At 43.6% G+C, this 138,314-nt stretch overlaps 2 protein-coding genes and 1 long non-coding RNA gene across 14 annotated transcripts; 2 read left to right on the top strand and 1 right to left on the bottom strand.

Annotated features, from left to right (window-relative positions):
- Positions 1-23,879: 23,879 nt before the first annotated feature.
- Positions 23,880-26,356, bottom strand: LOC309667701. The gene is made up of 3 exons (XR_014267904.1): positions 26,091-26,356; positions 25,665-25,802; positions 23,880-24,575 (listed from the first exon to the last, which is right to left on the bottom strand). It is a non-coding gene; the product is annotated as an uncharacterized lncRNA (long non-coding RNA).
- Positions 26,357-26,469: 113 nt separating this feature from the next.
- Positions 26,470-35,417, top strand: LOC309667699 (uncharacterized protein C11orf24). The gene is made up of 4 exons (XM_082476472.1): positions 26,470-26,621; positions 28,942-29,139; positions 33,181-33,354; positions 34,044-35,417. The coding sequence occupies exons 3-4, from the start codon at positions 33,279-33,281 to the stop codon at positions 35,123-35,125; spliced, it is 1,158 nt and encodes a 385-aa protein (XP_082332598.1). The 5' UTR covers positions 26,470-26,621; positions 28,942-29,139; positions 33,181-33,278; the 3' UTR covers positions 35,126-35,417.
- Positions 35,418-85,069: 49,652 nt separating this feature from the next.
- Positions 85,070-138,010, top strand: KMT5B (lysine methyltransferase 5B). 12 transcript variants are annotated; one of them, XM_082476465.1, is made up of 11 exons: positions 85,505-85,778; positions 97,337-97,428; positions 103,544-103,779; positions 110,004-110,151; positions 113,606-113,674; positions 118,013-118,178; positions 118,560-118,669; positions 120,332-120,498; positions 120,773-121,010; positions 126,587-126,783; positions 133,689-138,010. In XM_082476465.1, the coding sequence occupies exons 3-11, from the start codon at positions 103,620-103,622 to the stop codon at positions 135,164-135,166; spliced, it is 2,733 nt and encodes a 910-aa protein (XP_082332591.1). In that variant the 5' UTR covers positions 85,505-85,778; positions 97,337-97,428; positions 103,544-103,619; the 3' UTR covers positions 135,167-138,010. The 12 variants fall into 12 exon arrangements, with proteins under 12 accessions (XP_082332592.1, XP_082332591.1, XP_082332586.1 ...); XM_082476469.1 differs by lacking the exon at positions 97,337-97,428 and having other exon boundaries at positions 85,512-85,778; positions 120,773-120,792; positions 120,874-121,010; XM_082476461.1 differs by lacking the exons at positions 97,337-97,428; positions 133,689-138,010 and adding an exon at positions 127,792-128,060 and having other exon boundaries at positions 85,535-85,778; positions 120,773-120,792; positions 120,874-121,010.
- The last annotated feature ends 304 nt before the right edge of the window (positions 138,011-138,314 follow it).

The raw sequence follows: 138,314 nt of genomic DNA, 5'->3' as shown, positions 1-138,314 counted from the left end.
AAGGAGTTGTAATCTGCACCCGGGGCTCTGCCCTCCACGTCCTGCATGAACCTGTGCAAACTAATGCTACCCCAGTCACCTGTGCAGGGTCAGGGGGTGTTAACTTCTTCCCAAATGCCCTCCACCAAGGTGGGAGCTGCTGTGGACAGTCTGGCAGCTGTCCTCCCGATCCCTGTTGCCGTCAGGTTTGCTGGACCACCTGGGAAAAGAAGCTCTAGGTAGATTTCCACTGCCAGCCTGCTCTGACCCTCCCCAGTGTCTCAGGACCCTCAGCTATGGGTAAGCCAATTGGCAGGCAGGGTGGATGCAGTCAGGATTCTCCCCCACTTGCCTCTTGCCAACCCCAATAATCTGAGGAAAAGTCCAGGGAATGTGCAAATGGCCTGAGGCGGCCCTGTGTTTGTGGAAGGTTGGTGTCGGTGAGGCTGAAAGACAGGGAGAGTGGAGCCAGGCTTAAGAGGCAGTGCTTATGGTGTTAATTAGGTTTATTGACTTTATTTTATATTTTATATTCTGATTATAAAATCAATTCATGCCATTGAAGAGAAATTTGAAAACATAGGAAAGGATAAAGAAGAGACCAAAAATCGTATATAATCTCATGGCTGAGATCTAACTACTATTAGCATTTTCATCTATTTCCTTCCACTCTTTTTTTTCTAGGCACATACTCAAGCAAAATCATGGGCAGGAACTTCTGTTTCTGGCAAAATAATAGACTAGATATCCAGAGAATGCCACTTGGTACAAAACACACAAAAATACCGGAAGCAATACTAATTAAACTGCTTTTTGTGTTTTGTGGGGGTTTTTTGTTTTTTTGTTTTTGGTTTTTTTTTTTTGGCTGTGCCACACGGCTTGCAAGATCTCAGTTCCCCGACCAGGAATCGAACCCGGGCCACAGCAGTGAAAGCCCAGAGTCCTAACTACTAGGCCACCAGGGAACTCCCACTAAGTAAACATTTTTTAATGCGTGGTGGAGTTGGCATGAAAGTAGGGGGTATCCTTAAGGCCAGAAATAATAAGAAAGCAAGAAAGCCGTCTCATGGTTTTGAGGCAATTGACCATTTGAACACTAATTACAGCAGAAAACTGAACACTCATGATATTAGGAAATTATTATTTAAAATTTTAGGTGTGACTACAGATAGTGTGGCTCTGTTTTGAAAAGAGTTCTTATCGTTTGGAAATGCATATTGAAGTATTTTCAGATGAAATAGCATGATGTCTGGAATTTGCTTCAGAACCATACTGAGGGTGGGTGGGCTTCGAGACTGGCCATGGGTTAATGATTGTCAGCAACGTGTGATGAGTTCGTTGGGGTCATTATACTATTCTTTGTATGTTTATATATATTTGAAACTTGAAATTCTCCATTAAAAAATATATATATATATTTTATAAATGTATTTATTTATTTTATTTTTGCGTTGGGTCTTCGTTGCTTTGTGTGGGCTTTCTCTAGTTGGCGGCTAGCGGGGGCTACTCTTCGTTGCGGTGCACAGGCTTCGCATTGAAAATATGTGTATATATATCAGGACAGTCTGCAGGTAGCCTTGTTCTGGCAGCACCTCCACTCCCAGGAACCTCCCTGAGCAAAGTGGAAAGTCAGATCAGAAACCCCCCCAAATCTGAGAAACCTCCGAAAATGGACATTTCCAGTGGGTGAACAACAGCAACAAAAATCTCCCCCACCAGGTGTCTTGGGGGTGGGAGGGAGAAGATGTCCCATGTTGGCCTTGGCTCTGAGTAGAACAGAAAAAGTTAAAAAGAAGAAAAAAGTCCCTGTGAGCATCTCAACACAGTGCTACGGTCCCAGCCCGTCGGAGCCAGAAGCCACATCAAGACTCACTCTCCAGAGCCTGGCAAAGCAGAGGAAACTCCGGAACAAATGCACCTCAGACCCAGCCCTCAAAGAGTTCCCAGTAATAAAGCTATAAAACTCGCTGAGCCCGGCAGAAAATGAGCCACCATGAGCGAAAGTCAGCAGAAAAAGCGAACTGCAGCCCCAAGGCTGTAAAAACTGCATTCTCAAACTGTCGGTGTGAAGTCTTCTTCAAACATTTAAAGAGATGAAAGAGGATATTCAAAGTCTGACAAAGAAGCAAGAAACCATCAAATTTGCAGAAAAGGACTATTCCAGAAATAAAAATTACAATTGAAATCAGAAACTGAATGCGTAGGTAAAACGTCAGGCAAGACCTGAGAGTGTGCTGGAGAGGGATGGACAGAACTACCCAGAGGGAAGCACGGAGGGATGAGCAAATAAAAAAGACACGGACTCACAAGTTCCTGGGGAACGTGAAATGGTGCAGCCACTCTGGAAACAGTCTGGAATATTCTCAGAAGGTTAAAAGTAGAGTTACCATGTGACCCACCAATTCCACTCCTAGGAGTCTATTCAAGAGAAACGAAGGTGTAAATCCACACAGAAATTTGCACTGAATGTTCATAACAGCATTATTCATAATAGCCAAAAGGTGGAAACAATCCAAATGTCCCTCAACGAATAAACGAAATGTGATATACGTATACAATGGAATATTATTCACCCACAAAAAGGAATGAAGTAACAATACATGATGAATCTTGAAAACGTTATGCTAAGTGAAATAAGCCAGGCACAAAAGACCACATATTGTATGATTCCATTTACTTGAAATGTCCCGAATAGACAAATCCATAGCGACAGGAAGTAGATGACTGCTTACCAGGAGCTGGGGGGAGGCAAGAATGGAAAGTGATTGCTAATGGGTATGGGAGTTTTGGGTGGGGGAGGGTGATGAAAACGTTCTAATGTTTTTAGCTTTTTCTGTTCATTGTGGTGATGGTTGCACAACTTTGTGAGCGTACCAAAAACTATGGTACACTTTAAATGGGTGAGTTGTATGGTGTGTGAACTATAACTCAGTAAAGGTTTTTTTAGGGAGATCTACACATAGATGGAGAGAGAAGATCTAATGGCCCAAATCGATGTCATAAAAGGAAAAATCAGAGAGGGGGGCAGAGGCAATATTTAACGTCATAATGGTTGAAAGTTTTACAGAAGTTATAAAGCAAGCTATCAAGTCTTTGGATTCAAAAAGCCCAATGAATCCCAAGCAGGATTTTCAAAAGAAAGAAAGAAAGAGAGAAAGAAAGAAAGAAAGAAAGAAAGAAAGAAAGAAAGAAAGAAAGAAAGAAAGAAAGAAAGAAAGAAAGAAAGAAAGAAAGAAAGAAAGAAAGAAAGAAAGGAGGGAAGGATGGAAGAAAGAAAGAAAGGAAGAAAGAAAGAAAGAAAGAAAGAAAGAAAGAAAGAAAGAAAGAAAGAAAGAAAGGAAGGAAGAAAGGAAGAAAGAAAGAAAGAAAATGAAAGAAAGAAAGAAAGGGAGAAAGGGAGAAAGAGAGAGAGAGGGAGGGAGGGAGGAAGGAAGGAAGGGAGGAAGAGAGAGAGAGAGGGAGGGAGGAAGGAAGGAAGGAAGGAAGAAAGAAAGAAAGAAAGAAAGAAAGAGAAAGAAAGAAAGAAAGAAAGGGAGAGAGAAAGAGAGAGGGAGGGAGGAAGGAAGAGAGAAAGAAAGAAATCCACATCAGACATGTCATAGGTGTATCATTCAGGGTCCCAATCAGGAGACAGAAATCACATAGTCACTGGACAGGGAAAGTTTATTCTAAAGAGTAATCAACCTTAGCAGGGGATTGGAGTCCTGGGGGATTGGGTAGCGAGAGATAAAGACAACTGTAAAGAATGCTGGAATAGTACATACAAGGAGCAGCACCACCCCAGAGCTGAGACAGAGGCCCATCCAAGAGGGTCCCCGGGCAGAGGCCGGAGCTCGCTGAAGAGCGCGGTAGAGGGAGGAGAAGGCCACTGAGATGTGCCCCCAGCTCCCCCTGGAAACCCAGCCCCAGGGTGACAACCCTCTGCTGCCGCCCCTCCAGCCCCCGCCGGCCCCATTACCACAGAGCAGGCAGTGAGGGGTGGGTTTGGGGCTGGGAGGCAGTAAATTAACTGTCATACCAGGAAAGCAGCAGAACAAAAAGAAAACTCCTAAATCCGGCCGAAGAAAATGACAGAATGCCAAAGAAGAAATGCCCGTTAGACTGACAGTGCACAGCAGAGAACGGCCTTCGAGGGGCAGGAAGTAATCTCAACCCAGCATTCTAAACCCAGGAGAATGGTCCTCAAGAACGGGGCCAAATAAAGATTTTTCCAGACAAAACTAAGAGAGTTGACCGATAAGCCCTCAGTGGAGAAGCAGCTTGACAATGTCCTTCAGTGGGAAACAAGGTCTGAATTACAAGAGGGAATGGTGAGCAAAGAACACGGTAGACATTTGGTTAAATTGAAATAAATTACTGTACAAAATAATGGAAACATCTGATTCGTGGGAAGGAGGAAACGGGGTAGGCCAAAGAAACCAGATAACAGCATTCTCCCCCATTTATTCACTTTTTTCAGTTATTTATGCCAATATGGACTCATGGGTGTTGGTTTTATTCTCTGGGTTATAAAAGTATGCTATCATTATTGATTTTGTTACTTCAGTTGCTCCAGCTTTTGTCATTGGGACCACTTCAGTTGGCTCCTATGTCCCTTTGACTTCATTGTGGGTACACTTTTTTTTTTTTAATAGCACTTCCTTACTTTCTGGCTCCCCAGGACTATCTTGTATATTTATTCCCTGCCCCAGCACTAAAATCAACCAGTTAACCAGTTTTCCAAGGAACCTGGTTCCTTTTACAAAGAAGGATATTTAGAAACCAAGATCTGGGTGCTAGGTGTGTTTTGTTTTGTTTTGTTTAATTTTAGGTTTATTATCGTGGGCTTTCTAGCTATTTAATCATACCAGCTTTTAAAAAAAAGGATGATTTAACTGCTTCTTTTTCAATGTTTATACATATTATTTCCTTCTTTTTTCTAACTGCACTTTTGATCTTTATATTTTAAAGCAGGCACGTAAAATTCACATAAAATTCATGAGATACCAGAGTAATTGCATTTTATATGTAATTTTTATCTCTTGCTTTTTTTACACTTAACGCGATGTCCTGAGCATTTCCCAATATTATTAATGGTTCTTTAAAAGCATTATTTGAATAGCTGTTTAATAATGCCTCTGATGGACATACTACAATTTACTTAAGCATGCTAGGTAACTTTTAGCCATCTTCCAGTTTTCCAGTGTTAGACCTGATACTGCCACTAACATCCCTGCACGTACATCTTTAGTTCTCTCCAGTTATGGTTTCATAGAGAGGTAGGTATGAGAGTCACCCTAGGTCAGACTTTATTTAGACTCCAGGCTACATAGCTGTGGCATCAGGCTGGAAGCTGATGAAGCCTCAGGGTTTAGGGTTCAAACCAGAGCCGAGATGAAGTTAAAGGTACATACCTTTACAGCTCCTGTGTGCTCCGTGGGCGCAAGATTTGGATGCATGTTTCTTCTTTTCTATCAACCTGGCATTTATTCATCATTCATTTACTCACTCCACAAATATTTATTGAACACCTACTATGTGCCAGGCCAGTGCTTTGGATACCCAACAAAGACCCCTGCTGTCATGGGGCTTATACCTTAGAGGGAGGGGAGACAGATAATAAGTAAGAAATGTATCAATACCTGTGTAATATGTTAGAAGTACTACAGAAAAACGAAATGTAGAACAGGGTTGGGGGATCAGGAGAACATAGGGTGGTCAGGAAAGATGTCCTTGAGAGGGGAGACAAAGAAGCAAGGGAGGATGAAGTCAAGATGTCATCTGGGGGAAGAACATTCCAGACAGTGGGTACAGCCAAGGCAAAGTTCTTGGGTTGAGAATGTGCCTGATTTTTTTTTTTTTTAAAGAGCATTCAATTACAAGGACATTTTTCCATCTCATTAGATGTTACAAAACTGTTTTCTGAACTCTATGAAGTACAAGTAAGCCTGATGCTCTCCCCCCACACCCCCCAGATAATTAGGGAAGAATTCTCTTTCCCACACCGCTGTCCATGTGCCCCTAGGCTATAGGGCAGGTCCTGGGAATGGTGACTAGAGTACAAGGGCTGTGAAGTATCCATGCTAATTCCAGCTCAGGTGGCAGGATGACAAATAAAAGAGTTAATTCTTGGCTTTTGACTTTCAGAACAGACCCTTGAAACTCACAGAAGAGGGAATAAATGCAGAGAAGTCAGAGGAGGGAGTGAACTGGACCAGGGAGCAGGGCAAGACCCTGAGGAACAGCAGCCTTTCCAGCACTTGGTCCCAAACATTGTGGTCTCAGGACCCCTTTCCACTCAAAATTGTTTGAGGGTCCCAAAGAGCTCTATAAGAGTTCGATCTGTTGCTATTTACCACATTAGAAATGAAAACCAAGAAATCTTTAAATGATTTATTCATTTAAAAATAACAATGATCGGCGATGGAAAAAAATATTCCATGCAAATGGAAATCAAAAGAAAGCTGGAGTAGCAATACTCATATCAGATAAAATGGACTTTAAAATAAAGAATGTTACAAGAGACAAGGAAGGACACTACATAATGACCAAGGGATCAATCCGAGAAGATATAAAAATTATAAATATATATGCACCCAACATAGGAGCACCTCAATACATAAGGCAAACGCTAACAGCTATAAAAGAGGAAATCGACAGTAACACAGTCATAGTGGGGGTCCTTAACACCTCACTTACACCAATGGACAGATCATCCAGACAGAAAATTAATAAGGAAACACAAGCTTTAAATGACACAGTAGACCAGATAGATTTAACTGATATTTATAGGACATTCCATCTGAAAACAGTAGGTTACACTTTCTTCTCAAGTGCACACGGAACATTTTCCAGGATAGTTCATATCTTGGGTCACAAATCAAGCCTTGATGAATTTAAGAAAATTAAAATCATATCAAGCATCTTTTCCAACCACAACACTATGAGATTAGAAATAAATTACAGGGAAAAAAACGTAAAAAACACACACACATGGAGGCGAAACAATACATTACGAAATAACCAAGAGATCACTGAAGAAATCAAAGAGGAAATAAAAAAATACCTAGAGACAAATGATAACGAAAACACGACGATCCAAAACCTATGGGATGCAGCAAAAGCAGTCCTAACAGGGAACTTTACAGCAATACAATACCTCAAGAAACAAGAAAAATCTCAAATAAACAATCTAACCTTACACCTAAAGGAACTAGAGAAAGAAGAGCAAACAAAACCCAAAGTTAGTAGAAGGAAAGAAATCATAAAGATCAGAGCAGAAATAAATGAAATAGAAACAAAGAAAACAATAGCAAAGATCAATAAAACTAAAAGCTGGTTCTTTGAGAAGATAAACAAAATTGATAAACCTTTAGCCAGACTAATCAAGAAAAAGAGGGAGAAGACTCAAATCAATAAAAGTAGAAAGGAAAACGGAGAAGTTACAATGGACACTGCAGAAATACAAAGCATCATAAAACACTACTACAAGCAACTCTATGCCAATAAAATGGACAGCCTGGAAGAAATGGACAAATTCTTAGGAAGGTATAACCTTCCAAGGCTGAACTAGGAAGAAATAGAAAATATGAACAGACCAATCACAAGTAATGAAATTGAAACTGTGATTCAAAATCTTCCAACAAACAAAAGTCCAGGACCAGATAGCTTCACAGGTGAATTCTATCAAACATTTAGAGAACAGCTAACACCCATCCTTCTCAAACTCTTCCAAAAAATTGCAGAGGAAGGAACACTCCCAAACTCATTCTATGAGGCCACCATCACCCTGATACCAAAACCAGACAAAGATACTACAAAAAAAGAAAATTACAGACCAATATCACTGATGAATATAGATGCAAAAATCCTCAACAAAGTACTAGCAAACAGAATCCAACAACACATTAAAAGGATCATACACCATGGTCAAATGGGATTTATCCCAGGGATGCAAGGATTCTTCAATATATGCAAATCAATCGATGTGATACACCATATTAACAAATTGAAGAATAAAAACCATATGATCATCTCAATAGATGCAGAAAAAGCTTTTGACAAAATTCAACACCCTTTTATAATAAAAACTCTCCAGAAAGTGGGCATAGAGGGAACCTAACTCAACATAATAAAGCCATATACAACAAACCCACAGCAAACATCATTCTCAATGGTGAAAAACTGAAAGCATTTCCTCTAAGATCAGGAAAAAGACAAGGATGTCCACTCTCGCCACTATTATTCAACATAGTTTTGGAAGTCCTAGCCACGGCAATCAGAGAAGAAAAAGAAATAAAAGGAATACAAATTGGAAAAGAAGAAGTAAAACTGTCACTGTTTGCAGATTACATGGTACTATACATAGAGAATCCTAAAGATGCCACCAGAAAACTATTAGAGCTAATCAATGAATTTGGTAAAGTTGCAGGATACAAAATTAATTCACAGAAATCTCTTGCATTCCTATACGCTAATGATGAAAGATCAGAAAGAGAACTTAAGGAAACAATCCCATTCACCACTGCAACAAAAAGAATAAAATACCTAGGAATAAACCTACCTAAGGAGATAAAAGACCTGTACTCAGAAAACTATAAAACACTGATGAAAGAAATCAAAGATGACACAAAGTGATGAAGAAATATACCATGTTCTTGGATTGGAAGAATCAATATTGTGAAAATGACTCTACTACCCAAAGCAATCTACAGATTCAATGCAATCCCTATCAAATTACCAATGGCATTTTTCACAGAACTACAACAAAAAGTCTTAAAATTTGTATGGAGACACAGAAGACCCCAAACAGCAAAAGCAATCCTGAGGGGAAAAAACAGAGTTGAAGGAATCAGACTCCATGACTTCAGACTATACTACAAAGCTACAGTAATCAAGACAATATGGTACTGGCACAAAAACAGAAATATAGGTCAATGGAACAGGATAGAAAGCCCACAGATAAACTCACGCACCTATGGTCAACTAATCTATGAAAAAGGAGGCAAGGATATACAATGGAGAAAAGACAGTCTCTTCAATAAGTGGTGCTGGGAAAACTGGACAGCTACATGTAAAAGAATGAAATTAGAACACTTCCTAACACCACACACAAAAATAAACTCAAAATGGATTAAGAACCTAAATGTAAGACCAGACATTATAAAACTCTTAGAGGAAAACATAGGAAGAACACTCTTGGACATAAATCACAGCAAGATCTTTTTGACCCACCTCCTAGAGTAATGGAAATAAAAACAAAAATAAACAAATGGGACCTAATGAAACTTTAAAGCTTTTGCACAGCAAAGGAAACTGTAAACAAGATGAAAAGACAACCCTCAGAATGGGAGAAAATATTTGCAAATGAATCAACAGACAAAGGATTAATCTCCAAAATATATAAACAGCTCATGCAGCTCAATATTAAAAAAACAAACAACCCAATCAAAAAATGGACAGAAGACCTAAATAGACATTTCTCCAAAGAAGACATACAGATGGCCAAGAGGTACATGAAAAGCTGCTTAACATCACTAATTATTAGAGAAATGCAAATCAAAACTACAATGAGGTATCACCTCACACCAGTTAGAATGGGCATCATCAGAAAATCTACAAACAACAAATGCTGAAGAGGGTGTGGAGAAAAGGGAACCCTCTTGCCCTGTTGGTGGGAATGTAAATTGATACAGACACTATGGAGAACAGTATAGAGGTTCCTTAAAATACTAAAAATAGAATTACCATACAACACAGCAATCCCACTACTGGGCATATACTCAGAGAAAACCATAATTCAAAAAGACACATGCACCCCAATGTTCACTGCAGCACTATTTACGATAGCCAGGTCATGGAAGAACCCTAAATGCCCATCGACAGATGAATGGATAAAGAAGATGTGGTACATATATACAATGGAATATTACTCAGCCATGAAAAGGAATGAAACTGGGTCATTCACAGAGGTGTGGATGGACTTAGAGACTGTCATACAGAGTGAAGTAAGTCAGAAAGAGAAAAACAAATATCATATATTAATGCATATATGTGGAATCTAGAAAAATGAACCAGTTTGCAGGGCAGAAATAGAGACACAGATGTAGAGAATAAACATATGGACACCAAGGGGAGAAAGTGGCAGGGTGGGGGGTAGGGAGTGGTGGTGGTGTGATGAATTGTAGGATTGGGATTGACATATATACACTAATATGTATAAAATAGATAACTAATAAGAACCTGCTGTAAAAAAAATAATAAAATAAAATTTAAAAAAATAATAAAAATAACAGTGATAGACCCATTGCATGCTGATACAAATCACAAATTTAATGAAAAATAGCTGCATTTACCAAAAAAAAAAAATTAATGACGATGGCATTGTTTTAAACTTTTGCATATCTCTTTAATGTCTGGCTTGCTGTACCTGTTTCCGCATTCAACTTATTGCAAAATGTTATTTGCGTTGAAGCGTAGGAGGGAAATGTGGCCTCACACAGTTATGTGGTTAGAAAGGGGAGAGAGTCCTGATACTTTTCACCTAGTTATGGATAGTGTCATTGTCACCTGGCCAGAGCTCAGCGTGGTCAAGGTGGATGCAGTCAACTTTTGGAACTTTGTAACATTAGAGTCCAATTGGATTGAGCTACCGTTGTAGCAGATAGTATTGTCCCAATACCCAAATTGGTGTTGGAAGTGGGGTGCTACTGCTGGCGGAAAGAAAAAGGAAGAAGAAAATTACGATGTGTGGCTGGGCTCAGCAGTCAGGCAGCAGGCAGCGTAGAAGATGCTGTCAGACACACTCACGATACACTGGCAAAACATCAAGTTCAATGTCTCCCATGATGATTCAGAAGGTCGCCCATACTCCTCCTGAGCTTGTAGACCGAGGGGAATATGGAAGACGGAACACTAACACTAGTTACGTTTAGCCAAGAACTAGGAGCAAGAGACAGGCACAGGCAAATTGGACCCATTTTCAAGCAAAAGGGAAAGGGAACCATGTAACTGTCCAGAAATTTGGGACCTTATAGATTAAGAAAATCCATTTGCTTCTAGACACCATGTAATAGGAAACAAGCCTGACCAAGGTTGTGAGCGGCAAAGACCCATCAACACTCAGGTGGGGGGCTTCCCTGGTGGCACAGTGGTTAAGAATCCCCCTGCCAATGCAGGGGACACGGGTTCGAGCCCTGGTCCGGGAAGATCCCACATCTGCAGAGCAGCTAAGCCCATGAGCCACAACTACTGAGCCTGTGCTCTAGAGCCCATGAGCCACAACTACTGAGCCCATGCGCCTAGAGCCCGTGCTCCGCAACAAGAGAAGCCACCGCAATGAGACGCGAGCACGCTGCAACAAAGAGTAGCCCCTGCTCCCCGCCACGAGAGAAAGCCCGCGTGCAGCAATGAAGACCCAACACAGCCAACAATAAATAAATAAAATAAATAAACTTATAAAAAGAAGAAAACACTCAGGTGGGTAACATGGGGATGAGAGGGCTGTGGTGGTGAGGAGGTGGTGAGAATTGCATTGAGGAAGGGATGGGGGTGTGTTACTTGCACATGTAAACAGATGGAAACTGGTCAGAAGTCTGGTCATTCTTCGAGGGAATTGTCCTGCCAAAGAAGCCATGAAACCAGACTTTATAAAAACCCTATGTTCACAGACATAGAAAACAAACCTACGATTACCAAAGGGGAAAGGGAGGGAGGGATAAATTAGGACGTTGAGATTAACATTTATGCACTACTGTATATAAAATAGATAACCAACAAGCACCTACAGGACAGCACAGGGAACTCTACTCAATATTTTGTAATACCCTATAAGGAAAAAGAATCTGAAAAAGAATAGATATATATTCTGTATATATATATAAAGAATCTGAAAAAGAATAGATATATATTCTGTATATATATATAAAGAATCTGAAAAACAATATATATTCTTTATATATATTTTTATATATATTATATATAGCTATACAACTGAATCATTGTGCTGTACACCTGACAGTAACACATTGTAAATCAATTATACTTCAATATAAAACCAAGAAAATGGGACTTCCCTGGTGGCGCAGTGGTTAAGACTCTGTTCTCCCAATGCAGAGAGCCCGGGTTAGATCCCTGGCCAGGGAACTAGATCCCACATGCATGCCGCAACTAAGAGTTCGCAGGCCACAACTAAGGAGCCTGTCTGTCGCAACTAAGACCTGACACAACCAAATAAATAAATATTTAAAATAATAAAAAATACAATAATAAAAAATGAATTAAAAAAAATTTTTTAATTAACAAAAAAACCCTATGCTGTTCGGGCATTGAAACAAAAGCCACGTGCAGACCCCCAAACTTGCACAGGTGGGAAGTGGGCCACCCAAGCTGGACATCCCCCGAGGAGGGCATGGTCCCCTTACGCACTTCAGATGTGGCCACAGGAGACAGTGGGCAGGGAAGGACGTCCCGGAGGGTGGAGCCAGTGCTTTGCTGTCTCTTCAACAACTGCGCCTGTCCCTCCTGCCCCTCTTCTCTGGAGGTGCTATAGTCAGGGCTCAGTCCTCTGGATCCGTTTCCAGATCTCCTGTCTCTCTTGTCTGGATTTCCATTTTCACAGTCATTCTGCACTACGTTGTCAGTTTTGCCACCTGATCTTTCAGAAGGTTCTTAGCGGGGACTCTCATTTTTTCACTTCCTGTTTTGAACGTTTAATTTTGGAAGTTTCAGGAGGCCGTCTTCATCTATTTGTACGTCCTTTGGGTTCCCCTTATTCTCTTTCAAAGCCTCTTGTGTGAGTTTCGACTTGACAGGGGCCTCCTGGTTCAGCTGGCTGTCACCCCGTAGAGGCTGCCATTGTTTTCTCTGCTGATGTAAACGTGCAGTTCCTTTGGCTCCCGGATAGGCCGGGTTTGGGGCTTCTGTGGTGGACACCGCCAAGCTGGCCAGATCTCCACACCCCTCCTTGGGGACCTAAGCACTCTGTCCCCCCACCCCCCGGCCCTGCTCAGTGTGGGCGGCCGATCGCTCTCAGGAGAGTCCCTCTCCTGGAAAACGAAAGCTGCCTCTTCAAGATCGTGACCCCTTCCTGGGGCAGCCACGTTCAGTAATGGGTCACTGTTGGGGTATAAAGGCCCAGGCCCTTTGTCCCAGCTCCAAAGTCCCCTGTAAGATAAGCTGAGGCCTTCTGCATATTTTTTCAACTTCTTCCTTTGCCCAGTTTTGCCTCTTCGGCTTCCCCACAGGTGTTGATCCCAAGAACCCTCCCCAATCAACCACCCACACACGAATCCCAGCATCTCGGAGTCCGACTTCCAGAGAACGTGACCAGCAACTGTGTCTCTTGGTCAGTAGAAAACCTGCAGGTAGTGGAAGACGAGGGATTCTTTGTTCTAGGGGCCTGCAAGACGGCACCCAGCAAGCTGGGCCCTCCACACAGGTGTGTGGGCAAGCGGCTGTCTTTTCTCAGGTGCAAGCAGAGGCAAGCATGGGAATGGGAAGTCTCTGCAGCCCCCGAGGAGGGTAACTTGTGCTGTAGTCAAAGAGGTGAATGGAAAGTGTGGAAATAAACAAAGGCCGCCCAAAGGACAAAAAGCAAAGGCCACTGATTCAGAGCTGGCTATAGCAAGGGGGTCTGCCACCATCATTTGCATCTGGCAGAGACTTAAAGGCACGCAGAGGAGTGGGAAAGCCTCATGGGGGGGAAAGGGAGACCTCAGGTGTGCCCTGACTGGAGGCTGCTGGCCTGGGGAGTTGGAAGTGGGCTGACTAGAAGTGGGGCGTCCCATGTGATTGGTTAGGGGGCATATTTGTTGTTCTCTTGTTGCTCTTAAATTGGAAACAGGGACAAAAGTTGACAGTTCATAATCAAGTCCTGGCCATATGGGGCTGATTGTTACAGAAGTTATTGTCTCTCTGTCCGCATTGTTGCTAGAGATATGAATGTGGTTTCCTGCAAGTCTGACTGCGAGCAGGCTGGCTTCCTGGGCTATTCAGCGTGGATAAGGGGATTGGTTTCCTGGGCAGCTCGTGTAGACTGTGGGTCAGAGTTTTACTCTCATATATGGTTTGGCCATTGTCTGTTTGTATATTCAGTCTCTCAAAAGAGATCCTGGACAAGGGGCTCCTCCTTTGGAGCAAAATCAGGGTCTTGTCAAGGGCAGAGGGACCTCTCATTGCCTGCCCAGCAGGATTCATCACTGTGATGGACCACCAACTCCTGGGTGTCTTTCATTGTTTCCTCTCTGAAGAGAACTCTTCATTGCAATTTGCTAGTCCTGCTTCACGGTTGTGAATTAGGGGAGGCATGTCAAGGAAGAGCAGAGCAAGAAAAAGAAATTCACTCTGAGATACAGCGGACAATCAAAGACAATGAGAACGTTCCTAAAAGCTGCAGGAATAAAGACTGATGGCCTTTAGAAGAGGAACAGGAAGACTGGCAGCTGACATGGCAGCAGCGTCAACGGAAGTAAGACAGTGAAAGGATATCTTCAGTGTACGAAGAGAAAGTAACTGTCAATCTTGAGGTTTTTATTTATTTATTTATTTTTGGCTGCATTGGGTCTTCGTTGCTGTACATGGGCTTTCTCTAGTTGCGGCGAGCGGGGGCTACTCTTCGTTGCGGTGCACGGGCTTCTCATTGCAGTGGCTTCTCTTGTTGCGGAGCACGGGCTCTAGGAGCGCGGGCTTCAGTAGTTGTGGCACGTGGCCTCAGTAGTTGTGGCTCGCGGGCTCTAGAGCACAGGCTCAGTTGTTGTGGCGCACGGGCGTAGTTCCTCCACGGCATGTGAGATCTTCCAGGACCAGGGCTCGAACTCGTGTCCCCTGCATTGGCAGGCGGATTCTTAACCACTGCACCACCAGGGAAGTTCTTGAGTTTCATACCTAAGGAAAATATGTTTCAAGAGTGAAGGAGAAATATAAACATTTTCAGGCAAACAAAAGCTGAGAGTATTCACAAACAGCAGACGCTCACTAAAGTAGGTTTGTTTAGGCAGAAGGAATGTGACCGCAGATGGGAGGCCGGGGAAACAGGATGAAATGAAAAGAAAAGAAAGCAGTAAACATACGGGTAAATGGAAATAAACATTGTCTAACAGAGTAATTTGAAAACATCAAATTAAAATACATGACAATGGTGACACACACATCAGGAGGGAAATAAATGGAGTTATAAGTTCTGAGAGTCTTATATCATCTGTTTAGACACTGGTAAGATAGATTATCAATGTCTTAGTTCAGAGGGTAACCACTAAAAGAATAGAAACACAGTGCATAAATTATACATTAGCAGAGGGGAGAAGTAGAATAATTTTTTAAATTAATCAATCCAAAAGAAATCATAAATGGAGAGACAAAGAAACACAGAAGAAGTGGGACATATAGAAAGTACAAAATAAGGTGGTAGATATAAATCCAAATAAATCCATAGTTGCATTAAACATAATTACATTACATGCAAATCCATAATTATATTAAATGTTTGAATATTCCAGTTAAAAGACAAATATTGTCAGGTTGAATTTTTTTTTTTTAATAAATTTATTTATTTATTTATATTTATTTTTGGCTGTGTTGGGTCTTCGTTTCTGTGCGAGGGCTTTCTCCAGTTGCAGCAAGTCGGGGCCACTCTTCATCGCGGTGCATGGGCCTCTCACTGTCGCGGCCTCTCCCGTTGCGGAGCACAGGCTCCAGACGCGCAGGCTCAGTAGTTGTGGCTCATGGGCTTAGTTGCTCCGCGGCATGTGGGATCTTCCCAGACCAGGGCTCGAACCCATGTCCCCTGCATTGGCAGGCAGATTCTTAACCACTGCGCCACCAGGGAAGCCCTGTCAAGTTGAATTTTTAAAAATCTAATAACACTTACTTAAAAGAGACATATCTAAAACATGAGGATGGTGAAATATTGAAAGTTGATGGGCAGAAAAATACATATATATATACATATACAAATATTAATCAAATGAAAGATAATTTATATATTAATGTCTGACAAGGTAGACTTTGAGCCAATCCTTTAAAGCTTGCCTCATAAAGAAAAATAGTCAATTCCACAGGAAAATATAACAATTCTAAATTGATAGGTGTCTAATAACATGGCCTAAAAATAAGTAAAGCAAAAATTGATAGAACATCAAGGAGACATAGAAAATCTACAATCAACAGAAAATTTTAACACTTCTCTCTCAGTAACTGATAGAACAAGTAGACAAAAAATCAGTAAGGATATCGAAGATTTGAACAATGTAATTAACAAATGACTTGATTTAAACATATAGAACCCTGAAGAACACACATTCTTTTCAAGCACATTCAGAACATTTACACAAAATGACTATACACTGATCCATAAAGCAATTTCAACACATTTCAGAGGACTAAAATAATACAGAATATACTTTCCAACCATAATGCAATTAATCTAGAAATTGAAAACAAACAAAAAACTGGAAAATTCCTATTTATTTGGAAGTTAAGAAACACACTTTAAATAGCAAACAGATCAAGGAATAATTCAGATAGGAATTTAGAAATATTTGACACATAATGAGAGTACTGTATCCCAAAACCTTGGGGTACAGCTAAAGCAGTACATAGAAGAAATTTATAGTCTTATATGCATGTCTTAGGAAAAAAACGTTGAAAGTTAGTGTGATAAACTTTCATCTCAAGAAGTTAGAAAAGTAGCTGAGTGTGTTTCACTGTCGAAGGGATGATGCCAGTGGCAGGGGAGGCGTGGGACATCCAGGAGGGAAGTAGTCAGTCAGTGGGGTAAGGTTCTCAAGGAGACAGGGGAGGATAGGATCCCCACACCCCAGGTGAGGAGCTAATCCTTGACAAGAGAGAACATCTCCTCCTACTTGACAGAAAAAGATGGATGCAGATTCAGGCTCATTTGTAGGTAGAGAGAGAGGGAGTTGAGAGAGTTCCCATCATTTTCTCTTTGAAGAAAGAGGCAAGAGCTTCTGCTGAAAGTTTGAAGAGGGCGGAAGGAGTGGCAGTGATCCTCTACCAGGAAAGCATGGGATTTCTGGCAGCACAGAGGGCCTAGTTGAGTCAGGAGACCACAGATCTTCCTTAGCACCCAGGGGCAGGCATGAAAAAGGGGGACAGCTGAGTCATCCAGGGGAACGGTGTCACCAAGTGGGTGCACCGGAAGGACAAGGACGATGAAGATGCTCTGCTGGCAACAGTGACTCACCTGCTGGATCACAGAATCCGAGCTGGAGGAGGAAGGAGGGGGACGGCAGGGCGAGAAAGCAGAAGGGGGAAGGGGCTGCAGGTGTGCGGGAGCCCAAGATCACGTGCAGCGGGAGTAGGGAGGTTTGAGAGCTGCAAGGATGGTTCGATAGCAGGGATCCTGAAGGAATCACCTCGAGATGGAGCCTCTCCACCTGAACCGTGCGGGGTCCCGACTGTGGCTTTGGGAAAGGAGGCTGAAGTGGAGAAGCCACGAAGGTCATTGAGACGGGGACAAAGAAAGAGCACACAAAGGGCGGAGTCCCCCGGGATGATATCAAAGTAGGGGTGGGGGAACTTCCCTGGTGGTCCAGTGGGTGGGACTCCGCACTCCCAATGCAGGGGTCCCGGGTTCGATCCCTGGTCAGGGAACTACATCCTGAATGCATGCCGCAACTAAGAGCCCACATGCCGCAACTAAGAGCCCACATGCCGCAACTAAGAGTCCACATGCCGCAACGAAGATCCCTCATGCCACAACTAAGACCCGGTGCAGCCTAAATAAATAAATATTTTAAAAAATAGTAAAGTAGGGGGTGGGGAAGGCAGTGGTCTGATGCCATCGGAGGCGGGATGCAGAGGTTGGTAGAAAGCAGTGCCCAGGAGCGGTGGAGGATGTTACCTCCGTGTGTATTCTTCAAGGCATAAAAAGGTTTTCCCTAGCGCTTCTCCCAGGCTGCCTTTCTGGAAACATGCAGTGGAAATTCGAAACCAGCTTTTAGGACAGTCAGACATCTCCAAAACACATGAAATCCACAGAAGAAAAAATCTTGAGGATAGGAGTGTGTGTGTGTGTGTGTGTGTGTGTGTGTGTGTGTGTGTGTGTGTGTATGATCAGTGAAACCTTAAGTGCCACAGGGAAACTTAAATCAGAAATTTAAAGGAGAGACATGGGACTTTCCTGTGGCGCAGTGGTTGAGAATCAGCCTGCCAGTGCAGGAGACACGGGTTCGAGCCCTGGTCCGGGAAGATCCCACATGCCGCGGAGCAACTAAGCCCATGCGCCACAACTACTGAAGCCCGCACCCCTAGAGCCTGTGCTCTCCAACAAGAGAAGCCACTGCAATGAGAAGCCCGCACAGCACAATGAAGAGTAGTCCTTGCTCGCTGCAACTAGAGAAAGCCCGCGCGCAGCAACTAAGACCCAACACAGGCAAAAAAATAAATAAAAATAAAAATAAAATAAAGGAGAGGCAGAGTGCGGTATTTACCACTGGGGTCTTGGTTAGGGTTCACTGTGATGCCTCTTGTGACTTGGGTTATAATCGGGAACAGTGAGTGAGGTTTACTGTTTTGAATGTGTCAGATGTACCTGGGCATTCCGATCCGTTTGGCTGGAGATAAACAAATGACTGCATGGAACACAGATGAGACCATAGGGCTTACTGCTGTGAAAACCTCAAGTGCAGAAAGCAGCCTTTCTTCATTTCCCAAGTACACTATTGTTCAAACCAGTGACTTTTGTTGTTCACTTGCTCTGTTACACAGCTGATCAACATAATTCTTGGAAAAATCATTCAGGTTCTGCAAGACTGTAACTGATTTCTTTGTTTTTTCCTCTAAGCAAAACAGTATCAAATCATACCAAGTCAGATCAAACCTTCTCAAAGAATTATTTTTCCATTCCTTTGTCAGGTCTTTAACTTGAACTTCTAACAATAATCTAATAAGGAATGGATAGATCCAGAGAATAGGGAAAGGTTTGTGTCTCAGTGATTACATGTTATACTATTTTAAAATGTGTATTGGGATTAAGTTGTCTTTTGTTGTTGCTGAAGAACATTTTTCCTAAAAAAATTTTTATAATGGAAAACTTTTTCTACTATAAAAATAATATACATTTTATAGAAATTTTGCAAAATACAGAAAGGCATGATAGTTTCTTTGCTATTTTTACCGTTTAGAGTTACAGATGAATGTTAGCATTATTTTCTCAAGTTCCAAAAAAATACAAAATGAGTTTTTGATTAGAATTGTATTCAACCCATAAATTAATTTGAGGAAATTACATCTTTACAAGATTTTACTTTCCCAGCCAGGAACATGATATACCTCTCCATTTATTCAAGTATATTTTGAAGTCTTCCATACAAAGAACATTCCAAAACTTGACAGTCCTTAATGTTTCTCACTAATGTATCCCTAGCTATTTTATATTTTTGTCAGCAGAGTAATTGACATTCTTTAAGCTGTTTTTTTTATTGGCATACAAGAAATCTACTGACATATACTTATTTTGCATTGGGACAGATTATTAACTTATACATTTTAGTTGATTTTAAGGCGACTCTCTTGAGACATTCTAGGTAATTGACCTTATATTATGTAAATAATGAAAACTTGTCTTTAAAAAATATACCCTAGGCACTTCCCTGGTGGTCCAGTGGGTAAGACTCTGCACTCCCATTTCGGGGGGCCCAGGTTCGACCCCTGGTCGGGGAACTAGATCCCATATGCATGCCGCAGCTAAGACCTGGCACAGCCTAAATAAATAAATAAATAAATATTTTAAAAATAAAATAAAAAGTAAAAAATTTACTCTATTTATTGTTCTTCTCTCATTCCTTTGACTAGAACAATGTTCATTAGGATCTCATTCCTGATCTCTCTAGGAACACCTCGAATTTTCAAAAAATTGTTAAGTATAACGTAGGATAATAATTTGAAATAATTATTCTTTATCATATTGAGCAAATATCCTTCTATTCCTAGTTTACTGTGAGTTTTTATCCAACTACATTAGCCCTTTTTTACTAAATTTGTAATAGAGATTCCCATCACTTCCTCCCCACCCATGTCATATGTAGTGAATACATGCTTGCAATGACCACACACGGAGTTCCTGATCAAGATTTGCAGGATCTTAGTTCCCTGACCAGGGATTGAACCCCGGCCCTCAGCAGTGAGAGCGTGGAGCCCTAACCACTGGACCGCCAGGGTGTTCCCCCTGATCAAGATATTTTTCGTGATAACCTCTTCAAAATTTTGGTAATCAGGATATACAAGATATGTTGTTTGTATAAGTAGGAGATAAACATTTAAAACCAAATTTTTTTTAAACAACCACTTCTGACAAGAGTCCCTGCTCATCCTCAAAGTCCCTCCACCCTCGATTTTCCATTTCTTGGACTCTGAGCCATGTTCCCTGGGTTCCTGGAATATGAACACCTCCAGCTGCACTGCTGCCCTTGTCCATGAAGAGCTCTGCAGCTGCTGCTGAAGGACATGCCATGTGACAGCCCCTCAGATTTACTCAGAGCTGTATTTGCTGCCTGGGGCCCCCAAGGTTTGCCATCAGATATTTCTCTGTGCTGCCACCCTCCACAGAACCCTGGACAAGGTGACCCTGTGGGGTCAAGCCAAGGGCTGAAGGTTGAAACTCCAGTTTTATCTGCAAATTTGATAAGCATATTCTTAATCCTTTTCTCCAGGACATCCAATAAAGCTATCAATTATCCAGTTGTTAGATGGAGCAATCTATGTATGTTCATGAGGCCAGGATTTGTTAGTGATGTCATTCAAGTCTTTAATAATCTTACTGTTTTGTTTTTGTTTTGTTTTTTTTTGGGTGGGGGGGTGTCTGCTTGTTCTATACATTACTAAAAGAATCATATTAAAATCTCTCCCTACGTTGGGGATTTTTCCATTTCTTCTCTGCCAATTTTGCTTTATGAATTTTGAGGTCTTGTTATTGGGTGCATTCCAATTTAGAATAGTTAGAATTATACATCTTCCTGGTGTCTTTAATTTTGTATAATTAGGAAGTGAGTCTCTTTACCGCCAGTAAAACTTTGTAAAAAATCAACTTTATTGGGGTATAATTTACATACAACAAAATGCATTCATTTTAAGTGTTTGTTTCCACTTATACACAAACACAAACACACACACTCATGAAACTACCATCACAATCCTGTTTTCACTTTTGCCTTTCTTTACAGCAGAGTGTTTTGTTTTTCAGTTAAACTCATTTAGGCAGAATTTACATTCAGTAAAATTCACTTTTATGAGTTATGACAAATGTATACAGTTGTGTAACCATCACCATAAGCAAAATATATAATAGAATATTTCCATCAAAAATTTCCCTAATGCCCTTTTGTTGGGGCGGCCAGATTTAGCAAGTTTAGCTGAGCAACCTGCATTTTATCTGGCAACACTGAGCCAATTCCTCTTTTCTCATCCCATTCCCTGGTGACCACGGATTTCTGTCTCCATACTTTTGTCTTTTCATGAGTATCCTATAAATGAAATCATATGTCTCTTTCTTTTTTTTTTTTCAGATGCTCTGTGAAGAAATTCACTTTAACACTTATAATTTTAAGACTTTGCATACATTACAACAGTGCATTAGTGATACAAGCTGTAAAATACTTTTCCATTCCTTTGGATTTTGCATATGATGGTTCTGCATCAGTCACTGCAGGTAGATTGAGCAAGCTTTGTTTTCGTGTTTGTTTGTTTCTTAACATGCATTCAACTAGATATGATTCAGAATAGATTAATACTCCCTTCTTATCATTACAGTTAGCTAAAAAATTGCCTGGCAGCCCACCAAACAGGATTTGCTTTAAGACCAACCCACAGAGGCAGTTGGAGACTGAGGGCACTGGGACATGCTGGGCCGGCCGTAGTAGCATATGTCTCTTCTGTGTGGTTTCTTTCTCTTTGCATAATGCTTTTGCGATTCATCGGTGTTGGTGAATGTATCAGTAATTCGTGCTTTTTTATAGCTGAGTATAGATATAACACAATTTATACCCATTCACCCACTGATTCATTTGGTTGTGTCCAGCCTTTGGCAATTATGAATAAAGTTGCTACAGACGTTTTCATACAGGTCTTTGTATGAACACGTTTTCATTTCCCTTGGGTGAATACCTAGGAGTGGGATTGCTGTGTCATATAGCAAGTGTATATTTAACTTTATAAGAGACTGTCAAACTGGTTTCCAAAACGGCTCTACCATTTTGCATTCCAATCAGCAATGTTTAAGAATTCAAACTGTTCTGAATCTTTGTAGATACTTGGTGTTTTTGTTTTGGGCCGGGAAGGAGGACAAGGCGGTCCTAGTACTGCCCTTTCTTATCTGACTGATTACACAGGGGGTTCAGTTGGTGAAAATTCATCAAGCTATAAACCTGTATGTACACTTTTCTGTGCATATAATAATCCTCAATAAAAAGATTTTTAAACTACACAAAATACCTTTGAATAATTCTACTAAATTAACTAAACATGTGTTGAAATTTAAAACGTGCTTTTGAAAAAACTGAAAGAAAAAAAAAAACCATCAGTGTAAATCCATAGTAGCCTGGCTTCATAATCTCTAAGATTTTTTTTTCCCAGCTATCCATAGTAAATATCTGAAAGGCAAATTCATATTTCTGCACATTATAAGTGACAGGTCAGGAGGATCAATCCCATGTGTATATAATTATATTCCTGTCCTCGTCAATTATCTATTTTTATTCTAAAAATTCTCACAATTTCAATGTCCTTAGTTTTGTGTTCAGGATGTAAAAGTGAACTGTCAATGAATAAATAATGACCGGGGCTTCCCTGGTGGTGCAGTGGTTAAGAATCTGCCTGCCAACGCAGGGCACACGGGTTCGAGCCCTGGTCTGGGAAGATCCCACATGCCACGGAGCAACTAAGCCCGTGTGCCACAACTACTGAGCCTGTGCTCTAGAGCCCGTGAGCCACAACTACTGAGCCCATGTGCCACAACTACTGCAGCCCGTGCGCCTAGAGCCCGTGCTCTGCAACAAGAGAAGCCACCGCAGTGAGAGGCCTATGCATCGCAACGAAGAGTAGCCCCCATCCTCCGCAACTAGAGAAAGCCCGCGTGCAGCAACGAAGACCTGACGCAGCCAAAAATAAATAAATAATGACTGTAAAGGGTAGAGCGTGAGGGCAAGTATTGGTCTTTTCTTCCCTAGGAGCAATGGTTCACTATTCACTAAGTCAGCGTTCACAGTGACTTTATTAAACATAACAACCACGAGTCATGAGAATTGACTGTAGGATAAACTGAGGCACAGGGTGGCTAAGCCTCTCACCCACTGTCACTCAGCTAAAAGTGAAGGAGCCAGGGTTTGAAGCCTGGCAGAGTTACTCCAGAGCCCTTTTACATGGGGGATCTAGCATGGCCTTCCATTCAAATGAGATTATAAATCAACAGCTAAGAGGACCAAGCTGATTTGTTATTTAGCTATTTCTGCATAGAAATCACCCGAGAGCATCTGTGCCCTGAGACACAGCTTGAGGATTTACGTGTATCCTTCTCTGCCTTTAATTCATCCGCTGCCATCAGAAGAAGCCCAGCAGGCCTGCTGTCGTCCATATAATACTCTACACAAGCAGCTATGCGGTTCCCAGAGCTGTGCTCAGTGGACGCTAGGTGCCAGGTGACCCCAATCTACTGAAAGTTGCCAGATTGTCCTATGAGAGAATGAGTTTCCCTGTATTCTGGACCATCTCAGCCAGATAGTTCCATTGTTCTCTGAAATCCATTTTCTAGCAACCCCCTAGACTGGGGGCTTGCAAGCATTTTCTCTAAAGGACCAGGCAGTAAATATCTCAGGTTTTTGTGGGCCATACAGTCTCTGCTGCAACGACTCAACTCTGCCCTTGCAGTGCAAAAGCAGCCAGATAATACATAACAGAGGCGTAACTGTATTCCAATAAAGCTTTATCACAAAAGCAGACAGAGGGTCGGCACACCTCTGCTCTAGACTATGAGCTCCTTGAGAGGCTGGGCTGCGTCTTATCTTTGTAATTTCAGCCCTAGCGGTTTTTACCAAAGAGGAAATAAAAACACAGGATCACAGAAGCTGACTTTGAGGAAGGCAAGCACAGAACTGCAACTGGCTGTTTGGGTGTATTTTCACTTGTGAATTGAACAGAGATGCTGCATTTTTCATGTTAGACCTGAGCTACTTGGGAAACTTAAAGCAAAGGATCTTGTCTTGGGAATTCCCTGGTGGTGCAGCAGTTAAGACTCCACACTCCCAATGCGGGGGGCCAGGGTTCAATCCGTTGTCAGGGAACTGGATGCTGCATGCCGCAACTGGGAGTCCGAATGACGCAACTAAAGATCCTGCGTGCCTAAGACCCGGAGAAGCCAAATAAATAAATATTAAAAAAAAAAAAAAAAAGGATCTTGTCTTCACAAACCCTCCTACCTGGCCTGAGTCTCAGCAAACCTATGTCTTTGCAGGGTAAGTTCACCTACACAACCTGAAACCATGAGGTACTGGGTGGTGACAGTTTTAAATGGAGTTTCAGATGCTCCCAGGGCTCAGAGCTGGCTAGCTGACCCTGTCTTCACACACCCGCAGTTTTCTGTGTCTGGTTTAGTTTCTTAGCCCAGGACCCTGTTGACATAAAAAAACACACAACCTAAAAGTTGAGAATTATGTTTTATTTGGCAGATAAAACTGAGGACTTAAGCCCGGGACACAGCATCTCAGATAACTCTGAGAGGCTGCTCCGAAGACGTAGTAAGGGAAGAGCCAGGATACATTAGGAGTTTTAGCAACAAAGACCAGGGAGTCAGAACATCAAAAGATTACTGTTAATTAAAGAAAACCAGATATCTCAAGTTAAGGAATTTAGCGCTTTTCTATATATGGGAAGATGCAAGAGTCTAGGCTTACTGAAATCATTCCTTTGATATGCACCTTAGCTATCTGGGGCCAGTATGCTATCTCAACCCGAGTCCCCTCAGGGCACGCTGTCAGGGGTGGTTGCAGCAGCAGACTGCTATATTGCAGGGGGTGGAGGGGTGGGAGGGGGTTGGGGGGAGGGGGGTGGACCCAGTTTCTATCCTGAGTTCCCTCAGGGCTCACCACTGGAGGGCTGTAATGTGATGGCTTGATGACCACAACATCCTTTGTTTACGACAGGGCAGGCAACTTTTTTTTTTTTTCCATTGATAACCCAAGACACGTTATAAAACTGTCTGAAAATAAAGCCTTTTGGTTTATTCCCATTGAGATCGTCTTTCACAGACAGGCTTTGGTTCGGATTTGGGGGAACATGAGAAGGTCTTACAGAGACTGGGATACGGTCACAAAACTAGTAACTTACAAAGCCTATTTCTTTTTTTTCTTTTTTTATTGATATTTTAAATTGAAGTATAGTTGATTTACAATGTGCCAATCTCTGCTGTACAGGGAAGTGACTCAGTTATACATATATATACTTTTTTTAATATTCTTTTCCATTATGGTTTATCCCAGGAGATTGGATATAGTTCCCTATGATGTACAGTAGGACCTTGTTGTTTATCCATTCTAAATGTAATAGTTTGCATCTACCAACCCCAAACTCCCAGTCCATCCCCCTCCCTCCCCTCAAAGCCTATTTCTTCTTTGTTGTTGTTTTTTAATACACGCTTTCTTTTTTTTTTAATATTTATTTATTTATTTGGCTGCATCAGGTTGCAGTATCCGGCATCTTACTTGTGGCATGAGGAATCCTTCGTTGCAGCGCGCCGGCTTCTCTCTAGGTGTGGCGCTCCAACTCTAGAGCCTGCCGGCTTAGTTGCCCTGCGGCATGTGGGATCTTGGTTCCCCCACCACGGACGAACCCGAGTTCCCCTGCATTGGAAGGCAGATTCTTAACCACTGGACCACCAGGTAAGTCCCCCAAAGCCTATACCTAATGAAGGTCAAGTCCCATTCGCTTTCCTCTATACTCCGTTTTGCCCCACTGTTATTCACATCTCACAATTAAGAAACATTCTGTGAGCCTCACTTTCAGCATCTGTAAAACGGGTGCGAAGCGCGTCACAGTGCTATTGCAGAGTTAAATCACCCAACCAAGCCCAGCTCTTGGCACGAGTAAGCACTCAAAACACGCTGGCGGCCATCCCGACTATGACTTACTTCCAGAGCAGGCCCCCCCGCCCCCCGGCTGGATAAAGTCGGAGGGATGAGGGAGGGCATGTGGCAGGGTCACGCCGTCGGGGTAGGTCTGAGATCACCCAGCCCCGGTACCTCGGTCGCTACAGGGCGGTGTCCAGAGACTGTGAGACAAGCACCAGGAACCACCACTTCCGGCAGAGACCTGCCCGAAATAGCCGCTTCCAGCCGCTCTCCAGACGAAGCTGGAGCCGCTCCGCGGTGGGCGGGACCCTGGGTACAGCCACGCCCCTCGCTTCCGGCTCGCCTCCTGCAGCGCCAGGAGCCGCTGGACGGCTCCCGGCTCCGGCCGACGCTGCCCCGCCCTCCCGGACCCGCCCTCCCGTGACGTCACCTCCGGGGCGGTCCGGGCGGGGCCAGAGCTGGGGCGGCTGCCCTGAGCAGTCGTGGCTTGCGGTCCCGCTGCTCCGGTGCCGGACACGTCCGCACGCCGGACCGCGGGCGCTTCTCCGCCGCCCGAGGGCCTCCGGGCCGCCGCAGGCCTGCCACGCCCGGGTAAGGGGCCCTCGCTGCTGTCCGCGGAGCTGTTGTCAGGGCTGCCTGAGCCGGCTTGGGGCTGAGAGAGGGAGGTGGGGACAGGAGGAGGGGTGCATGGGGGCACGAGAGGCAGAGGAGGGGGACAAGAGAAAAGATGCATGGGGACACAGAATGCAAGCTGGTGACGATTGGAGGTGAGGAATAGGAGGAGAGGAAAGAATGGAAGGAATCAGTTGGGGGCCCAGACTCAGAAGGAGCATGGATGGGAGCCCAAGAGGCGGGAGACAGAAGGAGGGCTTAAGGGGATCCCAAACCAGAGAAGAGACCCGGGTCGCTCCAGTTTGGGAGCGGAGGAGGGGGAAGCTGGGACACTCCCGGATGGGTGGGGAGCTAAAGGGCCCTGCCCGGCCAAGGCTGGGCCCCAGGAAGTGTTACCCTCAAAGAAAGAGTTGGCCCTTTAGGCGACCCAGGCCTCCCCCAAGCCCGCTCTACCTGGGAGGGGGTTGTGCATTTACATTTACCTGCCCGCCTCCTCCAGGTGAGTCTGGGTGGCTAGTCAGTGTGTGCAATTAGCTGTTAGGCTAGTATGAGGAATCCACATCCACATGGTTTGCCATAAGACATAAATATCTACTTAGAAATCTGCCTTTAATAATGGGTTTTTTTTTTTCTCCCTGGAGGAAGCATCTCTAAAATTTCAATACAGATGTTCTGCTTATACGCCAGACTTGCCTAATGGACAAAGGAATGTCAAATCTACCCAGACTGCTAGCAAAAACTAGACTCTTGATCAGCATTTAGCCTGATACCAAAAATTCCAAAAACCTGGAAGGAAGCGATGTAATTAAGACGCTCTCCAGTGCTCCGAGTTCCCATCTGCCACACAGACACTTCCTTTGGACCACAGGGCAATGTCTATATACATAAAACCACAAGCCTGTGTTCCTTGGGTTCTGATACCAAAGTTCGCCATGTGACGTGTCAGGGCAGGTATCTGTGGTTTGCCCTGTATTTGCTTCCGCAATCCCTATTCCTTGGTATGTATAGTTTCTCCAGCTTGGAGTAGGGACTGGGACCACATTGCCTCTGATAAATAACTTACTAGTGTGATGGAATGTGGCGGGTAACACTTGTGTTGGGCCCAGGAAAAAGGCATTAAGCAATTTGGAGAATTGTAATCCAGAAAAAGGAATTAAGCAATTTGGAGTCTGATTTCAGGTAACTTGCACGCAGCACCCTGTGTATAACAAACGGTTTCATAAAAGTTAAAAGTCAAGCCAGGGTTGGGAACATAAGAAATTGGAGATGGGAGGTGTTGAGAGGTAGCACAAAGTCAAGGACCAGAGAAGGATCATGAAGTTGGCACCCAGAGCCACATTCTGAGGGTGCCTTTCTAATATAGGGTTGCCTGGCTCGTGCGGTGCTGCCCCTTCCCTGCGGGACTTGTGAGGGGCTGAGCCCTGGAAACGGGAACTCCCAGCACCAGCCTAACCTCCTGTCTTCCCACCTGCCCTGCTCTCCTACTCGACACTTAGTCCTTCTTGCTTATTCCCTTCCTGCACAGGGGTCTCCTTCTGCGACCTTGATCTGCCCAGCCACGCTGCACCAGATAATGAGCATAACTGACCAGACCCTCATTTAAGGCTCACTAAAGCCTTTGCAGGGGAGACTGTGATTCTAAGTCTTGTTAATGCTTTGTCCATTGTGAGTCAACTTAGATTAGCACAGGTCCCCACGTGGGAATCTTGACATTTAGAATACGCTGTTGGAAAGTGGAGTCAGGACCATACCAGAGGGATGAAGTCACGGCACGAGGGCCTGTTCTTGACTCCGCACAGCGGCCAATTCCTGTCTCTGTGGGAGGGATCACCGGCCCCACTGGCTGAGGGAAGAGGCAGTGATGGCATCCAGCAGAGGTCTCCTGAGAGACCAGTGGAGTTTCCTGAGATAGCTTTAGAGAGATGCTCCATGCGCACGCTCACCTCATGTATGTAACTGTGTGTGATTGCACACACTCATGTGTATGATTGCACGTGTACACACATGGCAGTGTGCACGCAGGTGTTGCCATGTGCACGTGGATACGAGTGCGTGTGTAGCTGTGTGTGCGTGTGACTGCATGCATACGCGTGTGTACCTATGCACATATGCGTGTGTGTGATAGAGAGCAGGCCCGTGGTGGTCCTCAGGCATCACCACCTACGCATACCTGCCACTCTAGGAGGTGCTGAGTTTCTTTCATCTCCTCCTGAGTTTACACTAGAAAAATGCCTCCCTCCTCACTGGATTCTTCCCCCGTGCTTTTCCTAAGGAGCGTTTATTCTTTTTCAAACCGTAGATGCATCTTCTACCAGAGTGGAGCATCTGCCTGGATCCCACGTGTGCCACAAAGCGTGCCATGGCCTGGGAGTGCCCTTCAAAGCCGTCCTCGCCTCCTGCAGAGCCAAACCTCGCCCGACAAGCGCACAGTGTCAAGCCCTCAGCCCCCCGAGGAAGATGGCCCAGCCTGGGCACGCGCCCTGAGCAGCTGCCTCTCGTGAGTGTCCAAAGCCCTGCGGGCAGGGCCGCCTGCTCAGTGACAGGGCAGTGAGCCCGGAAAGGGCCCTGAGGGGGCTTTGCAGGGACCGGGTGGGCAAAGGAAAGACAGCGAACCTCAGAGGGCCGAGCCGTCCAGTGAGCGGGAGGCCCGGTCTGTGGCATTTCCCCGTCGGAGCTTCTGCCTTCTTGGGTGGCCCTGGTGGGGGGTCCCCAGGCAGGTATGGGAACCGTGTGGTCCTCTGGGCCGTCTTCTGTTCCTGTGAGGTTCTCTCTGGGCCTCGTGTCGTGAGACCACGATACTGTGGGAGCCCCTCGCTGCACGGGCAGGGGTGCTGTATCTCACTGATGGGGGGTGCGGAGCGGGTGCCTCGTAGCAGGAGGGGCCCTGGGAGGAGACCGACTAGAGTCTGTCCCTGGACCAGAAATGGGACGGCCCGTGTCTGTTCCAGGGTGAGGAGCTGGACGGGAAGGCGGAAACCCATTCGGGCCCTTGAATCAGTTCCTCCTGCCTCAGCTGGAGCGTCAGCTCTGAAGTGCCAGAGGCGGGGGTGGCAAACTGCGGCCTGTGGGCCACGTCCACCCGCTGCCTGTTTTTGTAAATAAAGTTTTATCGGGACCCAGCCACACCCATCACATACCTATGGTCCATGACTGCTTTTGCAGACTTGAGTGGCTAAGACAGACCGTATGGCCCACAAAAATCTAAAATAGCTGCTATCTAGCTCTCTATAGGAAAAAGCTTCCTGACTCTGCTCCGGAGATTTGTAGTGAGGTGGCAGTGGAAGGCCTGGGGTGCATTCAGGAAGCCCCTGTCAGATCCAGGGCTCAGACTTGGGGAGCATGTTGGGCTCCGTGGTGGTGGCATTTTTAATGCATTCAGTGGACGTGACTGGCCAAAGAGAGAGTCGTTTAAATACACTTATTTACGGAGAGCCCAGCTGCATTTACTTCAGCTAATGGGGGGGGTGCAGTGGGAGCTCTTTGTGCCTGAAACCTCCCTGGTTCAGTCCTTCCCCCTCATGACATTGGTCTGTTTCTTCTCTCCCCACCCCACCCCCTCTTGTTTCAGTCAGAACAAAGAATGCCTTTTGCTCTCAAGAAAACAGATGCAAATCTGTGGTTTGTAGGGCTGGGGAACCTTTTTAAACCTGTAAGACACCAGGAGCTCTTAGGGACAGTTTTGGCGGGAGAGTGCACCACGAAGCTAAACTAAAGTTAGTGACTCTCAGGAAGGGATTAGAAGCGCGGCGGAGGGGGGTGCCCAGCCTTCCAGCAGAGTTTGTGCTCGAAGGGGTTTTTCCAGTCGTGGGGCCACTTTGCAAGAGTCCCCGCTGCTCACAGGAGAAAGAAAGCCACCTCTAGATGCCCCTTTGTGCCGCACGGGGACTGCTTTCGCGTGGCTGCCAGCAGGGCTGGAAGTGCTCCTCGAGGGGGCCGGGCTGGGCCAGGAGCTGCAGGTATTTCACGTGTCCGGCGAGGGTGGGCGCACAGCGGGGAGGCCGGGGGGTCAGACTTTGAAGGCCGCCTCGCCACGTTAAGGAGCTTAGGAGTTATCCTGGGAGAGCAGGGGGTTTAAGCATTGGAGGCAGGGTCAGCTTTGTGGGTTACAAAGATCTTTCTGGCATCTGTGGCATGGCAGATGGAGCAGGCCCAGGATGGGGACGCTTGAAGGTGACCCTCGGGGCTGCTGGGAAGCCAGTGAGCCTGCCCTGCTCAGCGGGAGGGCAGCCGGGCCGCAGGGCCGTGGAGAGCGGCGCTTAGCATCCGTGCCAGGGCGAGGGGTCCGTCAGGACGTTTCGTTCCGAGTGACCTGAAGGCTCCCTTCCAAGACGTTCTGTGGAACTCAGGAGCTTCACCACGAGGGCCAGGGGCAGGGCCGAGGGCCTGGGGCATCTTCAGGCGGCACTGATTGCGGAGGCACCCCCAGGAGTCGCCTGCCCTCAGACTCCCAGCAGTCTGTGCCCTGCTTGCCCTGTGCCCACGTCGAGTTTGAGTCTCGGGACTAGCCCTCGTTGCACGTGACTGGGCTGTTGTCCAAGGGGACCTGGGCCTCGCAGGCGGCCACGTGGGACTCCGGCAGTTGGGCGGGGCTGAGAACAGGATCAGGGCGCACCCAGGACCGGCAGGGCATGAAGTGATGGGGCACTTGCGGCCACCTGCCCCCTCGGTTCCCGTGTGGTGAGGGACCTGAGCCTGCCAGCACGTGGGGGAGACCTGGGGTGAGCGTGGGGAGACCCCCACTGTGCGCAGCCAGTCCTGGCTGCCCGCAGTCCTCATCCCGGTGAGGCTCAGCTGCGGTGGCGTCTCTGTAAGTTTCTGCAGTTGCACCGTAACCCTCGGAGACCAGGGCTTCTGCGACCATGTCCGCTCAGCCCACCCTCTGTCCCCTGCTGTGGAACCCCCTTAGTGAGTCTCTCAGCCTCCTCAGGTCTTGCCCCCTATCGTCTGCATCGCCACCCCAGCTGCCCCTTGCCGGAACACCTCGCTTGTCACACCCCTGCCTCGGGCCTGCACGGGCTCGCCTCCCCCCACACCAAAATCCAGACTGCCCCGTGGTGGCCTCTCTCTCTCTCGTTTAAGCCCAGGTCTCACTGCACTGTCCCCGGGCCTCTGGCTCTGCTGTCGTCACCTGCTGCTCCTCCCACTTGCCCCCCTCACCCGTTTCCCACCAGGTGGATCCCAACCGTCTTTCAGAACGTGGCCCAGGTGTTACTAGCCAGGTAACCTTCCCTGGCCCCCGCCCCCACCCCCCACCAGCTGAATTCCGTGCCTCCTAGGGCCCTGCAGCACCCTGTCCTCTCCCACCCACCTCTGGGGCCTCTGCACAGAGGACCAGCCTCCACCTTACCCTTCGCAGCCTCCCAGGTGCCATCTCCTCCCTGTTTCCCGACACTCAGTCCCTCTACGCTGGCACCAGCCTGCACTGACCTCTTTTCTGTGTCTCCCATTGGAGGCAGGCTCCCTGGAGGAGAGAGCTGTGTGGCTTTCATCTTTCTGTGCTGAGTGCACCGCCTGGCACATGAGCAGGCACTCGGGGAGTACTGGACGAAGGGATGGGTGATGGGCGGTGGATGGGTGAATGGATGGGTGGATGGGTGATGGGCGGTGGATGGGTGGATGAATGGATGGATGGATGGGTGGGTGATGGGTGGATGGATGGATGGATGGGTGGGTGATGGGTGGATGGATGAATGGATGGGTGGATGGGTGATGGGCGGTGGATGGATGATGAGTGGAGGATGGGTGATGGGCGGTGGATGGGTGGATGAATGGATGGATGGATGGGTGGGTGATGGGTGGATGGATGGATGGATGGGTGGGTGATGGGTGGATGGATGAATGGATGGGTGGATGGGTGATAGGCGGTGGATGGATAATGAGCGGTGGATGGGTGATGGGCGGTGGATGGGTGGATGAATGGATGGATGGATGGGTGGGTGATGGGTGGATGGATGAATGGATGGGTGGATGGGTGATGGGCGGTGGATGGATAATGAGCGGTGGATGGGTGATGGGCGGTGGATGGGTGGATGAATGGATGGATGGATGGGTGGGTGATGGGTGGATGGATGGATGGATGGATGGGTGGGTGATGGGTGGATGGGTAATGGGTGACGACTTCCTGGCTAAGTGGACTCTCTCCATGTGGTCAGCTATCACGGGTGCAGAGAAGTGCTCTGGGCCTGCTTTGGGTCCTGCAGGCCACAAGAGAAGTTGAGGAGGAAGACTTGGATGATCTTGATGATTGGAAGTCTTGGCCCCTCTCTCTGCTGCTCTTTCATGCTCTGAACTCTGAGTGGGATAGTAAGACACATAGTGAGATTGGGTTAAGAAGTGCTATAAACCCGTCAGAGCAGGCACTGGGCAGATCCCTGAACACATGGCTGAGACATGTTATGCTCTTCCTGAATGCCAGGCCCCAGGGGAAGCATTTGGCTGGGTTTGCACCCTGGGACCTGTCGGAGCCCTCCACAGCCGGTGCATTGCCAGGCCTGTGCCCCGTGCGTAACTGACCAAATGCCTTCCTTCTTGACCTTAGATTCCTCAGCCAAGCAGCAGGGAACTGTTAACAGCCTGAGGAACGGCAGGCTGGGAGCCTCGGGCACCGCCCAGCCTTGCTCCCAGCTCACCTGCAAGATGTGGACAGCCCTCGTGCTCATTTGGGTTTCCTCCTGGTCCTTATCTGAAAGCCACCTGACACTCCAGCATCCAGGTAAGTGAGAAAGCCGTGTGACTGCTGGACGGGCCTGCAGGGGCCCCGGATCTCCCAGGTGCTGGGCTGCGAAGGCTTGTTGGGCCAACATGGGACCCGGCCTCTGAGCCTTGAGAGGGTTACTTACTTGGCCTTGCAAAATTTCATTCCTTCCATAAACCTCGTCTTTATTGGGGAGTTTGTCAATCAGTACATCACATATTTAGTTGCGCTTCTCCTCTGTGCCAGGCACTATTCATCTCCAGGAATCCTGCTTTGAATCCTATCATAAAGCCAAGAATTCTTGCATGGTGTGAATATCTGGGCAACGGTTTATCTGCTGTGTAAACCTGGTGTGTGTTGGATAGGTTTTTTTAATGGCGAATCACACCTGTAATGCGAGATTATGATATTTTGGGAATTGGATCAAAAAATGAAGCTCTAAAGCCTTCCATGGGCCTGGGGTTCAGAGAGCACAAAGGAGATTTTAACTCAAAGTGCCGAGCGCCTCTGTGATGGGCTGCGGGCCAGATGTGTGCAGGGAGGGGATGAGAGGGAAACGTGTTTGCCGGGCTAAGAAGTAAGGCACCACACGGCCGCCCCGCCAGCCCCACGGGCCGGAAATTAAGACAGTCTCTGAATAATCCACCTGCACAGGGTTGAAGGTGATCGTGTCTTTTCCTCCCTTTTCTGACTCTAACGGTACTCAGTCCTCAACAAGACGCTGGAGAATTCAGAACAAAACTCATCCGTGGAAGCCATTGCAAGAGTCTTGAATGAAACGTCTGAAAGAATGACCTCGGTGACACCTTCTCCCGCCACGTTGACCAGAGGGACTTGGGGAGGCGACCCCACCTCTCCTGTGGTCACAGCAGGGACAACGCACAGGACAGAGGCAGGCGCGTCAGCGACGGCAAAAGGGACCCCTAACGGAGCCACCTCTGGGGTGCCCACGCCGCCCGTCCCGGCATCTGCCTGGCGGACCCCGTCCTCACCCCACACGCGGGCCCCTGGCAACGGCACATTGTCTGGGCCAGCGACGCGCACGACACCCAGGCTGGCCACAGGTGCTCCCACAGCTGCTGCGGCCCTGGCAAGTGTAAGCGGCCCCTTGGGCTCGCACGGTCATCCCGGGCACACCCCCGGCCACGCCATAGCCAGCCCCACGGTGCCCCTGAGTCCCCAGGCACTTAACGCGTCCACACGGGGCCCCACGGTCCAGGCGCCGACGCCCCTGACTGCGGCTGACGCGGCAAGTAGGCCTGCGCCCACCCTCCTCAGCACAACCCCAGAACCCGGCTCCCCCACCTCAGCTTCCGCGTCCATGACAGTGGGGACCACGACCAAGGCCCCCCAGCCGGCTGCCAGCACAGCGCCAGCGCCTGCCCCTCACGCCAGCCTGGCACCCCCGACACGGCCCAGCCCCGTCACATCCACGCCGGGGGTCGCGGGGCCGGGCATCACTCAGACGCCGGAGCAGGGCGAGCCTGAAGCCGCGCCCGGTACTGCTTCCGTGGGGCCGACCCCTGGGAGCTCAGGGGACTCCAAGGTGCCAGCCACAGACGCGTGTCAGCTCAGCAGCCAAGGCCGGTACCTGGTGGTCTCCAGCGAGCCCCTGGCCCAGTCGCCAGTGAACAGAAGTTTCCTCCTGGCGGTGCTCTTGCTGGGGGTCGCCCTCTTCATCACAGTCTTGGTTCTGTTTGCCCTGCAGGCCTACGAGAGCTACAGGAAGAAGGGCTACACGCAGGTGGATTATCTCATCAACGGCATGTACGCCGACACGGAGATGTGAGGAGAGGGCACGCGGCCGGGCCTGGGACTGGGCCCTTCCCCTCCTTCCATGTTGCCTCTGAGGCCAAACCAAGTGCTTCCAGATTCTTTTGGTGCAATTTAGGAGACATGCCAGTTGCTTAAACACATTTAATCGCTGTCTGATTAATTCCACGATCACTAAAGAGTTGCTGCTTTTTTCATATTTATTTTTGTAATGATCACGAGCAGACAGTGATTCTGCCTTGGGGTGGGGTGGGCGGCCCCGGGGTGGGTCCCAACCTGAATTAAAGCAATGACCCTTTCCGCTCAGACCCTGTCTCCCCGTTTGTGTGGGTTGCGTCCTGCACCCCCCATGGCGGCCGGGGAGCCTTTTCGAGATGCATGTGACGGGGTGTGTTCTTGTAAACGTTGAAAGTAACGCGAGGCCCTGGCCATCTGCTGTGTCTGTGCCGCTCTCCTGGGCTTCGCTCTTAGGCCCAAACCTGCCCCAACCTGGGCGGGAGGAACCCCAGCCTTTGAGGGTCTCTGGCACCACATGGAGATGGAGCCCCTTCCTCTAATCCTCCTTTTTCAGGACTGAGGTGGCGGATGCACGGAGCCTGGTTTGGGCACGAGAGCCGAATGCAGCATGTAAACCACACCTGAGCTACACAACATAGCCAGGTCGGCAGGACCTGCCCAGACCAGGCTCTCGGTGACCCTGCACAGCTCATGTGTGCCCTGGCCGAGTGGAAACCCAATAAGCTGGTGCCGTGGGACAGTTATTACTAGCATCTCGCTCCAGGTCACCCCGGAACCCAGGGGAGCGCCAGGCCCGAGCGAGCCCAGGGCCCTCTCCTCAGCAGCACGATTGCCCCGGGGCCAGGCCTCATGTCCCCAACAGCCCTCAGAGCCCACACTGTGCTTGTCCTGTGTCACACGCTGTCCTTGTGCTTCATGCACGAAACTCATTCAGCCCTCAGCCCCACCCCAGGAGATCAGGGCTCTGATCCCCATTTTAAAGGTGGGGCCACTGAGGCACAGAGGAGACCTAAGTCACCCACTGAGGGCCAGGGTCGGGGTTAAACCAGTTCCAGAGTCCAGCTCTTTCCTTAACGATTTTGTTTTACAGCCGCTGCGGCTGCACCTGGCTTTCTAGCTTCTCTGCTTACCGGCCCGAGGGAGCAAGAGAGCTGGCGGGCAGCACGTGAGGCTGCGTTCCCAGGCCAGGTCTGCAGCCACCAGCTGTGTGACCCGGAGTGGAGTGTTGTGGACTCAGGTGCTCCACCTGGGCACCGGGGAGACAGTCTGTCTGTCATGGCCCCCAGGGGCATGCTGCCTGGAGCGATTCCAGGTGGGGAGTTGACTCTTGCTTTCTCAACTACTCTGAACCCTGAGGAGGAGACCATTCTACCTGGAGACTCCAGTTTCCCGTCACAGAGTCTCCTGAGCCAGGCCTGCGTGTCCACTTCCTCTTATTTAAATTCTGCCTCCTCCAAAAAGGATTTCAAATGGTGCATAATAAGAGACAATGATAGTGAACTCCCAAACCATTTGAAATAACTTAAGAGCCAAGGGTGGAGAAATATACAGAGTAGGGAGGAGGGATGGGAACGGTCCTCACCCGTTTTCTGGCTGCATCCCGGCTTTCCCCAGCCCATCTTTTCTCACTAGTTGGTCCAGAGGGCCCAGCAGATCCCTTTCCCTCCCCAACAGCTACACTGTGTGTCCTGACAGCTAGGCTCCGACCAGCCTATGCACCTGTGTTTCTCCCTGCCCTAGCGGACCCATCGTACACCTGCGCCCATCTGCTGTGTGGTCACAGGTGCTGGCGCTGACTGGCTGAGAAAGTGTCAACCTCACTGATCTGAGCTCCAGGGCAGCCTGCAGCTCTCTCCTTGAGTCTGAGAGGCCACCTGCTGCCCGGATCAGGCAGCTCTGCACAGTGTGGAGAATCGGGGGGGATTTAGGGGGCGCCCTTTCCTCTGCCGGCATCACCCCGGCCGCCTGTCAAGGGCAGGCTCCACACCCTGGCTGGTGGGCTCTCACTCGACAGAGACAGAGCCTTAGACCCACGTGAGCCATGGAACACTGGGTGCCTTGTTCCTCTCCAGGGGTGTAGGGCAAGGGGCAACCCACAGGGCTGGCTTTCATCCTTAGCTTGTGACCAGGGGCCTCTGCCTGGCACTCCTACCTCTAAGGAATGGGGGCGTGGAGTGTCACAGGGCCTGCCTGTCCCTCTGCCCCAGCCAGGACTCCAAGTCCTTTCCTCCCAAGAATAGGTTGTGCTCTCCACCCCTCCCTCCTTAGGGGTCCTATTCCCAACCATCCACAGTCATTTTGGCTCCCAGGGTGGGCCACAGATTCGTAACACGCAAGGCCAAGCTCAGCATCAACCCTCAGGGTTCTTCCTAAAACCAATGGCATCACTGCTCACCTGAGCTGGAGACCTGGGCTTCATCCTTGAGTCCGACTGACCATCCTAAGTATTCCTGTGCGTGGGCCTCTCCCCGGCCAGAGTCCTTCCTGCTGTCCTGCCTGGGGCCCCTCCAGCACCTGCCAGCTCCGACCCAGCTGTCTTCCACCCTGCGGCCAGGGCCCCCTCAAAATACAAACTTGACCACACCTTTCCCTGCCAACAGCCCTGCCCGGGATAAAGGCCAAGCTGCCATGCCAGGCATTCCAGGCAAACCTTCCAGTCTGTTCTGGCTGAGCGGAGCCTGAGGGAAGGAGCCAGCCTCAAGAAAGCTCATAGGAGATGGAGAGCACGGAGGGCCCCTCCATGCAGGCCTGTCCAGATCTAGAAGGGCTCGACTTCCCTGGCGGTCCAGTGGTTAAGACTCCGTGCTTCCAAGGCAGGGGGCCCGGGTTCGATCCTGGTTGGGGAACTAAGATCCCACATGCCACGCAGTGTGGCCAAAAAATAAAAAATAAAATAAAATAAACCAATCTAGGGGAGCTGCACGTCTGAGCTCCAGGCCATCCCCTGCCTTGGAAGCCACCAGCCTGCAGGGGCCAGCGGGGAAAGTCCCATTCAGACTCAGCTCATCAGGCCCATTCCACACTAGCTGTTTGCCAACCAGCTGAGGATTCAGACATGAAGCTGTCCCCCAGCCCCTCCGCAGCTAACCACATGGTGTGCGAGAGTGAGAAGCAATGAGGAAGGAAAGAGGAGGCACATGGGGGCACCTGACCCACCTGGGATGCTGGCGGGTGGGGTGGCCCCTGGCAGGGGGGCCTCAGAGCCTCTTTCCCCTGGCTCTTTGCTCCAGCGACAGAGGCTGTGGCTGGTTCAGTGCGCAGAGCAACACCGGCACGTGAGAAGAGCAGCGTCCCTGTTCAACGGATGAGAGACCGAGGGGAAGGTGCCAGAAGGTCAAGGTCAAGTGAGCCAGATTTGGGGTTTGGTTCCAGTAGGGGCTTTCTTCCCTTCACAGTGAGGAAACCGAGGCACGGGAAAGCCAAGTCACTTGCCCAAGGTCACCCTCCCAGCACGTGGCAGGACAGGATTCACTCTTGGTCCGTCCGTATGTCTGTAGCCAAGTATTGGCTGCCTCGCAGAGGCTGTTTCCTCTTGGGGCAGCCCCGCGTCCTCAGGCCAGCGAAGTCCACGGGCTCCCCCTGGCGGCCGAGGCTCCCTCCTTCACCCTGGGTGCTGGCCCTGGCTGGAGACACTGGGTCCCCCTCCAGCCCACTGCACCCACCCCACCCACGCCCCAACTTTGCCTGGGGTGGGGGGACTCCCTCCAGCCCGGCTCTCCTGGCATCGGGGCGACTTCCTGGTCCCCCCACCCTGGAAGAACTAGCCCACTCACTGCTCCTAGACCGGGTCTCTTCCACGGTGGCACGGAATGTTCTCGGTGGAATTGTTATTTGTGCCTGTAACTATCTCCCCACCGGAGGAAGCCAGGAGTCCAGGGAGCGCGCAGCCCCAGAACCCCACCAGCTGGGTTGCTTGGGGCAAGCACATTCACACTCGGACACGACTTTTATTCCTACAACTCTGCTTTAAAAGAAGGGGACCAAGGTTTATCCAGCACGGGAACTGATGATAGCTAATATTTTTTGAGCACTTGCTATGTCTTGGCTTGATTGCCTTATAGCTCTCATCTCATTTAATGATCTCAGACCCCGGCCTTCCTGCTCCCCCATCCCACCCATAGCTCATCCCACCCACAGAAGCCAGATCACCATGCTCTCCTGCCTAGATCCCTCCACTGGCTTCTCACTGCGATTCGGAAAAAATCCAAACAGGGCAACTGAGAACACATGTGGCCAGTGGGAGGCATTCATGCAAAGTCAGGGAAATGGGGGTTCCAGGTAGAGAGACCGTGAACACAGAGCCCCAGGACTGGGAACAGAGGGGCGATGGGGAGAGGGGAGGGGACAGGTTGGAGTCAAGGCCAGGGTGAGGAGGTAGGGGCCCGGGGGGGTTGGGGCAAAGGAATAACATCATCTGATTTGGGTGTTAAATATTACTGTACTGGGACTTCCCTGGCGGTCCAGGGGTTAGGACACGGGGCTTTCACTGCCCGCCTGGGTTCATTCCCTGGTAGGGGAACTACGTGGCCAAAAAAAAAATTTACTTTGTCGAGTGGAGTATTTACAGACGACGTGATGTGCTGTCTGGGGTGCAGGAGGGGAGCGTGGTGGGTGTGTGGAGGGAAGACACATCATCGTGTTGCTGAATACGGAAGATGCATGTAAGTTCATCGCCGGTCATCCTACCCCCTCTGTGTTTATGTATGTCCGGCAGTTTCCATAATAAAATGTTAGAAGAAGGGAAAGGAGGACAGTAGAGTTTGATTTAACTCTCTTAAGTGAAAGATCGCTCTGGCTGCAACCTGTGGAGGGAGTGGTAGACTGGGGGCAGCGTGTATGGGAGGCTGGGAAGCTGCTCCGCTGCCCGGGGGGAGTGATGACACGGCCTGGACCAGGGTGTGCTCACAGATGGAGAGAAGCCCACGAACTTGGGGACAGGTTTTGGAAGCTGAGTCAGCAGGACTGCCACTGTTTCTTTACACACATCCCACACGCACAAAGCAGAAGCCGGGATGACCCCTGTGTTTTTGGCTTGATGACCTGGGATGCTGGTGATGTCATTTCCTGGGAGGTGGGGAGCAGTGAACCGTGGCTCTTTACACGTTAATTCATTTCATCCTGACTACGACCCTGTGACCCTGTGAGATAGCACTCTCCTGATCATTCCCCACCCCCCCATCACAGAGGGTACGCTGAGGCCTGGCGGATTAGTGATCCTGCCCCACTTCACACAGCCGGCAGGGGGCAGATCCCGATTCACACCCAGGGATGCCACCCCGGTTTCCACACTCTTACACGAGGCTCCCCTGCCTCCTGATGGGGGGATGTGGGAGGACTTGGGGGTAGGAATGGGCAGGAAATCAAGAGTTCTTCTATGGATGTCCTGAGGCTGAGATGTCTGTTAGGTGTCAGGAGGACATAGGATATGAATCTGAAGTTCAGGAAGGTCCCCAAGGAGAGAAAAATCAGGAGCCATCAGCGCAGAGACGGCCAGGGGCAGGAGGGGAGGAGGAGACTGAGGAGACCAATCTGGCCCCGCGGAGGAGGAGAAAGAAAGCGCGGCTTCTTCCACCAAGAAAGTCCAAGAAAAGAGACTGTTTCGAGAAGGAGTGGACAACCCTGTCAGCCAGGCAAGAAAGGGACAAAGGAGTGGTGGCCACTTGTCCCAGGGCGTCCCAGGTAGCCTCATGAGGGCGGCTTCAACCGAGTTCAGTGGAGGAGGGTGGAGGAAGGCAGGCAGGTGAGCAAGTGGGCAGTGACCATGGCAACCATCACGAGAGGTTGGGGACCGGCGTAGGGCCAGGCAATTGGTGGAGGTGGAGGGGGGACCAGGGAGGATTCTTTTTTTTTTTTTTTTTAATTCCATGATTTTTTTTAATGTTTATTTATTTATTTATTTATTTTCTTATTAGTCATCCATTTTATACACATCAGTGTATACATGTCAATCCCAATCTCCCAATTCATCATACCACCACACCCGACCCCCCGCCGCTTTCCCCCCTTGGTGTCCAGACGTTTGTTCTCTACATCTGTGTCTCAATTTCTGCTCTGCAAACCGGTTCATCTGTACCATTTTATAGGTTCCACATATATGCATTAATATACGATATTTGTTTTTCTCTTTCTGACTTACTTCACTCTGTATGACAGTCTCTAGATGCATCCATGTCTCTACAAATGACCCAATTTCATTCCTTTTTATGGATGAATAATATTCAATTGTATATATGTATCACAACTTCTTTATCCATTCGTCTGTTGATGGGCATTTAGGTTGCTTCCATGACTTGGCTATTGTAAATAGTGCTGCAATGAACATTGTGTCTTTTTGAATTATGGTTTTCTCTGGGTATATGCCCAATAGTGGGTTTGCTGGGTCATATAGTAATACTATTTTTAGTTCCTTAAGGAACCTCCATATTGTTCTCCATAGGGGCTATATCAATTTACATTCCCACCAACAGTGCAAGAGGGTTCCCTTTTCTCCACACCCTCTCCAGCATTAGTTGTTTGTAGATTTTCTGATGATGCCCATTCTAACAGGAGTGAGGTGATACCTCATTGTAGTTTTGATTTGCATTTCTCTAATAATTAGTGATGTTGAGCAGCTTTTCATGTACCTCTTGGCCATCTGTATGTCTTCTTTGGAGAAATGTCTATTTAGGTCTTCTGTCCATTTTTGGATTGGGTTGTTTGTTTTGTTAATATTGAGCTGCATGAGCTGTTTATATATTTTGGAGATTAATCCTTTGTCCAATGATTCATTTGCAAATATTTTCTCCCATTCTGAGGGTTGTCTTTTCATCTTGTTTATGGTTTCCTTTGCTGTACAAAAGCTTTGAAGTTTCATTAGGTCCCATTTGTTTATTTTTGTTTTTATTTCCATTACTCTAGGAGGTGGATCAAAGAAGATCTTGCTGTGATTTATGTCAAAGAGTATTCTTCCTATGTTTTCCTCTAAGAGTTTTATAGTGTCTGGTCTTACATTTAGGTCTCTAATGCATTTTGAGTTTATTTTTGTGTATGGTGTTAGGGAGTGTTCTAATTTCATTCTTCTACATGTAGTTGTCCAGTTTTCCCAGCACCACTTATTGAAGAGACTGTCTTTCCTCCATTGTATATCCTTGCCTCCTTTGTCATAGATTAGTTGGCCATAGGTGCGTGAGTTTACCTGTGGGCTTTCTATCCTGTTTCATTGCTCTATATTTCTGTTTTTGTGCCAGTACCATATTGTCTTGATTACTGTAGCTTTGTAGTATAGTCTGAAGTCAGGGAGTCTGATTCCCCCAGCTCCATTTTTTTCCCTCGGGACCACTTTGGCTATTCGGGGTCTTCTGTGTCTCCATACAAATTTTAAGATTTTTTGTTCTAGTTCTGTAAAAAAAATGCCATTGGTAATTTGATAGGTATTGCATTGAATCTGTAGATTGCTTTGGGTAGTAGAGTCATTTTCACAATATTGATTCTTCCAATCCAAGAACATGGTATATCTCTCCATCTGTTGGTATCATCTTTAATTTCTTTCATCAGTGTCATAGTTTTCTGCATACAGGCCTTTTGTCTCCCTAGGTAGATTTATTCCTAGGTATTTTATTCTTTTTGTTGCAATGGTAAATGGGAGTGTTTCCTTAATTTCTCTTTCAGATTTTTCATCATTAGTGTATAGGAATGCAAGAGAGTTCTGTGCATTAATTTTGTATCCTGCAACTTTACCAAATTCATTGATTAGCTCTAATAGTTTTCTGGTGGCATCTTTAGGATTCTCTATGTATAGCATCATGTCATCTGCAAACAGTGACAGTTTTACTTCTTCTTTTCCAATTTGTATTCCTTTTATTTCTTTTTCTTCTCTGATTGCTGTAGCTAGGACTTCCAAAACTATGTTGAATAATAGTGGTGAGAGTGGACATCCTTGTCTTGTTCCTGATCTTAGAGGAAATGCTTTCAGTTTTTCACCATTGAGAACGATGTTTGCTGTGGGTTTGTCATATATGACCTTTATTATGTTGCGGTAGGTTCCCTCTATGCCTACTTTCTGGAGAGTTTTTATCATAAATGGGTGTTGAATTTTGTCAAAAGCTTTTTCTGCATCTATTGAGATGATCATATGGTTTTTATTCTTCAATTTGTTAATATGGCGTATCACATTGATTGATTTGCATATATTGAAGAATCCTTGCATCTCTGGGATAAATCCCACTTGATCATGGTGTATGTTCCTTTTAATGTGTTGTTGGATTCTGTTTGCTAGTATTTTGTTGAGGATTTTTGCATCTATATTCATCAGTGATATTGGTCTGTAATATTCTTTTTTTGTAGTATCTTTGTCTGGTTTTGGTATCAGGGTGATGGTGGCCTCATAGAATGAGTTTGGGAGTTTTCCTTCCTCTGCAATTTTTTGGAAGAGTTTGAGAAGGATGGGTGTTAGCTGTTCTCTAAATGTTTGATAGAATTCACCTGTGAAGCCATCTGGTCCTGGACTTTTGTTTGTTGGAAGATTTTGAATCACAGTTTCAATTTCATTACTTGTGATTGGTCTGTTCATATTTTCTGTTTCTTCTTGGTTCAGTCTTGGAAGGTTATACCTTTCTAAGAATTTGTCCATTTCTTCCAGGCTGTCCATTTTATTGGCATAGAGTTGCTTGTAGTACTCTCTTAGGATGCTTTGTATTTCTGCGGTGTCTGTTCTAACTTCTCCTTTTTCATTTCTACTTTTATTGATCTGAGTCCTCTCCCTCTTTTTCTTAATGAGTCTGGCTAATGCTTTATCAATTTTATTAATCTTCTCAAAGAACCAGCTTTTAGTTTTATTGATCTTTGGTATTGTTTTCTTTGTTTCTATTTCATTTATTTCTGATCTGATCTTTATGATTTCTTTCCTTCTGCTAACTTTGGGTTTTGTTTGTTCTTCTTTCTCTAGTTCCTTTAGGTGTAACGTTAGATTGTTTATTTTAGATTTTTCTTGTTTCTTGAGGTAGGCTTGTATTGCTATAAACTTCCCTCTTAGAACTGCTTTTGCTGCATCCCATAGGTTTTGGATCGTCGTGTTTTCATTGTCATTTGTCTCTAGGTATTTTTTGACTTCCTCTTTGATTTCTTTAGTGATCTTTTGGTTATTTAGTAACGTATTGTTTAGCTTCCATGTGTTTGTGTTTTTTACGTTTTTTTCCCCTGTAATTGATTTCTAATCTCACAGCGTTGTGGTCAGAAAAGATGCTTGATATGATTTCAATTTTCTTAAATTTACTGAGGCTTGATTTGTGACCCAAGATATGATCTATCCTGGGGAATGTTCCGTGCGCACTTGAGAAGAATGTGTAATCTGCTGTTTTTGGATGGAATGTCCTATAAATATCAATTAAATCTATCTGGTCTACTGCGTCATTTTAGCTTGTGTTTCCTTATTAATTTTCTGTTTGGATGATCTGTCCATTGGTGTAAGTGAGGTGTTAAAGTCCCCCACTATTACTGTGTTACTGTCGATTTCCTCTTTTATAGCTGTTAGCAGTTGCCTTATGTATTGAGGTGCTCCTATGTTGGGTGCATATATATTTATAATTGTTATATCTTCTTCTTGGATTGATCCTTTGATCATTATGTAGTGTCCTTCCTTGTCTCTTGTAACATTCTTTATTTTAAAGCCTATTTTATCTGCTATGAGTATTGCTACTCCAGCTTTCTTTTGATTTCCATTTGCTTGGAATATTTTTTTCCATCCCCTCACTTTCAGTCTGTATGTGTCCCTAGGTCTGAAGTGGGTCTCTTGTAGACAGCATATATATGGGTCTTGTTTTTGTATCCATTCAGCAAGCCTGTGTCTTTTGGTTGGAGCATTTAATCCATTCACATTTAAGGTAATTATATGTATGTTCCTATTACCATTTTCTTAATTTTGGGGGGTTTGTTTTTGTAGGTCCTTTTCTTCTCTTGTGTTTCCCACTTAGAGAAGTTCCTTTAGCATTTGTTGTAGAGCTGGTTTGGTGGTGCTGAATTCTCTTAGCTTTTGCTTGTCTGTAAAGCTTTTGATTTCTCCATCAAATTTGAATGAGATCCTTGCTGGGTAGAGTAATCTTGGTTGTAGGTTCTTCCCTTTCATCACTTTAAGTATATCATGCCACTCCCTTCTGGCTTGCAGAGTTTCTACTGAGAAATCAGCTGTTAACCTTATGGGAGTTCCCTTGTATGTTATTTGTTGTTTTTCCCTTGCTGCTTTCAATAATTTTTCTTTGTCTTTAATTTTTGCCAATTTGATAATTATGTGTCTCAGCGTGTTTCTCTTTGGGTTTATCTTGTATGGGACTCTCTGTGCTTCATGGACTTGGGTGGCTATTTCCTTTCCCATGTTAGGGAAGTTTTTGACTATAATCTCTTCAAATATTTTCTCGGTTCCTTTCTTTCTCTCTTCTTGTGGGACCCCTATAATGTGAATGTTGTTGCGTTTAATGTTGTCCCAGAGGTCTCTTAGGCAGTCTTCATTTCTTTTCATTCTTTTATCTTTATTCCGTTCCACAGCAGTGAATTCCACCATTCTGTCTTCCAGGTCACTTATCCGTTCTTCTGCCTCAGTTATTCTGCTATTGATTCCTTCTAGTGTATTTTTCATTTTAGTTATTGTATTGTTCATCTCTGTTTGTTTGTTCTTTAATTCTTCTAGATCTTTGTTAAACATTTCTTGCATCTTCTCGATCTTTTCCTCCATTCTTTTTCCGAGGTCCTGGATCATCTTCACTATCATTATTCTGAATTCTTTTTCTGGAAGATTGCCTATCTCCACTTCATTTAGTTGTTTTTCTGGGGTTTTATCTTGTTCCTTCATCTGGTACATAGCCCTCTGCCTTTTCATCTTGTCTATCTTTCTGTGGATGTGGTTTTTGTTCCACAGGCTGCAGGATTGTAGTTCTTCTTGCTTCTGCTGTCTGCCCTCTAGGAAGGATTCTTTTTAAGCTAGAGATCTAGAGCATATTTATTTGTTGATGAGAATGAGCCAGTCGAGAGGGAGAGACGTTGATGAAGGGGAGAAAGGGGGAGAACGGCAGGAGCTGAGTCCTTAAAAGGGGGACAGTGAAGGGGTTCAGAACTCAGAACAGTGCTTTACCACTTCCCCATGTGGTGGGAACTCCGATTATGCCTGTTTCCAGGTGGGGAGGTTAGGTGATTGCTCTCAGTCCTCTCTCTTTTCCTCTGCACTCGGCAGTTGTCTGTGCTCCTCTCTGGGGAGCCCCTACTTCTACAAGACTTAGGGTCTGCTTTCTCCAGAGGGTCTGGCTTGTAACCTTGGCACCAGTTGTGGCCCATTTAAGCTGCAATGTCCAATTCCCAGGGTCTCCTGGGGTCCAATCCACTGTGGCCAAGAAGCTCTACCCATGGGCTGTGGGTGCAGTCCAGCTGGTCAGAAAGGGGTTTGGACAGAGAAGAAAGCATACCAACATCTCGTTGGGTTCCTATTCCATGTGCCAGGCCTTGGGCTGAGCTCTGAGGCACCAAGATTCAAAGGATGTGGTTCCTGCCCTCAAGGAGTTGCAGGTGAGTGGGGAATGCAGACTGGGACCGTGACAGGCAATCAAGGGTTACGGGAGAAGCAGAGCCTTTGCAGGGCAATTGACAGAGGTATGAAAACTATAGATGCAGTTACACATCTCAGTTTCTGCCCTACAGAAGCACACAGGAGGCACATATCAGAACATTCTCAGCAGCATTCTTTGTAGTGGTGAAAACTGCAAATGCTGTAAATAGTCTTCAGTAGTAATCCAAAGTATGAACAGCAGTTAAAAAGAATGAGCTAGAGTTATCTGTAACTTAGTCAACAGTTTTGCGAGACAGTATTGAGCAAAAAAGGATCAGTTACCAATAGTACTAAGTACCATACTGCTTGCATTATGGGATGACCTATTTCTCCATAACAATATCACCACAAATTTAGTAGTTAAAAATCACACACATTTGTTATCACAGTTCCTGTGAGTCAGGGCTTACCTGGGTCTTCTGCTTCTGGATCTCAGAGCTTTAATCAAAGTGTTGGCTGGAGCTACGTGCTCATCTGAGGCTCGCCTGGGGAGGGATCTACCTCCAAGCTCACATGGTTATCTTATCGGCAGCATTTAGTTCCCTGCTGGCTGCAGGCTGGAGGCTTCCCTCACCAACTTGCCACAAGGCTCCCTCTGTAGGCAGCTCGCAGCCTGGCAGCCTGCTTCTTCAAAGCCAGCAAGGGAGAGCATCTCCAAGCAAGAGAGAGAGGAAAAGATTTTATTTTATGGTGATGAAATATACATAACATAAAATGTACCAATTTAACTATTTTATTTTTTAATTAAAAAAAATTCATTTATTTATTTGGCTGCACCAGGTCTTAGTTGTAGCTTGTGGGATCTTCACTGTGGCATGCAGGATCTTTTTCAGTTGCGGCATGCAGGATCTAGTTCCCTGACCAGGGATCCAACCTGGGTCCCCTGCATTGGGGGCGAGGAGTCTTAACCACTGGACCACCAGGAAAGTCCCCATTCTAACTATTTTAAACTATACAAGTTCTGTGGCATCAAGTGCACTCACAATGTTGTGTAACTATCACCACTATCTATTTCCAGAAATTTTTCATCATCCTAAACAGAAACTCTGTTCTCATTTAGCAATAACTCTCAATTTCCACCTTCTCCAGCCCCAGGCAACCCATTCTACTTTCTGTTTTTATGAATTTGCCTATTTTATTTTTTAAGTTTTTTAAAAAATTAATTAATTAATTTTTGGCTGCACTGGGTCTTTGTTGCTGTATGTGGGCTTTCTCTAGTTGCGGCGGGTGGGGGTTACTCTTCGTTGTGGTGCACGGGCTTCTCATTGCGGTGGCTTCTCTTGTTGTGGAGCATGGGCTCTAGGCATGCAGGCTTCAGTAGTTGTGGCACGTGGGCTCCGTAGTTGTGGCTCACAGGCTCTAGAGCGCAGGCTCAGTAGTTGTGGCACAAGGGATTAGTTGCTCTGCAACATGTGTGATCTTCCTGGACTGGGGCTGGAACCCGTGTCGCCTGCACTGGCAGGAGGATTCTTAACCGCTGCACCAGCAGGGAAGCCCTGCCTATTTTAGATATGGTAGAATCATGTAAGCAAAACCAAACAATATTTGTCCTTTCACTTCCGATTTTAGTAATTTGAGTCTTCTTCCTTTTTTTCTTAATCAGCTACAGGTTTGTCAATTTTTGGTCTTTCCATTGACTTTCCCTACTTGTTTTCTGTTCTCTATTTTGATTATCTCCACTCTAAGCTTTATTATTTTTCTTCCTTCTGTTAGCTTGGGGTTTAGTTTATTCTTCTTTTCCTAGTTCTTTAAGGTATACAGTTAGGTTACTGATTTAAGATCCTTTTTCTTTTTTAACATAGGCATTTAACAGCTATAAATTTCCCACCAGCACTGCTTTTTCTGCATCCCATAAGTTTTGTCATGCCATGTTTTCATTTTCATTCATCTCAAGGTATCTTCTAATTTCCTTTGTAGTTTCTTCTTTAACCCATTGGTTGTTTATGGGCATATTATTTTATTTCCACATATTTGTGAATTTTCCAGTTTTTGTTCTGTTACTGGTTTCTAGTTTCTTTCCATTGTGATCAGAAGAAATACTTTATATTATTTCAATCTTTTACAATTTATTAAGACTTGTTTTGTGGTCTAACAAATCTATCCCAGAGAATGTTCCATACCTACTTGAGAAGAACATGTATTCTGTGTTGTTGTATGGAGTGTTCTGTATATGTCTGCTAGGTCTAATTGGTTTATAATATTGTTCAAGTCTTCTATTTCCATATTGGTTTTCTGTTGGGTTGTCCTATACCTTATTGACAATGAGGTATTGAAATATCCAAATATTATTATAGAACCGTCTCTATCACCCTTCAATTCTGTTAATTTTTGCTTCATACATTTTGGGGCTCCTTTGCTAGGTGTGTATATGTTTATAATTACTATATTTTCTTGCTGGATTGAATCTTTATCAATATGTAACATCCTTATTATTGCTTATAATCTTCTTTGACTTAAAGTCTATTTTGTTTGAAAATTATAGAGGCCTCTCAGTCCTCTTTTGGTTACTATTTGCATGGAATATCTTTTTCCATACTTTTACTTTCAACCCCTCTGTGTCTTTGTATCTGAAATGAGTCTCTTATAGACAGCATAGAGATGGATCATGGTTTTTTGTAAATCCAGTATGTCAATCTCTGCCTTTTAATTAGAGAGTTTAATCCATTTACATTTAAAGCAATAACTAATAAGGAAAGATTTACTTTGCCATTTAGCTATTTGTTTTCTTATCTTTTTCTGTTCTTCACTTTCTCCATTACTGCCTATTTTTTGGTATTTATTTGATTTTTTTTTTTTGTAGAAAACTATTTTGATTCCCTTCTTCTTTCCTTTTCTGTATAGTTTTAGTTATTTTCTTAGTGGATACCTTGGGGGCTACAGTTAACATCTTAAACTCATAACAACCTATTTTGAATGATATCAACTTTGTTTCAATAATATACCAACACTCTGCTCCTATATATCCCTACCCTTACCCCTTTATATTGTTATTGTCATAGATTACATCTTTATACATTGCCTGTTCACAGAGATTTATAATTATTATTTTATGCATGTATCTTTTATATCACATTAGAAAAAAATGTGAGTTACAAATTCAAAGTACAATAATACTGGCTTCTATATTTACCTATATAGTTACATTTACCAATGTTCTTTATTTCTCCTTACAGCTTTGGGTTACAGTCTGGTATCCTTGTATTTCAGCCTGGAGGACTCCTTTCAGCATTTCTTGTAGGGAAGGTCTACTGTTAATAAACTCCCTCAACTTTTGTTTAGCTGGAAATATCTTAATTTCTCCCTCATTCTTGAAGGAGAATTTTGCTGATGTAGAATTCTTGGTTGACAGTTTTTTGTTTTTTTGTTTTTCTTTCAGGACTTTGTATATATCATCCCGCTACCTTCTGGCATCCATGGTTTCTGAGGAGAAATCAGGTGTTAATCTCATTGAGGATCCCTGGTATGTGATGAGTTGCTTTGCTCTTGCTGCTTTCAAAATTCTCTCTTTGTCTTTGGATTTTGACAGTTTCACTGTAATATGTCTTGGTGTGGATCTCTTTGGATTTGTCCTACTCGGCATTTGTTGAGCTTCTTGGATACACATATTCATGCTTTCTACAGACTTGGGACGTTTTCAGCCATTTCATTTTCAAATACTTTTTCTGCCTCTTTCTCTCTTCTCCTTCTCAGACTCCTATAATGCAAATGTTAGTGTGTTTGATGGTGTCCTATAGATCCTTTAGGTTCTGCTCATTTTTACTCATTCTTTTTTCTTTCTGCCTGGATAATTTAAATTGTCTCACTGATCCTTTTCTCTGTCTGCTCAAGTCTGCTATAGAGCCACTCTAGTGAATTTTTCACTTCAACTATTATACTTTTCAGCTTCAGAATTTCTGTTTAGTTCTCCTTGTTTATATTTTCTATCTCTTTATTGATATTCTCATTTTCTTCAAACATTGTTCTCCTGATTTCCTTTAGTTCTTTGTCCATGGTTCCCTTTAGCTCATTGAGCATATTTGGGACAATTGATTTAACGTTCTTGACCAGCAATTGCAATGTCTAGGCTTCCTAAGGGATGTATTCAGTCAAGATTTTTTTTTTCCTGTGAATGGGCCATACTTTCCTGTTTATTTTTATGTTTTATAATTTTAGTTGAGAACTGGACATTATGAACATTATAATGTAGTAACTCTATACATCTGATTCTCCTAGTCCTCAGGAATTGCTGGGTTTTGTTTGGTGAGGGCTGGAACTGCCCACTTGTGACTTTTCAACTATTTTTGCAAGGTGTGCATTCCTTGTGCATGGTCATGGAAGCATCTGTTCCGTTAAATTGGTGGTCAGCCAGTGACCTGACAAAGCTTTCCTTGAATGTCTGGCTCCCCCACAAAATAAATAAAGGTTGTGTCTCTTTAAATCTCCCCATAGATCCTGCCAGGGGAAGCTGCTGCAGCTGAGAGGACTGAAACCAAGGCAAGCATCTGCACTGGCCCCTCAAAGTACTGCCACACCAACCAACATGAACAACCCCACACTTTTGGAGAAAACAAGAACCCTACTGCCCACTCTGCCACCAGCCAGCCACTCCAGAAACATGAGCCACTATCCCCACAGCTGTGGCAGGACAGAGGAAAAGAAGGTGGTAGCTGGATAGTGCACACTTCTCTCTTACCAATGAACAGCAGCATCTCTCTTCATTAAACATTCCTCTGAATTGATCCACTGATTAATCAATTTCACTGATTGATCAGTGTCCAATCAGGTTCCAGAGTTACAAAATGGTTGGTTCCAGTCAGTATTGCCTGCTCCATCTTTGCTTCAGTGGAGGGTCAATTCCCAGAGCTTCCTCCTCTGCCATTTTGTGTGACATCACAGCTGCACATAATATAATCACTTACATGTAATCATGTATATCCCGTCACCTTTGTTGCATTCTACTGGTTAGAAGAAGCAGGTCCCAGGTCCTGCCAATCCTCAAGGGGAGGGGAATATGCAAGGTTATGAATATCAGGGGGCTGGGACCATGGGGGTCACCTTAGTTGGTCCACCATACTGCTTACATAATACATTATTTCTAAATAAACAAGCATACATGTATGTATGAAAGAATGGGGAAAGTTCTGGAAGAAGATGCACTGAACTCAATAATAGGAGAGGGACAAGAATTGTTTGCAGTGGATGGGCAGAAGTAAGGAGGTAAAGTTCTAATTTTTTTGAAAGAAAATATATTCAAGTATTAACAAAAAAATGACTCATGAATTGTAAGCATCTCCTTCAGAGAGGTGATATCTATTAATATTTGAGCTGAGTCTAGAGTTCCTCAGGAAGAAATAAACATCTATTAGCTTAAGAATTTCCAGTGATTCCCTTTGCCCCAAACAATTGCAGAGCCCAGCCCAAGAGTACAGATGGAAGCACAGAAAACATATGGCTAAACACTTAGAAGTTAAAAATCTCTTCCACTTTCCTGTTCTTTCCCTTCCCATTTTAAACAGTTTGGTCCAAAAACCATTAGGTAGGGCAGAAAATGGAAGGCGTTCATGTAGGTGGAGGTGGAGCTGTGATACCCTAGAGCAAGTGAAGATGCAGCGCCAGGACTAGGGTAAGGCAGGTGAGGCACTTACCTTGGGGAGAAAATGTAAGAGGCTTCCCAAAAACTAGTAATTAAGGTAAATAACATTCCTTCCCTGGCGGTCCAGTGGTTAAGACTCTCCACCACTCTTAAGACTCTGCCTTCCAATGCAGGGGGTGCGGGTTCATTCCCTGGTTGGGAAGCTAAGATCCCACACGCCTCGCGGCCAAAAAAAAAACCAAACATAAAACAGAAGCAATATTGTAACAAACTCAATAAAGACTTTAAAAATAGTCTACATCAAAAAAAAACCCTTTAAAAACAGATAAATAACATTTTAATACATTATTTTTTGAAAAAAATAAAAACGAATGCAAAAACTCTATGATGAGCAAAATATCAAAATGTTCAACTCAGGATCAGAAGTGCTAATTTTTTTTCTTTTGCCTCAAGCTCCATAAGACTCACCGCAGCACCATTACTGATCCTTCATGTGAGCGTATGGACCAATGTGGGGTGTCAGAACCTGACTAGGGTCCATGAGGTGCTCAGCATGGGGCTTCAGAGCCTGAGTGAGGAGGGTGTCCACATAGGAGGCATCTGGTGTAGAGTGTCAGAGCCCTAGCAAGGTGAAAAGGACACTTGTATAGTAGTGGCCAGGTGCAGGGGCTGGACGCTAAGGAAGGTAAGGAGGGTGTTCGTGAAGCAGGAAGACTAACATGGATAGCTAGAGCCAGAGGGGGTTGAGAAGAGCTTCCAGGTGGCTGTGTGCATCCCAACATAAGCTGTTAGAGTCTGAGTATGGTAAGGAGGGCATTCAGGGTGGGGAGCAGTGACAGAGTTGGTTACATTGAAGGGAATTCATCAAGTCAATAAATAGATTAAGGACTTAGGGAGACATGTTTCTCATAGTTACAGAAGGGAGGTACAAATCTGAAAAAAGAAGAAAACTAAAATGATACCTATAGTGTCGGATGGGAACTGGAGATGTTGGTATGATGTCACAATTTTCAATAAACATCTAATTTCTCCATCTCATTCTTTGTGCCATATTTTTGTCACACAGATTACTTTTACATATGCTATAAATTACACATTGTTAGTATTTTTGCTTTAAATAATTATATTTTAGGGAGATTAGAAATAATCTTAAAATGTACCTTCAATATAACTATTTCCAGAGTTCATTTTTGTGTGTTGATCAAGTTTCTGTTTGGTATCATATAACTAACACAGGTCTACCAGCAACAAATTCTCTCAGTTTTTAAGTTTTTCTTTACAAGTCTTGATTTCACCTTCATGTTTTAAATGTATTTTCCCTGTACAGAGAATTCTGGATTGACAGATTTTTCTTTCAGCATTTTAAAGATGTCACTCTACTGTCTTCTGGCTTAGTTTCTGATGAGAAGTTGGCTGTAAGTCTTACGTGTGTTCTTTTGTAAGTAATACATTTTCACCCCCCATGGCTGTCTTCAATATTTTTTCTCTATATTGGCTTTTCAGTAGTTTGAATATGATGTGTCTAGGTGTGTGTGTGTGTGTGTGTGTGTGTGTGTGTGTTGTGTTTATCCTGGGTGGGGTTCTCTGAGATTCTTGGATCTATAATTTTTTAGCTTTCATTGTTTTTGTAAAATTCTTGGAGACATTTTAAAAATATTTGTTCTGCTCCATTCTTTCTCTCTTCTTTTGGGACTCCAATAACATGTTTAAAACTTTTTAATATTATCCCACAGCTTTTAAATGCTCTGTTCAATTTTTTCCACTCTATTTTCACTTTGTATTTCAGTTTGGGCAATTTCTATTGACATATAATCAAGTTCACTGATTCATTCCTTGGCTATTCCAAGTTTTATGATGAACCTGTTGAAGGAAATCTTCATATCTGAGACTTTTAAACAATTTAATGCATTTCCGTTTGACTCCCTCCTATAGTTTCCATTCCTCTGCTGGAATTCACCATTTGCTTCCTGTAATTATTGATGTTTGCATTTTCTAAAGCTTTTTATACATGGAACAATGCAGTGTATGCTTTTTTTTTTTTTTTGGTCTGGCTTCCTTCATTTAGTATGTTGTGTGTGTGTGTGTGTATGTGTGTATCAATGATTCATTGCTTTTTATTTCTGAGTATTATTACATTGTATGGATATACCACAATTTCTTTGTCTTTTCATCTGTTGATGGACACTGAGTTGTTTTCAGTGTTTGAGCTATTAAGCTGCTATCAATATTTGTGTACAAGTTTTTTTGTAAGGATTTGCTTTTGTTTCTCTAGCGTGAATACCTAGGAGTGGTATGGCTGGATCATATGGTAGGTATGTTTAACTTTTTAATAAACTTCTAAGCTATTTTCCAGAGTGCTTGTACCATTTAAAAATCACATCATTAGTGTATAAGAGTTTTACTTGCTCTACATCCTCACCAACGTTTGATACTGTCAACCTTTTTAATTTTAGCCATTCTAATAGGTGGGTTATGGTACCTCATTATGGTTTTAAATTGCATTTATCTAATGTCTAGTGCTTTGAGCATATTTTCCTATGCTTATTTGTTATGTATGTATCTTATTTGGTAAGTTGTCTATTCAAATCTTTTGACTATTTTTAATTGGCTTCTTTGCTTACTACTGTCTTGAGATATATATATATATATATATATATATATATATATACTCTCAATATGAGTCCTTTATCAGATATAATGAGCAAAGATTTCCTCCCAATCTAAGGCTTATCTTCTCATTCTCCTAATGATGTCTTTTGAACAGCCACAAATTGTTAATTTTGGTGAAGTCACATTTATAAATTATGGATTGTGTTTTTTGGTGTTGTATCTAAAAATGTTTTGCTTCACCCAAGGTCACAAAGATTTTTCTTTTTTTTCTAGAATTTTTATATTTTTATGTTTTACATTTAGGTCTATGATTTATTTTGAGCTAATTTTTTTATATATTGAGAAGTATGGATTAAAATGTGTTTTTGCATGCAGATGTGCAGTTGTTCCAACTCCATATGTTGAAAAGACTACCCTTGGGACTTTGCTGGTGGCGCAGTGGTTAAGAATCCGCCTGCCAATGCAGGGGACACAGGTTCAAGCCCTGGTCCAGGAAGATCCCACATGCCACGGAGCAACTAAGCCCGTGCACCACAACTACTGAACCTGTGCTCTAGAGCCCGCGAGCCACAACTACTGAAGCCCGTGTGCCACAACTACTGAAGCCCATGCACCTAGAGTCCATGCTCCGCAACAAGAGAAGCCACTGCAATGAGAATCCCGCGCACCACAACGAAGAGTAGCCCCCACTCGCCACAGCTAGAGAAAGCCCGTGCCCAGCAATGAAAACCCAATGCAGCCAAAAAAAAAAAGACTACCCTTTCCTCACTGATTTGCTTTTGGACTTTTGTCAAAAATCAGTTGTATGGGCTTCCCTGGTGGCGCAGTGGTTGAGAATCTGCCTGCTAATGCAGGGGACACGGGTTCGAGCCCTGGTCTGGGAAGATCCCACATGCCGCGGAGCAACTAGGCCCGTGAACCACAACTACTGAGCCCACGTGCCACAACTACTGAAGCCCGTGTGCCTAGAGCCCATGTTCCGCAACAAGAGAAGCCACCGCAATGAGAAACCTGCACACAGCAACGAAGAGTAGCCCCCACTCACCACAACCAGAGAAAGCCTGCACACAGCAACGAAGACCCAACGCAGCCAAAAATTAATTAATTAATTAATTTTTATAAAAAACTTCCAACCCATGAATAAGGTGTGTCACTCCATTTATTCAGGTGTTCTTTCATTTCTGTCGGTAATATTTTGTAGTTTTTGATGTACAGGTTTTTCACTTTTATCTCATTTTCCCTACATATTTCAATCTTTGATGCTATTATACATAGTATTATTTGTTGCTAGTAGGTAGAAATACAATTGATTTTTGTATATTCATCTGGTATCTTGCAAGCTTGTTACACTCACTTATTAATAACTTTTTGGTAGATACCCGTTGGATTTTCAGTACAGACAATCATGTCATCTGTGAATAAAGGCAGTTTTACCCCTTCCTTTCCAACCTGGATGCCATTAATTTCTTTTTCTTGCCTGATAACACTTGCCTGAAACTCCAGTACAGTGTTGAATAGATATGATGAGAGTGGACTTTAAGTATGATGTTAGTTGTAGGATTTTCATAGATGCATTTATCAGGTTGAGGAAGTCTCCTTTTATTCCTAGTTTGCTATGTGTTTTTATTGGGAATGTATACTGGATTTTGCCAAATGCTTTATGCATCTATTGAGATGAAAATATAGTTTTTCTTGTTTGATTTGTTAATATGGTGAAGTATATTAATTTTTTAATGTTAAACCAATCCTGCATGCCTGGAGTAACACACTTGGTCATGATATGTTATCCTTTTAATATATCATTTGGTTTGATTTGCTGAAAAAGTATTAAGAATGTTTGCATCTATGTTCACGAATATATTGGTTTGCAGGTTTTTTCCCCTGTAATGTCTTTGTTTGGTTTCAATATCAGAGTAATTCTGACCTCAAAAAAAATGATTTGGAAAATATTCTCACCTCTTCAAATTTCTGGAAGATTTTGTGTAGAACTGGTGTTTTTTTTTTTTTTTTTTAATTTATTTATTCATTTATTTAATTTTTGGCTGCATTGGGTCTTTGCCGCTGCCCGCGGGCTTTCTCTAGTTGCAGTGAGCGGGGGCCACTCTTTGTTGCGGGGCGCAGGCTTCTCATTGTGGTGGCTTCTCTTGTTGCAGAGCACAGGCTCTAGGCGCGCGGGCTTCAGTAGTTGTGGCACACAGGCTTCAGTAGTTGTGGCTCGTGGGCTCTAGAGCGCAGGCTCAGCAGTTGCGGCACACGGGCTTAGCTGCTCCGCGGCATGTGGGATCTTCCCGGACCAGGGCTCGAACCCGTGTCCCCTGCATTGGCAGGCGGATTCTTAACCACTGCGCCACCAGGAAAGCCCAGAACTGGTGTTTTTATTTCTTTCTTAAAAGTTTGGACTTCCCTGGCGGTACAGAGGATAAGACTCCCCGCTTCCACTGCAGGGGGTGTGGCTTCGATCCCTGGTCGGGAACTAACATTCCCACAAGTCACACGGCATGGCCAAAAAAAAAAAAAGTTTGGTAGAGTTCACTAGTGAAGTTCTGGACCCAGAGTTTAATTTGTGGGAAAAATTTAAACTACAAATTCAATTTATTTAATAGACATATGTCTACTTAGGTTGTCTATTTCTTCTTGAGTGAGCTTTAGTAATTTGTGTATTTCAAGGAATTTGTTCACTTCATCTAAGTTATTGTTGAATTTATTGACAAGTTGTTCATAATTCTCCCTTATCACTCTTTTAATATCTGTAGATCCTATAATGAGTCACTTCTTTCATGCCTGAAACTGGTAATTTGTATCTTCTTTCCTTTAATCTTGATCAGTATGGCTAGAAATTTATAAATTTTATTGATCTCAAAGAACCACTTTTGGATTAGTTGATTTTTCTCTATTGTTTCTGTTTTTTATTTCATTGATTTCCAACTTGATCTTCATTATTTCCTTTCTTCTGCTTTCTTTGGGTGTGATTTAATCTTCATTTATTGATTTCTTAAAGTGGAAGCTGAGGTCTTTGATTTGAGACCTTTCTTCTTTTCCAACATTCATATTTGGTGCTTTAAATTTCCCCTTGGATACTACTTTAGCTGCATTTTGATATTTTATGTTTCCTTTTCATTAAGTTCAAAATACTTTCTAATGTCTCTTCTGATTTTTTGACCCATCAATGAGTTTCCAAATATTTGGAGAATTTCCAAAGCTATTTCTGCTATTCATTTCTAATTTAATTCTACTGTGGTCAGAGAACATATTTTGTATGACCAAAATCCTTTTAAATTTTTTGAGGCTTGTTTTATGCCTCAGAATATGGTCTAGCTTGGTAAATGTACCATGTGAACTTGAAAAGAATGTATCTGCTGTTATTGGATGATGTGTTCTATAAATGTCAATCAAGTCAAGCTGTTTGATGGTGTTGTTCCAGTCTTCTTTATCCTTACTGACTTTCCAGCTACTTGTTCTGTCAGTTGTTGGGAATGAGGTGTTAAATCTCCAGCTAAAATTATGGATTTGTTCATTCCTTCTTCTAGTTCTTTCACTGTTTTCTTCATGTGTTTTGAAGCTCTGTTATTAGAAGCATAAACATTTAGGATTGCTATGTCCCCTCAATAAATTTACCTATTTTTCATCCTGAAATAACCTTCTTGATATCTGGTATTATTCTTTACCCTAAGACTTACTTTGATATTAATATAACCTCCCAAGATTTCTTTTTATTTTTTTTCTGTTGGCCCTTATTTTTTTTAAACATCTTTATTGGAGTATAATTGCTTACAATGGTGTGTTAGTTTCTGCTTTATAACAAAGTGAATCAGTTATACATATACATATGTTCCCGTATCTCTTCCCTCTTGCATCTCCCTCCCTCCCACCCTCCCTATCCCACCCCTCTAGGTGGTCACAAAGCACAGAGCCGATCTCCCTCTGCTTTGCTGTTGCTTCCCACTAGCTATCTATTTTACGTTTGGTAGTGTATATATGTCCATGCCACTCTCTCACCTTGTCACGTCTTACCCTTCCCCCTCCCCATATCCTCAAGTCCATTCTCTAGTAGGTCTGTGTCTTTATTCCCGTCTTGCCACTAGGTTCTTCATGATCTTTTTTTTTTCTCCTTAGATTCCATATATATGTGTTAGCATACTGTATTCATTTTTCTCTTTCTGACTTACTTCACTCTGTATGACAGACTCTAGGTCTATCCACCTCACTACAAATAACTCAAATTCGTTTCGTTTTATGGCTGAGTAATATTCCATTGTATATATGTGCCACATCTTCTTTATCCATTCATCCGATGATGGACACTTAGGTTGCTTCCATGTCCTGGCTATTGTAAATAGAGCTGCAATGAACATTTTGGTACATGACTCTTTTTGAATTATGGTTTTCTCAGGGTATATGCCCAGTAGTGGGATTGCTGGGTCGTATGGTAGTTCTATTTTTAGTTTTGTAAGGAACCTCCATACTGTTCTCCATAGTGGCTGTATCAATTTACATTCCCACCAACAGTGCAAGAGGGTTCCCTTTTCTCCACACCCTCTCCAGCATTTATTGTTTCTAGATTTTTTGATGATGGCCATTCTGACCGGTGTGAAATGATATCTCATTGTAGTTTTGATTTGCATTTCTCTAATGATTAATGATGTTGAGCATTCTTTCATGTGTTTGTTGGCAATCCCAGACACTATCAAACTCTTAGAGGAAAACATAGGCAGAACACTCTATGACATAAATCACAGCAAGATCCTTTTTGACCCAGCTCCTAGAGTAATGGAAATGAAAACAAAAATAAACAAATGGGACCTAATGAAACTTAAAAGCTTTTGCATAGCAAAGGAAACCATAAACAAGACCAAAAGACAACCCTCAGAATGGGAGAAAATATTTGCAAATGAAGCAACTGACAAAGGATTAATCTCCAAAATTTACAAGCAGCTCATGCAGCTCAATAACAAAAAAACAAACAACCCAATCCAAAAATGGGCAGAAGACCTAAATAGACATTTCTCCAAGATTTCTTTTTACTAGTGTTAGCACGGTATATCTTTTTGCTTACCAACTAGTTGTGTCTTTAAAGTTGTTTTCTTGTAGGTAGCATTTAGTTGGGTCATTTTTAAAAATACAATTGAACTATCTCTGCCTTTTAATTGGGAGATTTAGACAATTTAAATTTAATATGATTATTGATATGGTTAGGTTTAAATCTATCATCTTGCTGTTATGTTCTATTTGTCCCATCTGTTCTTTGTTCCCCTTTTACTTTTTTTCTGCCTTCTTTTGTATAACTGAGAATTTTTAGGATTCTATTTATCTCCTCTGTTGGCTTACTAGCTAAAACTCTTTGGTTTTATATTTAGTGGTTGCTTTGTAGTACGTATCTTTAATTTATCATGGTCTGCCTTCAAGTGTTATTTTACCAGTTTACATATAAGAAACTTACAGTAGTGTGTTTCCAAATGTTTAATATTTTTGTTTAAACAGTTAATTACCTTTTAAAGAAATTTAAGTAGTAAGAAAAAAACCCTTATAGTTACCATTTCCAATGCTCTTCATTCCTTTGTACAGTTTCTCTCTGGTACCAATTTCCTTCTACCTGGAGGATGTCCTTTGACATGTTAGTTCCCTAATCTTTTCTTCTACCATGTCTAATCTGCTGTTAATCCTCAGACATCGCATGCTTCATCTCAGACATTGCAGTTTTAATATCTTGAAGTTCAATTTGGGTATTTTCACAAATAGTTTCCATGACTTTACTTAATCTTTCCTTTAGTTCCCTAAGCACATGGGATCAGATTTTGATAACTGTTTTAATGTCTTTGTCTACTAATTCTATTATCTATGTTATTTCTTGTTCAGTTTCAACTGATTGCATTTTCTCCTCATTATGGCTCATAATTTCTTGCTTCTTTGCATACCTGGCAACCGCCTTTGGATGCCACACACCATTTTTGCTAGTTTTAAGAACAATTTAATTTTGTCGTGTGCTATTTTTGTATTCACACACATATTCTTGAACTTGTTCTGGGACATGGTTAAGTTCCTTGGAAATAGTTTGATTCTTTCTAGTCTTGCTTTATTAGGCAGGACCAGAGCATGTTTAGCCCAGGGCTAATTTTCCACCACACTGAGGTGGGACCCTTCCCAGTACTTTACCTAAAGATCTATAACATTTCCACTCTGGCTAGTGAGCGCAGGGAATATATTCCTGGCCCTATTTGAGCTACTGTGATTGTTCCCTCTGATCCTTTTCCTGGCTTCAGCATTTTGCTCACATGCATGCACTGATTGGTACTCAGCTTAATTACATCTCAAAGGCTTACAGATCTCCAGAGTGCAGTCAGCCTCTCTCTTTCCGTCTCGCTCTCCTTTCCAGTGCTCTTCCTTGTGAACACTAGCCAGCTCCAGCTCCTCAACTCAGGAGGGCTGCCAGGTTACACCTCAGTTCTCCCTCTTTGCACCACACACTGGAAACTCTCTTCAGACAATAAGACAGTACAATCGTCAGGGCTTACCACATTTGTTTCTTCTCCCTCAGGGATCACTAGTAACGAACAAGGGCAATAAAACTCACACCATTTAAAACAACTCCCAAAAGTTTTAAATATTTAAGTTTAAATCTAACAAAGTATGTATAGAATCTATAAGTTGCAAACTACAAAATGTTGATGAAAGAAATCAAATAAGACCTAAATAACAGATACTGTGTTCATGGTTTGGAAGGCTTGATATATATATGTCTTTAAGATGGCAATTCTCTACAAGTTAATCTATAGATTGTATTTGATCACAATCAAAATCTGATTTTAAAATTTATATGGAAAGACAAAGGAATTAGAATAGTCAAAACAAAGTTGAAGAAGAACAAAGTTGAAAAACTTACACATACTCCCCAGATTTTTAACAAAGATGAAAAGGCAAGTCAATGAAGAAGGAATAGTCTTTCAACAAATGGCACTGGAACAACTGGACATCCATATTGAAAAAAAGACAGAGAGAGGAAGAAAAGAAAAAAGTCCTCAACCTGTATCTCACACCTTATATAAAAATAAACAAAATGTGGAGCACAGAGTTCAATGTAAAACATGCAACTATAAAACTCTTAGAAGAAAACATAGGAGAAAATCTTTATGATCTTGAGTCAGGCAAAGAATTCTTAGTTACAACATCAAAATCATGATGCTTAAAAGAAAAAAATTGATAAATTGGACTTCATCAAAATAAAAAACTTGTTCTGCAAAAGACATTGTTAAAAGAATGAGATATGACATAGATTGGAAAAAATGTACAGATAACCGACCTGAAAAAAGATTTGTATTCAGAATATGTAAAGAACCCTCAAAACTAAACAGTAAGAAAACAAACAATCCAATTTAAAAATGGGCAAAAGATTTGGGCAGACAATTCAACAAAGAAGATATAAAAATGACAAATAAGCCCATGAAGAAAGGTTCAACATCATTAGTCACTAGGGAAACGCAAACTAAAACTACATGAGGGACTTCCCTGGTGGGACAGTGGTTAAGAATCCACCTGCCAATGCAGGGGACACAGGTTCAAGCCCTGGTCTGGGAAGATCCCACATGCCGTGGAGCAACTAAGCCTGTGCGCCACAACTACTGAGCCTGCACTCTAGAGCCCACGAGCCACAACTACTGAGCCCACGTGCCACAACTACTGAAGCCCGCACACTTAGAGCCCATACTCTGCAGCAAGAGAAGCCACCACAGTGAGAAGCCCATGCACCACAACAAAGAGCAGCTCCCGCTCGCCGCAACTAGAGAAAAGCCTGCGCACAGCAACGAAGACCCAACGCAGCCAAAAATAAAATAAAAAAACAAACAAAAACAAGTAAAAAAATAAAATAAAATAAAAAATAAAACTACATGATACAGCATTCCAGACCTATTAAATGGCTAAAATAAAAAAAGACTGACCAAACCAGGTGTGGACAAAGATGTGGAGGAGCTGGCTCTCTCACATGTGGCTGGTGGGAATGCAAAATGGCACAACATCTGGAAATGGTTTGGCGGTTTCTTTTTTTTTTTAATTTTTTTTACTTTTGGCTGTGTGGGTCTTCGTTACTGCGCGAGGGCTTTCTCTAGTTGCGGCGAGCGGGGGCTACTCTTCATTGCAGTATGTGGGCTTCTCATTGTGGTGGCTTCTCTTGTTGCAGAGCACGGGCTCTAGGCATTCGGGCTCAGCAGTTGTGGCACGCAGGCTCAGTAGTTGTGGCGCACGGGCTTAATTGCTCTGCGGCATGTGGGATCTTCCCAGACCAGGGCTTGAACCCGTGTCTGCTGCATTGGCAGATGGATTCTTAACCACTGCACCACAAGGGAAGTCCTTGGCAGTTTCTTGTAAAAGTAAACATATACCATTTGGCTCAGCGACCCCACTTCTAATGATTTATCCAAGGGAAATGAAAACTTACATTCACACCAAAACCTGTGCATGAATGTTTATAGCAGCATTATTCATAGTCGTGCAAAACTGGAAACAACCCAAATATTCTTCAATGGGAGAATGGACAGACAAATAGAAGTACATCCTTACAATAGAATACTACTTAGCAACATAAAGAAACCAACTATTGATACACCAACAACATGAAAGGCTCCCTAAAGCATTATGCCAGGTGAAAGAAGCCAGTCTCAAAAGGTTACTTACTGAAGAATTCCATTTACATAACACTCTGGAAAAGGATGGAGAACAGATCAGTGATGGCCAAAGGTCAGGGGATGATTTGACTACAAAGAGGCAGCATGAGGGAATTTGGGGGATGATGGGACCATAGTACATTCTCACTGTGGTGGTGGTTACCCAAACCTATGCATATGTTACGTCTCACTGAACTGTATACCAAAACAAAACAAGACTGTATCTAATTTTTCAAAACTCAGCTATGCAGTAGAAATGATTTTTGATACATTTTATCCAGCATTTCCAGGTGTTTGTAAGCAGAGGGGTTTTCAGGTTACCGTATGCCACCTTCTTACCGGAGAACTTTGAACTCTTTATTTCCTGGGGGCTCTCCCCTCCAGCCCAGCTGTCCACTCCCATGTCCACCCCCTGGATCTTACTGTCACGAGGAACCACTCTTCCTCCGAAATATGCCGTAACTTAGACAAACTCTGAAAGCCAGTAGTTCTTCAACAGGGGTGATGTTGCCCCACCCCCGCCCCCAGAGCAATACCTGGAGACATTTTAGTTCATCGTGACTCGGGGTGGGGTGGGCGGGGTGCTGCTGAACATCCTACAATACGCAGGACAGCCCCCAAGGCTGAGAATTGTTTGGCTGCCGATGTCAAGAGAACCAAGACAGAGACGCCGTGCAAGCCTGTCCTTTCTCCCTGCAGCACCTTCACTGCAACCCGCCCAGACCACCCACCTCTGTTCATCAGTGGAGAATATTATCATCTTAGTCAAGACACTTTTATTATAAGAATACAAGACAAATCAAAATAGGTAGGGCCAAGAGTGAACGTCACTGAACACCTCAAAGGTAAAACGGTGGTGGCAGAATAAGAGCTAATATTCACTGAGCGCTTACATGGACTATCCCTAAGCCTCCACAGTCCCCCTTGGAGGTAGGTACCACCCTCTCCCATTTTACAGAGGTTGTATGGAACCCACAGGTGGGAAGGGAGACTAGGCTGTCCCAGAGTTTGGAACAGGAAACCAGAAAGACACGCAACATAAGGGGCTACTCTTCCAGCTCTGTCTGGGACCCCCTGGCCTTGACCTTCCATCTTTCTCTGAAAAGCTGCTCACTCCTCTCTGTAGACCAGCTCGTTCTGTTTGCCCTGGAACATGGCATTGGGCGGCCAGCTGAGGGCTGCCAGACTTACATGACCCTGATTCAGGAGACCAGCAGGGTACAAATGGCATTTCTGACTGGCAAATACAAATCCTCTGTTCAGTTGTTTTTTTAAATTAAAAATTGAATTTTTTCTAGAACAGATTTAGATCTACAGAAAAATTGAGCAGATAGTACAGAGAGTTCCCATGTACACCCCCTACCCCCCCTAGTTTCCCCTATTATTAGCATCATGTATTACTTTTGTACATTTGTGACACTCCATGAACCAGTATTGATACACTATTTATTAACTGAAGTGCATCATTTACATCAAGGTTCACTCTTTGTGTTGTATAGTTCTATGTATCCACCAATACGTGTGACACCCAACATTTTTTCTGCCCTGGAAGCCCCCTGTGTTCTACTTATTCATCCTTCTCCACTCCCCCAAATCCTTGCAACCACTGATCTTTTCACTGTGGCTATAATTTTATCTTTTCCAGAATGTCGTATAGTTGGAATCATACAGTATGTAGCCTTTTCTCATTGGCTTCCTTCACTTAGCAATATGCATTTAAGGTTCTTCCATATCTTTTTGTGGCTTGATAGCTCATTTATTTCATTTAAAAAAAAAATTATTGAAGTATGGTTGATTTACAATGTTGTGTTAGTTTCTGGTATACAACAAAGTTATTATTTTTTTTTGGCTGCACCTTGCAGCTTGCGGGATCTTAGTTCCCCGACCAGGGATTGAACCCGGGGCCATGGCAGTGAAAGCACCGAATCCTAATCACTGGACCACCAAGGAAGTCCCTAAAGATATTCTTTTTCGTATTCTTTTCCATTCTGGTTTATTACAAGATAGTGAATATATCTGTGCTATGCAATAGGACCTTGTTGTTTATTTATTTTATATATAGTTATGTGTATCTGCTAATCCCAAACTCCTAATTTACCCCTCCCCCACTCCCTTTTCCCTTTGGCAACCATAAATTTGTTTTCTATGTCTGTAAGTCTGTTTTGTAAATAAGTTCATTTGTATCGTATTTTAGATTCCGCATACAAGCGATATCATTTGATATTTGTCTTTCTCTGTCTGACTCACTTAGTATGATCATCTCTAGGTCCATCCATGGCTCATTTTTATCACTGAATAATATTCCATTGTATGGATGTGCCACAGTTTCTTTATCCTTTCGTCTAATGAGGGACATCTTGGTCACTTCCTTTTGGGGTGATTATGAATAACGCTGCTATAAACATTTATGTGCAGGTTTTTATGTGGACGTACATTTTCAACTCAGGTGGGTAAAAACCAAGGAGCACAATTGCCGGATGGGGTGGGAAGAATGTGTTTAGTTTGGTAAGAAACCACCAAAACGTCTTCCAAGGTGGCTGTACCACTTTGCGTTCCCACCAGCAATGACTGAGAGTTCCTGCTGCTTCACAACCTCACCAGCATTTAGTATCATTGATGTTTTGGATTTTAGCCATTCTGGTAAGTGTAGAGTGGCATCTCGTTGTTTTAGTTTGCAATTCCCTAGTAACACATGACGTTGGGAAGTTTCTCTTCTATTTTCTGAGAAGGATATGTAGGACTCATACGATTTCTTCCTTAAATGTACACTAGAATTGACCAGTGAAGCCATCTGGGACTGGAGGAGGTATTTTGTTTGTGTGTGTGTGTTTGTGTGTGTGTGTGTGTATGTATGTGAAGGTTTTTCATAATGAATTCATTTACTCTGATAGGTAGTGGGCTATCAAATTTTTATCTCTTCTTTGATCAGTGGCAGTATCTTTTGTCTTTCAAGAAATATTCCATTTTACATAACTTGTCAAACTTATTAAAATAAAGTTGTTATAATATATATGTATATGACTTGCATCCCAAGTAAATTTAAAATACTTATAATTCAATAATAAGACAAAAAATCAATTTAAAAATTGGCAAAAGATTTGAAGAGACATTTTGCCAAAGGAAGATATACAAGTGAACAATAAGCATGTGAAAAAACACTGATCATTAGTCATCAGAGAAATGCAAATTAGAGTTGCAGTGGGATACTAGTACATACCCCTTGAAATGGCTAAACTTAAAAAAGGCCAACAGGACAAATGTTGGTGAGGGTGCGGAGCAAATAGAACTCTCACGCATTGCTGGTGGGAATGTAAAATGGTGCAGCCACTTTGGAAAAGATTTATGTGGCAGTTTCTTATAGTTAAACATACACCTACACTTGACCTCACAATTCTACTCCTAGAAATTTACCCAGAAGATATGAAAATATTTGTCCACAGAAGACTTGTACACAAATGTTCATAGTAGTTTTACTAATAATAACCAAAAACTTGAAACTACCCATTTGTTCTTTGCATCTGTGAGGCTGTTTTCATTTTGTTTTCTTTGTTTGTCTTTTAGATTCCACATATAAGTGAGATCATATGGTATTTGCCTATCTCTTTCTGACTTATTTCACTTAGCATAATGCCCTCTAGGTTCATTCATGTTGTCGCAAATGGCAAGATTTCTTTTTCATGGCTGAGTAATATTCCATTGTATATATATCTACCACATCTTCTTTACCCATTCATCTATCAATGGACACTTGGTTTGCTTCCATAGCTTGGCTATTGTAAATAATGTGGCAATGAACATTGATGTGCATATATCTTTTGAATTGGTGTTTTTGTTTTCTCCAGAAAAAATACTCAGAAATGAAATTGCTGGATGATACAGTTGCTCTATTTTAAATTTTTGGACAAAATTCCATACTGTTTTCCATAGTGCCTGCACCAATTTACAATCCCACCAACAGTGCACGAGGGCTCCCTTTTTTCCGTATCCTCGCCCAACACTTATTATTTATCATTTTGATGATAGTCATTCTGACAGGTATGAGGTGATATCTCATTGTGGTTTTGATTTGCATTTCCTTGATGATCAGTGATGTTGAGTATATTTTCATGTGTCTGTTGGCCATCTGTATGTCTTCTTTGGAAAACTGTCTATTCAGGTCCTCTGCCCATTGTTTAATCAGGTTGTGTGTTTTGTTTTGTTTTGATGTTGAGTTGTACGAGTTCTTTGTATATTTTGGATATTAACCCCTTATTGGATATATTATTTACAAATATCTTCTCCCACTCAGTAGGCTGCCTTTTCATTTTGTTGATAGTTTCCTTTGCTGTGCAAAGGCTTTTATATATATATATATATTTTTTTTGCATGTATCTTTTTCTTCTTTTAAATTTTATTGAAGTATACTTGATTTACAATGTTGTGTTAATTTCTGCTGTACAGCAAAGTGACTCAGTTATACATATATATTTCTTTCATATTCTTTTCCATTATGGTTTATCACAGAATATTGAATATAGTTCCCTGTGCTATACAGTAGGACCTTGTTGTTTTTCCACCCTATATATACTAGTTTGCATCTGCTAGTCCTGAACCCCCAGTCCTTCCCTCCCCCACCCTCCCTATCCCTTGGCAACCACAAACCTGTTCTCTATATCTGTGAGTCTGTTTCTGTTTCATAGATTTATTCATTTGTGTCATATTTTAGATTCCACATATAAGTGATATCATATGGTATTTGTCTTTCTCTTTCTGACTTACTTCACTTAGTATGATAATCTCTTGGTCCATCCATGTTGCTGCAAATGACATTATTTCATTCTTTTTTATGGCTGAGTAATATTCCATTGTATATACAATATATACCACATCTTGTTTATCCGTTCATCTGGTGGTGGACATTTAGGTTGTTTCCATGACTTGGCTATTGTAAATAGCGCTGCTATGAACATCGGGGTGCATGTATCTTTTTGAATTTTAGTTTTGTCTGGGTATATGCCCAGGAGTGGGATTGCTGGATCATATGGCAACTCTATTTTTAGTTTTTTGAGGAACCCCCATACTGTTTTCCATAGTGGCTGCACCAATTTACTTCCCACCAACAGAGTAAGAGGGTTCCCTTTTCTCCACACCCTCTCCAACATTTATTATTTGTAGACTTTTTAATAACGGCTATTCTGACTGGTGTGAGGTGGTACCTCATTGTAGTTTTGGTTTGTATGTCTCTAATACTTAGCGATGATGAGCATCTTTTCATATGCCTATTGGCATCTGCATGTCTTCTTTGGAGAAATGTCTATATAGGTCTTCTGCCCATTTTTTGATTGGGTTGTTGATTTTTTGTTATTGAGCTGTATGAGCTGTTTGTATATTTTGGAAATTGAGCCCTTGTCGGTCACATCATTTGCAAATATTTTCTCCCAGTGGTAGGTTGTCTTTTTGTTTTTATTTTTGGTTTCCTTTGCTGTACAGAAGCTTGTAAGTTTGATTAGGTCCCATTTGTTTATTTTTGCTTTTATTTCTATTGCCTTGGGAGTCTGACCTAAGAAAACATTGGTACAATTTATGACAGAGAATGTTTTGGCTATGTTCTATTCTAGGAGTTTTATGGTGTCATGTTTTATGTTTAAGTCTTTAAGCCATTTTGAGTTTATTTTTGAGTTATTTTATGGTGCGTTATTTTGTGGTGTGAGGGTGTGTTCTAACTTCATTGATTTACATGAGGCTGTCCAACTTCAAAAGCATTTTAATTTGATATAGTCTTATTTGTTTATTTTTGCTTTTGTTTCCCTTGGCTGAGGAGACATATCCAAAAGAAATATTTCTAAGACCAAAGTCAAGGAGTGTACTGCCTGTGTTTTCTTCTGGGAGTTTTATGGATTCAGGTCTTACATTTAAGTTTTTAATTCATTTTGAGTTTATTTTTGTTATGGTGTGAGAAAGTAGTCCAGTTTGATTCTTTTGTATGTGCAGTTTTCTCAAAATCATTTATTGAAGAGGTTGTCTTTTCCCCATTGTATATTCTTCCCTTGGGTTTATCTCTGGGCTTTCTATTCTGTTCCATTGATTTATGTGTCTGGTTTTGTGGTGGTATCACACTGTTTTGATTACTGTAGCTTTGTAGTATAGTTTGAAATCAGGGCACATGATACTTCCAGCTCTGTTTTTCTTTTTCAAGATTGCTTTGGCTATTCAGAGTCTTTTGTATTTCCATACACATTTTAGAATTATTTGTTCTAGTTCTGTGAAAAATGCCTTTGATAGGTATTGCATTGAATCCGTAGATTGTCTTGGGGATTATGGTCATTTCAACAATATTAATTCTTCCAATCCATGAACACAATATATCTTTCCATTTGTGTCATCTTCAATTTCTTTCATCAGTGTCATAATTTTCCAAGTACACATCTTTTACCTCCTTGGTTAGATATATTCCTAGGTATTCTAGTCTTTTTTGATGCAGTTGCAAATGGGATTGCTTTCTTAATTTCTCTTTCTGATGGATTGTTATTAGTGTATAGAAACACAACAGATTTCTGTGCATTAATTTTGTATCCTGCAAATTTACTGAATTCATTTTAGTTCTAATCATTTTTGGTAGCATCATGAGGATTTTCTATATATAGTATCATGTCATCTGCAAACAGTGACAGTTTTACTTCTTTATTTCCAGTATGGATTCCTTTTCTTTTCTTTGTCTGATTGCTGTGTGGTTTGGTAGTTTTCTGTGTATTCTAGACTTGAGCAAATGAGTACATCTATTGAGGTTAATGATACTGGAGTCTCTCAGTGTTGGGCTATTTTATTTTTAAAGGTCAACAATACGTCCATGCGGTCGATCCTCACTATTCGTGGATTCCGTATTTGTAAATTCCCCTCTAGCAAAAATGTATTTGTAGCCCTAAAATCGATACTTGGGTGCTTTTGCAGTCATTCGTGGACACGCATGTGTGCACGGAGGTGACAATGTTGAGTCTGCAGAGGCCACGGTGCCAGCCGAGGTCAAACTAGGTGATGCCCCTCCTTCTTGTTCGCCATCTCATACTGTAAATAAATGTCCTTTTCACAGTCTAGTTAGTGCCATGTTTTCACATTTTTGTGCTTTTTGTTGGTGATTTTGCTATTTAAAACGGCCCCCAGGCAAGGACTTCCCTGGTGGCACAGTGGTTAAGAATCCACCTGCCACTGCAGGGGACACGAGTTCGAGCCCTGGTCCGGGAAGATCCCACATGTTGCGGAAAAACTAAGCCCCTGAACCACAACTACTGAGCCTGTGCTTTAGAGCCCGCGTGCCAAAACTACTGAGCCCATGCACCTAGAGCCCGTGCTCTGCAACAAGAGAAGCCACTGCAATGAGACGCCCTCGCACCACAACGAAGAGTAGCCCCCTCTCACCGCAACTAGAGAAAGTCCGAGGGCAGCAATGAAGACCCAGCGCAGTCAAAAAAATAAACTAAAAAAAAACCAAACCAGCCCCCAGGCATAGTGCTGAAGGGCTGTCTGGTGCCCCTAAGCACAAGAAAGCTATGATGTGCTTCATGGAGAAATCACGTGTGTTACATGAGCTTCCTTCAGGCATGAGCTGTCATGCTGTTGGCCATGGGCTCAGTGTTGATGAATCAACAATATATATTAAATAAGTTGTCTTTAAACAGAAACACAAAACAAGGTTGCCTATTGATCAGTTGATGAAAATGCTCTGGCCAGAGACTCGCAGGAACATAACCTTGTATCTCTCCCAGGAGCAATGATTCAGTATTTACAGCAACTGTGTAACTGCAACAGAGAAGGAGAATATAAATAATTGGTGAATATGAGGAATGGGTATACAGGAATTTCTTGTACTAGACTTGCAACTTTGTTCGGAATTATATAAAAAGAAAACATTGCCCAGAAAACTGGATCATGTCCCTCTTGTCTTTTCATTGTACTTCAAATAAAATCCAGGTTCTTCAGCAAAACTTAGCGGGCCCTATGTGATCCAACATCTACTCTTTTCTCCAACTTCATCTCTGGATGTCTCCCACTTGCTCACCATGCTCCAATGTCCATGGTCTTCTGACACTTCCTAGGGGACCACACCAAGCTCCTTCTCATTCTGGGCTCTGGGTTTGCTTGTCCCTTTGTTGGGAATACCTCTATCCAAGTTCTTTGTGTGGCTGGGTCCTTCTCACACTTCAGGTCTCAGCTTACATGCCACTTGCTCGGAGAGTTTGACCTTGACCACTCTGTCGAAGGCAGGCATCCTGGGAATTCCCTGGTGGTCCAGTGGTTAGGACTCTGCACTTTCCCTGCCAAGGACCCGGGTTCAATCCCTGGTCGGGGAACTAAGATGCTGCAAACTTTGCAGTGGGGCTTCCCTGGAGGCGCAGTGGTTGAGAATCTGCCTGCCAATGCAGGGGACACGAGTTCGAGCCCTGGTCTGGGAAGATCCCACATGCCGCGGAGCGACTAGGCCCATGAGTCACAATTGCTGAGCCTGCGTGTCTGGAGCCTGTGCTCCGCAACAAGAGAGGCTGCAATAGTGAGAGGCCCGCGCACCACGATGAAGAGTGGCCCCCGCTTGCCGCAACTAGGGAAAGCCCTCGCACAGAAACGAAGACCCAACACAGCCATAAATAAATAAATAAATAAATAAATAAAATTTTAAAAAACAACAACAAAAAAAAAACTTTGCAGTGAAGTCAAAAAAATAAATAAAAATTTAAAAACAAAAAGGCAGGCATCCGTCAGCATCATTCACCATCCCAACGGCCACTTTTCTTCTTTCATCCCCTTTATCACATCCCTAATTATTTTGTTTCTTTGTTTGTTTAGTTGTTGAATGTCCATCTCCCCTCTTAGACCATAAACTCCTTGAGTTCAGGAACCTTGTCTCTCGTGTTTGCTGTTATTTCCCCAAGACCTGGCACATGGTAGTATTGGTTGAAACCGAGAATGAGAATCTCCCTGGAAGAGAGATTGGCTGAACTTGGATCAGATGACCACCCCTGGCCATGGGGGCAGAGTCATGCCAGAAATAACCCCTGTGGAGGCTGAGGGCACGGTTCTTATGGATTGAGGAGGTCATGGATTGGGCAGAGCCCATGAAAGGTGTCTAGTCCGATCCTTACTGCTCTTGGACCCTGTGCTTTCAGCCACCTGCCTGGAAAAGCCACAGAATCCAGCCGTCTGCCTCTTTCATGGAGATGCCAAGTGCCGTTGGAAGCAATCTCATGGTGATGTGGATGGTTCCACCACCAATTCACAATTCCCTTCAGCTGCTTTGAGTAAGGCTTCCCATTTTCCTAAGCTGCTCTCCCCTCCTCCACACGAGGACCTTCTCCACTGTCCTCAAATTGCTCACCTTTTCCTCCACTTATTCTTAGCTGGCAACCTCACCTCCATCTTCACAGAGAAACTGGGTGCCATCAGAACGAACTTCCTATTCTTCTAAGCCCTTGTTCAAAGACTTGCCTACACACTCCGACTCCGTTCATCCCCTCTGCTCTCCCTTTAACACTCTCGATCGGGTCTCCGCTCCCAACACTCCCCTGAAACTGTGCTTGTCCACATCAGGCTCTCCCTTCCCTGTTACAAAAACCAAGGCATATTTATAGTGCCCAGATTGTCTTCCTTTGTTTGCTGTCATACCTCTTCCAGCATTTGACCCATCCTCCTTCTTATAACGATCTCTTCTTGTCACTTCCATGAGAACACATCTCCTGGGTTTCCTCCCACTTCTCTGGAAGCATCTTCTTGGCCTCCACTGTGCACTTGTCTGCCTCTGCCCACCCATTAAATCTGAACCTTTCTTGGCATTCGGTCCTAAACCCTCTTTTCCGTCTACGCTCTCCTGCTGAGTCATCTCATCCATTGCCAAGGCCATTCTTGGATCATCCACTTTGTATAGAGAGAGAATTGGCCAAGTTAGAGCATATATAGACTCATGGGCAGTGGTGAGTGGTTTGGCTGGCTGATTAGCGGCCCCGGGAGGAGAAATTTTGGAAGACTGGGGACCAAGGGGCAGAGGCAGGTGGGTGGCTATATGGAGGTATGCATGAATGCAGTGCAAGGATCTTTGTATTGCATATCAACATCCACCAGCAAACGTCCACACAGAAGAGTCAGCAAACAAACAACTGGACAGAATGACCCACCAGCTGACACCAGCCAGCTTCTATCAACAGCCACCCTAGTGCTGGCACACTGGGCGCATGAAGGGAGCAGCCATGGTGGCAGGGATGGAGGCTATGTGTGCGCCAACAGCAGGTACACTCCGCTACCAAGACTGATCTAGCCATTGCTTCTGCCAAACGTCTAACCTGCAAGCAGTGATGTTGCCCGTACTGCTCACCGCACGACAGGCCAGTAAGTTGAGAGACGAGTTGTTGGGGCGAGGAATAGTGACTTTATTCGGAAAGCCGGCAGACCGAGAAGGTGGCAGACTCATGTCCCAAAGAACCATCTTGCCTGAGTTAGAATTCAGGCTTCTTTGATACTAAAAGGGGAAGGGAGTAAAGTCAAACACTTCACCAGTTCTGGTCAGCCTCCGGAGGGGATGTGTTCATTTCTTCCTCCCTGCAGTCATTCACGGGTAGACCTGGTCAGGATGTTTCCTGTGAGCTAAACAAAGATACTCTAGCTTAATGCTCGTCACCTGGGAGGCAGGGTTCCCAGAGATGGGCCATTATGTATAATTGAAGTTTATAGGCAACATCCCTTTAGTGGTTAACTTGTAATAGAATACAAAATGTTCTTCCCTATTACGCTAAGACTAAAACTGGGTCCCTGATAAGGCCTCAAAGAGACCAACTAGCCGCTTGGTGACAAGTTGACTACTTTGGACCCCTTCCAACACGAAGGGCCAGGTTTCATCTTGACAAGGATAAGCATATTCTGGGTATGAGTTTGATTCTCTCCCTGCAGAGCCTCAGCTGGCACCATGGCTTACAGAGTGATCCATCAGCACAGGGTCCCCCATACCGTTACATCCAAGGGACTCGGTTTACAACAAAGGACGTGCAGCAGTGGCCACATGACCGTGGGATCCACTGGACATATCACACACCAGTGCCCCTCAAGCTGCTGGTGTGGTGGAGTAGCATAAGGGCCTGCAGAAGGCACAGCCAAAGAGTCGGGCTGTAGGTGAGAACTTGGTAAAGATGGGATATCGTCTTCCAGAAGGTAGTCTGTACTTTATTTATTTATTTTATTTTTTTAAATGTATTTTCCCCATATTTTATTTTATTTTATTTTTTAAATTAATTTATTTATTTTTATATTTATTTTTGGCTGTGTTGGGTCTTCGTTTCTGTGCGAGGGCTTTCTCTAGTTGCAGCAAGCGGGGGCCACTCTTCATCGCGGTGCGCGGGCCTCTCACTATCGCGGCCTCTCTTGTTGCGGAGCACAGGCTCCAGACACGCAGGCTCAGTAGTTGTGGCTCACGGGCCCAGTTGCTCCACGGCATGTGGGATCTTCCCAGACCAGGGCTCGAACTCATGTCCCCTGCATTGGCAGGCAGATTCTCAACCACTGCGCTACCAGGGAAGCCCGGCAGTCTGTACTTTAAACCAACGACCTTTCTAAGGAGTTGTGTCCCTTGTAGGAAGAAGACACTAGTTCAGTAACCAAGGAGTGGCCCTGCTTCTCATCACTCCCAGCAACCCACTTAGGGGTTTTGTACCTCCCACTTCCCCTACTGTGAGCTCTTCAGGGTTAGAGACTTCCCCAAAGGGGGGAGTTTTCTACCAGGTGACACAGCAAGAGGCCCATTGAACCAGAAGCTATGGCTTCCACCTGGGCATGTCAGGCTCCTTGTGTCCAGGGACCAGCAGACAGGAGAAACCACCACCTTGGCAGGGTGATGGTCAGGAGATAGAGCCACTGGTACATAATGGGCAGGGAGGAATGCACTTGGTATCCAGATAAACTACGTGGGCTCCTCTTGGTACTCTCTTGCCCAAGTGCACAACCTTAGCCTGAGAAAAACATGGTGACCAAGGATGAGGGTCTGGGTCACACCGAGACTGGCCCTGCAGAAATAACTGTGGAGACAATAAATATCATTGTGTCCCAAGACCAGCTGCAGTGGCCAGAGCTGTAGTTCACCCATTAACCTTCTCTCCTAAGTCTCCCCTGGGAAAAGTGATCCACCTGAACCCTGCAGAAGCTGCTCCCTACATGGAGAGGGGTCCAAGCGGTAAAGGGGGGGACAACGGTGTGTGCTCCGTTGCACCACTTGGATCCCCTCCAGGAATGGAAGACATGTTGCCCAGCTGCTGGTGTGCTGTTGGCAGGCAGCCCCCTTTAGGGGTGGCCTCAGCTGCCCCACCCAGGCTCACGCTCCAGTGGCATCAAGTACATTCACATTGTTGTGCAACCATCACCACCATCCATCTCCAGAACACATTTCATCGTCCCAAACTGACACTCTGCCCCCTTTAAACTCACTGTCTATCCCCCTCCCCCAGCCCCTGGAAACCACCGTTCTACTTTCTGTCTTTATGATTTTCACTACTCTAGGACCTCACATAAATGGAATCATACAGTATTTGTCTCTTTGTGGCTGGCCTATTTTACTTAGCATAATGTCCTCAATGTTCATCTACATTGTAGTGAATGTGAGAATTTCCTTCCTTGTTCAGGTCGAGTAATGTTCCACTGTGTGGATGGACCACGTTTTGCTTAGTCATTCATCCGTCCATGGACACATGGGTTGCTTCCACATTTTGGCTGTTGTGAATAATTCTGCTATGAACATGGATGTATGGTATTATTATTTTAATTAAATAAGCAAGCATTTGCAGAATGCAGACCTGAACCAGATACTGGTACCTCTCTTGACAGAACGCCTTTGCCCTTAAGTTATATTTCATCGTTGGAAACTCTGTTCCCAGATAAAATGAAGAGGCAGGGCTCAGAAGGCATGGTGGGAGCCAGGGACTCCTGCCTCACCTGACACCAGAGCCCTGTGCCCTGTGCCCATGGCTTTACCTGCATCACCCCCGGGGCAGCCAGTCTTAATTTGGAACCAACTCTGTCCTTTTTCCTTTGCTGCAGTTACTTTTTCTCACTTCCAGGAAGGGTTTTAAACCCTTTTAAACCAATTCTGCTCTTCTTCTCCCTTTCTCCCTTCCCTTCTGTTCCTGAAAGTTCCAGTCTAAAAGCCATTAGGTGGGGCTTCCCTGGTGGCGCAGTGGTTAGGAATCCGCCTGCCAATGCAGGGGACACGGGTTCGAGCCCTGGGCCGGGAAGATCCCACGTGCCGCGGAGCAACTAAGCCTGCGCACCACAACTACTGAGCCTGCGCTCTAGAGCCCGTGAGCCACAACTACTGAAGCCTGCGTGCCACAACGACTGAAGCCTGCGCGCCTAGAGCCCGTGCACCGCAACGAAGAGTAGCCCCCGCTCGCCGCAACTAGAGAAAGCCCGCGCACAGCAACGAAGACCCAACGCAGCCAAAAATTAGTTAATTAAATTTTTAAAAAATAATAAATAAATAAAAGCCATTAGGTGAGTTAAGGTGGGTGCCCACCTGCATGAGGGGAGCCACAGCAGAGGGTGTCTGCACAGGAGGGCAGCGGGTCCAGGGTGTAAGGAGGATGCCCATGTCGGGAGGGGTCCATTGTGGGGTGTTGGAGCCTGAGCGGGGTGACGGGGGGCACCCGTGCGGGGGGAGTGGGAGGGTGGCCCAGCACAAGGGGTCAGAGTTGAGCGAGGTGGGCGTCCACAGAGAGGGGTGGTCTGGCACGGAGTAGGGGGGCCTGAGCAGGCAGAGGAAATCGTTCACTGGGGGCCAGCTGGCAGTTGCTACACAAGGTCATTACCTACAGGGGGGTTGTATGTAATAATGACAAATAAGTATTAACTACAGTGGAGCCATGTTTTCAACTGTTGGTGAAGGGAGTTACAAATGTGGAAAGGAAGAAAACTATCAATAAATTGAAACCGTGATGTTGGGTTGGAATTGGATTGAGATCTGTGTGGATTGAGATAGTTAGGTATAGAAATATAGACGTGACAGTGTGTGTGCATGCACATACACATACAAACGTGTGCGTATACTATATACACTTATACGTGTACACACACACCCACACACACATTCTCTGGCTCGGTCCACTGAGAGGCTCTGAGCACACCAGGCACCCAGAGCTTGGCTCCCCTTAAAGGAACCAGAGCTCCCTGGAGAAAGGATTGATCCCAGGCTGGGCCTCAAACAGCAAAGGAGACCTATAGAAAGAGACAGAAGTCAGTTGGAAAGGTTCCCACTGGTCCAATCTGGGGCAATTGGGTACCAAAATGAATAGTGACACAGTGGGTTGAACGGTGTCCCCCAGAAAGATGTGTCTGCATCTTAGTCCCTGGAGCCTGCGAATGTGACCTTATTTGGAAAAAGGGTCTTTGCAAATGTAATTTTTTTTTTTTTTTGGCTGCATTTGGTCTTCATTGCTGCACACGGGCTTTCTCTAGTTGCGGCCAGCAGGGGCTACTCCTCATTGCGGTGCGCAGGCTCTAGGCGCGCGGGCTTCAGTAGCTGTGGCTCACGGGCTCAGTAGCTGTGGTTCGCAGGCTCTAGAGCACAGGCTCAGTAGTTGTGGCACACAGGCTTAGTTGCTCCGTGGCACGTGGGATCTTCCCGGACTAGGGCTTGAACCTGCGTCCCCTGCATTGGCAGGCGGATTCTTAAACACTGCACCACCAGGGAAGTCCTGCAGGTGTAATTTTAAGTTAATGATCTCTGGATGAGATCATTCTGGATTACCTGGGTGGGTCCTAAATCCAATGAAAGGTGTCATAAGAGAAAGGCGGGGTGGGGGTGGGGCAGTAGTTCCCTGGTGGTCCAGTGGTTAGGGCTCGGCACTTTCTCTGCCATGGCCCGGGTTCAATCCCTGGTCAGGGAACTAAGATTCCACAAGTGGGGAGAGGGCTGTGGGAAGATGGAGGCAGAGGCTGGAGGGGTGCGGCCACAAGCCAAGGAACGCCTGGAAATCCCAGAGTTGGAAGAGGCAGGAAGGACCCTCCCCTGGAGCCTCTGGAGGGAGCGCGGCCCCGCCCACACCTTGATTTTGGACTTCTGACCTCCAGACTGCGAGAGAATAATTTTCTGTTGTTTTAAGCCACAGGAAACTAACAGAAGTGAGAAGACAGTCACCTCCCTCTGGGCCGAGCCCTTTCTGGGTTGAATGACTCTTCTCTGCTTGGTTTAAAACCCTTTGTAACGAGACGTACCCTGTGAAGGGCCTGTGCTAGGATCAGGCTGGAACGAGATCCCTACAACCAGGTCTCCCTTCAGAGGCTCAGAGGCAGGATGCAGCGGGGGCGGGGGGCTTGGACCAGCGTGTGACTGTGGCCGCCTGCGGTGCAAGTCTTGTGGGAGGACCTGTGCCTATCCTGGTCCAACACTCTGGGGACTCGTTTGCCCTCCCCACCCTCTGGATGCATCTGTCTACACGTCCACCCGGACTTCTCCTGGAAACCTCCATCTCTCCAGCAAGTTCTCACCAGTCCCCAAAACTCACTGCCCCAAACTGGGCTCTGCTGTATTCCGCGGTTGACGGAATGTCCAATCTCCTGAAGGCTGGCACTGAGGCCCGGGCACTGCAGGGGGCAAGGCCTGGGGGCCGTGGGGACAAAAGAAATGAAGGTTCTGCGTCTTTGGTGCCCACCCTTTCAGCTGCTCGTGGAGGGGGCTCGTCACATTTCTTCCATTCTTTGATTAAACAGCAGGAACGACCCTACGGAGAGACAGTTGAAGCCCCTTGTTTCCCCCTTGGTGAGCTAGCTCCCTCTGCCATCCTAAGGCCTTCTTGAACCTCTAGGGGCCCCCAACTCTGAAGCCAGGGTCTCCACTCTGAATGCCAGGGCCAGGGGCCCAGACACCTTCTCTGCCTGGCCACTCAGAATGCTCTGGCTGGAAATCATCTCTACCTTTGACTCAGGAAACAGCACCCCCAGGAATTTACCAGGGGACAAGCCAATAGCCCAAAGTGTACCTATGAGGTATGACAAGGGAAACATGGATGATGTGACGGAGCAAAGAGCTGACCCCATGTGCAACTCATATATCCTGGCCTGAGAAGACCAAAGTTGAATTAAATTTGGCTGGAGATTCCCCATTCGGTGCAGGTCAGAAGGCGTCTGGGGGATGGCCCAAGGGCCTGCAGCAGGGAAACTCACCTGGTGGTAGAAATTTCCATCAAGTCTATTAGAAGCAAGGGCAGCACCCCCACCCCTTCAAACATCAGTCAGCAATAGCTAGGTCTAACAGTGCCAGATGGCTGAGCAAGAATCTTCAGGTCCCTCACCTGCACGTTGAACCTGGAACGTGCACTCTGAACCTGGGTCACTCCCAGAAGCAATGTCTGGGGAAAAGCCGAGGAAACACTATTTTGCAAAATTTACTCAACCGCCAGACAAGTCATGGAAAAATTGGAGAGGTCTTCATTGAGCAGTAGCCCAGTTCAATTCACTTTTTTTTTCCAGATTGTTCCTCTTTTGTTTGAGTGTATAATTTACATTCAGTAATTTGTACAGAACTTAGACTTAAACTGTACATACCCAGGCAACCAGCCCCAGATATAGGATGTTTCCATGACACCAGAAAGTGTCCCTACCTAGTCAATCGCACCTGCCCGGAGGCAAATGATGCTTCAGATTTCTATCCCCATAGATCAGTTTCTTTCTCTTCTAGGACATCGTATGCTTGGAATCAAGCAATTTGTACTCTATAGTTTCTGGCTTCTTTAACTGCAACATAATGGTTTTGAAACTCATCCATGTGTAGCTCATTCATTATTATTTCTGAGTAGGATTTCACTGCGTGGATAGATCACACTTTGTTTATCCATTCTTTTGCTGGTTAGCATTTGCATTGTTTCCAGTTTGGGGCTATTATAAATAAAGCTGTCATAAATATCTTTGGAGAGAGAGAGAAGGGGGGGTGAGGGGGAGGGAGAGAGGGAGAGGAACACAGATTATAACTATGTAACAAAATAAGAGCCCATAAGTCCATACTGATACATTAATACTTTGAAAGTTTGATGAGAAGTGGAATGTTTACATCCTCCCGAAGTTCCTCTCCACGGAATACTTACTTATTACAAAGGGAAAACAAGTGACTTTCCAGTGGAGAAGCCTGGCACACACCCCTTAAGGGACCCAAGTGAATATCATCAGCTATGGGTCAAATTGAAATCCCTCGCCACCTGAGAGGATGCAGTGAGAAAAACACAGCCTTGCTTCTGTGACATTCCTGCCGAAGATACCTGACCTTAATCTAATCACGGAGAACTATCAGAAAAAACTAAATTGAGGGACCTACTACAAAATCATTGTTCTGTAACCTTCAGGATTGCCCAAGTCATGCAATTAAAGGGAAGGGTGAGGAACTGCTCTAGAGTGAAGGAAGCTGAACCCCCAACAACCAAGGTAACTTGGGGCTCCGGACAAGCTCCCTTGCTATAAAGGACATTACTAGGGTCATTGGGAAAACTTGAATACGGCGTGAAGATGAAATTTTGGCATCCACCCACCAACGTTAATTTCTCGATTTCGATGGTAGTTGCCTGGTTTTGTCAGAGGAAATCTCAGCTGCCTGGAAACACACCCTACTCTGCTCAGAAGCCTTGGAGCATCTCGGCAACAACTCACAGTTCAGGAAAATAAAATTCTTTGCGCTATACTTGGAACCTTCCTGTGAGTTTGAAATTATTGACTAATAATAAGAGTAAGCTTTCCCTGCCCTTGAGGAAACCAGTTTTTCAGCTGCCATTGGTCCTCTCTGTGTGTATTCCAGGTGTGTCTGAAAGGACAGGGGTGGCTTCGGCTGGGCTCCTTTTTGGTGGTGGTGGGAACCTGAAAGAGTACCACCCCTCAGGGGCACAGGGCTCTTCCCGGGCCCAATGGGTTGCCCCAGGCAGACACAAAGCCCAGGGCACCCCTGAGCTTGAAAAGCAGGGAAGTTTGTGCACTTGCGGGGGTGGGTGGTGGAGAAAACTCCTCGACTTGAGCTTGAGCCTCAGAAACAGGAGAGTGGTTAAAAACCTGCTTACACCTCCTTTTATCCCTGTAGCAATCCTGGAAGGTTAGCATTAGCCTTCATGAATTAAGCCTCTGTACCAGTGCCCCAGGCACCGTTCTGAATGCTGAGTACAGAGCAGTGAACAAGGCAGACAAACCCCCTGCCCTCAAGGAACTTACAGCCTGGAAGAGAGATGCAGTCAGTACATGCAATGAATAAGTAAAAGATACAGGATGCTAGATGGTGATGTGTACTAAGGAGAAAACAAAATAAACAAACAAAACACAAAGGACATTAAGGGAGAATAAAAGCTAGGTATTGGACCTGAGCAATGGGAAGAATATCTCCCTGAGAGGTGGAAGTGTGTGTGTGTGTGTGTGTGTGTGTGTGTGTGTGTGTGTGTGTGTTTTCAATTTTAGCCTTGCTATATTGGAAATGCCTATTAAACACCTAAGTGTGGTGTCAGAAGTTCAGAGACATGCAGGCTGTAGATGGGAACTTGGGCATCTTCAGTACATAAGCGATTTTAAAGCTACGAATGAGACTACTTAGGCAGGTCCAAGGACTGGCACCTTTGCACAGTTGAGGGGTTGGTGTGTAGACAGGCTGCATCATTTGCCCCAAATCACATGGCTGGTGAGTTGTGGAACTGGGATTCAAACCCAGGTCAGACTCATGCCAAGCCCCTATTCACAGCTGCCATAAAGTTGGCTGCTGTTGCCGCTGTTGACTTGGCCTTGGGCAGGTCACTCGACCTTTCCTCATCTATCAAAGGAGGGGTGGGCAGTGGACGGGCAAGGATGGTGCAGCGGGCGTAGCGGTGCTCAGGCAGGTGGTGCGGGAGCCGCAGCCACCCAGACAGGTCCCTGGCATCATCCTGGGTGTGTCCCCGGCCCCTTTCCCCCGCCTCCTACTCGGGCACCTGCTTTCATCAGAACAGCTCTGCCTTCCGGGCAGGGGTGGGGGACGGAGGTGGGAGGCACGAGTGCAGAGTCCGAAAGCCAAGATATCACTTAACAATGAGAAGCCACTCGCTACCCAGCCAGGAATTCTGGGCTCAGCGAGACCTGTGGGCCACCCCTCTGTGGGCACAGGATTCCAGCAAGTAAATCCCTGCCGGCCAGTTGCTGGGTGAACCTGGTATTTGAAGAAGGGGAGTTGGAGAGTGATGCAGGGTTGGTGGGATCAGGCTAGGTCTCTGAGGTGCCCCTGGGCCCTACTGGGGGGACTGGAATAGACTCTGTGGCCTCAGCCCACACCCTGGCAAGGGTGTGGCTCCCAGGTCAGCTCCGGGCTGGGCTGGCACTCCTGGCACTTCCGGGGCTGGCCTGGGCCCCTTCCGCCAGCTCAGTCTTTCTTTAGAGTCGTCACCTTTCCTTCTGTCCGGGATTGGTGGGGTCCCACGGCCTCTGTGGCTTAGCACCTCCACTTGGGGCATCCAGTGGCTTCCCGGTGTAAACGCCAATGGCTCCTGTCACGTGGGGGCTGGGCAGGTGCCTGGCCACACTACTTCCTGTCCCCCATCCCCCCTCCTCTTCCAGCTGGCAGGAGGAGGCCTCCAGCTGGCCACACTCCCTGTGGGGAAGTCGAATTTCCAGTCTCCCCCAGGAGGGCCGCTCTGGGCTCTGGCCTCTTCCCAGCTTAGTCCTGGCCTCCCTTCCGCGTGGCCCCATCCAGGTCCTGAGCTCCAGCTCGGCTCTGCAGAGAGCTCCGGCCCACCCTGGGCCTCTCAGCTGAGGCTGGAGGAGAAGCAGTGCAGAGGGGATGGGGGAGGGACAGAACCAGAACTGGGGAGCCAGAGGAACCTGTGTCTGGGTTCGCCCATCTGCCTCCCCTGCCCTTCCCCTGCCTGCTCCCTTGCAAGTCACCACCCAGCACGCTTGGCCTGGCGCTGGGCCGTCAGGGGTAGTGAACGGGAGTGCCAATGTCTTGGGAGTCTGGGGGCTTTTCAGAGTCAGGGTTTGGGTGTCAGCCTCAGGGGTCACTGTCGGGGTGGAGTCTGGAAAGCTTGGAGTGGGGAAGACATTGACGTTTGGGGCTGTGAAGGGCTGCCCAGGCGTGGCTGGACTTGGGGCCTAGGCACTGAGACCCAGGGGGATCCACACAGGGCTGTGGTGCCCACTGTGCTCTCCTCCCTTGGGCATCCAGTGAGGAAACAGGGTGGCAAAGGCAGTCTCAGTGGGATGCAATTTGAGTATTTGGAGCCAAGCACTATGAAAATCTTGGAAAGAAAGTTCAGCGGTAAATCAGAAGCGAATAAAACCAAAGCAATCATTCGTTAGTTGTGCTTGCAGAGAGGAACGTGGCAAGGCAATTTCTGATGTCACAGATGACCCGGAGGCTTGTAAAGAGCAGAGGGTGCAGGGCCACGTGCCTGCATCTGCTTTACCGGAAGGGTGGTGAAGGCTCTGCACCCCCCAGCCCCCCAACCCCACCAGGTGGGCTTCCCCAGGGGGGAAGGTGAGAGCAACGGGAGGAGCTCTGTTTTGTAAGATCTAGACCTCCCTTCACCTCTGTTAGATACATGCCCTCAGCAAATCACTGTGCCTCAGTTTCCCATCTGTGGAAGGGGATAAGCATCATGTCTGCCACCCAAGGTCAAGGAGGAGGGAAAATGGGGTAAGCACTTATGTTGGTGGTTGGTGTTCGTTGGACCACAGACCTTGTGGTCATCCACACTGTCCCCTGAAGCATCCTTTCTGGTGTGCCTACTCTGTGCTAGGCCCTGGGGATGGCAGGAAACCATGGCAGATGTGGGTCTCTTGCCGGAATAGAAGTAACGGCCTGTGCTGCCCGCCTCCTCTCTGCAGGACCACGCTGGGCCTCCACCCGGCCCCAGGGCCTTTGCACTTGTTGGGCTCGCCTTTCCTAACCACTCCCTTTTCCTTACATACTCTAATCCACTCTTCCGGTTGGGGGAAGACCTTTAGGCATCTGCCCAGCTTTTGGCCACCTCAACTTCTTGACGTCTGAACTTTTGACCAGAGTACTGGGTAAGAGCTCTGGCTCAAGCCCTGACTGGCTGTCTTAGAGATCACCTAACCTCTCTGTGCCTCAGTTTCCCTACGTATAAAATGGGGGAAACGGTCCCCACCTCCTGGGGGGTCGTTGTTAGGAGTAAACGAGATAAGGCACCAAAGCTTTAGGACGGTGCCTGGTATCCAGTAAAGGCTGTAATACATGTTACCCTCATTATCGTTATTTTGTAGTCATTATCATAAACTGCAGGATCCAAAGGGCGAGGCTTCGCACTCTCCCAGCAGGGCAGCACCTGGCCCGTGTAAGCCTCTCGGCAACTTCCCCACCAGCCTAAAGCTCCTGGAGGGAGCTGCATCCTTGGTACCGGCACTGCCCAACTAGAGCGAGAAGCGGAAAAACCCGTTTCTCGGAAAGCCCGGCACACAGTAGGTGCTCAAAAAATGGCCGGTTGACACTAGGAAGCCAGTGGCCCGATTAATGCAGGCTCACTCCCCCCTCCCTCCCTCCCACACTACGCGGTGGAACGCTCAGGCTGCCCACATGGTCTTTAAGGGTGTATCTGCTTCCAACGACACCCATTCCCACAACAAAGAGGCTCGCTTCCGTGGGGCCACCTCCCCTAGGCGCACCCGGGAGGCGCAGTGGGCCAGGAGCCTGCCCATTCCCCAGGGCTGTCCCCGATGGGTGCAGCTGCTCCAGGGACCGAGTGTCGAACGCAGCCTCGCGGGGCCCGGGTACGTAGGGAGACCTGAGATCCGGGTAGCGCCCCAGGGACGCGCGGCGGCACCGCCTCCAGCCGCGATTTAAAGGGCAGCGAGGAGCGGAGGGATCCCTGTCGACTGCTCAACACGGATCCCTCCGCCGCGAGCGAAGCGAAGCAACGACTCACCTCGTCCCCTCAAAATTCGCTTTTTGTTCCTCCGCCGCGGAGCACCCGGCGGGGAACTCATTTCTTTCTCGGGTTTCTCCGCCTCCCCCCACCCCTGGTCCCGTAAAAGCAACAGAGGCGTTCAGAGCGGCACGAGCCGAAGTGGTGTTCCTCCGCCTGGCCGCGGGCACTCCTTTTCGTGTCCTTCCACCGTTCCCGGGCGGCGTCCGAGCGGCTCACCGGGGGCGGCGACGCGTCTGCGGCGCGGGCGGTGAGGCTCCGGGGCTATGAGGTGAGGGCGCCCAGGCACCGGAGGCGGCACGCGCGGCGCCAGGACCCGGGACGCGGAGGCCCCAGGCCAGCGGCTGCCTTTGGGACCCCGAGGCCGCGCGAGAGGCGAGGTGAGGCCCGCGGCGCGGGGGCGCGGGGGCGCGGCGCGGTGGGGGCGGGGGGCTCCGGCCGCGGCTGGGACTCATTTCCCGACAGCGGATGGAGCGGGCGGTGCTGCGGCTAGGGCCGCCATCTTGAATTTTACTCTCCATTTTTCTCTGGAATTATTTTTGGTGATTAATATTCTTGGGGGACGGGGAAGTGTCGCCGGGCAGCGCGGGCCCCCCAGCGCAACGGCGGGGCGGCGGGGCCTCGACGCGCCCCGAGGAGGAGCGGGCAGCGCCCGGCGGTGAGCGGGGGGCGGGCGCCGGTGCGGGGGGCGCAGGGGCGGCGGGCTGGGGGCGGGCCGGCGGGAGCGGGGGCGCCGGGCCGGGCGGGGGCCGGGGCCGGGGCCTCGAGGGTGGGGGGACGGCCGGGGGAGGGGCGCGGCGGCGGCAGCGGCGGCGGCCGGGGGGCGCGGGCCCTGCAGTGGGCGCCGCCGCCGGAAGGGAGCGGTAGCGGCCGTCGGGCAGCGCCGGGCCGGCCCGCGGCCGCACGAGGGGAGCAGCCCCGCCGCTCGCGATTGGGGGACTCTGTTTTCCCTCTTCTCCAATGGGCAGCCGTGAATGGTCTCGCCCAATCTGCTCCCTCTGCCGCGCTCAACTTTGGGTTGTTTTTGTTTGGGCTCGAGCCTCCTTTCAGATCTCCTCCTGGGCCCGTTCTCCGCCCCGCTCCGTCCCTCCCCTGACAGCGGCTCCGGCTTCTGGCCGGGGCTTGCCTCCCGGGCCCCCTCAGTGTGCCGGTGTCTCGGGTCCCGAGAAAAGGCGTCGGTCCTCCCAGAGTGACTCGATTCCTTCCACGTATCCAGAGATGATGTATCAGCGTCAGCCCTACCTATGGGAGTGGGGGAAACGTTTACAAGATGACAACTCGACCCAACTTGCTGGAATGGTAGAGAAGCACGTTGGACCCAGAGAAACTCACTCCCTCTCTGTTTGGGTTTATTTGACCTCGTGTTAGAGCTCTTTTACTTCCGACCCATTGACTGGGGGAATTTTAAGAATACTGAGGGGGTGAACATGTGTTCTTCGAAGTTAATCTTTCTGAACTTGCCGTATGAAATTCACTCGGGGGGGAAAAATCTTACCTAGAGTGGTAGGCAGGAGAACTGATGAGTTGTGATTGTGCTTTTCATCAGGACCTTTTTAGATTTAAACCATTTTGATATAAAGTGTAGTTGAACGTGGCTTTATAGGGTCATCAGAGGAAACAGTTGCCAGTTGAAGCTTTTTTTTTCCTTTAATATTAAGAACACGTCTGTAACTTTTGATGACTAGTCATAAAAGCGTAAATATTTTGAAAAGGGAGGGGGCAATCAGTTTAGCCTGAAGTTATCGCAGATAATTTGTGCATACTGGGAAGTTTACTTAAAGAGTTACTTACTATAGGTACAAGTTTACTTTGTAGCCGAATGTTTAGCAACTTCCACCACAGGTGTGGGCCCGTCATCTCTAAGCATTGTCCTTTTCCTTTCCAAGCCCCGGCCCCAGTGGTTTCCCCCGCCTGGTGCCTTTTGGTCGCACCCTGCCCGGCATTCCCGCATCCCCTCCCCCGGATTGATACTCGCCTTCAGGAAGGCCCAGAGAGAGTGTTACCTCCTGGATAGATCTTCACACCCCTTGCAGACCTCTTACAACACAAGGGCAGGGGCTGACCCACTCAAGAGAAGGCACACTTCTGCTTTGTTCCTGAGCAGTTGTTACATTGTATCATAGTTGGTTGTTGACCGTCCCCTCAGCATTCTTGTGAGCTTGTTATTTATCTCCTCTGCTCAGAGCAGGTACAGAGTAGGAGTTCAATAGACACTGGATGAAAAATGTTAATTTATTAATAGAGCTTAGTGATATATACTTAGTTTTTCTTTTCTTTTTTTTTTTAATATTTATTTATTTATTTATTTGGTTGTGCTGGGTCTTAGTTGCAGCAGGCGGGCTCCTTAGTTGAGGCATGTGAACTCTTAGTTGCGGCGTGCACGGGAGATTTAGTTCCCTGACCAGGGATCAAACCCCGGCGCCCTGCATTGAAAGCGTGGAGTCTTAACCACTGCGCCACCAGGGAAGTCCCTATATTTAGTTTTTCAAAATATGTTCATTCCATTGTTATTGAAAACGTTGTTGTCATTGACACAACAACTTAGTTTGGGTGTGAAAAGAATAATGGGGATACTTACTCTTCAAGAGGAGAGTAGAGTAGGGCTTAATTTTTTATTAGCCCATAAACTTTGAAACCACACTCAAAGTCAGTTCCACGTGCCCTCTTGCCTGTGTTTTCATTTGTCTTCACATACACACTGAAGTGCTTATGTTTTGAATGCTCCATACCTGAACCAGATACCAGTGGGCAAAATGGGGGGAGGGGAGGATAGGGGTATAGCAGAATATGCATGTGAAGGAAGTGGTAGCAGGTTGTGTATCTTTGAGCTTAGAGTTTTGTGGGTGGAGCATGTTGGTTTATAAATTTTCCCTTGGGTCATCTATCTGGGATTGAATCTGATTTCTCTTTGAGTATCAATTTGTGGACTTATAGGACATGAGTGTGTGGCCTGGTTGTGTCGCAAAGCCACTTGTGTGTGAAGCATCTGAGCAGCTCCCTGGCCACAGGAATGCCCTTCCCACGGCTTATGAGAGCACATCCTTCCAGATGAACGATGTCAGTTCCATTATTTTCTACTCTTGCCTGCCATATATGAGCTCTACTTTCTCACCACTCACAAACTCCTTCCCCTTCATGGGCAAGAGTTACACGACTGTGTCAGCCCTAGAACACTAATTGTTGAGTTTTCCACACAGTGTTAAAGATAGGGACCATGTGTCTTTGTTCCAGTATGACACACTGTTGGTTCCATAGATACACTGAGTAAATGCAGAAAGAGAGTGTAGGATAGCTGTATCTCAGATAGAGCTCTATGCAATAGAAGTTTTATGTGTAAGATGTAACTTAATTTTTTAGCCTGATTTTTAGTTACTTTTTATTTTTGGAAAAAAATGTATTTTACTGATGTGTCTTGGTGTAGGAAATGGTTTTAATTGCAATAAAAAGTACAAACTTAAATTTATTACAGGATAAAACTAGCCAGTGCACTTTAAATTTCAAGTATTAGGGAGTTATAACCATTAGAACACAGTGATTTGAAAAGTAATTTTTTTCTTGGACAGACTGTCAACTTTGAAATCTTTGAATTGAATCCTGTGGTTTTAAATTAGTTTCATTTAACAAGCTGAATGGGGAAGGGTCCTAGCGAACAAATCAGGGGACCCCGGGGCTTAGGAAGGTTTCACAACTTCCTTTAAATTCTTTCTATCAACTCTACATTCCGCCCCCCCCCCAAAAAAAAAACCTCCACAAATCTGTTTTTACTTTAGTTCTTACAATAATCCCTTTTCTTCCCCGTAATTTGGTGTTTCCTAGAAGATTAGAAGTGCTGGTTGAGAGGAAACGGCATGCCTGACCAATATCTAGCCCTGTGTTTTTCTGTTAATGTGATTGGAGTTTGTCCTAGTCAGATTGCAGAAAGTCTAAGTAAGTTTTCACTTACAGATACATCTTATTTTATTCAACAGACACATCCCCAGATTTTAGTCACGCACACCTTATTTTACAGACATTACGGGGTTTTGCTGTTTTAAAGGTGCGGGATAGAGAGACTCCATCTGTGCGTGAGAGACTCATCACCTTAGTGTGGTAAATCAGCATTTATGTCTGGCTTTAAAAAAAAAAAAACCTTTTCTTTTGATCCCCATGTTGCTCAGAGGCAGTAAGTTAGAGTGGATATATTATCTTTACATAGTTGGTGATGGAACCAGAACCATTTGCATTAATTCTAAAATATTGTCACAAAAGGGAAAAAAAAAGTCACTGATTTCCGTAGTCATTTACACTCTAAATTATGCCTTGCTTCCTGATTTTCCTTCCATCAGGTTAAAGGGTTCCTAGGACCACTGGACCACTTTGGTCACTCACTGCCTCTGGCTCCCACGTCTGCCAGCCAGATTTGAAGCTGACTGGTATCTGTGTGAGACAGAGTCAAACACTGCACCATCTTCTAAGGTTGTATATAATTAGAACTACAGTTATACGTATAATTCTGGGGCTGGATGAAGTTCCTCTGGAGTAAGAATCAATACCTGTGTTCCAGTCTGCTCCACCTTATTTGTGTAACACACTGACAGGGCCAAGCCTTAGTTTCTTCATCTGTAAAATAACTAAACATTAATCTCTGAGATCACTTCCAATTCTAAATTATACTTTCTCTTTTACACTTGATCGCCACCCATTTTCTCACTTCTAAGAGCTAATTTAATCATATTTTGACATCTCTCCAATTGGTTTACATAGTTCATCTGTATATTCCATGTAGTCTTTTCTCCTTGTTTTGAAATATTATTAAGTTGATGGTACAGCTTACATTCAGTTGGGTTTTACATTTGGAGACTAGGGTCCCAAAAGCCTAATTCTTAAGGTCTGTATGGTTCCCACATGTCTCTGGCTCCTCCCTATCAGTTGCATTTCTGCAAGATGTCTTATTTTCTGTATTATAAGAGTACACAAAGAAGAGAGTAAGTGGAGCTAGGAAGCATTCCCCAGCGATAAGCCTGTGTGTTTGTGGGTGATGCACATGTGACTCAAATATTGAAGTAAACCCCAGACTTAGGCCTGAATGCTAGGGTTCTAGACTCAGCCTTACCACTTAAAGCAGTTTGACTTCAGGAAGGCAACTTCATTCTGAGCTTTAGCCATCTCATTTGTAGTGATAATACCTGTCTCGCCTACCTCATAGGGTTGCCAAGCTGGTGAACCCTCAGTCATGTGTGTTAGGGTGCAACAAACACCTAACTTGCACATCTTTATAGGAACACCGGGTCAGTACATCTCTCATGACACTAGGATTGCCTCTCAGCTTTAAGGCAAAAGATCCCTTCAGTGAAGGGTCATTCTGCTTCCTATTCTGCACTCTTCTGCTCTGTTCATCAGCTACTTGGTTTTCACATGCTTCTGTTTGGTTTTGCAAGGTCCCTCGCTCCTTAGTAGCCCTGTGCAGATTTTCCTGAAAGGTGAAACTCTCATGCGCCCTCTAGTGTTCCCTGCACACAACCAGTATTCCAGCACCATGAACAGTGCCCCGTGGCTCCCAGTAGGTTCTTGATAAATGTTGGATTGAGTTGATTCTAGGTCTTCCGAATGATTCATTTTGTCTGTCTTATTTTTATAACAAGGTTGAAATATCTGATCTCTGAAAAGTATTAATGATCTCTGAAAAGTATTTTTATTTTCAAAAAAAATCTTTATGTTGCATGTTATGAAGGGATATGTATTTTTAGCAAGAAAACCAACCTACTCTTAGAAAGATGGATCCCCCCAGCTAAAGAGTAAAGGGGGCTGATCCTTCAGCCAGTGAGCCCGTAGAGTCTGGAGCCAGAGAGGCCATATACAAACCTGCTTCTCCCTTCCTGTTAAAAAAGAAACAAAAATCAGACCTCATTCAGAGGAGGATTTAGACAAAGCCAGTTGCCTTAGAAAATATTTGTTTGGTGGGTATAAATAGATACCAGGAGTGTTTCTGATCCAGAAAGAAGGTGATTGTTTCTGTATTTATGCTTTTGATTTATTCTCCTTGATCATCCAGTCTAAAGTTTGTTCCTATATTATTCTCTCCTGATATCCTAGTTGTTTCGTTTATAGCGCTTACCAGAATTTACCATTTCATGCTTATTTGATTGTCTCTCTTCCCACACGATACTCTGAGTTCCATAAAATCAGGAAACATGTCCATTTTGTTCTAGGGTCTTACTCTTCAAGTATGGGGCAAAGCATGTTGAAAAATTTGAGTCAGGATTATATTGCTTTCTTATATGGTGTTAAGAGTATACAGTCTTTAAACCCCACCTTGGCTAATTTTTTTTTCTAATTCTCTAAGCCTTCCTCTCCTTTGTAAAGTGGGGGTGATAACAGTAGTATTGTGTATGTTGGATATATTTAATGTTTTTATTATATAAATTATGTTGTATAATATTATATGTTAATGAGTATTTAAAATATATTGTATATATTAAGGGACTGTGATGTGGGTAAATGATATGATGTGTGTGAAGTTATTAGCACAGTTCTTGGATCATAGTAATGAGCGATAGTGTGAAATGGTGCCCAGAGAACTGGAGCTAAGAGGTGTCTCTCTGTCATCCCCATGGCACTCGGTTCTTCACTCACATCTTGAGCGGACATTACTTCGCTGTGTGTTGGACACTGTGCTAGGCACTGAGCGGCACGCCCCAAGCGCTGTAAGTGGGGAATGCTCCTTTGCAAGGCCTCTCTGACTCTCACGGCGCCAGCATGTGTCACTTGCTTATTTTATTTCCTTTTCTCTTCACTCCCCTTTTCCTTTCATTTAACTGACCATGATAAAGCTATAAAAAATCTTCTTTTTTTTTTTTTTGGTTTCACATATTGGTAGCATATTATCTTGTCAGAAGAAGTGAATTACTTTGGGCAGGTAATACGTGTTCCTGAGCCTGTTTCTTTTTTTTTTTTAAATTAATTTATTTATTTTTGGTTGTGTTGGGTCTTCGTTTCTGTGCGAGGGCTTTCTCTAGTTGCGGCGAGCGGGGGCCACTCTTCATCGCGGTGCGCGGGCCTCTCACTGTCGCGGCCTCTCTTGTTGCGGAGCACAGGCTCCAGACGTGCAGGCTCAGTAGTTGTGGCTCACGGGCCCAGTTGCTCCGCGGCATGTGGGATCTTCCCAGACCAGGGCTCGAACCCATGTCCCCTGCATTGGCAGGCAGATTCTCAACCACTGCGCCACCAGGGAAGCCCCGAGCCTGTTTCTTTTAATCTAAGACTTTTTGCTCTGAAATTCTGTGATTTTTTGAATTAAGATAGTGTTGAAATGCTTGGTGAATTGTAAAGTCCTCTGTTAATGTTACTCTTTTCACAGTCACTTCTCTCCTGAGTTTTAACATCTTAAGACAGCTTCACCTGGGTAGTGCCCCATCCTCAAATTCAGCAAACCAAACTTTCTCATCTTTCCTGCAAATGTGTTCCTTCTGCAGTCCCTAACTCAGTTCATGGCAATCTTGCAGTCTCCCCAACTGAAACTTCAACCCCAACTAGAGATTTCTGACTTGACTTCCTTTCTGTCCCTCAACACCTATGTCTGATTTGTCACCAAGTCTTGCCAAGCTCGTATTTGAAACACCAGAGCTTTCCTCTCTCTTCCCATCCATTTCTACTCTTTGTTGCATTTAGTTTTCTAACTGGTCTCTCTGCCTCCAATCACATGCTTTTTGGCTAGTGGGATCCTTTCTATGAGTACAATTGAGCAAATTCTCCAGTCTTTCATCTGTGTAACTGGAAAAAAAAAAAGAGTACCTGCTTTACAGGGCATGACAAATGATAAAGTTAATATAGGAAGCACTAAGTGAATGGAGGAGCAATTATTTTTAACAAATGGAGTTACAGTAAGATAATGTTTTATCAGATACACAACAAGGTATATTCTATTGTAACAAAATCTGCAGTCCCTCTGAATGTTGACATGTGAGGCGTATTCAGTGATGTTTAATTATACATTGTTGCCAGAAGTCACATTCCTTCTCTTCAGGAGCTGTAGGAAAAGCAAAGCTGATCTCAACTCTGTATCATAAATTAGCACCCCTGGTCCTTTTTTATTCTCTTGAAAATTTGTACTTTTCTTAATGGATGAGGTGATGTGATTTTTTTTTTTTCTTTCCTTGTGGGAGTTACGGTAGGATGAGGAATGGAGGGGAAACGTCTACTTACTTGATTGTTTAAAGTTTTGTGAATAATACATCAACATATCTTCTTTGTTTCTTTCTTAGTTACATGAAAAGAGGAGACAGCTGGAGACCTTTATTGTATTAGCAATTTCTGCTCATTTAATCCTTGTGCCAAACCTCTTTTCATTTTACTAATGAGACATTAGCGAGGTTAAATGGCTTGTCCAGGGTCGCATTGCTGGAGAGCAGTGAGTGGAGCCAGGGCGGCACCGATGCTTTGACTGCACCCGGAGCCGCATCCTGAGCCACTGTGCGCGCTGCCCCCTGCACAGTCTGCCACCTGGCCTTTAGGACCCAGCCCAAGAACCACCTTTTGGAAGTTTTTTCTCACCCTTGTCTTTGCCCAGTAAGAATCAATTGTCCTTTGTTCTACTTACCTCATAGCCTCTCAGGAACTGTGGGCTGTACTTACAGACTCTTGACACTAGGTGGCATCTGTTTATGGAAAAGTAAAATGCTGTTTGGGTCTCAGAGACTACTCTAACAAAGGAAGCGTCCTTGATTTTACTTATAGGCACTACGAGGTAAGCGGATGGGTCAGATACGGAGAGATGGGGAGGAGATTTTAGGGAGATTAGGGGCAGAATTCCCCTCAACAACCACGTCAGCTAAAATCTTTATTTTAGAAATACCTACTGAGACAATTGGAGACACAGATCTTTCTTATATAAAACCCTTTGTTGTGATGCGTGTTGGTGTACATGTGGTGTACATAAATAAGGAACTGTGAAGCAGTGTTTTCTGTAATGAGGAGTTTATCCCATGCTCAGCTGTAGTTCAGTGGGTGAATAAGTAAGTGTAAGTGTTGCGAACGTCTGATCATAGACTTAACCAGTGGTGGCTGTTTTGCTGTTTAAAATGGTCTGCTAAATGAAAAAGTCTAATAGTTTTGATTTTCTTTTTTTTTAATTGCAAACATATGTAAATATAATAATGTTCAATATGTTACGTCTAAGGAAGAGCTTGGTTAACTGTGCTTAAACAGTGCATGAGTAATTAGATGTAATTGAGACACCAGCTTTATCTTCAAAATCCATATAGCTCTCTCTGTAGCCGTGTTTCATATGTGCAGTTGAAGGGGAAAATGTCTTTTTTAAAAAGTGTATTTAAGACAACTTTTTAAAGGTGCTTAAAATCTCTTTTCCTGTGACATGTTGGAATTTTATGTATTTCTGGAGTCTAATTAGAAAGCATTTTTACTTTGATTTGCTTTTTCATGGTCTCTGTATTAGTTTCCTGTGTGTGCTGTAACAAAGTACCACAAACTTGGTGGCTTAAAACAGCAGACATGTATTCTGTCACAGTTCTAGAGGCCGGAAGTTCACCATCAGTTTCACTGGACCAAAATCAAGATATGGGTAGGGCTCCCTCCAGAGGCTCTAAGAGAGCACTGTTCTTTGCCTCTTCCAGTTTCTGGTGACTGTGGCATTCCTTTGCTTGTGGCCACCTCACGCCACTCTTTTCCTCTTCTTCTCAAGTGTGTGTGGTGTCACACCTCCCTCTGCCTCTCCCTTTTAAGGGCACTTGTGATGACATTTTGGGCCCACCTGGATAATCTCTTTCATCTCAAAATCTGTAATTTACTCATATCTCCAAAGACCCCTTTCCTTATAAATTAACATTCCTAGGTTTCAGATTAAGACCTGATAGATATCTTTGGGGACCATTTTCCAGCCTCCTTTAGAGAAGTTATTGCAACCAACTTAGCAGGATTAGTGACGCTATCTCTAGCCATCATTTTATCCTAAAAGGGGGTGGGTGGAGCGTTATTATGCATTGGTGGGAAACTGCTCTCTTCAGGCACCATCCTCTTGCTGGTCTGATTGGGGCTTTGCCACCTGAGGCTGCTTGAGAAAGCTGTTAAATTGGCTGAAGCAAAACGCATATGAGTTTGACTCTACAAAAGCTGGAAAAGGAAAGCAGAAATGATACTTTTAATAACAGCATGTCATTAGTAATTATTTTACAAGTATAAAGACCTATTCTTTGCTCTGGAGTTTGGTGCTAGATACCCTATCAGCATTGAATCTGCATGACAGCTCCAGTTTTAGAGCAACAAGGGCTTAATGCTGAATTAAGGAGAAGAAAAATCCCCAAGACTTTTCTTTCGTACCACTAGGACTAGTTGAACTCTGACAGGTCATCTAAATTCTTAAATGAGATTTATTTCTGACAATGTTTATAGGAGCAAGTGTTAAGGTTATAGGTGAGATCATGGATTCATGGTAGGTTTCTAAGAAATTGGCAACTGGGCAATTACCCTGTCAAACTGCATTAGAGAATTACAATGGAATAGTGACCCCAGAGGCTCCTGATGGCTTCTCAGGGCTTCTTCAGCTGGTCTGATCGTGTGAATTATTACTGTAGGATTCCATGGAACCTTGGCTATATGTTAGTTGCAGAGGAATTTGGAATAACTGTTGATAAAGACTGACATGGAATTCTTTGGTACATATATTACAGAGTCCTTTTGTAATTTTAGATTTGAGGGAGAGAACTGATACCCACTTGGGCTTATGTGTAGCAGTTACGTTTGAGACTGGAAAGGGGGATATGATATGAATGGACCTGTGGTATGTTGGGCCTTGTGCTAGGTTCCCGTGATACGAAAGTGTACCTCAGCTCGTTTATACTTCAGTGGGGAAGGCAAGTGTCACCAAGTAATTACATAAAGAAGTGAATACAGTTGTAATAAACACCATGAAGGAGAAATATTCAAGCATATATCAAGACAGTCTACTGGGTGGAGGACTGGGAGGTGGGGGGACTGCTGGGCAGGTTGGCAGTATCCCAAGTGCAAAGGCCAGTGGTGGGAAGATGCCTTGCCCACTAGAGGGATGTAAGCTAGGCTGTGTCTGGAGTATTAGCTGGAGCGAGGACTGAGACTGGCAGGGCTGGGTCATGCAGGACCTTGTAGGCCTTGGTAAGGTCAATTCTGTTAATGGTAGTTCTTAACAGTTTCAAAATACTTTCATTTTTGCTATTGCGTGTAGTTTTCACACGTGAGATAGGCTGCACACATGAGGCCCTGGAAGGGGGAGTTGGCTTTTCACTTAACGAGTGGGATGTTGTTGGACCCGGTAGTGGGCTGAGCAGTTTCACTCCTGGTCCACCTCGTGCTCTTTGTTCTTTTGTGGGGGGGGGGGGGCTGCTGCGTGTTTGTTGTTTCTTCTTCGGACAGTGCTTGCTTTCATTTCTGTGCTTTTTTTTGTGTTTGTCTTCCTTGTGCTTATTTTAAATACAAAGCCCCTGGGAGTCTGGGGTTGTGACGCTTGAGCAGCAGAATCCACAAGCAAAGGCATCGAAAACTTGTGGAAGTAGTTCAGTGATATTTCTTCAGTTCCCGTCAACCTAGAAGTCTGATTTTTGAATTGCTGTGTTTAAAGTTTTAGAAATTGGCTTTAACTTACATACATATGGATGATGCGGAAGGATTTTTGTGAAATCTGTTTTATTTTCCTTATATACACCTTTATTTTTTTATTACAAAGTAATATTTGTTCATTTTGAAAAGTTGAACCTTTTGAAGACTATGTCATGTAACAGTTAAAAAAATTGCTTGTAATCTTTTTCTCCATAGATAAAACTGTTAGCTGGTGTATCGAATTGTTTTCTTAGCAAATTGTAACTGAATCACTTGAAAAATGTTTGTTCTGCTTTTTCTCAATAAAGTTTTTCAAAAGTCCTCTAGCAAGCTAGAGCCTGCTTTTTAAAAATGTATGTTATCTTTTCATTTTCAGCCACTTGGGGATTGTTTCCATGTCAATGGATGATTTCTCTAAGATGAACTCTCTGCAGACAAGTTCAGCGTGTAAACTGGCTAGAGTTCTTGGTAATGGCACAGGAATTATTTTGAAATTCTTGGTAGTCTTTCAGAATCAATATTTTCATTTTTCTGACAGATGTTTTGAAATCCTGATTTGTGTTTAGGATATTCAACAAAAAATTCCTTTCCAAAAGCTTTAAGTGAAAAAGAATTGAAACCAGAGTTCTCAAATTGGAGGTGAGCAGCTGAGCTCAAAAGTCACTAAGAGTTTATGATCCTTGTGTGTGTCCATGAAGGGACAGTGGGAGGCTAGGAGGGTGTTGACATTTGTTGAGCATCCATCACTGGGAGTAGAGTGGGCACTTTACATAAACCAAGCGCATTTTTCTATGAAACAACTCTGTGCTTTCTTTAGGAACGTGAATATCAAGTATTGGGGGAAGTGGATTGTTTGGGTTTTTTTCCAATTATAAATAAATAGGTTCACTGTAAACATTTTGGGGAAAAAATCTTTTTTTGATGTTAATCCCATTCCCCCAAAGACAGCCATTGCTGTTGGTGATTTGGAATGTATGATGGTGTGTGTGTGCTTTTTACCTTAGTGGTATTAAAATGTGATTAAACTTTCCTCTTTAAATGCAACTCTTATTTTAGCAGTTTTCTAGTACGTTTTGTATTGTCATTGTGTGCCCTTTTGTTTACATTTGATACTAGAATCAAGTATGTGCATCCTTCCCCACCTATTGGTCCAGTGAAACCTTTCCTGTTGATTTCAGGTAGTCCCTGGGGGTGGGCGGAAGGTGTGCCCATGCCAGAGCATAGTCACAGCTGCGTTTCCTTAGAGCCCGGTTGTGTCATTTTTGTGAACACTCATAAAAATAGAGGGGGGTAGAGCCTTGCACAGAACCCTCAGGGATTCCGTCCATCAGCACTCAGGTGATTTATTACTCCAGGCCAGAGAACCAATTAATCTGTTCGTTTAGAAACTTTTTTTTTTTTTAAACAAAGATCCTTATAAACTCTCTCAAGGCATGCTGGTCTCAAATTAACCTATTCCCACCATCTCCCATCCTGTGAATATTACATATATCTTTTCTGGCACCTGAAATTTGAACTCTTTTCCTCTTGTTTGAAACAAATAACAAGAACTTAGGACTCTCTTTATTCATTATTCCTTAGAGTACTTTCTGCCATCTCATTCTTTCCCCATGAGCCCATGTTTCGAGACATTATGTCCATTTCAGAAGTTCTCTGTCGTTTCTGAGAGAGGCTCACAGTGGCCCATCTGTCATGACTTTGAACTGTCAGAGATTTGCCTTATGAGCACTGCAGCCTGTGCCCAGCTGGGTCACTCCTTCCTGAAGCGCTGGGCCCTGGTTTGCTTTTGCTTCTCCTTCTGCCTCACTAGTTGCTCCTTTCAGTATCCTTAGCTGCTGTTTCCTCATCTTGATCGCTAAATATTTGGGTGCCCCTCAGTCCTTAGACTTCTTTTATCTCTACTCACTTCCTAGGTGATTTCCTCTTGCCCCATGGCTTGAAATCCCGTTAGTCCCCTGACTCCAAGTTTATACATCCAGCCTGGGCCTGTCCTTCAGATCCAGCTGCCTAAACATCTCTGCTTGGTCTCTAATAGGTGTCTCAAACATGACCAAACCAAACTCCTGCACCCCAACCCCTGCCAAAACCCGACCTCCCTGTGGTCTTTGTCACCTCCATAACTGCTAATTCCATTCTTCCACTTGCAAGCACATCTGAGCCCTCTCTCTTTCACACAGTGTCGGCAAAATCTTCCGAAAAGATCCTGAGACCAACCACTTCTCACCGCTTTTGCTGCTGCGAGCCACCAGCATCTATTTCTCCTCTCATTGATTGCCGTGGTCTCTTCACTGCCTTCTCTCTCGTCCCCCCAAATTGTTAGTCGCTTTATTAGACCTGCTTTTTCAAAAGCATTCAAACTCTTCGCCACATGACAAGCAGCCAGCATGGGCCTTTAACACTTAACTCCTGTCACTCCTCTGCTTTCTCCCTGGGAGTTAGTGCCCAAGTCTCAGCAGGGGCTTGGAGGCCCTCTGGCCTTCCTCCTGCCCCTCTTACCCCCTACTCTGCTCCAGCCACACTGGGCTCTGTGCTGGTCCTCGGACACACCAGCTGCTTTTCTCCCTCGGCTTTGTACTCGCCCTTTGCCTGGTGCACTCTCCCCAGTGCTGCTCCGCTTTTCCCCGTCCCGCCCTGGCTCCACCTGAAACACTCCCTGCCACTTAGAAACTGCTCTGTTTTCTCCAAGGTGCTGGCATTTATTTGTTAGTTTGTTGTTTCCCAGAGCTTTCTTCATTAGAATATAGGCACAGATGAGGGTTAGAAACCTTATTTGCTGTATCCTCAGTGCCTGGAACAGTGTCTGGAATGTAGTAGATGTCTAATAATTTTCATGATATTTTTATATTGGGAAATCAGATCAGAGAAAGATTTGTAGCTGTTAGGCCATTTAAGGAGTCGCCAGTACTCCTTTCTTGAAAATTGTTTTTCTGCCAATTTTGGAATAAATTTGAGGTCATTTTAACTTCTAGACATAGTCAGTGGCCAGTTAGCTCAGATACGTCCACCAAGCCATGACCATGGTAGGATTTCCACGTGAGCCAGCTGGGTTCCAAGCCAGAGAGACTGCACCCTTGCTCTGTTGGGAGGGGGAGCTCTGGGTGAGCCACCGGATGTCTTCAGCTCCTGTTTCTCCTACTAAAATATCCACTTGTGTTAGCTTTTGAAATTCCATCTCCACCTTTAATATGTAAGTGTTCTTCCAGCTCGTAGTCTTACGGGAATGATCATGCCAACAGCAGATCCTGCACTCATGAGGGCAGAACAAACAATGACCTGATGATTAGTAGAGTATATGTTCGTTTTGAGCTAAAAGTTTATAAATAGCCCCCAATTTCTGATAGCTTTACTAGAACTGCTTTTACAAAATATTCATTGTGAGCTTAAGTCTTCTGCCTTAATGATAGCTGTTGTTATCTGGACGAGTGGAGAGGATTGGCACCTCTGCTAGAATACATCCAGACATAACATGCAGTGTGTTCATACTAGTGAAATTCAGCCGCGTCTTGTGATTGACAGTGCTTGTTATGCTATGGTACCTTAAGTTCAAACAAAATAATATCAGTTGACTGCAATATAAATGAGACCCAGGGTTAGGAATTGGCTCCATTTTGGATCATTGACCCACATTTAATTGAAATGATGTGTAAGTTAGAGTGGATCTCAGTCTGTGTTCCACACTGTGTTCTAGTACACAGTAGCTAGAGTGTACTACTAAAATGATTTATTGGTGAACTTTTCCAAGTTCTTGGGAAAAATTAGGTTGATAGGTATAATTTCTGCAAATTAAAAATTTTTATTCCATACTTCTTAAAATTTTGGTATTTGCTCTTTGCCCTAAGAGATGAATAAATGAATGAATAAGTAACTTAGAACAATAGTTCTGACACTGGAAAACTAGTGTCAGAATCACCTGGAGGGCTTATTAAAACACAGATAGCTGGGCCTCGTCCCAGGTTTTCCACTTTTTATCTCTGAGTAGGAAGCTTGGTTGCGACTTAAGGATTCTCTGGAGAGGTGACTTGCTCTTTCTTTTGTCTCTTAATTCTGTCTAAAGCCACATTGCTCTCTTCTGTTCTGTATCGTTGCATTTTATGTGTTAATCATTGAGGACTCCGAAGTGTCTTAAAAACACATTCTTCCATCATTATCTGTAAGTTGTATGTTATATGTGGGCGTTCTTGAGATGAATTTCCTAAAGGACCCAAAGCACTTTACCACCTTCTTGTTCTTTTTCTCTGGAGGTGCGGAGTCGGGGGTGAACCAGAAAGCATAATGGCAGGTGGTAGGGAGGTTGATGGTGGTGATGGCGATTCCTGCCATGTCTTGCCTGTGCCAGAGCTGCTCCAGCTGCCTGTGACAGCACAAGCATCTTGAGGAAGAAGAGAATTTGAAGAGGTCAGGTTATAATTTATAGTTTAAAAAAAATACAAAAGTGGCAGCTCCTGTGAGGTGGTTTAGACCACAACCTAATTTATTTATTCTTTCATTAAGTTGAGTGCCTTTGACCTACTTTACGCTGTACTAGAGAAAAGAAAAATAAGTTCTTGACCTCAGGAACTCTCAGTCCATTAAGGAGGCAGACAGGCCTTCGCTATATGGTGACATAAGGGCTTTTACCCAGGTTTTTTTTTTTTTTTTTTTTTTTTGGCTGTGTTGGATCTTCATTGCTATACGCGGGCTTTCTCTAGTTGCGGCGAGTGGGGGCTACTCTTCGTTGCAGTGCGCAGGCTTCTCATTGTGGTGGCTTCTCTTGTTGCAGAGCATGGGCTCTAGGCACACGGACTTCAGTAGCTGTGGCACGCATGCTCTAGAGCACAGGCTCAGTAGTTGCGGCACACGGGCTTAGTTGCTGCACGGCATGTGGGATCTTCCCGGACCAGGGCTCGAACCCGTGTCCCCTACATTGGCAGGTGGATTCTTAACCACTGTGCCACCAGGAAAGTCCCTCACCCAGTTTTATAGTAGGGGTGTCCACCTGGATTTGGCAGTGAGGGTCAAGGAAGACTTCCTGGAACATGAAGGAATTAGCCAATCAAAAAGACAGATCGTCTAAGTATAAATATAAGATATTTGATCATCAGTAGGGGGTCTTCTGTTTAATTTGATAAAGTGTATTAGTTGAAAAATATTTAGGTTAGAACTGATGTATCAGTATTTTACTTGCCCTTTCCTATTATTTAAGTAGCAGCATTTTTCTGGGTTTAGTGAAGCCTACAAGAAGAATCAAAAGATAGGCGCAATAAAAGTTGAATACTAATTGAATTTTAATAGTGAAGGAACCAAGAGAAAATTACATGTTCGAGAACAGTTGTAAAAGTATCCTTAATATGGATGAGCTGTTTTTCACCTTTTTACCTAAGCATGTTGCTCTCACCCACATTTTACCTCACTGTGAATTCACACAAAATTCCTGTGACGTGAAAGAGACTTGGAGGTCAAGTAAAAATTAATATTTTGTATTTGTGTTGGGTATCATTAAAGGCGTCTCCAGGTGTACATTTCTGGGAGCACTTCAGAATAATTTATCATGTGTACTTTTCTGTGTGTTTGGAAAAAGTGAGGGAAAATGAGCTCTGTCTGGTGCGGTGAGATGAGAGGCCCTTGGGCAGCAACGCCGGGCTCCCCTCTGGCTGCGGCTGCAGGCTGATTGTGTGGCATCGGGCGGCTGCCTCAGCTCCATCTGCAAATTGAAAGAGTTGTGCTAGAATCTTAGAGTTCCTTTAGCTCTCAAGTTCTGTTTTTACACTTTCTTATCCTAGAGCCTTTTTAGTCTGACTTACACTAAAGCATAATTCCGTAATGAGGTGATGTCATGGACATCCTTTCTCACTCCCTTACCAACAAATGTAATCTATTATACTTTCACTTCCAAAGGTTTGTATAAATTACAAACATTTCTCACTATCCAAGTCATTTTGTTCCCAGATTCAGCTAATTAAAATTCAGATAGTGAGGGATACCACTATATTAGCAAATAAAGTAATCTCAATTTTTGTTGCCATCGTAAAGGAATGCTAAGGCAGGTATTTCATGATGGGCAATACTTTGATATTCTAATGTTGGTCCCTTAAATATCCTGAATCCTGACTTCAAACTAACAGCAACAAAAGGGTGTTACAAAGCTGTTGTGGACAAAGCTTAACTGAGATGCCTTTTCCTCAGCTCCTCAGAAGAGAAGAGAGAACTTCCTTGTTTACTCAGAGTTAATAGAATGTTACCAAAACGTGTAATTTGAGCAGGTTATTGAGCTGTATACCTAGGTATCAGGGTAATAAGCAAAGATGATTCTTACTGGCAGCTGAAAGAGATAAATATTTATTGAGTACTTACTAGTTACCAGTCGCTATTCAAAGCACAAGCAATGAGCAAGGCAGAAGGAGTCCCTCCTCAGAGTCTGTGGGCGCTGTAGACCTCACCGTGACGCGGGGTGGGGGGGGAGCCAAGGGAGTCTGTGAAGAGTGGAAACACTCATTGCTAAGTTACTTTTAATACTCTGAAAATTTCTCAGGGGTCTGTGTAGCATGGTCTTTTATGTATTTACCTCCCCATTTTGTTTTGTTTTTTCATGTTTCGTTTCTGTTAGGAGAGAACATTGAAATTATTCTCTAAGCTATTTGAAGAGAGTGACTAAATGCACCTGGGTCAGGCTGTCTGTGGGTATGAAGTGGTTGGGAGAATCCAAGAACATGGTGGTGAATGGCAGGAGAAATGGAGGCAAGTTGTCTAATGACCATCAGCAGAATCAATCAAAATTGCAGCACACGGGAAAGGACACCGTGAAGGCTGGCAAAAACGCAGCTGAGAGGAGGTCAAGCAGATGTATGTACATATTTCAGCTGTCACTCTTTTGATTGTGATATGGGGCAGTAATTCTTTCCACTTTGTAATGTGTATTCTGTTCTCTTGTTGTTTTCAAAACAATTTTTTTATGTTCTCACAGTTAACAGTATAGTTTTTTTACTCTTTTCAAAGTTATACCAACTTTTTTCTCATCAAACATTGTATACAACTCAAGTTTAATTCTTAATATAATGTTTTTATATGCATAACTTTATATTTTGTAGAATTTATAACTGAATGGTTATTTGTTCTATTAAAAATATTAAAGTACTGCTATTAAATTTTTTTTAAGTTCAAACTGTGTTTTTTTATATTTGATGTAAGTTTAAGTATGTATTTCTTTAAAAATTTATAGAGTAATATGAATGATAAAGTCAACCCTAATTTACATGATAAGTGGAAGTTAGGGCAGCTTTTCAAATTGTCACCATTTCTTCTATTTATATAGGGTGAACAGTTTATCCTAACAGAGAAGCAGTATTGATAATGAGTTACTTTTTTACCTCTATATCTCTTGGTGATAATGAGGCTACTTACTGAGAGTTGAAGAAAGTGTAGATTTGATACATGTTTCATAGTTCTTTTAAGAGTAGTAAGATGCCCCAGGATAAGTGTAAAGCTAAGTAGGCAGCTGTATAAATATTGTCCAAAATTAGATAGCCATGTTAAGGACAACTTTTTCTTCCTTCCTTCCTTCCTTCCTTCCTTCCTTTCTTTGTCTGCGCCATGCAGCTTGAGGGATCTTAGTTCTCCGAGCAGGGATTGAACCCGCGCCCTTGGCAGTGAGAGCGCGGAGTCCTAACCACTGGACCGCCAGGGAAGTCCCAGACAACTTTTTATATTTCTTCTTTTCCTAAGGTTAATTAAGCCACAACTAAATAGCGTTAGTTTTTGTTGGAATTGGCCTACTTCCAGTAGATTTGGATTGATTAGCCTGGGGTTTGCTACAGTTTCAGATAGAGTGCACCAGTTCTGATTTCATTTCCTTCTTACCTTTTATGGGTTTATGCTATTCACTGGGCCCAGGCTGCCCTTAACTTTTCCATATCAGATCAGGTCACTGTTTCTGTTTAAAAAGAAACAAAAAACAAACAAAACAAAAAAACCAGACAGAAATCCCTGCTTGGGATAGGGGTAAGGAGAGAGCCCAAGACTAATGGGTTTGCCTCTACCTGGACACCTCCTCACCCCCTTAGCGTGTGATGGGAACCGGAAGGAACTGAGAAATGTAGTGATCATGGCAGTGGTGTTGGCTCTGGTCAGTAAATTAGGCATCTCTTAAATCTTTTTTTTTTTTTTTTTTTTCAAATTGCTGTTGGCCTCCTTTTTGGGCATCAGTGCAAAAAGGTCTTAATTAGTTTGGTTGTTGGAGGTACATAAGAATTTAGAAAATGACCATTACATGAGCTACACTTTGCCAAGTGTAGACAGATTTGGAGGGATGGGTTGGAAAAACCCAGAGAGTGTGAAGATGAACAGCATCACATTGAATGTTATTGGGCAAGAATGGTGCAAAAATAGAGCCAATGATGAAGGGAAACATAGCATTGCATCACCTTAGATAAACTGCAGCGACTTCACCTAACATCAGAGCCACAGAATACATGAAGCAAAAACTTACAAAATTGAAGGGAGAAATAGATAATTCAACAATAATTTGGAGACTTCAGTTCCCCACTTCTAATAATGGATAGAACAGCTAAGCAGAAAATCAACAAGGAAAGGAAGACTCAAATAGTCCTATACCAACTCTTCCTAACAGACATCTGTAGAACACTCCACCCAACAGCAGCAGAATACACATTCTTTTCAAGTGTCATGAAACATTATTCAGAATGGACCATAGACTAGGCCATACTTTAAACCCCTCAATCAATGTAAAAGGATTGAAATCATACAATACATGTTCTGACCACAATGGAGTAAAATTAGAAATGAATAACAGAAATTTGGGAAACACAAATATGTGGAAATTAACTCACTCCTAAATAACCAGTGGGTTAAAGAAGAAATCAAAAGGGAAATGAGAAAATACATTGAGATGATTGAAAATGAAGATACAACATACCAAAAACTTAACGGGATGCAGCTAAAGCAATGCCTAGAGGGAAATTATAGTTGTGAACACTTGTATTAAAAAAGAAGGAAGATCTCAATCAATAACCTTTCACCTTAAAACACCAGAAAAAGAGAGAGAGCAAAACTAAACCCAAAGCAAGCAAAAGGAAGGAAATAACAGAGTAGAAATTAAGGAAATAGAGAATAGAAAGAGAATAGAGAAAATCAGCAAAGCTAAAAAGTTGGTTCTTTGAAAAGATCAACAAGAATTGGCAAACCCTTAAGCAAGACTGATTAGGAAAAAAAGACTCAAGAATCAACATTGAAAGAGGGGACATTACTACTGCCTTACAAAAATAAAAAGGATTGTAACAGAATACTATGAACAACTGTATACCAAGAAGTTAAGTAACTTAGATTAAGTGAACAAATTTCTAGAAAGTAGTAAATTACTGAAACCGATTTAATAAGAAATCTTATTTATACAAAATCTGAATAAACCTATAGCAAGTAAAAAAGATTGAATTAGTAATTTTAAAAACAAAACAAAAAAACCACTACCTACAAAGAAAAGACCAGTATTATCCTGCTATCAAAACCAAAGATATCATAAGAAAAGAAGACCTATAAACCAATATCTCTAATAAATATGTATGCAAAAATCCTCAATAAAATACTAGCCAACCAAATCCAGCAACAGATGAAAAGAATTCTGTAGCATGCCCAAGTGAGATTTATCCCAGGAATACAAGGTTGGTTTAATATCTGAGAATCAATTGATGTAATACCATATGAATAGAATCAAGGACAAAAACCATACTGTCATCCCAATAGATGCAGAAAAAGCACTTGACAAAATCCAACACCCTTTCAGTATAAAAACAGCAAACTAGGAACAGAGGGAGTTCTTCAACCTGATAAAGCTTAATGTCATATTTAATGGTGAATGGTTTCCCCTAAGATCAGGAACAAGACAGAACTATATTTGTTCTCACCACTTCTATTCAGCATTGTACTAGAAGTTCTGATTACAACCATTAGGCGAGAAAATGAACTTAGAGGCATCCAAATTGGAAAAGAAGAAGTAAAACTATTTGCAGGTGACATGATTGTGTATATAGAAACTCTTAAGGAATCCACTAAAATATTAGAATAAACGAGTTCAGTAAGGTTGGAGGATACAAGATAAGTATACAAAAATCAATTGTATTTCTATGCACTTTCAGTAAACAGTCCAAAAAAATGAAATTAACAATTTCATTTACAGGGCATCGAAAAGAAATATTTAGCAATAAATTTAACAATAAAGTGTAAAACTTATACTCTGAAAATGATAAAACATTGTAAAAGGAGATCTAAACAAATGGAAAGGGCTTCCCTGGTGGCCCAGTGGTTAAGAATCTGTCTGCCAATGCAGGGGACATGGGTTCGAGCCCTGGTCTGGGAAGATTGCACATGCCGCGGAGCAACTGAGCCCATGCGCCACAACTACTGAGCCTGTGCTCTAGAGCCCGTGAGCCACAACTACTGAAGCCCACGTGCCTAGAGCCCATGCTTCGCGACAAGAGAAGCCACCACAATGAGAAGCCTGCGCACCGCAACGAAGAGTAGCACCCGCTTGCCGCAGCTAGAGAAAGCCCTCGTGCAGTAACGGAGACCCAACACAGCCAAAAGTAAATAAATAAAAAATACATAAATGGAAAGAAAAATAAATGGAAAGACATCCCATGTTCATTGATTAGACTTAATATTGTTAAGATGGTAATACTCCCCAAATGACCTGCAGATTGAATGTAGTCCCTATCAAAATCTCAACTGGCTTCTTTGCAGAAATTGACAGGCTGATCCTAAAATTCTTATGGAAATTCAGGGGATCCAGAATAGCTAAAACAGTCTTGAAAAAGAACAGTGTGGAAGATTCATACTTCTCGGTTCCAAAGCTTACTACAAAGCTGCAGTAATCAAGACAGTCTTATACTAGCATGTGGATAGATACATATTCGTGGAATAGAATTGAGAATCCAGAAAGAACCCTCATGTTTGTAGTCAACTGATTTTTGACAAAAGTGCCAATAAGATTGAGGAAAGAATAGTCTTTTCAACAATTGGGGTTGGCAAAACTGTATATCCACATGCAAAAGAATGAAGTTGGATCCGACCTCACACTGTATGTAGAAAACCCAAAATGGATCAAAGACCTAAATTAAAAGCTTAAACTGTAAAACCCCCCAGAAGAAAACATACACATAAATTTTCATGACTTTGGATTAGGCAGTGGTTTCTTGGATATGACACTAAAAGCGCAGGGAACAAAAGAAAAAAAAAGTAACATGAAATTTACCAAAGTTGCAAACTTTAAGGGATACCATCAAGAACATGAAAAGACAGCTTACAGAACAGGAGAAAATATTTTCAAATCACATATCTGATAAAGGACTAGTATCCAGAATAAAGAACTCTTACAAGTCAATAATAGAAGGCAAACTCCAATTTTTAAATGCGCAAGGGATCTGAATAGACAGACATTTCTCCAGAGACAGACAAATAGCCAATACATGAAAAGATGCTCAAAATCATTAGTCATCAGGGAAAATCAAATCAAAACCACCACTTCACAATCACTAGGATGTCTGAAATCAAAAGGACAAATAGTAACAAGTGTTGGTGATGATGTGGAGAATTTACATACACTATTTTTGGGGAACATAAAATGGTGCAGCCAAATGTGGTCTACCCACACAGTGGAATATTATTTGGCCATAATAAGGAATGAAGTACTGCTGCATGGTACAATGTGGATGAACCTTGAAAACATGCTAATTGAAAGAAGCCAGTCACAAAAAAACACGTATGATTCCATCTATATGAAATTTTCAGACTAGGCAAATCCCTAGAAACAGAGTAGATTAGTGGTTGCCAGGGTCTGTGGGGGAGGGAGAAATGGCTAGTAACTTCCAGTAGGTATGGGGTTTCTTTTGGGGGTGATGAAAATGTGCCAGAATTGATAGTGGTGATGGTTACACAATTCTGTGAATATACTTAAAACCATTGAATTGTACACTTTAAATGGGTGAACTGTACGGTATGTGAATTAAATTTTAATAAAGCTGTTATAGAAAATATAACAACTTTGATAGTTTTATACATACGTGCAAATAATTTGATTCAAAATCATATACTGACCCTTTGGCAGGGACTTACATGTAAGTGTTTATTTATTTATTGGAACAGTGGGTGAAAAGGTTAGACGTCTCACTTTGTCACTCATTCTTCCACCTCTTAATTTTGAGAGGCTTAAAGTTATACTGCTGGTATCCTCTGTAATTGCATGTGCTGACTCCATGAAGACCCTCAGTGACGTATACATCAAACGTAAATCAGCACTGATGAAACTTCATCCATACGAATCTGGCCTTCCTTTCCTCTCTTTACATTGTTTTTCTTCCACAGTTAACCCCAGTTACTTCAGTTATCTTTTTCAGTCACTTCCCTATTTTTATCCATTCCTTCAAAATCTGTTTCAAACAGGTGTTAGAAATAGGCCTGTCAGTCTCTCTGTACTTCTTTCCCCTCTTCTCCTACCTAGCTTTGTGATCACAGGCAAGTTTCTTAAGCTCTGGGCCTGAGTTTCCAGCAAAGTGGGGAGGATACTCACACATCTGCCCACAAGCAGGAAGTTGAAGGTGACGCCTTGAGACTCCTTTTTGGTTCTTGAGGTTTAGCCTTCTGGCCCTTACTGCAGAGGGGATCTTGTGTTCCTCTTGTTTCCTTCTCACACCAGCCCTGTCTGTAGTGGCCCTTTGTGCTGTCTTGCTACTGTGATGAACATCTGCCCATTTCCTGTGTCTCAGCTCTTCCTTGGAGAGGCAAGTAAGGCATCTGAGCCAGAGTCTCACAACTATCCAGACCCTGTTCTCGGGAAACCTGATAATATTGTCTAACAAAAATGCTCTCAATAATTGGGTTAGTTTACTGCATTTGGTTTTCTGGTTTTGCAAAGGGTACTCAGTTCTTAATTAGTAAAACTGATAGAAATAAGCAATTCCTAATTCCTAACTTGAATGGGCAGTGAAGCTAAAGGTTTTTAAGGTAGATTTAAGTAGTACTCAGTGCGAGTTAATTTTTCTTCTTTTTTCTTCTCACAGGTAATGGTAATTCAGGATTCGAAGGACAGAGTCGATATGTACCATCTTCTGGAATGTCTGCCAAGGAACTCTGTGAAAATGATGACTTAGCAACCAGTTTGGTTCTTGATCCCTATTTAGGTTTTCAAACACACAAAATGAATACTAGGTAATTTTAAGTCTTTATCCTGAGTGGAACAGATGATATCGTTGAACTTAAGAAAATAGATGGCTAATTTTACTTTCAGTCAAAATTTAAAATGACATTAAAGGAAAGGTTTTGCTGCAGGAGGATTTTCCATGTGTGAGCCAAGAAAAGCAACATAAGCTTCCATGAGTTGTCAGTTTTAATTCCGTGTTCTTATTTTATCTTGGGATAATTCTATTAAAATACAAAGTTGGAGAGGCATCTCCATATTATGTTTTAAATGTTGATGAGAATTAGCTGAAAGAAATATATGCATCCTGTAAAACCTTGAAAATGTGTATGATTTTTTTCTACCTAAATTAGGTTGCATCAGTTTTTTTCATGATTTTATTACAAACTTTGATTCTTTCAAATACTTTCCACTGTATAGAGGGAATTTTGCCATTATGTTTTATCTTTGAGACTCAGCTAGTCATTATAAGTTAGAGTGAATATTTTTAAAGACATGTGCTTATATTCAGTATACAGGCAAGAAAATAGATGTGTAACCGCTTTATTGAGTATCAAATGCCATCTATATAAAATACTACATAGCTCTTGAAATCTGTCACCCTTTAAATTTCTTTATTCTAATTCTCTTAAACATCATCTCGCTCCCAAAAAGGCCTTTAGATAATTTCGTAATTAACTGCCACCAAGCACTAAATCAGAACTTTACAACTTTTTGTTACCTCTTAACTTCCATGGCAAAGGCTTTCGAGTCTGGTAGAAAAGCCTGACATCGGGGATTTAGAATGTGGAACAAGTTCTGGACCACTGTTCACTGTTACCGTAGCTGCAGTGTCGGTGACTGCCCTAGAGCACCAGGGGGGTAGTCACCAGTAATTAATTGGGGGCAGGTGATTAGAGGAAAATCATGTGTCCGTTTTTTCCTATTTTAGTTCTGTCCCTTGCTAGAATTAAAACAAGGTAATTCATTTATCAATTATATTCTAAATCCAAAAAGAAGTAATTTAGGTTAAAACGTGCTTTTGGTATTTTCATGTAATTTCCTGTCATCATATATCTTTACTTACTAAAACGGAGTGAAAGTTGGAATGGACTTGAGAGATTATTTAAATAGTTCCCTGCCGTCAGAGGGGCACATACTTAAATTTTCTACATAGGCAAATGGATGGCTGTTCTCTGCAAAATCAGCAGAATTGGATGCCCTGGTGTCCAACTAAAAATCTAGTTTGCATTATTTTAAGCCCACACACCCTATTTCCCAGTGAACCCAAGAGACCAGGGCTCATTCTCCTACTATTAGGGTCCTAATAGTATTTAACTCACCTGTTAGCCTTTTTTTCCCGAGGTAAGAAATGTGATTCACTGTTTCACACAACAGTCTAGTGGCATTCAGAATATTACACAAAGGCCCATAATTATGGCCTGGAGTCATCAGGAAACAGATTCTGTTCGTTACGCCTTGTATACTGAAACATGGAAGCAAATAAACCATTTTAAAAAGTTTTCCATCAAAATTACAACAAAAGTTGTAGCGGCTTGGGAAAGAACTCCATGTATTCAGAAGCCCCCATGCTTTGACTATTCCAGAGGATGAAGAGTTACCTGTTATTGGGTTCTGCGACAGTAAATAACTCATGTTTTCTAAAAAGTCCTCCTTGACAACTGCTTCTTTTAATTTACATATGAGTCACTTGGGGAATCTTGTTAAGATGCAGGTTCTGATTCAATAACTGTGAGTTGGGGCCTGAGAGTCTCCATTTCTAACATGCTCCCAATTACAGTTGGGAAGCAAGGTCCTAAACCGTCTAGCCTACTGAGCTTTGTCCCAATGTGATAAATGGATAGAAAGTTCCTTATCAGTCGTTTTCTAGGGCTCACTTTAAAACATGTAATCCTAAAATGTCAAGTTTAGGATTACCACACAGATACTGTTAAAACTTAAGACCTTACCATATCCAAGTACCCCTAAATTCATATTTTCCAGTGCAACATTCAATCCTACTCAGACACTTCCTAAAATAGCCGTTCATGGTGTAGGTAATGCTGCTGCTGCCTGGTTAGACTGCGCTGGCTTTGTAACAGTGTCGGCACTGAGGCCAGCGCGGCGGAGCAGTTGATGTTGCTGTGGCCGCAAGGTGTGCTCTCCGCCTTTCAGCAGAGGCGGTCACTCCAGAGGTACTTTGACAGACTCTCGTAAGCTGACATTTGGGGAATGTACAGAATTTTTATTAATGAAGCTTGTTAATCTTAATGAAAGGTATGTACATTTTCATTTAATCTTAGTGGATTTATTTGAAAATTAGCACTTATAGTTCTTTATCTTCTGAGCAAGAATTTACCAGAATGTCACTTACACCATTTTCAAAGATATTTTATAGACAATAAGGAGAATCTGTAGTGCTTTATTTGAATAACCATAAATATTTCTTAAATTATTAGCTTTTTGTGGACTTCTCTTTCTTTGGGGTACAAAAGAAGTGACTGGAGGACGTGATTGGAGCTTTGGGTTTTAATTCTCCAAACTGTCCGTCTGTTACTTATATAAGTGGTCTCTTTGTTCTCATGTTTATACATCTGTGATTTGAACTTAGTTTCTCTTTTGTTATGCCCGCTTCCTCCTTTCTGCCTATTTCAGTTGTACCTTCAGGAATACTGTTCAGAAACAGTAGATATTTAATTATTTGGCTATATTATGAATTGCTTATGTTTTTACCCTTAACATATCCCTGTATTTACTAAGAAGGCAGTCAGAGTTGTGGCATGAATGCCTAGAAAAAGCATAAACAAAATAATAATTTCAGTTTATTGGGAAATGTTTCAATTTAGTTGACTTTTGTCAGTTATGAAACTTAAATTCTTCCTTTTAACCAGAGAATACAGTTGTTAGTAATACCTCTAATTTTCTTTAAAAAGCTAGTGGAGAGATGAATGTAGCGAAGCAGGAATGGATGCTTTCAGTAATGCGCCCTCGTTCAGGCTGCGTGACCAGCGATTTCATGGTATCCTGAGGAGTTGGGGGACATCACATTGTAAAGAAATGGGAACAGTCCTCTCAGGGCACAGACTTCAGCCTGTGTAGTCCTTACTTATCCTTCCACTACTGTAACCATCTAATTTTCCTTATTTATATATTTGATTATTCGTATCCACTGTTGAATATGAATTTATAAATCACTTTAAATGCCTCTTGAAAATCAAGTGCTTGACTAGAAAGCATAAAGAAATTTTTCGACCTTCTAACTTAATATAATCAAGGGTAAAATGATGTTATGTGGGAAGGAAGGAGTTTTAGCTTCCTGGACTTTGTTATCATGCTAGACCGACCTGTGGCTTCATAAAGTTCTTGAATATCACAGCGTTTTAGGGATTTCTGCTACAACCAATATTGTAAGTCTGTTTAGAAATTACAAGTACAAATTATACAAATAGTTTTTTATTGTTGTTGTTTGTTTTTGCATTTATATAGCGCCTTTCCTTCGAGGAGCTCAAGGCATTTTTCAAAATCTGACAGTTTTTCTCACAACAACCCTGTGAGGTAGGTAGAGAGCATTACAAACAGTAATAAGATACAAACTAACCTGTTTCAGCCTTTATAAATGTTCTTTTATGTTAAGTAATTGGAGGTGTCAGCATAAACACTATTTTTAGAACATTTTGCAAACCTTTTAAAATAGTTTGGTCTTAGTAATAGCTATATTTAAAAAACCACTGTACTCCGTAACAGGGTAATTTTAAGAGAAATCATTCATCCAAAAATCAGGAGTCACTCCATGGGATTAGCTGAGCACTGATTGCAGGACTCAGCCAGGTATGTTTCTGGTTGCTGTTTATTTTCAGGTCAAGAAGGAATGAAGAGCTGTGGTCCTAGCATGACTCCTCCACTCGGCATCTACGAACTGTCAGTTCGCAGTTAATCTTTCTTCAAGGGGGAAATGTGTTCACGATGTTGACTCATGGTTTTATTTTATATCTTAAATATTTGAGCATTTTTCTCTCTCTTCCTCCCTCCTCCCCTTGCTCCCTTTTTTCTGTCCCCCCTCCTCTTTCCCCTCCCTCCAGTAGCTCTTGGTTGTACATGCTAATGGAAGGGCACGGTAGTGCAGCTAATACAAATCTGCAACTTTTCTTCATTGCCACAGTGGTCTCTTGGGTTTGGAAACAGAAAAACCAAATAGCAAGAAAACCTGGGAAGTCAGTCTCTGGAAAGAGTGGGGAACAGGTGTGTGGGAGTGTGAATTCATATGTTTTTTCCTGCCCCTTTTAATAGTAAATAATTGTAAATGACATATTTTTAAATTTCTTATACCAGCCATTGATCAGAGAGGTGTGGAAAGAGAAAAATAAATGTTTGGTTTATTTAAAGTAGCAAATGTTAAATATTAAGAGGGAAGAGGGGCACGTTGATGTGGAAATGCCGAATACCTGTTTCTCTTGCCTCCCCTGCCATCCCAGCCCAGCCCACCCCAGCCCCAAATACTCAGTTTGTTTCCACCCCTTTCACGGTGCTGCCAGGGTACCAGCCAGCGCTGTCTCTGGCCGAGCTTAGTGCTGGCGCGCAGCGGTAAATACAAGTCAGATCCTGTTCTTGTGATAGAGCGACACAAGAGGGCTCCCGTGGTTCAGATGAGAGCGGGGCCGACAACGGCCTGGGTAGCAGTCCCAGTGCTTCCAGCACTTAGCCCTCATCGGGCCTTATTTTCCTCATTTATGGAACAGGAGATCATTTTTAGATAATCTAAATTTTCTTCTAGCTTTAGGAGCCACGGCATAAGGATAGCTTTGTGCAATTCGTATGGGAGATTTAGAGTGATTGTGGTTAAGCAGAGGACAGAGCGTATTTTTCTATTCAGTCATAGAAAATTACTTGAATTTTTTTCTAAGGTCCTCAGTGCCTTTTGCTCTGGCCCTAACAGTCTTAACAATCTTATGTTATTAAATAATTTTTATTTCCCCGCAGTTTTGTTACAATGGGATCTGACTGGAACAGTCAGCCAGGTGATTTTGATGTCCTTCTATAGGGTTATCGAAAGCAACTGCCTCTTCCCCTTCCCATCTGCACCCAGACCATTTTCTTCCTCCTTTGCCTCACTATCATTTCACGCCTATAGCAGCCAACTGTGACAGTAAGTTTTGACAGTAAATTACATTTTAAGTAAAGTAGAGGTTCTTGCCTAGTGGGCAACAAGGGACAGTTTGGGGGGTTTGTGTTTGAGGCAGTAGAAGGCAGGAAAGCAGAAATAAAAGTCACAGGATATGTGGAAGGCAGAATATTATTAACTCAAGAGTTGATTATTTTGTGTTGGTTTTAGCATGTAAATTGTTTGGCATCATGAACAAAGAGTAAACAAAAGGATAGCTGAAAGGTATTTTTAGATAGGGAGGAAGTTTCAGGAAGCGGAGAGCACACATAAAACCTGTCAGGAATAGCCAGTGTCCATTCCAGGTCTGTAACTTATTTTCTGGCATGTTCTTAAGATCTTCAGGTGAACTTAGTCCTGACTCTTGCTCTCTAATGTGTCGAGCCATGCATTTATTTTACAAGTGTCACCGTTGGTCAGTCCCACGTTGAACATGTAAAGATTGCTTGGCTCCTGTCGTTCGTAGCCCCGTCCATCACTTAACATCATGGATTATTCATCGTATTTGCTCAAAGTGAACTACTGCTTTTCTGTTTACTGCGTAAAACTCTGGTTATCTGTTTCCCATCACTTTGTATTGCCTGGAGTGGTGTGCCTTAGCTAACAGCTGCTTGGTGGTCTTATCTGTCCTTCATTTGCAAATAACCCCGTGGTGTAGGGTTGCAGCCAGAAGGATTTAGACTGGGTTTCTTAGAGAAACCCAGTCTTGACGAAATCACTTAATGATGGCTGCAAGTAAGTAGTTTAATATTATAACTGTATGGAAGTTTGGATACTTTCACAGTTCTGCAAATCTTTATGTTAGAGGTTCTCTGATACCATAGTCTGACAGCCTAATTAAAGACATTCGGAATTGTCTAAAGGACTTCCACTCGTCTGTCTGTGAGGGCTGGTGTGCTAACTGATTGAAACAGGAAATAAAACAGTGCATTGTCCGTTTCTTCATATGATGTCTCTAGAACTCCTTCAGATTGTTCTACTTAGTAGTTGTAAGAGCTTACTGAAACTGGAGTCTGCAGCTAGTAAGTTCCTGGAGGTGTCAGCATGCTCACACATCTGAAGACCTCTAGAGATCCCGCCTAGTAAATTGTATTACTGTCCTGTTCCTCATGTCTCCCCTCTTCCTTGTTCTAGAACTCTCCTTTACTGTTGCTCGCCAGCTGACTCCCTCAGCTCCTGTCATCTCTGAATCAAGCCTTAAGATCCTCTGCTTAGAATTTCTCTCACTTTGCCTTCCTTCTTTTGATTCCTTCCTGCCTATAGTAATATTCTGCTTTTTCTTTAGAAATCTAAATTCACCACTTTCCTCATTGCCCATATCAAAGTCAACTCCAAACCGCCCCCTTCCCAAACAAACCTTAAACCTTAGTTATAATTTCCATACTTTTAAAGTGCTACAGCAGTGTTGTTTGTACCACATGAACATGCATTTGCATATTGATGCCTTGCTTATCTGTTTGGTGCATGAATATGTCTTTCGGTCCCAGCAAAATTTTACCTTCAAGAACAGTAGCCATGTCTTCTAGCTTATATTTTCCACCATAGCACATGTGTACACAGCACCTAATAAATAAGCCTTGGTGAAATATTGTGGCTTAAAATCTTACTGAAATGTGATGAATACATTTGTGATAGCTTATCTGGAAAACAAAATACTGCTTGAATGCTTCCTTCGCTGGAGTCTATGCTAGATGTTATCTCAGTTTAGAATTCTCAGGTGTCTGCGATGTGCAGTTTTAGATGCTAGAGCAAGAGTCATAGTTCAAATAGTTTTTCTCCTGAGACACTAATATTTTTTCCTTAATGTATTTCATTTGAAGAACAGTCTGTAATTCCTTGTTTTGTTGGATGTTAATTTAAAAAAAACCAAACCTTATTTTGGAAAGTAGACCAAATGAAATCGACATGAGAAGAAATTTTGGAATTAAGATCCAAGTACCTTTAATCATATTACATGTTTTATTGAGAACATAGCTTTAAGATGAGTACAACGTAAGTTTTACTTGGGCCATGATTGTATCATGTGTTAATATGTGCATAGCCATGTGATATTCTGTAGTCATTATAGCTGATTTTACATGGAAGCCTTCTAAAATTCTACCCCCACAGTTTTTCCTTCCATCACCACCACAACAGTATCACCGCTAGAGTTGTACTTTTGCACACTTTTTGTTCTCTGAATGCAGTTATCAAAGATTAATTTGACATGGATGTTGGAACATCAAGGTGTGTTTCAAGACCTGTTGGGATGCTTAGTGTGGGGTTCTTCTAACTGTGTACATAGAGGCTGTTTTTGTTTATGGCATGATTTTGTCTGCTTCCTCCTTCTTCTGAAGCTTATTGCCTTGCACTCTTCTGGCTTGATTCTGCATGTTTTAAAAAATTCTTGTCATTCTAACTCAATTAGATGAGCTCTATTCTAGATCTGTTGTTTGGTACCTCCCAAAGTAGATGACTAGTTATAAAAGCCTGAATCAGACAGCTTTCATTTGAATCACCTGGTCACCTCTCAGTTAATGAGCTAACTGAAATAAAAATATTAAAGTATAGTTTGAAGAAAGAGAAATTATATCTCCTGGTGATCAATATTACTTTAGTAATAATTATCAAGATTACTTATTATTACTCTTTTGTTAGGTCTGGCTGTTTTTAGGTTACTTTTTTCTCAAGCTCTCTTAAGCAGTGGCCCAAGGACGATGGAAGATAACTAAAGTTATTGTTCTGATTTCTTTCAGATTTCGGCCTATTAAAGGAAGACAAGAAGAACTAAAGGAAGTAATTGAACGTTTCAAGAAAGATGAGCACTTGGAGAAAGCCTTCAAATGTCTGACTTCAGGAGAGTGGGCACGGCACTATTTTCTCAACAAGAACAAAATGCAGGAGAAATTATTCAAGGAACATGTGAGTTTATTAACCAAATTAATACCATTTATCTGTTTGGATAAGAGTAAAGGAAACTAAAGCCTAAATTTTAGGGACCACTGAAATTTTAAATCCAATTTTCATAAAACTAATCAATATGAAGACCTAATAACACATCAGATAATTTGTATGACTATCCATAGAGAAAACTCTGTCATCTAGAAGGGAAACTTACTGTGAACTTTTAGAGTAACATAGCCAAGTCACCAGGTACACAAGTGTGGGAAATTTTAAAATAACAAAATTTGTTACTTAATCTTAAATTTTTTCATTGTTGGTGGTGGTTTGCTTTTATAATTCTGAGGAAGTCTAGCAAGATAAATAATGTAAAGTAGGTATCAATTTTTTTTTCTGTTTTAGGTATTTATTTACTTGCGAATGTTTGCAACCGACAGTGGATTTGAAATATTGCCTTGTAATAGATATTCATCAGAACAAAATGGAGCCAAAATTGTTGCAACAAAAGAGTGGTAACTATTATACTAGTATAAACCCGTAAAGTAATTCTGTTTAAAGTTCTCTCTTAAATTACTGTTCATGTGCTAAGAAAGTTGTAGGAAGGAATAAGGCCGGAGCTTACCCTAAAGGAGCCAATGCAGTGCCAGTGCCTCAGCCCAGTGACTGGGGTCGGGACAGTGAAATTAGAAGTCTGAGTTGGGGACTTCCCTGGAGGTCCAGTGGTTAAGACTTTGCCTTCCAATGCAGGGGGTGCGTGTTCGATCCCTGGTCGGGGGGCTAAGATCCCACCTGCCTCGGGGCCAAAATACCAAACATAAAACAGAAGCAGTATTGCAACAAATTCAATAAAGACTTAAAAAAAATTTTTTTTATAAAAACAAAAGAAGAAGTCTGAGTTGAACCAGATCCTATCTCTAAGCCAGAATGCTTTGTGTTTTCCTTTCATTGAGTCTGGATGCCTGCTCAAGGACCACTGCAAGGTTAGGGATGCCGGGGCTGACCTGGCTTCCAGAGTCAGTCTTTTACTGGCCTATAAGAAAGGTTACGTAGGAATTTTGTGCGTAGAAGCTTCCTAGCACAATGCCTGCTTCAAAATATATATGTGTGCCAGCTTAAATAAAAGTAGTAAAGTTGAGCCCAGCTAGGAGGGGTAAAAGCCATACATGAAAGAGAGAATATGTGATTATATCTTTCCTCTAATGCCTGTTCCCTGCCTTATCTCCCAGAAGAAACATGTAGCCCCTCTCTTACACCACCCCCAGTATTTTTTATAGCAAAAGTTTTAGGGTCAGGTACCTGAAAATGGAATGGAAAAGAGCCTTCCTCCTGGGCTTCTTGCGTGGGTGTGTGTACGTGAGTGAGTGTATCTGTTTGCTCTGGGACGGAATCCAGCCTGCTCATCGGCTCCCGTGGCTCCGTGTTGCACATGGCTGTGGAGGTTTGAGGTCTTGGGTTCTAGAGCTGCACCGTCCAGTACCATGGCCACCAGCCATGGGTGGCTATTGAACCCTTGAAATGTGGCTAGTCTGAATTGAGAAGTGCTACAAATGTGATATACCTGTGAGATTTTATATTAAATTATAAATATTTTTCATTAATATTTCATACTGATTACCTGCTGAAATAGTATTTGGGTTATATTGCGTTAAAATATGTTACTGAAAGTACTTTCACCTGTTTTTCCTTCCTTAATGTGGCTGCTAGAACACTGACGATTGCTTGTTTGGCTTGCATTACATTTGCTGTCGCTGCTCTACAGGGCGGCGTCCCAGTTCTGGGTTCTCCTGACCCTCCTGCTGCTTGTCTCTGTCTCCTTCTCCAGTGTCAGCAAGTTGAATGCAGTGCGGCGGGTCTTTGAGTCCTTTCTGCCTGCAAAGCACTATGCTGGGTCCAGTAGGGGATTCAGAGGTGTAGGTAGCACGATTCCTAGTGGACTTTCTAGTCTCTGGTAGGGGTAAGGCAGCTAGCTGCACAAGTAATTGTGCACAAGGCTGTGGGGCTTCCAGGGAGAAGGAGATGACATCCAGGTGGGGATCCAAGTGAGTCAGCTAAAACATGCACAGCTAAACTAAGTCTTCTTGATTCCTGGTATTTATTGGACAGGCTTATTTTATTAAAAGAAGCCTTACGATTTATAATTACTAGTAATTTTTAACATCACATATTTTAAATAGGAAACGAAATGACAAAATAGAATTACTGGTGGGTTGTATTGCCGAACTTTCAGAAATTGAGGAGAACATGCTACTTAGACATGGAGAAAACGACTTCAGTGTCATGTATTCCACAAGGAAAAACTGTGCTCAGCTCTGGCTTGGTCCTGCTGCATTTATAAACCATGGTAAGCTCTGTTTCTAAGGTGTTAGCTCTAGTGTTGGGTAGCACTGCTAAAACTTAAAATGACCTTATCTTCCTTTAAAGGAGGGTTGGAAATAGAAATTCTTCTTTTTGCATAAACGTATTAAAATAAATATTCCTGTAGTTTAACTTAAGACCTGAAACTTCTATCAAAAGTTGGTAAAATTATGTGGAAAGCTTATTTCAGATTTCTGTAATTGTTCGTGTTTCAGATCTTATCTACAGTTAATTGACTTTATCTTTTGGACATTTTTCAGATTGCAGACCTAACTGTAAGGTAAGCATAAAAAATATTTTATCTCAAGTATTTTGTTTTTGCTTCAGGTATGAGTTTCTTAATGAGTTGATTTTATTTCAGTTTGTGTCAACTGGTCGAGATACAGCATGTGTGAAGGCCCTAAGAGATATTGAACCTGGAGAAGAAATTTCTTGTTATTATGGAGATGGGTTTTTTGGAGAAAATAATGAGTTCTGCGAGTGTTACACTTGTGAAAGGTAAAGTATTAAGTAAGATATTCGGCTCTTGCATTCTTTTAACCACCTGATGATTATGAGCATGAATTCACGTTATCTTCTCATCCTTTCAGTGATAAGGGATAGTCTTTTATGTTCTACAGCATTGCACCCAGTACAGCAGGCATAAGCAAAACCAAAGAGTACAGAACTATTTAGGGGCCCCAGCACCTGGCCCTTTAAAATGTTAAAATCATTACCAGCAGTTATCATTATGAGTGAATCATAATGCAAATATGCTTAAAGAGAGAATGGGAAATACCTTACACACACACACACACACACACACACACGGTGCCAGGGTGGGGTTGCTCCGAAAATGGCCAGTGAAGTTCACCACTGCTAATCATGTAAAAACCCTGTCTTGGGTACTACCAAGCTGTGTCTTCTGGGATTGTTATGTTTTGATGCACGTGCTCTTAATAATTTCTAAGTTCAGTTACTTGGTGAAGAGCTTCTTTTTGTGACCCATCAAGATTCTGGAGTCCTTGTAGAAATCCCCCAAATCTGACTTAGCAGGACTCCTTGTCCACACTGCTCGTCTTCTTGTGGTGACTTCTGCGTGTCTGAGCTCAGAGGCAGCTTCACAAGCTTGTCTGGGCCAGTGCTGCAGGAAGGCCCCCATGCTGGCATAGGCCACACAGGGAGCACGCCTGGATTTGGTTTTTTGGTTATTGTTCTTGTTTTTTTAATTGAAGTATAGTTGATTTACAAGATCCTGTTAGTTTCAGGTGTACAGCACAGCGATTCGGTTATACGTGTATATATGTATATATTCTTCTTCAGATGAGCACACCTGGATTTGTTGAGCCCATTTTACGTGCTGTACTGGGTGCTTTACTCACCCTGACTCATTCAGTCCTCACAGCTGTCCTGGGAGAGAGCTGGTAGTATGGCCACACTGCAGGTGCAGAAGTCCAAGTCAGCCTGACCTCAGAGCCTTTTACGCATGGAAGCAAAGATAGGCGGTGGTGCTACTTCTCCACCAGCCAGCCGGCCTCGGGAGAAATGCTGATTCCCCAGAACCCACATTTCCCTTCAGGGAAGCCAGCGGTTTCCCCTGTGTCGTGAGAGAGCAGAGGCATGGAGTCGTGGTACAACCCCAGCTGTTTCTCTCCCAGCTCTGGGATCTTTGCCATGAAGGGAGGGCAGAAAACCTATTCCTGATGCTGCTGCATTTTTGCCCCTTTTGCAGGGAGGGAGTGGGAACGCAGGGGGATAAAACTTATCTTTTTCTAAATTAAAAAATTGGTTCAAAAAAAAAGGTTCAAACATTGGTTAAGTCTTAGACCAGTCCACAAAAAGACCCTTTAATCCATGAAGTAGTTTAATTACAGTTGAATAATGCTTTAAAACCATCTTAAAGAGATAACATAGTATAACGGTGATGTGCATGAGATCTGGCGTCAGACTCCCTAAGTTGGAATCCTGTGACTCTGCATTTCATTAGCTGTGTGATCTCGGGCAACTTAGCTGCTTTTGTGCCTTAATTACCCCATCTGTAAAATGGGGATAACATTAGAAACTATCTCATAGGGTTGCTGTGAGGATTAAATTTATCTCACGAAAAGTATGTAAAACAGCACACAGTTGATATTCAGATGTTAGCTATAAACTTATTTTGTGGTTTCTGGTTATTCTCCCATTAGAATGCAAGTTCCACGAAGGCAGAGATTTTTATCTTTTTCATTTACTGCTGTACTCCCAGCGTGCAGAACAGTACCTGACATATATAGTAGGTGCTTGATAAACATTTGGTGAATGAATGAATGGAGTAAGTAATATGCTAAATATGCTTTTGGAGGCTGTCCTGAAAAATGTGACCACATACACAGGGTTCCAAACCACCCCTGAAACAGCTCTTTGCCTAGTTTAGAACCCCATGTGTCATCATGTTCCTTGGGCCGATTAGTTCTCTTCCAGGAGACTGTTTCTCACTGGTCGGAAGGGCTATCCTGCCTACTCCACAGGGTTAGTGTGAGGAATAAATGGAAACATGTGCAAATCCTTTTTACATGGAAAGACCTCATACAGAGCCGTAGGCTCAGCTATTGTCAGACTATTTGGAGAGTTTGATTTAAAGGTTGGCGGGGAATATTCTTGAAATTCTCAGGAACACCAGATTGTTTCTGCCTTTCCAGAAATTAGGTGAGAGGATGAGACCAAAGGAACTCATTCAATTATTCATCATATAGTAACTGAATAGTTAGTTACTTTATGTTAGGCCTCATGCAGGCACAGTAAACAAAACTAGCACAGCGCCAGCCGTGAGGGCAGTGCCATGAAAGGGACGCACGCACAGTGTGCTAGTTGCTGAAGGGTGAAAAGAGGTGGCCCAGTGAAGGAAGGAGAGTGGACAGAGGGTTTACAGAGGTGCTGACGTCGTGGGTACATTGGATGTGCGCTTCTGGGAAATAACCATCCTAACAAAATAGTAATTGTAATACTTTCATAAGTAAGTACTGCAAATTTCACTCTAGAAAATTTGAGAAATGAAATCTAATGAGGGACCGAAGAATAGGAAGGACCAAATTGTTTTAAAGCTTATATGGAAGTATGTCTGATGATAGCCAAGAAAAAATTTCTAAAGTATAGTTAGGGGCAGTTGGCCTTAACAGATATTAAAAATTTACCGTGAAACAGTTGTGATCAAAACTTGGTGATACTGGCTGATGTGGACAAACAAGAGGACATGAGCAGACTCTTGAAATAGAGCCGAGTGTGTATGAAGTCTTAATACCACGTATGGGGAAACGATGATTTCTTTAATAAATGATAGTGACATAATTCATTGTGCGCCTGGAAGAAAACCAAGCTCAACTCCCATCTCACACCATATACAAGATAAATTCCAGATGGATTAAAATTTTAAATTTAAAAATGTAATGTAAGATGATTAGAAAAAAAATTAGGAGAATGTATACGTCTACCCTTGGGGTAGTAGAAATCTTCTGAAAGAAGTTAAGACAAGAAATGGTGAATATGAAAATTTTTGAATAGCTGAAAGCAAAAGTCAGATTAATGACAAACTGAAGGGGGAAAAATGTACATATACGGCAGAGTTAATATCCCAAGGACAAAAAGCTCCTATAAGCTCATTAAAAAAAAAGACAGACTTCCACTAGAGAAAAGAGAGGTAAGGAAGATGCTACACAGAAAATGATGGCCATAAACAGCGAAAACAATAACTAGGTATCCGTTTTCACTATCAAATTGGCAAAATTTAGAAGTATACTCTGTGCTGTGAGGATGTGGAGAAACAGGCACTTACACAATGTCACTAGGGCTGTAAATTGCTGTAACCTTTTGGGAAAGTAATCTGGCAATATTTGTTCAAAATCATCACACCCTTTTGTCTGGCAGTCAGTTCCATATGGAAGAATCTATCCTATGGAAGTAGGAGCATTAGTTAGTAAGGATTTGGTTTCAAAGCAAGGTAGCAGCAGCGTTCATGGTGGCAAGCAAAAACCAAAAACCTACAAGTTTCAGTAATCACCAGTAGTGCTTGAATAGATTATGGAATGTTTAGTCTGTGTAAAAGGTACAACTTTCAAAACATGTTCAGTTCGGATTTACTTGTGCATGATGTAATAAGAAAGCTGGGGGATAAAAAAGAAAGCAAGCTGGTTGCTGAGTAAGATGTATGGTATTATCCTCTTTGGGTTTTGTTTGCTTAGGAAGAAACAACAATGTGAATAGGTGTGTAGCTCATGGCAAAGGAGCAGAAGATGAGGTGCTGGCAGATGGTTAGCACTGGCGCTGGGGGGGGCGGGGGGCTCTGGGGATGGAGGCTGGCTGGGGAGCACTATTGACTTCCTCTTTATGGAGACAGAGCCTAAGATTGTCTCACCTGTTGCAGCAAGCACAAGCATGTGTTACTGTCATAAGTTAAAAAGAAGTAAAGGAAGTAGAGAAACAGATGAATGGGAGAGTTTTACTTTAAAAAAAAAATTTCCAGATAATTCCACCATGATCATTTATTTTGTATTTAAGTATGGCCCATCTTTCCAGAAATGTTACAAGTTATGGTAAAAAGGCACAGAATATCTGAAAAAAATTTATTAATTCATTAATCCACCTGAGATGAAACAGCCTTTAGGATTTACGCATTTACTTTCTGAATATACTTTATGGTGGAGTGGAGTGTAATTGTTGGCCTACCGTGGTGAAGGTTACCTAGAGGCTTTTACAGTGATTTCTAATGCACCTTTTGAAAACAGAATTGAGGCAGTCCCACAATATGTTTGTTGTTTTTACAAAAGCATTAATAAAAGTAGAATTCCAAATCCATTCTAGGAATGCGAAGAAGGCAAGAATGCTCACCTTAGTCACCAAACATAGTCTCTGCATTCAGACTAGGTCTGTGCTCCTGCCTAGCGTTAAGAGGTTTAAGAGGGAGAGAGAGAAAATAAAATTTTTGTTCTCCCTTAGCAAAAGGTGAAATACTCAGATTCCTTGAAGGAGAAAAGTTATTTTCTCCTCATCTAAATCCTGAAAGAAATAAATCACATGGGATCTTTTGGAGGGCAGTATTGCTTTCATAATGGGAAGTGTTCACAATTTTGCCTCAAGTTCAGAAGCTGTTATTATATGGCTTTTCTTTAACAAGCTAAGGCCAGTGAAAGGCAAGTCAGTGAAGGCAGTTTTGGCCAAAGAGATTTATCATTTTTTAAATGCAATATGTAGTGCTTAATTTTTTTAACCTCATTAATTTATATTTTATTTATTCTTTTGAGCAGAGCTAGTAGAAATTTACCTTTATAACACTGAATAAAGCAAAGATTTGCAAAGCTAGGTTCATTAAGGAAGTTTAGGAGGACTTCTTATTAAGCACCCACTTCATTAGAATTTATATAAATATAATATAATTAAAGCAGGTTACAAATCATTCTTAGCCAGTGGTAAAAGCAAGTCTTTTAATGTCCTTTATTTAGTAAGATTTTGTTAATTATGTTCATTCAGTAACTTTAAAGGAGGAATTTAACAGTTTTCATTATTCCAGAAGTGAAATTTTCACTAAGATAGCCTAGCCTTCTTATACAGAATTTCAGTTAGTATTTGTTTGTATCTAACATTAGCTTCTAAGTAATGACTTAATTTATGGAAATTCGCTGGTTCCTCTTTTAATTCCGTAATTCTCAATATTCAGTAACGTAGTGTTAAATTATGCAGAACAAAGCTGGGGTATAATTAACAGGTGGGTTATTTCAGTTACAGTTTAGACCTAATTATTGTACCAGTCGGTTTTGAAATTGAAATTTTATTTATTTATTTTTACCTACACTTGAAATTCTACAGGGTCCAACCAATAGCTTCTCATGGGCAATTAACAATTGATTGACAGTAGTCATAACAAATTGTTTTAAGTCTGGGGCTTTTTTGCATTAATTTTATATATGTATGTATTTTGAGAGTCCTAGGCTTAGTGGCTTTCCAGTGGCGATTAGGGCCTCGTCAGTTCATCACATCTGCTGATCTGATGTGGCCAAGCGCGCTCAGCAACCAGGCTTACGTCAGTGAGAATGCTGTTTGTGTAACCTGTGCTGTTTCTCTTTCAGACGGGGAACTGGTGCTTTTAAATCCAGAGTGGGACTGCCTGCGCCTGCTCCTGTTATCAATAGCAAATATGGACTCAGAGAAACAGATAAACGTTTAAATAGGCTTAAAAAGTTAGGTGACAGCAGCAAAAATTCAGACAGTCAATCTGTCAGCTCTAACACTGATGCAGATACCACTCAGGAAAAAAACAATGCAAGTAAGTAAGGGAGATTTGATAAGCATATCTTTTTTTTTTTTTTTAAGTATTTTCACATAGTTTGCTTTCTAAAGCATGCTCTAATAGTTTTGATCTTTTAAACATTGAGAGAAACTCTGGGATTCATGCACTTCACCAGCACTGCAAGGTTCTAGAAGTGATTCGAGCACAAAAGCAGTCTGTATCATGCCTCCAGATTTAATATGGTACTGAATTGTCTGCTTTTCTTGAATACTGGGTAACTGGATATTAAATTCTCCATCGTGTGTTCCAGGGTCATCATATGTTTGACAGAAAGCTTTTCAAGGTGTTAGTTTCTCTGTAATGATATTGTTAGGTCCGCAAAAAGACAGAGGACGGGGTGGCGTCACACAGGCACATACGTGTTCTGCGCCTGGCCATGCTGTTAGGATGAATGATGGACTTGGGGAATTCATAGCTTCTGGCCTCAAGGCTTCCACCCTTTTACTGCTTGCTTGCCATTTTCAAAATGAACTGACCCAATTCACCAAACCACCAGTTACCAGACTCAGAATTGTGATAGAGGAGCAGTTTGAATGTCATTATACTATGACGTGTTGTAATAGCCACTTGACCGAAAGTAGCAAGAGAGATGAAAAGGAGAAAGAAACAAGCTTTAAGATACCAGTTGTGTGGGGGGGCAAGACCTGATGGAAACTGGAAAAAGAGAATGAAGAATAAAGAGAAAAGAAAGAGAAGAAATCCTAAGTGCGCACAAGAAAACACAACACGTTTGTGGAGCCTTGAAGTCCTGGAACCATCCTGATTGCTACTGTTTTTCATCTGGGTAACACCAGTTTTCTCTAGTTGCCGCTAAAGCAGTAGGCTCCTTAGTCTGACTTGTCTCTGATAGGAATAAAGTTAAAAGTTTTAACTTGATAGTCCCCAAAGTATGCCTGTTTTGGCACTATAAATGTCCATACATACTTCTTAGCAGTAAGTACCGTCTGAGGTTTGATTATTTTAGGCTCTTCTCCCTGTCTTCAGATGTTTTCAGCCCAACTCTGGGTACTCCTCTCCACTACAGAAAATCCCAAAGAAAAGGGAAGGTGTCTCCCGTGATTGTGAATGTCACTGCCGTGAATCCTGACTCTACCTACTGCTGGGAGTCAGAGGCCAGGGGTAACCTCTGCCGTGGAAAAGCGATACTGCATTCCTATTCCAGTCCTTAACGTCCAAAGTCAACAAAGAAGAGCAGTTAGTTCGTCATTCACTGTTGATTGTTGGATTTAATAATAAACGCAGCATAATCAACATTTTGTTTTCTGAGTCTGGTTCCTTGGTGAAACTGGCGACTTGTGAATCCCATTTTATAAATGTCTACATAAAAACACTTAGGAGTGTGCTGCCAGCCACATGTGGAGATGGCCACGACACTGTCCACATGGCTCTGTGACATTCGTGCGGGTGTTTTGTGTTCTTATGCGTTAACCATATACTGATATGTAGATACTGAACTCAGTACACCACTTAGTTTAAAAAATCAAAACAGGAAAAATTTTTGGAAGGTGTTGAGTGTTCTATTATGTGACCATCTATGGGATATTTATTAATAAACCAAATACATGTTCAAAGCCTGCTAGTTGTTAAAAAGAGATAGAAAAGTGTATGAGACTTGGGCCCCTCCCTTGGGGAGTTTATGCCTGAGCTCCAGGATGGGACGAGTACACGGTAACTGTGCAGAGCAGGCTGTACATGCCACTTCCTAAAGGCTAGAGGGAACAGGTGATCCCTTTGAGCTGTAGTCTCAGCATTACAGAGTAGAAATATAGCACTTTACCGTGACTGCTTATATTAGGGTGCTTATTTTATTCAGATTACTTTTCTGCAGAATGATTGTCTTGAGTAATTCAAGGGTTGGCATAAGTAGCTTTGAGGGTCATGTGACAGTTGCTAGACGTGGCTCAGGGCTCTGAAGGAGCTCGAGGTTTACTCCAGTGGTCTCTGAGAACATTGTGCACTAAGTATGTTCATAGCAGTGTTTTCTCGGGCTCTTACATGTGTTCTTTTAGGCTGTATTTCTTTTGGTGTTTGTGTCTTGACCAAACCCTTCTACCTGTTTGAAAGAAAAGACTTTTTGAGACTGCAGTGGATGCAAGGCCAGAGGTTCCCAAGCCTTTCTCCCAAGGGGCGTGGGCATACACCTTGTGTATAGGTTCCGGGTACCCATCTTATCCTGCAGTTTGGTTAGAATTTAGCAGCTGACAGCTAGAGAGGAACTTCTTTCTTTGAACAGCGTGTTTGTTCTTTTTAAAGAAACGTTTCTGCCTAGTTGGAAGAAAAAATTATTTCTTCCTTCCATGCAGGTCCTTTTTTGGAAGGTGTCTCAAGAACCACAACTTGACTGTTTGCTTTAGCATCCAGAGAGGAGACAAGCAATCCATTTTCACAGATTCAGTCCACAGACCTGAATCATAATGCCATTACTGGAAGAGTCGGGTTTTTTAGGCCTCTTGTGCCTCAGTGGCTAGGCCACCCCCATAGTGCTGCGTCCTGGACGTGAGTCACTGAAAATGCCACGAGTTGGTGCAAGTCCCAGAGGACTGCCACCTGTGGAATAGGTTCACTCAGCTGGACCAAGGAGCGCCTGTCCTGGAGACAGTGGGCTGGGCCACCACCTGTCACTGTCTCGCCCGCCACAGACATCACTGGTTGGTCTGAACACTTTTCTGCTGAGCCTGCAGGCTGCTTCAGAATCCTTTCCAACACCCTTTTCCAGCCATTCATTCCTGTGTTGGTTGCATGCGGTGGAGCCTGCTTCTTGTGCCTGACAAACTCCTTGAACTGAAGTCTTTAAAATCCTATTGAGGGTTTTTTGGAACCTCATGTTCGGAACATGCCAAGCTGTGTGTGGCCCTCGTGTTCCCGTGGCTCCACCATGTGCGTTTCTGGGGCTTGTCCAGTGCGGAGCATGGGTGCAGCCCGAGCGTTCTGGAAGCTTTGATGTCGTTTTGCTGCTCCTGTGTCTGGCTGTCATTCTCGATGCCCACACAGAGCTGCCTTGTGATTTTGAGGACACCCTGAGGGGACCGCGATGGGTCCCTTCGCAGGAGTTGGGACGGGCCCCGTAATGGCTCTGTGGCGTCCCTAGAGGCCGTGTGACGGTGTGGTGAGAAGCTTGAGATCTGGAGCCACAGACCTCAGTGCAAGTCCCATCTCTGCCGCTGACCGGATGGACGCTCTTAGGCCCGCTAGCCCACCTGAACTTGGTTTTCACTTAGTGTAATAGCTCTTACTTCAAAGAATGCTTATTATGATTGAGATCATACTAATTTGGCCATTTGGCACTGTACCTAGTATATACTAATCGCTAAGAATGTGTATCTTCACCTGAAATTACTGTCTAGGTTTATGCATTTGGGATTTGTCCCAGCCATGAGGGAAGAGGGCCACACGTGGTGTGTTAGTGCCAAAGCCAGGGGAGCCGTGGCCGTGCCTTCCCTCCATGTGTCAAGATCCTCTGTCTCTTGATAGACTTTTCTTAGTTTGCCATTGTGACCACCATCTCTCCCTCAGCCTACTGTTGCTGGCACTCACCCCCACCCCCCCGCGATAGCGTAGCAGCGCCTTCGTGGCGCAGTGAAGAGCCCTGGGTGCTTAGTCACGTTGCTCACATTTCTCTTACCCAGCCGGGCTGTGCCTTTTCTGCCCTTTGACTTGAGCACGCCTTTTAGCTGGGCTTTTGTTGAGATAATGCTTCTCAAACAAAATGAGAATACATTGTTAAATACATAAATATGTAAGTGAAGTCTCTCTATTGAAATAATACGTAGCATCAAATTCAGTGTCTCTTGTGCTCTTTAAAACACACACTGAAGTGCTTTGTCAGTGGTTCACTGCAGTCAGCTAACAGTGAACCTCTCAGAAGGAGGGGTGGAAGGGGGAGAGCCCAGATTCAAAATCACCATAAGTGAGATTCATCCAATGATTAAAAGTCAGTGCCCGAGTGAGGAGACTCTCAGGTGCCATGAAGAGTCATAGGAAGGGTAACCTGTCATGTGTAGAGTCATGAAAGGCTTCCTGAGAGAAGTGTTTGCTGAGCTGAGTCTTAAAAGGGGAGGAGAAGTTGGCCAAGTGAAACGTGCTCAAAGCAGAGGGAACGTCACAAATGAAGGTGTGGGCACGAGTGTAGGATTTGCATCACTAAAGTTCACCAAGGCTGGAGTAGAAGGTGGGAAGGAGGGATGTGAGCATAATTTCAAATTTTGGACTTTATTCTTAGGTATTAGGTTATTGGCAGGTTTAAAGCCCAGAAGTGACGTGGCGTACTAGGAGAATCATCTGGGCTGCGTGGTGGGGGATGGAATGTCGGGGAAGCAGTAGGGAGGCAAGGAAAGGCGGGAGCTAGTGCCAGAGTCAAGGCAGGAAATGGTGGCATCAGGAATGGAGAGAAGGAGGGGGTTCCAGCGACACTGCAGGAGTGGACTCCACAGGAATGGTGGCTGGTTGGTGAGAGTTAGCGAAAGCAGGCGTCAAGGATGACCTCCCAGTGTCTGCTTGGGCAACTGGCTGGGTGGTGGTGTCATTGACCAAGGTGGAGAACTTAGGCTTGGTGGTGAGTTCCCTTTGGGCATGTTGACTTGTGAGGGGCTCATGAGACAATCTTAGCGGGCAATCAAGGTCCCAGTGGACCTTCGGTGATGCGGATCTGTAATTAAGGCGAGAATCAGGCTAGAGACCGTGGTTTGGGAACTGCCAGCATATCGATGGTGATAGCCGTGGAGGAGTGGCTGCTTATCGCCTGGAGGCTGAGTAGAGTTTTCAAGGGGCCTAGGATAGCAGAGACCTGAGGAGTGCGGTCCACCGGGCAGATGGAGGAAGAGTGCCTGGGACACGGAGGGAAGGCCAGGAGAGTGTGCTCTCGCGAGCAGCCAAGGAGAGAGGGGTTTCAGGAAGAATAATGGTTAGCAGCGTCACATTCTGCAGAGAAGGAAAAAAACGGTATGGGCTGAAAGGGTCCGCTGGATTTCATGACAAGGAGACTGTGAGGCAGACTGGCAAAGGCGCTGTTTAGGAGGACGGGTTGGATCCAAATTGCAGGGGGATTGCAGTCAAGGATACACGGTATAAGTGATGATTGTGGAGGGGTGGTTGCAGGTATGAAATGAGAACCGCTGACCTTGGTCATAGAATGGTCCTTGAAGAGCCATAGACAGCAAAGTCTCACCATAGCCACATTTGAGAAAGGCAAGCACCAGCACTGGTGTGTTTACATCATAAGCACATCTACTCTCACCTTGTAGGAAGCCTTGTAAGCACAAAGAAATCCTTTAGCAAAAGCAGTCCCTAAATATCCTTATATTTAAAAAATTATTTCTGGTAAGTTTTGTATAATTCAGTTCATAATACGTCGGTTGTTCTCAAATTGAGTGGCACCCAAACTTTACTGCTACTACTATTCTAAAAAAAAGTTGCCTCCCTGGTAGCAGCCCACACAGATAAGCGTGTTCTTGGTTCAATCAGTGGATCTCATTCCTGGGAATTCTGCTGGTTTGGAGATCCCAAAGCCATTCGTGAGCCAGTCTTCCTGAGCGCAGAGACTTCTGTTCTCGGCGCTTTGATATTTTGGGAATGCCGTTATGCATTCTTGGTCCTCTCTCTCAGTAAAAACTAACGAATGGTGACCTAACTTGCTCAGCCATGCAGAAGGAACAGCAGTCACCCTGGCGACCCTCAGGCGTGTAGTAAGCAACAGTCTTGTCGGGCAGTGTGCTGGGCTTACCCACGTTCACTGGTTTTTATTCCCTCTGTTTGCTGGTGAGAGGTGGTGACGATTCGTTTGGTCATCTCAACTTCCCTAGTGAATGATTTAAAGGGGTATTTTGATGGGAAGAGCTTTTCAAGTGGGGGATGGGGAGCAGACTAATTAATCGAGAAATTGACTCACGTAAAACACTATGAATATAAATCCAAAATGTAAACGTAGAGAGAAACAAAGATGGCGGAAAGGAAAGTCAGTGGCAAGGTCAGAGGCTCACCACGGGGCCACCTTACACTTGAGTCACATATAAGCCTTTTGAGAAGCCGTTCAACTGTCATGTTCTCAGGTTGTCATCCCCAGTAGGATTGTCACAGCCTTTTTGTATCCTTGTCCAGAGTAAGGAAGTTGGGCCCCCCTTGTCCCGGGAGTGTAACTCTAGCAGTGCGCTTCTTCCCTCTTTCGGTTTGATTGTCGGCAGCGGGCAGTCAACGGAGGGATGGGGCCAAGTAAGTTCCACAGCCTTCAAAGTCTCTGCTGGTCCTCACAGCATTGAAGGGAACAGCTTAGACGGTGCGGTATTTTGGGATAAATGTCTAGTGGGAGTAACAATATATGGTTCTTAGGATCTCTTTTTCTTATTTGAAAACATCATGGTAGAATTTGTCTCAGAGCCCTTTAGTCATCTGTTGCTGTTCTGGATTACTAGTCAAGTAATATACTTTAGTTAATGAATAATGGATTTTAGAAACATTTTAAATGATGATTTTAAGAAGAATTTATGAAAGAAAAATATTTTTACTTAGCTTTACTTCAAATATTTTATGTGGTAAAAGACTAAATCAGGAAAAGAAATATTCAGTTTGGACCAGTGTCGTGATAGATTAAGGACACTTAGAGTGAAATCCAGGTCGCTGTGCTAAGAGCTCTTTAACCCTAAAATTACTTACCTGGAAAGTGCATAGATGCTTCTTAAATTAGAGGCAGAAATTAGAGAATATAAAGGAAAACTGTAGGAAGTGCTTGTGTGCTGGCAGAAATGCAACTGGGGTCTGTCTACCACGTTTTTTGTATAATCTAAACATTTCATAGCTAATCGTCTGGGTGTTGGCATTGTTTTGTTGAACATTACCGTGTTACCAAGACTGTTTTTCATCCTTTTTTTTTTTTTTTTTAAACTTTGCAGCTTCTAACCGAAAATCTTCAGTTGGTATGAAGAAGAACAGCAAGAGCAGAGCATTAACAAGGCAGTCCATGTCAAGAATTCCAGCTTCTTCCAACTCTACCTCATCTAAGCTAACTCCTATGAATAATTCCAGGGTACCAAAGAAACTGAAAAAACCTGCAAAGCCTTTACTTTCAAAGATAAAATTAAGAAATCATTGCAAACGGCTGGAGCAGAAGAGTGCTTCGGGAAAACTCGAAATGGGAAACTTAGTACTTAAAGAGCCTAAAGTAGTTCTGTACAAAAATTTGCCCATTAAAAAAGATAAGGAGCCAGAGGGACCAGTCCCGGCCGCGGTGGCCAGTGGGTGCTTAACTAGACACGCCGCGAGAGGGCACAAGCAGAACTCCGGGCGAGGCGCCCCTGCGCACCTGGAGGGCGCCCCCTGCGCCTACACAACCAGGCGGTCCGTGAGGACGAGGGTGAATTTGAAGGAGACCTCCGACATCAAGCTTGAACCAAATACGTTGGATGGCTACAAAAGCAGCTTGACGGAACCTTGCCCAGACAGTGGCGAGCAACCAGCCCCTGCGGTGCAGGAAGAAGAACTGGCTCATGAAGCTGCACAGGAGGGGGAGGCCAAGTGTCCTAAGAGTGACAGCAGCACGTCAAAAAAGAAGTCACGGCAAGGGAAACTGGTGAGACAGTTGGCAGAAGCAGAGGAGTCCGCTGCGGTGCGCGATTCCCCTGGCAGAGCTGGCGTGGGGCGAGAGGGGCTGGGGTCCCACCCTGACCAGGGCGAGCACAGCAGCCTGGAGGGCGTGCCCGGGAGCTACACGGACTGGCCCCCTTCTCCTGTTAGTGGCTCTGTGGTCGCATCAGACAGCTTCAAAACAAAAGACAGCTTCCGAACTGCAAAAAGTAAAAAGAAGAGGCGGATCACTAGGTATGATGCACAGTTAATCCTAGAAAATAACTCTGGGATTCCCAAATTGACTCTTCGTAGGCGTCATGACAGCAGCAGCAAGACAAATGACCAAGAGAATGATGGAATGAATTCTTCAAAAATAAGCATCAAGTTAAGTAAAGACCATGAAAATGATAATAATCTCTATGTAGCAAAGCTTAATAATGGATTTAACTCAGGATCAGGCAGTAGTTCTACAAAACTAAAAATCCAGCTAAAACGGGACGAGGAAAGTAGGGGGTCGTATACAGAGGGGCTTCACGAAAATGGGGTGTGCTGTAGTGATCCTCTTTCTCTCCTGGAGTCCCGCATGGAAGTCGATGACTACAGTCAGTATGAGGAGGAAAGTACCGATGATCCCTCCTCTTCAGAGGGAGATGAAGAGGAGGAGGATTATGATGATGACTTTGAAGATGACTTCATCCCTCTTCCTCCAGCTAAGCGACTGAGGCTCATAGTCGGGAAAGACTCTATAGATATTGACATTTCTTCCAGGAGAAGAGAAGATCAGTCTTTGAGGCTTAACGCATAGTAAGCTCTTGGTCTTAATTTGACCCGGGATAACTACTTTAAAGAAATAAACAATTCCAGTCAATTACTCCTCAACTGAAAACATTTTAGGAGCAGCGCTTCTGTTGTCTTTTCACTTATCACCATAATACTGTAGAAAGTGTACAGCGTACTGACTCTTCTTAAAAGTCTGATTTGTGCAAATTTTTATTGTACTTTTTAAATAGCCTTCTTATGTGCAATTCTGAGTTAGAGGTAAAGCCCTGTTGTAAAATAAAGGCTCAAGCAAAATTGTACAGTGATAGCAACTTTCCACACAGGACGTTGAAAACAATAATGTGGCTACACAGTTTTCTTTTTTTTAACTTTAAGAGCATCAACTGGCTCTTTAATATATGACTAAAAAATAATTTAAAACAAATCATAGTAGCAGCATATTAAGGTTTTCTAGTATATGCTAATATCACCAGCAATGTTCTTTGGCTTATTGATTTATTTGCTAGATGTTTCCCCCTTGGAGTTTTGTCAGTTTCACAGTTTGCTGGCCCAGGTGTACTGTTTGTGACCTTGGTTAAGGTTAAATAGCAGACCATCGGTCGGGTGGGAGTGAAATTGGTTTCTTTAAAAAAAAAAAAAAAAAAGTACAATTACATGCGTGACAGCTAACTTTTCATTCAGTACGTTATATGTACGAGGGTAGCAGTGTGCAGGATGAGTTTCGATACAGCGTATTTATTGCTTGTCATGTAAATTAAAGACCTTGTATTTAACACTTTTCAATCCTTTTAGATAAAATTGTTCTTTGCAAGAATGATTGGTGCTTATTTTTTCAAAAAATTTGCTGTGAACAAATGTGATGACAACAAGCAACATTTATCGAACTACAGCTATCTTAATTTGGGTCAAGTTTTCTGTTGCACTTGTAAAATGCTACAAGGAATATTAAAAAACTCTATTCACTTTAACTTATAATAGTTTATGAAATAAAAACATGAGTCACAGCTTTTGTTCTGTGGTAACCTATAAAAAAATGTTTGTCTTTGAAATTCAGTGTAAAGAACTGAAAACAGTGTATATGTTGTAAATATTTGTGTGTTGTGAGAAATTTTTGTCATAAGAAATTAAAAGAACTTACCAGGAAGGTTTTTAAGTTTAGAAATATTCATGCCAATAAAATAGGAAATTATAAATATATAGTTTTAAGCACTGCATCAGTGGGAGTTCTTGGCTTATGTTAGTTTATGTATGAAAATATCAAAGATTTTTTTGACTATATTATCAGTTAAACAAAAAGAGGAGTCATTTAATTTGTTTTTGAAGCACTTTGAGAAGAGAAATTAATTTTAAGTAACTTAATGAGCAAAATTTTGATTACTACTTTATGTTCAATACCAACCTTCCATTTCTCTGGATTATTTTACAAATCATTGGACAAAGAATTTGGGAATATAAATCTGTATCAGGTGTTTGACACCAGTGGGTCTCTTTATTTCTGGGAAATGTGTACATGTACTTTCAAATATACAGTGTTCCTAAGTGAAATCAATTTAGGGGATTCGTGTAGTGTCTAGAAAAGTAGCCCATATCTTTAAATACTAAAAGGAATCTGCAGGTAATGAGAAGTCCAGTGGAGAAAACCTCAATGCTTACTGTTACTACTTGTTGATTCCTACCAGTTTCTTGGTTCCTGGGGACATTATTTAAATTAAGTTCCTTAAAACTATTGCTAGTAGGTTCCAAGTAGAAATCAGTAACATTCATAAAAGTTCTTTAAATTTAGAATATTTTTCTCCTTCTGTTCTTCAAGGAATTACTTCTGTAGTCTTCTGTCGTCTCGTCCCTGTTTGTTACGGTGCAGTTTCATCCTCAGGTATTAATGTGGGGGCAGGTGGCTGACCTCCTCGCCCACTCACACCCCCTTTGCTCGCTCCGTCTAGAATTCTTCACCTCTTGAGGTAGGGCAGCCCTGCGAGGTCTGTCCCAAAGCACTCGGAGCAGTCTACAACCTCACCCAGTCCTCCCGGTGTCTCTGGGTGGCAGTGGGAGACTCAGGCCACTGAGAAGGTCACGCTTAGACCCTGTGTCTGGGAGGTACCGGAGAGCAGGGGGTCATCTTTTGTTCCCACCATAGTTTGGAGTCTTTCAAAGAGGTTCAGAGACTAAATCTTGAACTGTTTTCTTGGAATACCAACAACAGCCATTTCAGGAATTTCAGTCTTAAGGAAAAAGTAACAAAATACCGCATTTCCCACTTTTCTCCATTTTTAAGCTTAATTTTAGTAATTTATTTATGATGTTTAACTTTATTGAGGCCTCGTCTTTGGGGGCTGACCTTCCCGTGGGTCCGAGCAGTGACGTTAGGTGGTGGTCACTGCCTCGGGAGTTGGTGTGCACAAGCGCTCGGCAGCCACTGCCGGCGCCTTCCAGGGAAACCTAATTTCCGTTTTTACAGTTAGGGGCCTCGGAGCTGGTCTAGCTCTGCTGTAGAACTTCACTGTGTGGAATGGCGAAATCCACACACTGATGACCACTTGGAAGAGGTTGCATTCAATAAAACTTTTAGCTAGAGCTTATGCAATGATTGGTAAAGATTTTGGCATTGTAAGAATTAGGAAATGATCATAGAAATATATGTAAAGTATTCAATTTTCAATCATTTTTCAAATTACTGTTTTAAATTGTTTTGCTGAGTTGTAATACTTTTGAGATACAATGTATTCCTTGTACTGAAAGAATGAAAAAAGGACTTTTTCAGCATTTGAGGTAAGTTCTTTAATGTTTCATTAAAAACATTTTTTACAAATATTTTGTACATGCACTTGCAGTATTGAGGTTAATCATTTTAATAAATTCGGAAATTAAAACAGTTTGGCCGGTGTTCACTGTATCTGAGAAGAAAAGATCAAAGTGGTGACTTTGTCCACAAGGTTTTCACGTACAGTAGAATTTGTAAAATCACACTTTCTGAAGCTTTTCAGTATCTGTGAGTGTTCTGAGCCCTGGTCTCCTTTTGCTTCTGGCGCCGTTTGGTTTCAACCGGGGGTAGGCACTCGTTCCTCTCTCGGTGGGGAGACCACTTTTAAACTACATAGCCCCCTGGCCCTCGAACCCAAGAAGCCTTTTGCTACCCAGTTATTAATGGTGCCTGATTACTTGGTTTTTTCCTTCAC

The sequence above is a fragment of the Balaenoptera physalus genome (genome assembly GCF_965194825.1).
Source record: "Balaenoptera physalus genome assembly, chromosome: 10".
NCBI classification, from domain to species: Eukaryota; Metazoa; Chordata; class Mammalia; order Artiodactyla; family Balaenopteridae; genus Balaenoptera; species Balaenoptera physalus.
Note: the sequence above shows the minus strand (reverse complement) of the source record. Positions and strands in the feature narration are given on the sequence as shown.

Excerpts from the sequence above, each read along its gene's own strand:
- LOC309667699 (XM_082476472.1), top strand. The coding sequence starts at position 33,279 with ATGTGGACAGCCCTCGTGCTCATTTGGGTTTCCTCCTGGTCCTTATCT. Across the intron at positions 33,355-34,043 it reads CCTGACACTCCAGCATCCAG|TCCTCAACAAGACGCTGGAG; the intron begins GTAAGTGAGAAA and ends AACGGTACTCAG.
- KMT5B (XM_082476466.1), top strand. The coding sequence starts at position 103,620 with ATGAAGTGGTTGGGAGAATCCAAGAACATGGTGGTGAATGGCAGGAGA. Across the intron at positions 120,499-120,772 it reads TGCTGCATTTATAAACCATG|ATTGCAGACCTAACTGTAAG; the intron begins GTAAGCTCTGTT and ends GACATTTTTCAG. Across the intron at positions 126,784-133,688 it reads TCAGGAAAAAAACAATGCAA|CTTCTAACCGAAAATCTTCA; the intron begins GTAAGTAAGGGA and ends TAAACTTTGCAG.